Below are 144,179 nucleotides of genomic sequence, written 5' to 3'. Positions count from 1 at the left end.
TATAATTTGCCTATATTGTCGTTAGCAGCGGCTAGATGCATGGCGTGCGCGCATAATAAATAGTTGTAGAAGTCGAGTGTTGACTAGGTCTTGGGATATCTTCAAAAGTCGGATCTCAAATGGGTAAAAGTCATTGTGCCTGTCATGTTCAAATTTAATATTTGCATTAGGCCTTCGGATTGAGCCGCGGCAGTATATGGTGGACCTACTAATGATGGTACCGCTAAATGCAAACCAGATGATAAGAAAATATTATTATTAAAACATAAATGGACTTATATTATATACTTCATCATTTATAACACATTAATATGTTGTTCCTCAAAAAAAAAAAAAAAAAAACACACATTAATATGTTTTCCTTTAATATAAGTTCCAAAAGTTTTACAAGTCAGTGTTATCGTGTATTAGGTTTTCATCAGCAGGGTTTAAAAAAAAAAAAATTATAATAAAAAATTGCAATATTTTGGTCATTAAGGGAGAGAATTTAGGCTAATTTTGATATTGAGAATCCAAAAAGTGCAATACCAGAACTTGATTTATGTTAAAATTAAAAAGGCTTGTTTTTAATTGCTTTTATTTTGTTTCATTGAAGTGCTATGTTCTTTGTATATATAAACAAAGTTGCACTTTCTTTATTCATTCAATGAGAAATTTCTTTCTCTCATCTTCATCTCTGAGTTTATCTTCTCATATGAGATAGCAAACAACATATATATGGGATGTTTTGAGGGCCCTGGTCATAACATAGTTCTGAGATTTTTTTTTTTTTTTTGTTTTTTTTGTTTTTTGGGCTAATTGAACATTAACATTAAATATACCTATGCCTATAGAAATTTTTTTCCCAAAATCCAGGGGCCATGGCCCCCTCGGTCAAAGTCAAAGAGTAGCTCCGTCCCTATTCATCAGAGACATTCAATCACCAATATATGTTATTTATAAGCTTCAAATATCATGATATCAGAAAAATCGAGTGATAGTCCAATGATAATAATATTATTGACAGCATTTTGTGTTTGCGATTCGAATCTCCCCTCCTTCTCCACTATCCACTTATCTCAAAGAGAGAAAAAAAACCAATACATTATTTTCCTTTTTGATACTTTCTTGAACAACTTCCCCGTCTCTTCAAATAGTACCAATAAATACATATATAATACTTCGAATCATATAACTATTAGTTTAGAAGCAGTGAATTTATCAAATATTTGTCTTCTCTTTATGATAAGTAGTTACACTATCATTGCACCAATTCGTTACTCTTTGCTAAATTACTCTTTGTTAAAGGCTTAAGTAAATTACATAATTTTTCAATAGTTTAGAGGGATTTCAAATAAACCTATTTAAAATTTAAAAGAAGTTTTATTATTTATTTTACATTTTATTAATAATCTATCATAAATTTTGTTAATTTTAATGGTAAAAGTAAGGTCTTATTATCATTGTAGGTCATATGATATGGTTTCACTATTTTATGCACTACAAGTACATAGACATTAGTAATCTGGTTTTAAGAAATTTAAAGTCTTATTATGATTAAAACTCTGTTAGAAAAAAACTTTTTAAAAAAAAAGTAGTGTAATTATTTATTTTAATTTACTATAATAATTTTTTATAATTTATATTTAAGAATACAAATTTTAATTGTTTAAACTTTTCATACAATTTATTTTAATAACTAAATAATTAATAACTTTTAGTTTAAATGACAAAAACACCCTTAAACATTACTAAACATCTTATATGGGTTAAAAAAATGTTTTAAAATGATTTCTATATAGTTAGATTTAAGAAATAAAAAATGAAAAGTAAATACAAGATTTACGGAAATTGATATTTCCAATCCGAAAGGTAGGAGTTAAATTTATGGGATACAATTATCATGAATTTTGTCAAATAAACTACAAAATTTCACGAATATTCAAGAATTAACAATTCCTATCCCTAACGATTAGGAATCGACTAAAAATCTCATAGGTAACCGTTATGAATATTGAATTTGTTAAGAGAGTATTTCTTGTCCCCATCCCCCCCCAAAAAAAAAAGAAAAAAGGAAAGAGGCTACTTCTAGACTTCTAGTTCTAGGATATACCTTCTTGTAAGCATATACTCCTTGCAAGAAGTTATTTCATGGCAGACAACTTCTTTTTTTTCGGTAAAACAAGCTTTAACATTACTTAGGAATTCACAAGTCTATTACAACGTAAATTAGCCTTATCAAAAACTAATATATCCTCCACCACAGACGGTGGGTTACAAAATATTACAAAGCTAGACAAAAGTTGCGCTCCTAATTTAGCCAAGGCATCAGCGCATTGGTTTGCTTCCCGGAAGGCATGGATCACGCGCTTGCTTGGGATTTCCTTCAAGAGACTCCTGCAATCAGATAAGAGAGGCTCCATTAAGAGATTTTCAGTTTCATTATTCATTAGAGTAACTATACTCAATGCATCAAGTTCAACAATAAGTTGCTGGATGCCCATCTCCTTAGCTAACAACAACCCGTCTCTCAGAGCCCAAAGCTCAGCCAAAGCACTATTGGTGAATCCAAGGCCTCTAGCAAACCCCTTCAGCCAAGTCCCCTCACGATCTCTAATTAAACCCCCTCCACCAGCTCTATCCGGCCTCCTCATTGCTGAACCATCGGTATTAAGTTTCATCCAACCCCTTGGAGGCTTCTCCCACCCCACGGGGACAATGGTTCTTTGTTGTTTGATCTTAGAAGCAAGACCAATGGCAAAATATTCAGTACCGGCTTGGAAACATTTCCTCCAACAGTGAGAATCCACCACACCAGTCCTAAAAATAAAATTATTTCTATGAGTCCATAGGTGCCACAAACCCATAGGAAATAGCACTCTCCAAGGAATGCCTTTCACAACAGCATTCAAGCCATCATTACAATTGAATTCCAGCCAAGTTTTAAAGGGCAGGTTAAAAGAATTCATGTTGCAATGGGGCACTTGCAGCTGTGACCAGAACTGATGGGCAACTTCACAGCTCCTAAATAAGTGTTCAATAGATTCATTATGCTTGCAACACATTTTACACAAAGGATCAAGGCTTAAACCTCTTGAACCCAATACTTGTGCTGTAGGAAGACTATCATGAAGACATTGCCAAATAAGGAATTGGATCTTTGGCAAAGTTTCAGATTTCCAAACCCAACTAAATGACAAAGTACCCGGGTTCAGGGGATTTAAGCCCCTTGCAAGCAGATAAGCAGCTTGGATGGAGAATAATCCATTATTAGAGTATGCCCACATGAGACTATCACACTCTTGGTTAACACCAGAGAAAGGAGTAGCCTTTATGCTGTTTTGCACCCTTGCAGGAAGCTCAAAAGAAATGCTTGAAGGCCTCCACTCAAGGTTATCATCAAAGCATTGCCTTACAGTCAACACTTCCTCCTCCCTGGTTAGTGGTCCTTCAATTAGCTCCCTAAGTCTCCCACAAGGCAGCCAGAAATCCCTCCACATGTTCACAGACTCCCCCTTTTTTATGGTCCATCTTAAGCCTTTAACATAAGTAGGCCCTCCCTTCTTGCAAGCAGCCCAAACCCGAGAGCAAGGCAAATGCCTGCCAACATCAGTAACTCTGTTAGGACAGAGATATTTGGCTGCTAGCATCTTGGCCCAAGGTTTCTCCCCTTCTTGTCCAAGCCTCCAACAAAGCTTGGCTAAAATGGCTTCATTTCTATGTTTCATAGAAAAAAGTCCTAGGCCTCCCAACTCTTTAGGCAAAGTAACAGTGCTCCACTTCACCATACGCATCCTCCTCCTTTCCTCTGTTGACCCCCATATGAAATCTCTCATCATTTTGTCCATGGCATCACACACTTTAACTGGAAGGCTGTGGCACTGCATGTAGTACTCAGCAATGGGAGCAGCAGCAGTCTTTACAAGCACAAGTCTCCCAGCTTTAGACAGAATCTTAGACTTCCAACCAGCTAGTTTACTTTGGATTTTGTCCAAAATAAAATTGAAAGCAGTGCCAACTCTACCTTTGTGGATGATGGGGAAGCCCAAGTATTTACCTAGGTTATTGGTAGCAATGATTCCCATTTTCCTGCATAAAGTCCTCCGCCTCCTAGCAGGAACATTTGAAGAGAAGAATATTCTAGATTTTCCATAGTTAACCTTCTGCCCAGCCATGTTACAAAAGTTATTAAGAACTTCCATAATAGCATTACAATTCTTGGTATTAGCCTTAGCAAAAAGCAGGATGTCATCAGCAAAAAGAATATGAGAGAAGGTAGGCCCATTTCTAGAAGCTTTAACCATATCCCACTCCTTATCCTCACATTTCTTGGTAATATGAGCTCCAAAAAACTCCATGCATAAGAGGAAAAGATAGGGAGAAATAGGATCCCCTTGCCTAATTCCTCTTGAAGGGCAAAAAGATGGAAGCTTACTTCCATTAAAGAGAAGGGAATTGGAGGACGTAGCCACACAACTTAAAATGAGCTTGATGATGTTCTCAGGAAAACCAAAATGTATGAGAATCATCCTGATAAAGCTCCATTCTAATCGGTCATAAGCTTTCTCCAAGTCTATCTTAACCACCATATACCCGTCTTTCCCTCTTCTATTTCCAAGAGAATAGATAAGCTCTTGAGCAATGATTACATTGTCTGAACCTCTCCTTCCCTCAAGAAAAGCAGCTTGCATGGGAGAAATAAGCTTAGGCAGAAGGGGTTTAATTCTATGAACGAGAATTTTTGAAACGATTTTGTACACAGTGTTACAAAGGCTAATAGGTCTCACTGTTTCAGGTCCCAATTGTTTAGGGATCAAGGCTATCAGAGTATGGTTGAGATCATCAGGAACTTTATGGTTAGCAAAAATTTTTTTTACTTCATTCCTCACAGACTCCCCAACCACCAGCCAGAATCTCTGGTAAAAACCAGCACGCATACCATCATTTCCAGGGGCCTTGTAAGGCTTCATGGACTTAAGAGCATCCCAAATTTCTTTATTCGAAGGCATCAGCCCTAAAGCATTAGCTTCTTCAGCCTCTAGCCTCATGCACCACTCTGTATCCCAACCTTGAACCCAAGGACAAGCAATTTGATCTGTCTGGTAAAGCTTAATAAAGGTTTTGGAAAAAACTTCTTGAACTTGCTCCACATTGTGGACCCAAACCCCATCATCATTCAAAATGCTAGTGATCCTGTTCTTACTTCTTCTTGCCAGGGTAGTCAAATGGAAGTATGCAGTATTTCTTTCCCCAAAAATAGTCCAATTGACCCTAGACTTCATAGACCACAGCTCCTCTTCAAGTTGCAGGATCTCATTATATTCCTCCGATAATTGATCTTGAAGGTTAATGAGAAAGTTATTAGGGTTAGAGGCAAGGGCACGCTGGGCTCCCAGCAGTCTAGACATGATCTGCCTTTTCCTCACAAAAATATTTCTAAAGACTTCTTTGTTCCAAATTTGGACCTTATGGGTGAACCTAGTGACAGCTCCAGGAAGATTAAATTCCATACCATTCCAAGAATCCCTAACAATGGTTGGAAAATCATTGTGGCTCAACCACATAGGTTGGAACCTAAATGGTCGGTTGGAGGCATTAGACAAATTAGGGCACATATTAAGTAATAAGGGGCAATGATCCGAATTAACCCTAGCTAAATGAGTAACATTAGCTTCAGGGAAAGCAGCTTTCCAACCAGGATTAGCCCAGACTCTATCCAGCCTACATTGGATGAGACCCCCCAGATCTCTTTTATTAGTCCAGGTAAATTTAGGCCCTGAGAAACCCAAGTCCAGCATTTGACACTCATTCATACAATCAAGTATAGCCCTCACTCGTCTTTGACAAATAGGATTACCCCCTGCCTTTTCTTCCTCAGATATAACCTCATTGAAATCACCCATAAGAGCCCAAGGAAGGTCATGCAATGTAGCAATTAGTTTAAGGTTTTCCCATAACATGCATCTTTCAGCAAACCTAGGACTAGCATAAATAGCACTAATGATCCAGGAAAGGGATTGAGACCTTACCCGGATAATTGCATGTATCTCCTGCTCCGTAGAGGCTAGAACTTCCACATGCACCAAGTCAGTCCTCCACAGCATCCAAATGCCCCCAGCAAAACCAATAGTATCAGCAACTACAGAGCCATCAAAAGGCAGGGACTCAATCAACTCTAGAGCCCGAGCACCACTCATTCTGGTCTCTGTGATGATCATCAGCAAAGGGGCATGCCACTCAACTAAATCTAACACAGTCTTTCTGAATTGGGGCTTCATAGCACCCCTACAATTCCAGATTAAGATGTTCATCATCTTCAAAGAAACTTCAAAGGATTCACACGGCACCAAGGCAGCAGCAACCTCAATGTCCCTCGACCTCCATGCACCCATCACCTCCTCCTTGCTCAGCAACCAATCTCGGAACAGGGTGACCGAGTGTTGGATTATCCCCCTCTCCCCTATTGAGGATTTGGTAAGGATGGTGCCTGAGCTCAATGCTTCTGTCAGCTGAAACATCTTCATCATGTGAACGCTCCCTTTCAACAAGCATTCCACAGGTTTGTCCTGTAGACTCTTCCTCACAACCATCAAGTTTCTCATCAATTTGTTCTCCGCCTCTGTCAGCGATTTTTCCGAGTGTTGCACCCTTGATCCTGTCGCTGGCGAGCTTGAGCTCACTGGTGGAGGGGATTGGAAAGCTGGTTGGTCCGTGACAAATCTCCACCATGGATTCGGTGCTAGCTCCCATGCTCTGTTCATCGCAGGAAGATAGCCTAACGATCTGCTCTCCTCCATCAACGGAAATATATTTTTCCAGGCTAGCATCAACTCCAGCTCGGACCAGCCCCACACCTCCGTTGGATCCTGCCTTATCCACCTGATCGTCTCTTCCCCGATCGGAATGATTCTTCCCTTGTAGAACAACGCCCAACTCTCTGCTCTCTCCATGGTTTTTGATCTTTAGAGTAGTGTTTGACTCCCTTGCCTTTTCCGTTAACCCAGACTTAGTCACTGCCTTAGCTGCATTAGTAGAGGTGCCAGGCCTTTGGGCCGATCTATCTTTACTCAATGGGCCTGCATTCGCCCCAAAAACAAACAACTCCTTATCCTTACTCAGGCCCATATCACTAGCTTGTGAACCAACGGTCACTTTGGTTTTCTGCTTGGGGCTTGCACGGCTACCATGCCTAGCTGTGCTTTTTCTGTCAGGAGTCTTGTTGTGATGCGACTGTGAGCTCGTGGACTCTTCCCTATGCTGCCTTTCGCCCTGCAAACCCGGAGCTTTTCTTTTCCCAGCCGCCCTATCAACGTCCTCTGCCCTATGCACGGTCTTATCATCGGTTTGGCTGCCACTAGCTCCACTCTGTTTGTCTCGACTTTTGTTATGAGATTTTCGCCTGGTAACGATCATCCACTCCCCATACTCATCCTGCTGGCTGGCAGCAACTTCTTCAACCACTGGCGTTGCAACTACGCCACTCTGAACCTCCTGACTTCCACTGCCATGCTCCTCCTGGACACCCCTGTTCTGCCCCTGAACTAAGAATGGACACACTTCCCTTCCATGCCCAATTCGTCCACACTCAAAGCAGAGGGTGCCAATGCCTTCATATATTATACTCTGCTTCAGCCGCCCCAAGAAGATGGACTTAGGCAGAGGTTTGTCCAGGTTAACCTGGACACATAAGCGAGCAAAACGCCCTCTAACTCCATTGGCAGTGTTAGCATCAATTCGTAAAACAGGGCCAATAGCTTTGCCAATCTTCATCAACGCATTATACTCATAGAACTCTATAGGTAATTCCGGTAGCCTAATCCACACTGCAACTGAAGAGAGAGTAGCTGTAGAAGCATGGAATTCAGGTTCCCATTGTCTAATGGCAAGGAAGTGTTGCCCTATAAACCAAGGGCCTCCCTTGAGCACGTTATCCACATCATCCCTGTTCTCAAATTTAATGAGATAAAAATCAAAACCCAAATCAATGCAGTCCATTCCTCCTCTTGGATTCCACATGCTTCGAATCTTGGCAGCGAGAAAAGTGTAACCTACCTTTCGTCCAAAAGGTTTGATTATAAGTGCTTGATGCCAGGGTGCTCTCATAAGAGATTTTTCATCCCTGGAGAAGCACACTCTGAGGCAGCCCTCTTCAGCTTGTTCTGCTTCGTCATCTGACTGTAGATCTTCTTGCATGTCACACGCAAAACCAAAAGCTTTTTCAAAAGCTCCAGGAATTGATCCCACCAACTTATCTCTATAGCTACCTGCCTTGTTATGTAAATTATCTTCCATGTCATTTGTTGCATGATGGCTATCTTTAAATTTCTTTGTGCTACGGGCCAGAGTATCAGCTTCCTCATCAGAGCGCTTCAAGTTTTCTCTCTCCATGTTTGAATGTCATGGCAGACAACTTCAGATGGTCAAGTTATAGACTTTGACTTAAAATATTATTAGGAATAAAGTAAATGGTACTCTTTTTATAAACAAATCACTAATTATAAGGGGGAAGAACACACAGAATTTTTTTTTTCCTTCTCAATTCTACTATTAATACTTTTTGTTTTTTCTTTTTTTTTTTAATAACTTGATAGATGGGAAAAGGGGAATTTGAAGTATGAATATTTCTATTAGAAACATCAAGGGGTATTGGTTGAGTTATATAATACGCTTGGCTATTAACGCAAATTTTATTAATCATTTATTAAGATGGGAAAATGTGAATGATGGACTATTACTTTCACTTGAGCTTATAACTAACATCACTATTATTCTCCACGTCACAATTTTCCATTCCATCCAATTATGACTAGACTTGTTCCTCTCTCTTTTTTCCCCCTCAAAGTCAATTAAACCATATATTTGGTGGAAAGCTAGTCATTCACTTCACAAATATCTAATCTTTACTTAATTAAATGCGCAACATCTCTCTTAAGAATACCATTAAAAATATATGCTTAAGTGAGACTAGGCAAGCATGGTATTAGACTGAGTACTTTTCCCACACAAGTAGTAAACCTCAATTAATATGTTGAGTATCAATAGTTCATCTAAAATTTTGTGATTAAGACTTTTTTGTTTTTGCTATCAAAACAACTCTAATATGACTGCGAAAACAACAACTACGATGACTATGATTTAATTATAATATATAAATATATATATATACACACATATATATATATATACACACACACACACACACATATATATATATATATATATAAAAGCATTGTAGCGTCAACATTCATATTTATGATCAATCTCATGGTAGGCAAATTTTTGGATCGGTAGGAGGAATCAAGAATCATCAATAGAGAACTTGGGAAAGTTGAGATTTTCATTTAACTTGCCTTAAAATTTTCGGTTTTGTGTTTTTTCTTTCTTTAATTGCCAAGAAATTAGAAGGAAAACTTATTTTAAAAAAAGAGTGAGAAGGAGGATTTCGACTTTTCGACACTTTTTGATTAAGAAAATGGAAACAAGACTTTGACTGTAATAATAAATAACAGAACATAAGAATCCCTATCTTTTCTTAATTTTTATTAAATGTAATAATAACTCAAAGAAAAGTATATATCTACTGCTAGTCTGCTACCTGCTATGAAAACCCTACTTAATTAATTTATTGCCAGCATTCCAAGTTTTCACAATTAATCTAAACAAATAATCTCTAATCACCTGGATCTGGATCAATAGTCTTTTTAGGTTCCAGCGCACGACAACTCCACCACTTTCAAACGTTATGCCTGATATAAGATTCCTTAACCCACAAAAACAAGAAGACTTTTCTTGACATAATAGTGAGTTGTTGACTCATTGTTGGAATAAACAAAATCCAACTTTTCCTTTGCTATAAAAAAATAATTAAAAAAAAAAAAAAAACCTCATAATTTTTTTGGAGGGAAGAAGAGGATAAAAAATAATAAATTTAGGGACATTTTAATTTAGCACCCAATTTTATCACATGTTGAAATGATAGACTATGAATAGTTGACATTTTTTTACACCACTGATTACATGGATACACCTTTCTCTTTTTTTTTTTCACTAGTTACAATCAACTATTTTAATAAGATATAAAATTGGATATTTCCATATGGTTGTTAGGTATAAAATATTTTTTTTTATAAAATTTTTAAAAGAAATTAATAAATTAATTTCCAATAATTTTTTATCCGCCACGCGTTGTCCTTATATCCTTAAATTATTTGAAAAGTTGTAATAGCTAGTAAACAACATTTACATTTACCTGTAATTTCATGATCAAGTTAATTTTCAGTAAAATTTCCCAAAAACTACACAAGTAATACAAATTATAAAAATAAAAGGTATCATTGTTTGAAAATTTGTGGGGGGACTTGTCAACATCTAAAATAGGGGGTATCAAAAATGAACATAGAATATATATATATATATATATAGAGAGAGAGAGAGAGAGAGAGAGAGAGAGAGAGAGAAAGAGAGAGAGAGAGAGAGAGAGAGAGAGAGAGAGAGAATTTTTTAATTGGATGCGAATTTTGACAAATCTACCATTAAATTACATCATTTTTGTATATTCTCCATACTTTTGCAAAATTTCAAGGTGATAAAAGATTATAGCCAATCAACTAATTATTTAAGTTCAAGTTTTTGCAGTTTAAAATAATGTATAAAAAATAAGTTTATGGATTAAATAATAAATAACATCTAACTGACATGAAAATTGACATGCATGTTATAGAACATATAATTCAACGGTGAGATTTTCAAAATATGAATTCTATAACAAGTTATTGGGTAATGTAATATTGTTTAGAGTTAATATTGTGTGTGTATATGAGTTGGATTCAAGTTTTACCTGGTATAACTTTAAGTAATGTTACATCATCCAATATTTTTTAATCAGATATAAATTTTGATAAATCCACCGCTAGATTACATTATCTTTATATTTTCTTCATGCTTACAAAATTTAAAATTGATCAAAAATCAATAGTCATATTCTTAATTAATTGTTTAAATTCAAGTTTTTAACTTTTTGTAATTTAAAATAACGCATAAAAGATAAGTTTTTGGATTAAATGGTAGATTACATCTGATTGACATGAAAATTGACTTATATGTTAAAAACATATAAAATATATAAATTATGTAAATTAACAAATAAATTTTTAAAATATAAAATCAATAATAAATTATTTAACAGTGTAAGTATGAACTCGAATGGATACTAAGGACTTTTCAGCAGCAGAAAGTCAATTTTATGGCTTTAAAAAAAAAAAAAAATACACGTGGACCTTATGGCTTTAAAAAAAAAAGTACAGACAGGTGGACCATTCAGTTTACAGCCGGTGTTCTTTATTATATCCACAACTACAGTCGGGCACTCCAAGACGTCTCCTCCGAAAAGAAAAGTGTCTTTCTAAAAGTTTTTTTTTTTTTTTTTTTTTTTTTTTTTTTTTTTTTTTTTGTGAATTAATAAATTTTTTGAGGTAAAAGTTTGGTCATCATTACGGATGTTTGTGGGTTGAGTCACGATTTGGTGTCAATCCGTCGCTCAACTTATTTCCTTATTTTCTTAAAAAAAAAAAAAAAAAGAGTCATTTGGTAAAAAAGTTTGAATAATATTGTTTGTATTTTTTTAAAATATGTGTAGGTGAAAAAATGTATGAAAATGTGTGTAATATTGTTTAAAAATTGAAAACATATGTTTAAGATGCTCTAGAGCTAATATTTCACTCTATTTTATCCATTGATTCATACAATTTCTCTCATAATTAATGATCCATAATGGCAGAGTCAGAATTTCAAATAAGAATAGCAAGAATAAAAAATAAGAATGAACATAAAATTCATCTAAAAAAATATTAATTGATATTAATAACAAAATAAATAAACAATTAATTACTAATGTAATTGTTGACGAACATTATTAACCATGGCTGCTTCTCATCAAGGATTAACAATACTCCAATGAAAGGTAGTAAGGCAGCCTTTGTAGTCACTAGAAATTCATCACCCAGAATTACATCAAAATCATCTAACTCCATGACTAGGAAATTCATTTTTCCTGTCCACTCGCCAACCTTAAACTTCACTCTATAAGTAATTCCCAACACAAGTTTTGCCTCTGAGTTTACTGCCTTGATCTTACTTGGACATTTGCTCACTTTCAGACCAAGTCGTTGGATCATCCGATTAGCAACAAAATTGTGGGTAGCACCAGAATTAAGCATACTCTCAGTCCCATGCTCGTTCATCTCCACTTGAACATAAGATAAACCCCTAGAAGTACCTCCTACACGTAGTGCATTTAACAATTGCAAATGGCCTTGCTCAGTCTGTCAAAGAGGTCTTGAATCAAAGGGACTGGATACTTGTTTTTCATAGTCACTTTGTTCAAGGCTCTATAATCCACACACATCCACTATTTAACAATAATTGTTAAATTATGTTTAACAATAATTGTTAAATTATGTTTAACAAATGTTGTCAAATTATGTTTAACAAATGTTGTCAAATTATGTCTAATTTACCAAACATAATTTCACCCATAGCCCTTTTGGTGTATGAGTTTATTGATGTGAGTAGTGCCCATTTAAGATAATGTATCTCTTAATTATAATCCTTTATTTCAAGGGAAGACCCTTTGATTCCAACCACGTCGTCTTTATACATAAGTTCGTTTATTTTCTTGTTTAAGAAGTGTGGGGCCCGGCCCAGAAATAATGGGCTATTCCAAATTCAGGCCCGTCCGAGGAGCGTCCTGTCCAAAGAGAAATCACGTATGAAGCATTACTCAATCCCATAAACGCCAAGGAAACCTGTCCGAGGAGTAACTCCTCCTCGGACATCACGAAGCCCAGACGAGGAACTCTCCCCAGCCACTTCGGTTCGTCCTCCCAACATATAAAATGAATAAAATCCAAAATATCTCATGGAGAGCTACCACCACATTAATTGCGCCCCAACCACCCTCTTGGCCGCATTAATGAGGAAATGACCCCTGAACAGTACCGCCTTGGCCTCTGCAACTCACATGGGGAGAGATGAAGGCGTCTGATGGGACAGCCACTCAAGTATGTGCTTAGATAGTCAACAAGTGTAGGGTTGAGATGAGAGAAGGGAACTATATAATGTAGTGGAGTCCCTTAAAGAGGGGGACGAAAATTTCTGTATGAGGAACTAAAGAAATAAACTTATACGGGAGAGATCCATTTTCATGTCTTTATTTTCTGCAACCATATTGCCCATGCATCAGACTGAATAGACACGCTGAGGCCAAGTTCTTTGACCCATCCTCTACAAATATTTATTGTGGGTTGCGCTTTGGGCCAGGACCTGATCAATCGAATTTGGGCCAGGAAAATCGTGCAACTACAATTGGCGCCGTCTGTGGGAAGAACTAGAGCATCAGCTAGCACAACGGTCAAGCATGGCAGAACTAGGTCCGCACCAGGAGAATCCTCACCAGGCTAACTCCCAACAGACACAACTCGCCGAGTCCCAGAGGCAAAATAATCCCGTCAACCCAGGCCGCAGGGGAAATTGTGAGGGAAGTGTGCATACTATCCGGACAAGCCAGAGTCACACTCAGATAGGTAGTCACGTGTCCCAGAAGCGAAATAGTCACCAGGCCATGCAGCGAGAGATAGATGATCTAAAGAGGAAGTTACGACGAGCACAGCGAAGGCGATCTCCTTCAGACTCAGACAAGTCCTCTAATGCGGAGGATGTGAGTTACCGACGGAGGTCAAGGACCCCCCCAAGTGAAACCTTTACCTACGAAAAGGAACTACGCCCTGTGCGGAAGTATGAGAGCCCATTTAGTAAGGGTTCGGGAAACGACGCCATGAAGAAGGCGTTGGATCAGGTTTCAAGGTCCCCCTTCACGTATAGAATTGAAGGGGCTGAGCTGCCTCGACGGTTCAACCAACTGGCGTTCGCCATCTATAGCGGTCGATCAGACCCGGTAGAGCATGTGAGTCAATTTAACCAAAAGATGGCGATCTACTCACAAAATGAGGCCCTTATGTGTAAAATCTTCCCGTCCAGCTTGGGATCAATGGCGATGAGATGGTTCAACGGCCTGAAGACAAATTCCATAAGCTCTTACAAGCAGCTCACTCGGGATTTCTGCTCTCGCTTTATCACCAACACCAGAGTCCCCAGGCCCCTCGGTTCGCTATTGTCCTTGTCCATGCACGAGGGAGAGACTCTGAAAGCATACTCCGATAGATACTGGGAAGTATATAATGACCTGGATGATAACCACGATGCTGTTGCTATCAGCACATTCAAAAGCGGCCTCCCCACCGACCATGGCTTAAGGAAATCCCTCACTGGCAAACTGGTTGCCAACGTTGATCAGTTGAGGGATAGGATAGACAAGTACAAAAGAGTGGAGGAAGATCAGCTGCAAGGGAGGGGGAAGGAGAAGGTTATCCACCCCAAAGCAAATGATTTCAGGTCGGAACGGCACAATCATGGTCAGCCGAGGAGAGATTTTTCGCGACAGGCTGGACAAAGTAACCCGCAAACAGTGAATGCCATATTCAGAGAGCCCGTACAACAAGTACTGGAGAAAGTAAGAGATGAACCCTATTTCAGGTGGCCGGGAAAGATGGCTGGAGAACCTTCCAAACGTAACCAGAACCTGTACTGCCACTATCATCAAGACCATGGGCACACTACCGAGGACTGCAGGAATCTGTGGAATCATCTGGATCAGTTGGTCCGAGAGGGAAAGTTACGTCACTTGCTGCACCCATCGAGCGGCCACACCGGCCAAGCAACACAAGAACCTCGAAAGGACGTGACCTTAAGACCACCCACCGGGACGATACATGTCATCTTCGCTGCACCAGGAAGAACGGGACCACCCATCCCCAGGGTGTTAGCTGTTGATCGGCTCCCCTCCGGGAGCAGGCAGAGGGAACACAAAAGGTCAAAAAAGGGAAGCTCTTTGATACTGGGGTTCTCGGATGAGGATAAGAGAGGAACTATTCAACCTCACGATGATGCCTTGGTGGTCACTCTGAGGATTGGGGGCTTTGACGTGAAAAGGGTGTTGGTGGATTCGGGAAGTGCAGTAGAGATAATGTACCCTGATCTATACAAGGGGCTGAACCTGAAGCCAGAAGATTTGGCAGTTTATGACTCCCCCCTTCTTAGCTTCGAGGGAAGAATGGTTACACCAAAAGGACAAATCCGACTACCCATACAGACTGGGACGGAGGTGGTGGAAGTGAATTTTATCGTCGTCGACGTTTACTCACCCTACACCGTGATAGTCGCCAGGCCATGGATCCACGCCCTGTAAGCCGTAACCTCCACACTTCATCAGAAGGTGAAATACCCATCCAAAGGACAAGTGGAAGAGATCCGAGGAGATCAGGCCGTGTCCAGGCAGTGTATGGTGGCCGCCGTCTTACATCGGCCCCATGCCGAGTCCTCGGCCCCTGAAAGTTTATAGCAATCAGCCGCCTCGGCAGAGCAAGACGACGAACTGGCAGAGGAGATAGGGTGTGAAAGTTTAGATAAAATCGCTGTCAACGACGACCCGGAGAAGTTCTTTCTGGTCGGCTCGGAATTGCCCTCTCAAGAAAAGGAGGAACTGGTCGGATTTCTTAGAGAAAATGTCGACGTGTTCGCATGGGAAGCCTACGACGCCCCGGGCGTCGATCCCAGCCTTATTTGTCACCACCTGAACGTCAACCCCTCTTCCACTCCGAAGAAGCAGCCACCCCGACGCCCTTCAAAGGAACATGCTAGTGCCGTAAAAGACGAAGTGGCAAAGCTAAAAAGAGCGGGGGCTATCAAAGAGGTCTTTTACCCAGAGTGGTTGGCAAACACGGTGGTGGTAAAGAAGAAGACAGGGAAATGGAGGGTCTGCGTAGACTTCACGGACCTGAACAAGGCATGCCCAAAGGACCCATTCCCCCTACCCCGAATTGATCGATTGGTGGATGCAACCGTGGGGCACCCTCGAATGAGCTTCCTGGACGCCTTCCAAGGCTATCATCAGATACCCCTTGCGCTAGAGGACCAGGAGAAAACGGCTTTCATGACGCCCATCGGAAACTATCATTACAAGGTGATGCAGTTTGGGCTAAAGAACGCAGGCTCTACCTACCAAAGAATGATGACTCGGATGTTTGAACCACAACTTGGCAAGATTATTGAGGTTTATATAGATGATATGGTCGTCAAGAGTAGAAGGGCGTCCGAGCACGTGAAGGACCTCGGAACAATCTTCACCATATTAAGGGAGCACCGGTTGCGGCTGAATGCCTCCAAATGTTCATTCGGGGTCAGGTTTGGGAAATTCCTAGGGTATATGGTCACCCACAGGGGAATAGAAGTAAGTCCCGATCAAATCAAAGCCATTAATAGCCTACAGGCACCTCGGAATCCGAAGGAAGTACAGAAGCTCACTGGTATGATTGCGGCATTGAACCGGTTCATATCGAGATCGGCGGATCGATGTCGGCCTTTCTACCTCCTGATAAACAAGTGGAAAGAGTTTGCATGGTCGGAGGATTGCGTTCAGGCTTTCCAGCAACTTAAAGACTACCTGTCCCGACCACCCATCATGTCCAGCCCTGAGGCAGATGAGGTGCTGTTTGCCTACATCGCCGTAGCTCCCCACGCTGTAAGCCTGGTACTAATACGGGATGATAATGGGGTGCAGCGACCGGTGTACTATGTGAGCAAATCACTACATGAGGCCGAGGTGCGATACCTACCTTTAGAAAAGGCAATTCTGGCAATAGTGCATGCAACCCGAAAACTTCCTCATTACTTTCAGGCGCACACGGTCATCGTTCTGACTCAGCTTCCCCTCCGAGCAGTGCTTCAAAGCGCTGACTATACAGGAAGGATCGCCATGTGGAGTGCGCTCTTGGGAGCCTTTGATATAAAATATATGCCCAGATCCTCCATCAAAGGGCAGGTCCTCGCAGACTTGGTAGCGGAGTTTGCTGAGCCCTCCATAGAAACAATAACCGAGAAAAGGGACATGGATGGGAAGTCGGTTGGTGCGATCTCAACAGGGAGGAACACGCATTGGAAGATCTACGTAGATGGCGCAGCCAATCAGAGAGGGTCAGGAGTTGGGATAGTTTTAATATTCCCGGACGGTGCTGCCATTGAAAAATCATTAAGGCTCAGATTCTCGGCTACGAACAACGAAGCCGAATACGAAGCCTTACTTCAAGGGATGATGATGGTTCAAAGGTTGGGCGAAAAAATGATAGAAGCGTTCTCGGACTCCAGACTGGTAGTCGGACAGGTGATGGGTGAGCTGGAAGCCCGAGATACTAGGATGCAAGAGTATCTGGGACAAGTCAAGCGACTGCAAACGAATTTTGAGTCCTTCAATCTGACACACATTTCCAGGAGTGGCAACACCCATGCGGACTCGCTGGCCACTCTCGCCACGTCCTCGGCACATAATCTGCCGCGAGTTATCCTGGTTGAAGATCTAGCCCAGGCAAGTCCAATCAGTAGAGGCCCTGCCAGAGTCCATCAGATCAGAAAGAGTCACAGCTGGATGGATCCCATAAAGAACTTCCTTCAAAACGACGTCTTGCCGGAAGAGAAATTGGAAGCCGAGAAGATACGAAGGAATGCTCCTCGGTTTTGGCTGTCAGAGGACCACAAACTATATCGGCGCTCCTATTCTGGACCGTACCTACTCTGCGTACACCCGGAAGAATCCGAATCTCTGCTTGAGGAGTTACACGAGGGGATTTGTGGAAGTCATACCGGAGGGAGATCGCTGGCGCACAGGGCACTTACCCAGGGGTACTGGTGGCCGAACATGCAGAGAGAGGCCCAAGAATACGCTAAGAAGTGCGATCAGTGCCAAAGATTCGCCCCGAATATCCACCAACCCGGAGGAGTTCTCAACCCCCTCTCGAGTCCATGGTCGTTCGCACAATGGGGCCTTGATCTAGTTGGACCCTTCCCCAAGGCCGTAGGGAACAAGCGATACATAATAGTCGGAACGGACTACTTCACTAAATGGGTGGAGGCTGAACCATTGGCCAACATTAGGGACGTGGACGCCCAAAAATTCATCTGGAAGAACATCATCACCCGCTTCGGGACCCCGCGTACACTCATTTCCGACAATGGTCTGCAGTTCGACAGTAAAAACTTTAGGGAGTATTGCCGCGAGTTTGGAATCATCAACCGATATTCCACCCCCGCCTACCCTCAGGGAAATGGGCAGGTCGAAGCCGTGAACAAGGTCATAGTGAACGGACTGAAGAAGAGGTTGGACGAGGCGAAGGGGAGATGGGTAGAAGAACTCCCCCATGTCTTATGGACTTATCGGACGACGCCGCGACGTTCGACCGGTGAGATCCCCTTCTCGATGACTTACGGGGCTGAGGCCGTGCTCCCGATTGAGAACAACTTTCCCACACTGAGGTCTAGATCGTTTACCCCAAGCGATAACGACGAGTTATTGGAACGGAGTCTGGACCTAGCCGAAGAAAGAAGGGAAAAAGCGATGATTCATGTGGCCTATTATCACTAGAAGCTGAGACAAGGGTATGATGCTAACGTCAAACCACGGCCTCTGGGGCCAGGTGATCTCGTAATGAGGAAGATTCTTGGCAGCGTAAAGAACCCCTCTTGGGGCAAGTTGGGGCCCAATTGGGAGGGCCCATACCATGTCACATCCGTGGCCGGAATAGGCGCCTATTACCTAGAAGATTTAGATGAAAAAGCTGTACCTCGACCATGGAATGTAAATAACCTCAGAAGATATTATTATTAATGAGAATGGCTTAGCACACGTTTTCTTTCATGATTATCCGCTGCTTGCTGGGCTACTGACAACTATTCATAGTTTTAAACAGAACCCAAGTCCTGCATGGCTCCTCGGACCACAGACTTGGGGGAAATTATTACTAATATAAGTTTTAAACAGAACCTAGTCCTGCATGGCTCCACGGACCACAGACTAAGGGGAAATTAATACTTAAGGCAACTATCCATAGTTTTAAACAGAACCCAAGTCCTGCATGGCTCCTCGGACCACAGACTTGGGGGAAATTATTACTAATATAAGTTTTAAACAGAACCTAGTCCTGCATGGCTCCACGGACCACAGACTAAGGGGAAATTAATACTTAAGGCAACTATCCATAGTTTTAAACAGAACCCAAGTCCTGCATGGCTCCTCGGACCACAGACTTGGGGGAAATTATTACTAATATAAGTTTTAAACAGAACCTAGTCCTGCATGGCTCCACGGACCACAGACTAAGGGGAAATTAATACTTAAGGCAACTATCCATAGTTTTAAACAGAACCCAAGTGGCCCTCGGACATTGGCTAATATAAGTTTTAAATAGAACCTAGTCTCATGGCTCCACGGACCACAGACTAAGGGGAAATTAATACTTAAGGCAACTATCCATAGTTTTAAACAGAACCCAAGTCCTGCATGGCTCCTCGGACCACAGACTTGGGGGAAATTATTACTAATATAAGTTTTAAACAAAACCTAGTCCTGCATGGCTCCACGGACCACAGACTAAGGGGAAATTAATACTTAAGACAACTATTCATAGCTCTAAACAGAACTTAAGTCCTGCATGGCTCCTCGGGCCACAGACTTGGGGGTAATTATTGCTTATGGTAGATTGGGAGATCATTACTTAAAGGGAACCATTTTAATACGTGCGCACAGTCTGGCACCATCGCAACCCTCAGATGCGCAGCCCAAAAACCCATTTTTATCTTGACCGTTTATCTGTATCTACATAGTTGCAAATGTTTAAAGAAGAGCGCTACTGACGTGCATCCATAGTAAGCAAAACGAACATTTTATATTAATATTCCGAGTACATTAGAAGGAGAGGTCCTTACAAAAGAACGGGAAAATTGGACGACTCTCGGACAAAAAAGGAAAGAGTACAAAGATCAAAAGCTTAGAAGGCTAAGCCTCAGCAGGAGGATCTCCTTTCTGCTCGGACTGAGGAGGCGGAACCTCGATGGTAGAGTCTGCGACAGGATCATCCGCCATATTGGGCACAAGGACAGCATCAGGCGTCGCCAGATCCTGCTCAGAGGCAGCTTGAACACCATCAGGATGCGCTCGGATCTCTTTAGGATAGAAGATGCTCTCGGGCAGTCTCAGCGCCGAGTCAGCAGGAACTCCTGCAGCGTCGAGGGCACGAGACCATGAGATATCGCAATACTCCCGGCATACCTCGGGGATTTCCTCGGATAGCCTGGCCTCCGTCTCTTCGGCCCCGAGCTAGCGTGCGGCACTCTTCTCAGCCTCTGTGGCTTCTCGGATCAGTTGGGCCTCCTCTTTGGCCCGTCGCAGCTCATCCTCGACCCTTTGCAAAGCGGTCTTGAGATCCTGCACTGCCTGTTTCTCGGTGGCAAGGTTAATCTGGGTCGAGAACAGCTCCTTGCGCTGGTCCTCCGCCTGGGCCTCAGCACTCTTCAAACCAACCTCTGCAGACTTGCGCCGGTTCTCCGACTCCTTGAACTTGTCCATAAGTTCAGTGTAATCGTGCTGGAGGGACCCCAAGGTTTTCTCCACCTCCGCTCGCGCCTGGTTCTCGACCTCAGCCCGACTACTATTACCACGGCAAAATTCCTCAGCCACGAACACCTGCTGGGTAATCTACAAACGAAACAAGATTGCTGTAATCTAAGGTCAAAGAAATTAATGAAACAGTAAAAGGATTACTTACCATCGCGAGATCCCTTTTAAGGGATAGGAAGATCTCGGGCTGAGAGAACCGCCTATAAGCCTCCATATCCCGAGGAAGGAGTAGGGGCTGCTCTAAGGCCTCGGCCACGTAGCCCGCTCGGCCTCGATTGTACTCTCGGATCGAAGCATTGTAGGGAATGGCCACCCCATCCAGCTCCAATCTGGGGCCCCATACACGCGGGGTAGCACGTACATCCGCAAGAGTCTCCTCGTCTCGACTCTCCGAGGAGTTTCCCCTTCTGCTCCTTGGCGCGCGAGTGGTTTTTTGCTGCTTGGTTGGTTGGGCAACCACCTCGCCCTCCTCAGGAGTGTCAGTCGGCCTTTTCTTCTTTAAGTCCGGATTAACCTTAAGGCCAAGGTCTGAGGTGTCCGTAGGAACCACAGGAGGGAGGGTCTTGCCCTGTGGTGGAGTTGGTGCCTTCGAGGACTGTCCTTTCAGCAACCGGCCTTTCCCTCGGGAGGCCATCAGCTCCTTTAGAGTTTTTCCCTTTTCTGCCATGGGCTCTACCTCCTCGTCCGAAGTATCGTCCGAGCAGAGAACGATGGAAGGAACACCAACTGCAGAATGTCGGTCCCGCTTTCCTTCGGGATCAGAAAATTCCACCAGGGGGGTCTGTTGAACTTCCTCCTCAAAATAAAACTCGTCTATTTCTGCCTCAAGGGAAAGACGAGATGATTCAGCTTCCTCTTCGACCTGAGCGGCAGCACCAGGCTTGTTTGGCTGAGGTAGCTGCTCTGCCAAGTAGGGATCTCTAACACCGGGCAACACAACTGGTGGCAGATCGTGTTCAGCTAGGAGCCCGTCCCTGGACACGTCAATCCGAGCCAACCTCGGACTACCAGCCCTTATGGCGTGACCGATAGCCTGGAAAGAGCTGCTCAGGGGTTGATAGCCCAGAACCAGATGGGCAGCACGCAACTGCCCGTCCTCGGAAACGTAGATCTCCGACCTAAGAAGGTAGTTCAGCGCTGGCACGTTCACAAAGTTTAGCCGAGGGGCGACGTGAATTTTATCTGCAAACAATCAAGGAAAAGGGGATTAGTCCACGAAATCTTCCAGTTATAAAGAAAGCAAAAAGTGTAACCCCTCAATGCTAAATCCTATCCCAAAAGGGACCGATCCTAGAAACGCCGCACCTGGGTTTCCTGCCCGAGTTGGACAATGAATACCGTCGAACCACTCCCCAGAAGCAATAAGGAAATCATTCTTCACTATCTTATTGGATATTGGGAGACAAGAGATCAACCTAACGTCCTCGCTCCAGGATTTAAGATAATACCCCTCATCCCCGAGGCGGTGACATTCGTACAGATAAGCCACATCGTGCCAAGTAAGGCCTAGATTCATCCGCTCGTTTAAGACATCTACACAACCTAGTATCTTGAACATATTCGGGGCACACTGGTACGGCGTCAACCTATGGTTGAACAAGTACTCCCTTGTAATCCTACGCATGGGAAGTGTCATCCCTCCCTCTATGAAGGCAATCATGGGGATAACGACTTCTCCCGCACGCCTATCTGTCAATATTCCTTCAAGAGGACAGTACCGCAGCCCAACCCCCGGGGGAATGTGATATTTAGCCCTAAAGGCTTCCATAGTGGCGGGGGTGTTAACTAATTTCTCAAATCTACCCATCTGGACTGAACCGAGGAACAAAAGTAAAGACTCAGAAAAAAAAAAAGTAGAGTCCGAGGAGGAAATTGAAACAGCAAGATGAACGAAATGTACTGGTACCTTCACAAAACGTTCAATGAGGCGCCTGGGAATCTCTCGTGGACGAAACGCTTCACAAAAACGGCTACGATGGCGTAACGGTCGCAAGTGTTCGTGTATCTCTGGGGTTCGATGGAGTTCTCTGGAAGCCTCTAAGGTTTGTGAAATGCAGATAAAAGAAGAAACTGAACCCCTATGACGTCTTATATAGCCAGGAGGAGAGAGAAAAGATCGCTCCTGCCTAAAAATACGGGAAAAAACGATAGCCGTTCGATCTACGCCACACCGTTGGATGAGGGAACATAACGCCTCCAGAAGTTAATGGCCACGCCTCGTAAATTGCAGCGCGTCAGAAGTAACGGTCCACACGCGCGCCACACGCTTTCCTTATTTCCACCCTCTCCCAAATATCAAAACCCCGTCTTTTCCTCCTCGGAGGGAGATAGAAACCGGAGTTTTGAGGGGCTAATGTGGGGCCCGGCCCAGAAATAATGGGCTATTCCAAATTCAGGCCCGTCCGAGGAGCGTCCTGTCCAAAGAGAAACCACGTATGAAGCATTACTCAATCCCATAAACGCCAAGAAAACCTGCCTGAGGAGTAACTCCTCCTCGGACATCACGAAGCCCAGACAAGGAACTCTCCCCAGCCACTTCGGTTCGTCCTCCCAACATATAAAATGAATAAAATCCAAAATATCCCATGGAGAGCTACCACCACATTAATTGCGCTCCAACCACCCTCTTGGCCGCATTAATGAGGAAATGACCCCTGAACAGTACCGCCTTGGCCTCTGCAACTCACATGGGGAGAGATGAAGGCGTCTGATGGGACAGCCACTCAAGTATGTGCTTAGATAGTCAACAAGTGTAGGGTTGAGATGAGAGAAGGGAACTATATAATGTAGTGGAGTCCCTTAAAGAGGGGGACGAAAATTTCTGTATGAGGAACTAAAGAAATAAACTTATACAGGAGAGATCCATTTTCATGTCTTTATTTTCTGCAACCATATCGCCCATGCATCAGACTGAATAGACACGCTGAGGCCAAGTTCTTTGACCCATCATCTACAAATATTTATTGTGGGTTGCGCTTTGGGCCAGGACCTGATCAATCGAATTTGGGCCAGGAAAATTGTGCAACTACAAGAAGATATGTGTTTTTATTTATTTGTGGTTGCACCTAATAATTTATTTAGGTTGTCTACGTACCCTTGGTGGGGATCAAGCCAATTCGTTTTTATTTTTTGATAAACTGATCAAGCCAATTCGTAGTTTTTAATTTGAGGTTTTAGATTTAAAATCCTCAAATTGATTTTGCTTAATTTAAATGATGGACGTTTAAGTCAAATATTTTGTATTTAATTAAGCATCGACTTAATTTTGCTTTTGGGTAAGATAATTGGTTTTAATCTCAAAGATAAGTCAAGGGCCATATTTTTATGGAAATTGAATCAAGGATTCTCTTTTTGAGAAGTTGAATGTCCAAACAATTTTCCCTTTTCTTTCATTTGCTTCCTTGTAGAAATTTTAATGATATTTGGATTGAGGTTCCCAAATTTAATTAAGGGAAAGAAAACTCTTTGAAGCTATTTTATTTTTTATGAACATGTTTTAGGAATTGGGAATTGGAAAATTGCCTCAAATCAATTGTTATGGTAATTTTATTTTGTGAATTAATGACTCCAATCTTGATTAAGAAATTAGGAATCCCCAAAAAATTAGTCATGTTGGAATTTGAAGGAATTAGAATCCCTACTTTATTTAAAATGATTCTGGAATCAAGAATTCCATTGAAATGTGGTGGAGTCCAGGACTCTATTAATTTGGTAAAATCAAGGACTCCATTAATTGGGTAGAGTCAAAGACTCCATTAAAATTTGGTAGAGTTAAGGACTTCATTAAAATATGGTAAAATCAATGACTCCATTAATCGGGTAGAGTCAAGGACTCCATTAAAATTTAGTAAAGTCAAGGGCTCCATTAAATTTGGTAGAGTCAAGGACTCCATTGATGAATTTGATTTAGTAGAGTCAAGGACTCTAGTTGAGAAAACACTGAACCAAAGCTTGAAAGAATTTTTATTTGGTAATGTTCAAATAGGATTTATGAGTCAGGGACTCGTATCTAAAGCTTCATGCATGAAGTTAGGAACTCCTCATGAAACCCAACCCTATTTGTTTTACCAAACAAAAATTCAAATTTGAAAAAGAGGAGGAGGGAGAGATTTAGGGTATGTTTGTTTGGAGGTGAAATAAGATAGATGAAAAATTTTGGAAAGGAAATAGGAAGTAAAACTTTTTGGAGTGTGTTTGGTTGGGTGAGAAGGAAAGAAAATAAATTGTGAGATCTAGTTCTTTCTCCCTGAGCCCACCAAAAAGCTTTTCTCCAAAATAGAAAGAAAACTGAAGAGAAAAATTAGACGACATTTTTGGACAAAAATGTCCATGTGCAACTGTACATGGGGTTGTCCATGATTCCACGTTGCTCTTCTAGTCTTCTTCATTTTTTTTTCTTTTTCTTTCCTCCACGACATGGCCTTTTTTTTTTTTTTTTTGGATTACTAGGCAGGCTTCATACACGTCCAGATTTTATTTTTTTTCCCTTTTTTTCTTTTACTTTCTTTTGTGTTTTTTTTTGGGTTTAAATGTAATTTTCTTTTTCTAGACATAATTTTTATTTTTTTAATAAATTTTGGTGATTGATTTTTTTTTTTTTTTATTGTTTTTCACTTTTTTATTTTTATTTTAATTGAACGTCATTTTTTAATAAGGATATATATGTAAATTTATATAAATTCACATTTTCCATCATTTCACTTTTTCACCCCAACCAAATAAAAAAAAATTATAATATTTTATATCCTCCAATTTTTTTTTTTTTTAGAAAGTTATATCCTCCAATTAAATGGACGCTTTAGAGAAGAGAGGAACTGATAAAATCCCCACCCAATGCTGTGTAGCCTGTGTTCCTCCTTTGCTTGTCGCTCTCTATCTCTGCCTATGGGTCTGCTTAGATAGAATTTATTTTGCTGAAACTGAAAACTGAAAACACTGTAGCAAAATAATTTTTAAATGTGTGAATAGTATAGTGAGACCCATTTTTAATGAAAAAATTGATAAAAAATGAAATTTGTGGGTCCATAAACAGTGCACGAATGCACTGTTTACATAAGACAGGTCAAAAGTTACGGTTACTGTTGCATGAACAGTAACCGTTTGTGGGAAAAACGCGTGAAAAAAAAAAAAAAGGGAAGACGCAGAAACACAAAGCAGCAAAAACGCAACGCTATCCAAACATTATCTATGGCTCTTTTTTTCTCTCTGTGCGCGCTTTTCTTCTTCTTTTTTCTTCCTTTCTTTTGCTTGCTGAAAGCCCCTTTAATTTATAGGGAATTGGGAAACCCTTTTTTCCAATTTTTTCTCTTAACTGATAAGTTCATGGAGCAGTCTAAGTCAGTTTTTCTTCCACAATTCCTAATTTCATGGTCAGCCGTGTCCCATATTTCCACTTTTCAGATAGTTGGCAGGTTAGAGCACTATCATCAGGTGTGCCAAATGCCAAATATTTGGCATTTGACACACCAAACAACAAAAATAGGCTCTCATGAGGTGTGCCAAATGCCAAAAAATTTGGCACACCGCTACAGTACCGTCTCAAATATGAGACAGTACGGACTCATGTGCTATAATTTTTTTTCCATATTTTATTCTCTTCTCTCTCTCCGCAGCTCAGTTCTCTCTCTTTCTCTGCTCTCTAGTCTCCGTCTCTCCTCTCCATCTCTCCGTCTCTACGCCTCTTTCTCTCTCGCTTTTTTTTTTTTTTCCTGAGAAGGTGATTCCGATCTTAGTTTCATTTTCTTTATCTTTCCGTCTCGGCGCCTTTTCTCTCTTTTTTTTTTTTTTTTTTTTTTTCCTGAGAAGGCGATTCCGATCTGAACCTCTGCTCACCGATTGAAGCTCGCCGATCTGAAGCTCTGCTCGCCCAGGGGTGGTCGCCGATCTTTGCTCGTCGTCCTCCACAGTTGCCGTTCTTTGCTCGTCGTCCTCCACAGCTCTTGCCGCCGATCTCATTGCCGATGGTTGGTTGAATTTGGTCGTCGTCCTCCACAGCTCTTGCTGCCGATCTCGTTGCCGATGGTTGGTTGAATTTGATCATTGATTGATCTGTTGGGTTTGGGTTTTGTTGAAGATTTTGAGTTTTTTTTTTTTTTTTTTGGTGGAGGTTTTTGGAGTTGAAATTTGTTGGAGGATCTGATAATTGTGGTTGTTGTGGCGGTGGTTGTGGCGGTGGTTGTTGTTGTGGCGGTGGTTGTAGCGGTGGCTGTTGGACCCAGTGGTGACTGGGCTGTGCATTTGTATTTTTGCTGTGTTTTGGATAAATATATTATTTTAATGTGTAGGAAATATTATTTTAATGTATAGAATTGAAGTATAGAACATCTGATAAATGATATGTTGTAAAATGATGTTCTAAAATGATAAAGTGGGTTTTTGGTGTGTTAAAATGGCATTTTTTTTGAGAGAGCTGATGAGAATGCTCTTACTCCACTTCTTTTGAGGTGTGGGGTTTTATAGGTATTTTGCTTTAATTTTTTTTCTTTTGGATTCATGTGATGTCAGTTCCCTTATTTTTAGGTGATGTGTTGTAAAAGCAACCAACCAATCCCACGTTATTTATTTATTTATTTTTTTTACGTGTGGGTAGAGACATTTTATTTAGAGAAATGATATATTTACAATATTTTTATAACAAATCCTAAATAGCAGGTTATTATTATTAGGATAAAAAAGTAATCTTAGTATTAGTTTCAAATTTGAACCAATAACAACTAACTACTTGTGATTTGTTCTAAAAATATTATAAAAATATTGTAAACGTAACATCTCTCTTTTATTTAACCACACGTCCCACCCTTCAACATCTTATCATTTTTTTTAAGAGGACATATTTTTTACCCCCATAAACTTGTTCAAAAGTTTTATATTCTTTCATAAATCTTACTTGAACATTTTTTATGTAACCACGTTTTGCTTTTAAATTTTATATTTTAACAATAATTGTCATACAAAATATAATATAAATGTAAATTTTAATTTAATCAATGGTGCTTTACAGGCTTTTATGGGAATCGAATACTTGAGGTTTGAAGCTTGGAATAGTCTTCGTTTGTTAAATCATCATCCCAAAATTCCATGGTTACATGCAGGAGATTTTAATGAACTTGCTAAACAAGATGAAAAGCTAGGGGCCAATTCGGAGCCATGGTCAAATGCAGTTGTTTAGGAATGTGCTAGATAAGTGTGGCTTTATGGATCTCGGTTTTATTGGTCCCCGCTTCACTTGGAGTAAACACTTTTCAGATGGTCACTCTATTTGGGAAGGAAAATGTTATGTCCACAATATTTTCACAACAAATCCTGTGTGGCAGGTTGTTATGGGTTGTTAATGGTGGGGTAAAAAAGTAATTTCAGTGATAAGTTCAAATTTGAACCAATAACAACTAATCACTTCTGATTTGTTGTAAAAATATTGTGAAAATATTGTGGACGTACTACCTCTCATTTGGGAAAGACTTGATCAAGGAGTGGAAAACAACAATTGGTTCCTTAAATACCCTGGTTCAAGAGTCCATCATCTTCATTGTAGCTCATCCGGTCACTCTCCTCTTTTGATTAATCTGTCCAGCCTTGATCCTCCTCCTCGAAAGAAAATCTTCAAATTTGAAGAGATGTGGTTGTCAAATGAACGTTGTGTTGAGACAGTGGAAGCATCATGGTCTTCCTTTAAACGCGGTACTAGCGACAGTGAGATTCTGAATTGGATTGATATGTATGGTAAAGATCTGTCTTGGTGGAACCGGAACATATTTTTGAATGTGAGAAGAGAGTTGGTAAAAAAGAAGGATTTGCTAGCCCAAGCCGAGACTACAACCACGATTAGTGGTCAAAATCACAGGGTTTGGGAGTTGAAGGATGAGATAATTGTTCTTTTGGATAGGGAAACTTGCCTTTGGAGTCAAAGATCTCGTGTATTGTGGCTAAAAAAGGGGGATGGTAATACTAAAAAATATCCATTGCCGTGCAGCTTAAAGGCATCGTAAAAATCAGATTCGGGGTGCTAGGGATGACTCGAATATTTGGCAGGATCAACCGGATAATGTTGCGGCTGTTCTTATCAAGTACTATACGGATTTGTTCTCCTCATCATATAAGGAACCATACTCGGCCTCCCTAGACCATATTCCCCATGTCATTACTGAAGAGATGAACCTTGCTCTCATAGGGACTTTTTCAGAAGCGGAGTTGTCTCTAGCTCTAAAGCAAATGGCTCCTTTGAAGGTCCCCGGTCCTAATGGTACCATTGTTCTATCAACACTTTTGGGGAGTGGTTGACCTTGATGTTACGAGTTCAGTATTATCTTGGCTCAATTCAGGTACTCTCCCTCACCCCATCAATCACACTTTTATTACTCTCATTCCCAAAACCAAAAATCTTGAGCATGTTCAAGAATACCGTCCTATTAGTTTGTGCAATGTCCTTTATAAGATTTTTTTCAAAAGTTTTGGCCAATAGATTGAAAAAAATTCTGCCTACAATCATTACTGAACACCAATTCGCTTTTGTCAAGGATAGACTTATTACTGATAATATTCTTGTTGATTTTGAGTCTTTACATTGCATGAGGAAGTATAATTCAGGGGATCCAGGTTTCATGGCTATCAAATTAGAGATGAACAAAGCTTATGACAGAGTGGAGTGGCTGTATTTGTAAAATCTTATGAGAAGAATGGGTTTCAATGAGAAGTGGATTGGGCTTGTTATGGTTTGTGTGAAGATTGTTACTTATTCAATCTTAGTTAATGGAGAACCCCAAGGTTTGCTACAACCTACCAGAGGTATCAGACAAGGAGACACCTTGTCCCCTTTTCTGTTTTTACTTTGCACTGAAGGCCTGCACGGTCTCATCCAACAGGTGGCAAGGGTAGGGGATATTAAGGGTTTTTCCCATTGTAGGAAAGGCCCTGGACTAACCCATTTATTGTTTACCAATGATAGTCTCTTATTTTGCAGGGCTACTCCTTCGCAGTGTGCAAAGATTCTTGGTATATTGAATTGTTATGAGAAGGATTTGGGTCAAATGGTGAATAAAAATAAAACAACCATCTCCTTCAGTTTGTCCACCCTCGATAATATTCGACGGGAGATCAAAGAGGCCTTGGGTTTACAGGAAATTACGGAGTATGAGAAATACCTTGATTTACTGCCCTTAATGGGTCGAAGGAAAAAAAGAAAGCTTAAACTATATCAAAGAGAAGGTTTGGAAGAAATTGCAAGGTTAGGAAGGTAAACTCTTGTCGCAAGCTGGAAGGGAGGTATTAATCAAGACAGTTATTCAAGCCATCCCAACTTATACAATGGCTTGCTTCAAACTTCCTTTAGGCTTATGCAATGATATTGAAGCCTTGATTAAAAGATTTTGGTGGGGTTAAAAAGGTGACAGAAGGAGAATCCATTGGCTTAAATGGGCTGAGTTAACGAAATCAAAAATGGTGGGTGGCATGGGTTTTCGAGATTTGACTTTGTTTAATGACACTTTACTAGCTAACAAGCTTGGCGCCTGTTACAAAATAAACACTCCATTTTTTATAAGGTCTTCAAGGCAAGGTTCTTTCCTAATTGCACTATCATGGAAGCTAGAAATTCTAGATCAGTGTCGAATGCATGGATGAGTATTCTATATGGGCAGAATGTTCTCTTAAGGGGTTGTCGATGGCGTATTAGAGATGGTAAGTCTGTTAGTATTTGGCAGGATTTTTGGTTACCAAGGAAAGACAATCCTTAGGTCTTTCTCCCATGATCGAGTCCTTGGCTGATGCTAAACTAGATGTTCTAATTGATGCTTCGGCTAAACAGTGGAACCACCATTTAATTGATGGTATTTTTGTTCCTAAGGAGGCAGAGCTTATTAAAAATATCCCTTTGTCAAGGATGGAGGGTGCTGATGGTATCTTTTGGCCATTCATGCAAAAGGGAGAATATTCATGTAAATCGGGGTATCAAAGGAATTTGGTCACTACATGTCCCAAACAAAGTTAAGAATCTCATGTGGAGAGCTTGCCGAGAATCATTGCCTTCGAAAGTAAATTTAGTGCACTGAACTATTATTGATTGCCCGGTTTGTGATTGGTGTAAACAAGAACCAAAGACTGCGTTACATGCCTTGTGGTCCTGTCCTGAGTTGGATGTCGTTTGGGAAAATGACGAGTACTGGGCTTGCCGGAGATCAGTTACTTTTCTGAATTTTAAAGAGTTGTTGTCATGGTTGATTAGACATCATAGCCACCTGGAGCTTTTCTCTATCACTGCGTGGTCCATTTGGCATCAGAGGAATCAAGTTTGCTTGCACTAGCCAAATTGTAGTCCTCACCTTATTGCAGCAGCGGCAAAGGAACGATTGGAAGAGTTTGTCTCGGTCCAACCAACACCGTGGATTCATCCTCCTCGGACTCGAGATCGTTGGCGACCTCCACCTTCGGACTTGGTTAAAATCAACTTCGACGGTGTTTTTGCCAAGGAGCATAAATTTGGTATTGGCGTGGTGGTGCGTGAGGATCAGGGCTCGGTGTAATCTTCTATGTCTCGGCAGTTGTCACAAGTCTACAGTCCTTTGGAGATCGAGGCGAAGGCAACAACAGTAACTCTTCAATTTGTTGCAAATTTGGGGTTTGCTCAGGTGATCCTAGAGGGTGACTCGCAAGTCTTAATGTCAGCCTTGATAAATGACAGCATGTTTTTGTCAATTGATGGCTTACTTATTGAAGATGTTCGTTTTTGTGCTAGATTTTTTAATGAATTATGTTACTCTCATGCAAGGAGAGAATGTAACTCATTGTTTGGCTAGATATGCCTTGAGTATTTCAGATTTTGTTGTGTGGATGAAAGATGTTCTACCAACTTTTTTTTTTTTTTTTTTCTCTGTGTTGTCCTGGCTGATATTGCTGGTTTTCCTTAATTATTTTAATCTATAGTTTCTTCCTAAAAAAATTGTGGTTTTGACGCTAATAATCAATTCATAAAGTTAATAACAATCGAATAAAGAGATTAATCTAAATACATATAATTTTATTCTTAAATTGAGAAATTAAATTAATGTAAAAAGTGTAAAAAAATATAGAGCACCCACGATAGATGTGAGATATGTGCCAAATGCTAAATATTTGGCACATATCCCACACCAAACAGGAAAATCAGCTCCCCATCAGATATTGTAAATGTTGTAAAATTATACCATTTGTGTTTGTACCATTGCAAATTTGCAATGGTACGGACAGATGTGGTAAACCAAAAATTATTATTTTATTGGACTTTGATGTTGTGGCTGTTGTGGATAATAATGAGAATGTTATAATATATTATTTTAATGTGTAGTAAATATTATTTTAATGTATAGAATTGAATGATAAAACATCTGATAAATGAGATGTTGTAAAATGATGTGGTAAAATAATAAAATAAGTCTTTGATGTGGTAAAATGACATAATTTTTACAACATCTGCTACGGATGCTCTATACCTACAAAGTTGTATGGGTCAGGTTATATAGAAGCATGATCAACCCTAGTCATCACCAATGGTTCAAGCACGTGGATGGTAATCATGTTAGGGCACCCACTCCTTACTAAAAGATTAAAATTTTGAGAAAAGGTTTGTAACAATTGCAACCCATGCTAAAGTTTGTAACCCTTCACTGAGAGTCATACCCATTCACCATACAACACTCCTACACGTAAAGCTATCATCATCCTAAGTAATAGATATAGTGTATGTGAGGGTGCATCATTGTTATGGTGTGATCACAAATTATATACCTACATCTTCCATTTGATCACACCATAACAATAAGTGATAAATTGTAGCCATCATGAAATATTGGTACCAATGAGATACATGCTAACTCTCATGTGATCACACAGACCATGCAACATCGGATAGTGAGACATATGTATGCTTAGATTATCAAATAATACACATGCCATTGAATTTTTTTTTTTAAGAAAAAAAAAATCCTTCATGACAACCGTGACAAAATCTAACTTAAACCTCACATCATTATATTTTGATTTAAAAAATGAAATAGTGATAAGTACGCATGAATTTTCAAAGAAGATATTAGAATTATATTTGGTATAATTTTTTTTGTGAAGTTTACCTCTGTTCATAAAATTTTATTGAATTGACATTCGAAAAACCAATATATAGTTGGATTTCATATTTGAAATTTCCGTTGTTTTAATATGTATAGACAATTTCATATTAATCAGATTTTATTTACTATTTAATCTACAATATCATATTTTGTTTAAATATTCAAAAAAAAAAAAAAAAAAAAACTAGCAATTCAAGCTTTTTATAATGAATAGAAATATCATTGATTATCATGACATTTTGTAAGGATAGACATTATAATGAGATAATGTAATCCAACGGTTAGTTGGTCTAATTACCCTTTCAATGAAAAGTTATGGAATTGTATAAAATAACATAAAGACAAAGTTTTATATATACTCACACCAAACATAACCAATCTTTTTATTTTTATTTTTATTTTTAGGAAACAAATTAACCCTTTGTTTTTAGGAAACAAACCTAAACAATTAATCTAACAGTTAGGGTATAATATTTTCCATGTCACTTTTATGGCCTATTTGGAAGTTTAGAGAGGGAGGGGAGTAGAGGGGAATGGTTTCCCTCCACCTTATTTGGATGTTTTTAAAATTAGTAAAGGGGAAGGGAGTAATTAGTCCTTCCTCTTATTTGGATGTTTTAAAAATTAGAATGGAGAAGAGAGAAAATGATTAAAATAGACAAATTTACCCCTATTTGAAAATGGACTTACAACATTGGTTTATTATTAATTTAGAAAGAGTAAATTGAGAAATTTATCTAGTCAATAATTTATTTACTTTACTCTCCCTCCAAATCTCTCCAAGTTGGAGGAATTAAAAATGAGAGGTTAAAGGTGGTTGAAACCATGGTTTTAAAAACCGGTACGGTGAAAGAACCGGAAAATGAACTAATTACCGGTTTTATGGTCGGACCGGGGTCCGACCGATGGTCGAACTGATGATGTCATAAATAATTTAATTAATATTTATTTAAATTATATAAATAATTAATAATTTTTTAATATACTAAAAACATAATTAGGCTCATGACTAGCATATTACAAAGAGTTCACTGTCACACATTTACAGATTTACAACATTTATCAACAAGTCATTGAAAGCCCATCAAAAAATCCTCCTCTAATTAGGCAATTACAGGGAAAAACAGTTAACAATTTGTACAAAATGGTGACTTGGATTATCATTCATATTCTATTCTATTCAATAGATACACATTCATATTCTATTCAACAAACTCAACAATTTATACAAAATGGTAACTTGGCTTATCATTCTCCCTGCTTTGCTTCAAATCCACCCAAGTTACCATCCAACCCCAACCACAAAAAATGTAGGACTTTAGAGGGCGAGACCGAGAACCCGTAAGGACGAGAAAAGAAAATTATCAAAATCAAGTAATCAAAATCAATTAATCAAGTAATAAAATCAAAAGAAAAGAATGTTACCTTACCTGATGAAGCCGAGAAGCAGAGAGCAGAGCACTTTAGAGGGCGAGACCGAGAACCCGTAAGGATGAGAAGGAAAAAACCCAAAAAGAAAAAAAAAAACCCAATACTTCAAACCCGTGAGCTTGAGTGAGGCGGAGAGGAAGAAAAATGTTTGAGGCGGAGAGGGCGAGGCAGAGAGGAAGAGACTAGAGAGTGTGAGCTTGAGTGAGGCGGGGTGGGCGAGTCAAAGGGCAGAGAGTGTGAGCGGCAGAGAAGGCGAGGTAGAGAGAGTGAGGCGGAAAGGGCGAGGCAGAGAAGGTGAGGCAGAGTGTGAGGCGGAGAGGGCGAGGCAGAGAAGGCGAGGCAGAGTGTGAGGCGGAGAGGGCGAGGTACAGAGGCAGTGAGGCGGAGAGGGCGAGGTCTGAGCGGCGAGGCAGAGAGGCTGTGAGCGGTGAGGAAGAGAGGCTGTGAGCTTGGGTGAGGCGGAGATGTTGAGATTTGAGAGTCTGAGAGTCTGAAAAATGAAAATGACAAACGCAAAATGAGAGTGGGGTAGTGAGCTTTAGGGTTAGGAATTAGGATTCCAGGCTAAAACGACGTAGTTTTGTTGTTTTAGGCTAAACTACGTCGTTTTAGCCTGGGAAAAGACAAAAAAAAAAGTAACCAGTCAGGAACCGGTTTAACCGCACCGGTTTTCGGTTTTTCGGTTGAACCGGCCGGTTTTTACTGTTTCGCGGTTTTTTCATTATTTTCGGTTTTTTAATATAACCGGACCGGATTGGTGGCCGGTTCCCGGTTGAACCGGTCGAACCGGCCGGTCCGGTCCGGTTTTTAAAACTATGGTTGAAACCCCTCCAAACTCCTCCCCCTCCTTCTTTAAAAAACTTCCAAACAAGGTAATTGCATTACTCTCCTTCCCTCTACTCTACTCCCCCCTCCTTTTTTAAACTTCCAAACAGACCATTATTTATGAACCCTCTCTCTCTCTCCAAAATCCAAACACATAGAGTGGAAGGCATATTATTTCCTTCATGACTTCATCTCCCTTCCTTTGTTCATTTCTTTTCTCTCCCATTTTCCGTAGTGCAGCTTAGTTTTGCTTTTGCGCCAAAAACATCACATTTAAAACATTTGTTCTTTTTTCTTCTTTTCACATTTCTTCACCCTTCCTTTGTTCCTTTCGTCATTTCTTATCTTTTCCCTTTTTTAATAGTGCAACTTTGTTTTGCCACATTAGATAAGGCTGAAATGAATGATTCCCATATTCACGAAAAGCATCACATTTTAAACGTGTGAGATTATTATTTTTTGTTTCAAGTATGGTCATTGGTGATCATGTATAGGTGTGAATCGTGATCTGCTTCTATACTAAATTTCATTTTCAAGATTGATAATCCATCACCTCATATATAATAATTAAATTTTCTGACAATTGAGACTATGCAATAGATTCAACCTATATCAAAGATAACAATACCAAAAAAAAAGAAAAGAAGACTCAATGCTTATTTTATACAAAATAAAAAGTGGACCTTAATTTTGACCTATAATCGTCATGTTTTTTTCCTTTAGAATATAACCAAAGATATTAATTTGTAATAATTAGGCGCTACTAATTAATAATTTAATAATATTAAGTATAAAATATTCTCACCTTGGTCCTCTATAGTTTTTAGATATATTTGAAATTGGATCAATATATATCGGAATATGTAAAAACGGGTGATATTAAATAATTTTGGTGGCTTGAGACGTTCTATCATAGTTTATGCTTTATCATATAGTTATTAATTATCACTTAGGAGCATACAAATCGAATGTTAATCCTTCTCAAAAAAAAAAAAAAAAAAATCGAATGTTAATAGAGTGGTACAAGTAGGCTTGTTCCCAAATTATTTTATCATTTAAAACATCACCATTGTTGCTTGACGACTATTAATTTGACCAACATATATATGAGCCTAGCAACCTTGCTGGGAATTGCAAGTGGTACAAGTCAAGATTTTTTTTTTTTTTTGAAAAGAGATCACAATCAGACAAGTCAAGTTAAATATTAAAAGTTTATGATTATTACATTTTATTTAATTATATACACAAGCTAAACTTCAGTTCATCTCTAAATGAGATCATGGGTTCAACTTTGATTTATTTTCTTGTTGAAGAAGCAAATAAATTAATAAAAAATTTCTTATTTTCTCATATTAATAAATAGAGCTACTGAAATTTTTTTACCCTTTAACAAATTCATATTAATAATGAAAATTAAATTAAATTATTTGAGTTAATTAGATAGAATAATTTTTATTTAAAAAATTGAAAAAAAATATAGATAGAATGATTTTATTTAAAGAATTAAAAAAAAATTAGACTCACTAACCTTGAGTTGTAAAAATTAGATATACTTTTTACTAGAAAATTGACTATTTTTATATAAGCAATAAATTACAAATAATAATTTAACATATTATGAACTTATTTATACACTTACAAAATTCAATATTAATATAAGTATATTTTAATAAATATATAAAAATATATGTATATATATATAGAAACATATAGTATTCAAATACATGGATGGTAAATATGAACTTCACTTGTTTATTAGTCGAATCTAAGTTCAAATTTGTTCTTGATTCATTTGTCAAATAAACAAACAATAAACAATTCAATTTTCCGAGTTGAGCCCGAAGTTTAAAAGAAAAGTCAAATTCATTTTGTAGTCCTACTAGGATGATATTGTGAACAAACTGGTTTCAACAAACGGAAAGGAGAAAAATTGGAAGTTTGACAAGGTCCAAAGACCTGAAGGAGAGCCTAAAGAGATAATAACTTTTCATGAATTTAGCATGTGGATCTATTGAAACAATAATTGCTGCTCTAGGGACCCAAGATTGAGAAAGTTCACCCTCGTGACTTTTAGAAGACCTGGTCTGATCTTATCACAACTGGTGCAACCATATTTTCCTACCATTTCACTCACTTTATTTAGCCGAGTTGATTAGAGACACAGAAAGTGACAGCTTCTCTCTTCTTGTTCTTCCCATTCTTGGTTTTTAGTCGGTCGTAGTTCACATGTTTTAAAAATCAAAACTAGTCGGAAAAGAGCTGCTGATGAAGGTCTTTCGGTTTGATTATCCCTCACACTCAACATAGGTCACTGCATAATAATTATGTTATCTTCTTTCTCTATCCCTTTCATAATAATTTGTAAGAATAGTCGTCTAGGGAATCTGGTCTAGGTCAAAAGTCAAATTCACGTTTTTTACTCCCCAATGCGTCATTGAAAATTTCACACAATCAGCCCTTTTTTATAATGAAAAAAAAAAAAAAAAAAAAAAAAAAAAAAGGTAAGGAGCGATTTAAGTTAGCTTTTTTCATTAAGTGTGTGGGTCTATTTCTTGTTACCAATTTACAGATTAGATGCTAGCATTTTGCTTCTAATTAACAAACAATTTTAGAGATACAATTTTTTTTTTTTTTTACAAATTACTAAGTTTAACATAAATATAAGGATAATATTTGTTACACACTATTACACATTCATTTTTTGAACTGAAATTATAAATTAAAATTGCAATTTCAGTTTAATAATTTATGAAAAATGTCTGTGAAAAAAAAAAGAAAAAAAAAGATGTGTCTATACTTGTGATGTAGCAAAGCAGTGCATCAGTGCTGACTGTGTATGATATGTGATAGACTGATAGTTTTCGAGAGTCAAAAGCAATGTTCTGAAAAGACAAAACAAACTTGACGAATGACGATGCGGTAGATGAGACATATCACACATATTCACATATAAGAGAGGTACTGGCGCTGTGGACTAACTTTTCACATATTCACATATAAGAGAGGTTCTGGCGCTGTGGACTAACTTTTCACACCACTGCTCCATTTAAAGATGATTACGACTCACAAGAATTCACACTGATGATTTTGAGTTTGTTTGGATTTTGAAACAGGAAACAAAACAAGTTTTGGTTTCAACTTTCAAGTTTTAAGGGAACACATACGGGCCCCAATGTACTAAAACCATCGAATGCTAGTACAAGCTGTTTCTTTGGGAAAATTGATTTTCTTAACGTATTTAATGGGTAAAAGCAGAAACACTCATTTCTTAACTTAGATAATGTATATAGGAGTATAGGACACTTATGCTTTGTTTGGTTACAAACGAGAGGGAAGAGAAGAGAAAATAAGTGAATAATAGAAAGGAAATAAGAAAGAAAAGAAAACAAATTAGATCTCGTCTATGTTTGGAAATAAGAAGAGAAGGGGAAAAGAAAAGAGAAGAATTCCTTTGTTTGGTTTGCAATAAGAAAGGAAATGAAAAAAAATATATGTTTTTATTTTTACTTTTATGCCCATATAAATGTGAAAGATGCATAAAAATTATGGATAAATATGTAATTTCATATCATATTAACTATATATATCTATATATATTAAGAGGATTTAGAAAGTTGGTTATTATTTTTTTTCCCTGTCAAAAATACCCCTAAATTAATTAACTAACAACTTAAAAATGAGGTTAAAATAGTAAATTGACAAAAGAAAATTAGTTATTGTTTTTTTTACTTTCAAAAATATCCCTACCTAAAACTTAAAAATGGGGTTAAAATAGTAAATTGACAAAAATAATAAATTCGTACTTTTACGTTGATTTAAATTTCTACTTCTACTCATTAACTCCCTACAAAATAGGATCACTCTTTTGTTAGTTTTAAAACTCCTCAAATCTACAAAACTCATCTCATGTATTTTTTTTTTTTTTTGGTGATTGGAAAAAGTAAAAATCTAAAATTATAATAAATACAAATTATTAATCTTTACCCAAAAAATAGAAGAGCCTCTGATCATGTGCGTGAGCGCATGCTCAGAGGCTAGTATTATTTATGTGGATTCTAGTTTTTTAAAAACCATTGTCTTCTTTCAAATCCGCCCAAATTGGGTGGATTGCAAATATGTGGGTCTGGGGAATGGGTTTCTGCCCTATTGTTATCTGCCATGCTAATCAAACGGAGGAAATGACAACATTCCTTATCATTTCTCTTCTCTTCCTCTCTCTTCCAAGTTTCCAAACTCATTGTTAAAATAATATCAAAAATTTTATTATTCACAAAATGAGAAATGGAAGTGATATTAAGTTGATATTGTTTGAATAGTCGTGATATTTTTTCCACAATTACTTGTCCAAGTGTGTGGTAATTTGTCGAGATTTCAACTCAAGTACACTTATTACTGCTCTCTTATCACTATCTCTATTCACAACTCCATTCTTATAAAATAAATTTGAATATTTCAATTACACGTTTGATCATATCAAAACCCACACAACCAATCATGGTCAAATATACAATTAATCCCTATTGATCCTAAATGTTTTGATAATTTTATTAATAATTGAGTAAATAATATACAACATTATACAAGGTTTTAAATAAAATAATTTTCTTTCATTGATACACAATGAGGCTTTGTTTGGTATGAAGGAAAAATGAAATAATAGAAAAGGTTGGGAGAATAGAAGAGTTTTTGCATGTAGCAAGCAAATAGGATGACAACACTAATAGAGGAAGAATTAGGTTATGAATTGGCCATGGCATGGATGGGCACAAAGGGGTAAATGTAAAATTTTGTTTGTTCTCCAACTTTTCCCTTATGTTTTTCCTCTTGATTTGGGAGGATTAAATTTGTGGTCCAAGTTTTCCAACTATGCCATTTTTCTTTTCATCCATTTGTCCTCCTCGACTAACCAAATAGTAAAGCATACCCATATATCCCCCTCCCCAATTTTCCTTCTTTCTTTTCACCCCAATCAAACATGGGTTGAGAGCTATTAGGCTGCTCAATTCCACACAGTTGAGCTTGCAAAAAAGAGTTATTATTAAAGAGTTGTTATAGCTGTGTTTGGCAACAATTGTGCTATTAGAGTTTGCTTTTATTAGGGTTATTGTGTTTGCTTTTCATTCTTTTAACCAAAATTTCGACTAATAGACACCATGATCATTAGGTTTTGCTTTTCATTCTTGTAACCAAAACTTCCACTAAAAGACACCATGATCATTTTTTCTTTTACTAATAAATTAGGAGAGGACAGTGCCATTTCTAACTAGTATATATTATATAATAACAACATGATGAGATATTAATTTTCATATTTTTTGAATTTCATTGTTCCAACTGGCCTTTGCCTAAGCCTTTTTATTATATATTGTGTGCTACTTTAAAAATAAAAGGATTTCACACATAAAGTGACTTTCAAAATTGTTCATAGATAATAAAATACGTGGAACACTGTTCATATACAGATAATAATAAATATATATAGACATGGAGGAGCATAAGAAAAATAGCAAAACCAATATTCCAACCAACTTCACAATTATTAGAACTTTTAGGGATTCTAATTGGGTCTTAATTCATGCTTACATGACCATCTTATCCCTACATTTTTCAAATACCAGTGCACTCAAGTTAATTCATGCTCTCCCATCAAAAAAAGAAAAAGAAAAAGATTTTAATTCATGTTCTAAATACCACAATATACTCGAATATAAAATAAATGTTAAAATTTTTCACTAGTATTGACTTCACTACATCTAGGTTTGCATTCCCGTGGACAGAATTAGTTTGCCTTCACTATTTGAACATAGTTTTTGAGGACAAGTTTTCTTTGCTCTAGGTTTGCATTCCTGTGTCAATTCTCCATTGCTCTATCAAGTGTCAGATGTCAACCAACTTGCGTATCACCTCAACCAAAAATTTCAATTCTATGATTCCCCAAAGTCCAGGCTATACAGTATCTTCAACGTGAGACCAACGTGGATAGAGAATTAAAGATGGCTCCTGGAATTAGTCAAACTTGCACAAATTGCCTCGTTATCAGCGTTAAGTCCTAATTAGTGTGATATTTGCGCGCGCACATATTTATATATATAAAAAATAATATATATTGTGGGGGCCAGTCAATTGACAGACCCATTAAGGTCAAGATCGTTGGGCCTGCGGCCCATCCGAAGAGGCCCAAGTCAGGTCGTAAGGGTAACCACCGAGGGGGGTAGTCAATATCACGAAAATAGAGTTCTGTATTCGTCCGAGGACATCATACTTCTCGGCAATATGCGTTCGAGGACGATCAGGACATGGTCTTGTTACAATCGGACCTCAGAACTATGTCATCACTGAAGAGGGGATAACAGACCAAGGGTAAGAAAGAAAAGGCAAACAAATATCTATAACTACAGCTGCCTCCGCATTAATTGCCTCTCAACCAACTCTCTAGCCACATTAATGTGGAGGTGATATCTGAACAGTAATGAAGCAGCCTTACAGCTGCCCATAGGAGGTTCCAGGAGGCACTAGATGGGACAGAAAGAAATCTCCCGAACCCAACCTACACGTGTGTGGTGAGGATGGAACACAGATGGTGGTATATAATCTGAAAGAAGAACATGCAGAAAGGGGGGGGATCAGAACAGAAAAAAAAGAGAAAAAAGAAAAGTAAAGACTCAAGAAGAAAAACGTGAAAAACAAAAGAATTGTATCTATTTCAACGAAAAACCGATTGTTGTGCCAGCTCTGAACCTTCAATAAACGTGAGGGTGAATCTTTTCCTTCTACGAAAGTTAATCTAGTTCTTAATACCCACGCTTTACAAATTATATTGTTTGGGCATTTTCACGTGCGAACTCAATATCATTTGGGTCGTTACAAATCGAGTCCTTATATATATATTTCATAAAAAAAAAAAAATAATAATAATAGGTAAAACCGAGAGAAAATCCAATTAGATTTCAAATGAAATTCAATTAAAGTCTAATTTTGCGCCATGTGTTCCATCTAATATAAGTTTTTAAAATTTTGTACCAAGTGAGTTAATTTAATGTAAAAATTGCGTTTTAATTACAGTTTAATTTTGCGACATGTGTGCTGTAGGGGTGAAATTTACAAGTCAACGGTGGGCTTTGGGCCCCGCGCGAAGTCTAGCCTTGACAAGAAGGGAAACAGGGCCAGAAGATTCCCAACCCAATCCTGTTGGGCCGGAATTATTTAAGGGGCGTCCGAGGAGGAGTACCTCCTCGGACACACCAAATGGGAGTCCAATGTACACCCTGCACACAGTGAGGAACCATCTCAAGCAAGAGGAAAATGTTAGATGTTCAGGAGGCAACCACAGCTGCCGCATTAAATGCAAAGAAACTACTTTTCCAGCCGCATTAATGTAAAGAAGACAGGTGAATAGTGTTATCTTGGCCAGTGCAACTCACAGAAAGATAAGATGGATGTCCGATGGGACAGACACTCAAGTGAAAGTCTAGATGGTTAACAAGTGTAAGACTCTTATCAATTTGAGGGTGCTATATAAGAGAAGGAGATCCCCATGAAGAAGGGATCGGAGAATTGAGGAAAAAGAAGAAAGAGAGAGAGAAAACTGAAGGAATTTTGTAGTCTGTAACAAAGAGCAAGAGGTGCACTTATATGTCTCCTCGGATCGATACCCTGTGAACTAAAATGGAATATTCTCACGTTCAATATGCTGCATGGCATACATTTAACTGACTTTCACTTCGTCTAGCCCTATTTCTGTAACCCGCTCTCTACAAATTCATTATCTGGGGACTTTTGGGCTAGAACCACTTACTTGCTGGGCCTGGGCCCCAAAAACCGCCCATACATGTGCCATCTAATCTAAGTTTTTTTAATTTTTGTACCAAATGAGTTAATTTAGTATATTAAACGAGAAGTCCAATATAAGTACTACCAAAAAAAAAAAAAAAACATAAATTTTGAATGGTTTTATATTTATGAGCCTTTTTTTGTAGAACTAAAAACCAAGTTTATAAGTCATATATATATAAGTAAAGCTAAGAGAAAATCCAATTAGAGTTTAATTTTGCGACATGTGTCCCATCTAATCTAAGTTTTTTTTTAATTTTTGTACCAAATGAGTTAATTTAGTGTATTAAATGAGGAGTCTAGTATAACTAAATCATAAAAAACATAATTTTTGAGTGATTTTATATTTATGAGCCTTTTTTTGTAGAACTAAAAACCAAGTTTATAAGTCATATATATATATAAAAGTAAAGTTAAGAAAAAATCCAATTAGAGTTTAATTTTGCACCATGTGTCCCATCTAATCAAAATTTTTAAAATTTTGAATCAAGTTAGTTAGTTTAGTGTAAAAATTAGATTTCAATTAGAGTTTAATTTTACGGCACGTGTTCCATCTAATTGAAGTTTTTTAATTTTTGTATCAAATGAGTTAATTTAAAATAGAAAATGAGGAGTCCAATATAAATAAATCATAAAAAACATAATCATATATTTAACACTACATATAAATTAGAGGAAGAGAGAGTTTGAATGATTTTATATTTGAGCCCTTTTTTTTTATTACTAAAAAAATTTCATTTGGCACAAAAATTATATATATATATATATTAATAGGTAAAATTTAGAGAAAATCCAATTAGATTATACAATTGAAGTCCAATTTTGCGTCATGTGTCATAAATTATTTATTTTTAGAAAGAGTTTTATTTCTTAATTTTGGAATCAAATGTGGGATCATATCATAAATATTCATTCAGGTGAGTTATTGTGTACAAAAACCAAAGAGTCTAGAATTAATGAACATAAAAATATTTTGAAAAATGGACCATTTACATTTTTTACCTAATAACATTCTTACAAGACTTTTTAAAGAGTTTAAAAAAAATATATAAGAATGACTATCGATAATATATAAATTATATATGTAAGATTATTATATTATGCATCTTAATGTGTATTTTTTAAGTATATCCATACATATGTATGGGATTATAAGTTAATTTATATAACGAGTAATGCTACAGACACAAACTATATAACAAGACAAGTACTAGGACATCTTAGGAAAATTTTCATTTTTATATAAATTTCCATGGCAAAAATAATGACTTGGAATATTTAGCAATTTTTTTTTTTTTTTTTGCTTAAAGAAAAATGGGGGCCTTTATGGCTATATTTTATCCCCGGGCAGGGCACCGATCTGACATAGGCTCAGGCCGTTCTAGCCAAATCGTGCAGGGGGTTAACCCCATTAAGGATGCCCACCAACAATTGACTGTGGAGGTGACTCAAACTCAAGCCTGACAAGCATGGCCACAAGCTCCTTACCACTAAACCAACCAACGTGTTGGCGAATATTTAGCAAATCTTTCAAAGGCAAGAGTTCCTTAGCTCTTTTTTGTTGGATGTAAAAAATAGTTATTGAGGGCCCTAAATTTCCAGTGTAACATAAATTCTAGAAAATTAAAAATTAAAAACATGGTTGTTAAAAGTTTGCACTGGAACAAGAGTACACTCAATAAATGAGATTTGCATTTAATGTAACACAGGAAATCAATCAAATTCAAAAAGGAAGAAACCAATAAATTATGCAACTTAACACTACGGAATGTTTCCAAAACTGTAAATAATGCGAGAAAGTGAGCCACAGACCAAATGATCACTTGTTCTAATCCTTTATTTCTCTCTCTCTCTCTCTCTCTCTCTCTCACACACACACACAGAGGCCACTTGTTTATTCAAAAACACTATTGGGCTATTAGCAAAATAAATAAATGAGTAAATGACATTATTGGGCGGGTCACCCGGCCCAACAAGCCTGGGCCAGTTAGTTTTAGACTTTTAGTATCTCAAGTAAATGGCTCGACCCTCTTTTGTCTTCTCGAAAGTTTTGTTTTTGTTTATTTAGATATAAAAGATCTCGACCCTCTTTTGGCTCCACTAGATGGTGGAATAAAAGGTTTAGAGTTTAATTTTTATTTGTTACCAAAAATCGATTGGTATTTTAGTCTAATGATAAAAAGCTATTTTCAGGAGTAAATGTCATAGGTTAAAACTATCTAAAAATACTATCTAAAATATATATATATATATATATATATAAATTATTTTGGAAATATTTTCTTTTGGTCATGTTTTTTGCAAGCATAAACTCATTGTACAGAGAATCCCAATCAATTTCAAAATCATCATTTAGAACAGTCAAAACTCTTAATTGATTTTGGTAAACAGGAGGATTTTCAATAGGAGAATCAAAGTCAGATGGAGTAACAGAAACAGAGTCTTCTTCATCATTAACAGCAACATTGTCATAGGGAGAGGAAGATTCAGGTTTAGTAGAATAGTAAACAGAGCTAACTTGAGATTTATCACTTGAAATACCTTTTAACTTTAAATCAGAAGATTTTTCCAAATTCTTTTTCAAAAAATCATTGATCTCTCGATCTCTTTTTGAAATAGTTTCAGATCCAGCAAAGGAATGTCTTCCTTCGTTGATCCTCAAAGGTGGATTGTTTTGAAAACTTATTTTAACAGTACCATCAAGATATTTTTGAATATGAGTAAGATCAAGTTCATCAAAAATGGGTTTAGCAGGAGGGGTTGCTTGTTCTAACAACCAATCATTAGGAAGTTTAACATCTTGCCATTGAATCATTTTTGGAACTTGAATTTTAGCATCAGGAGTTGAACATTGAATTAACATGGTTTTACCCGAAGGTTCTCTAGGAATCATAGCACAAGAATTCATTTGAGTACCCATTAGTTTATAATAAATGCGGTAGATCAAAGCAAAATGCTTACTACCTTCTTCCATGTGATAACCAGATGAAGCAATATTAAATGTCAATGCTTTAACAATATTAGGATCATCTAAAGCAAGAGTAAGATCAGGATAACAGTTAAAATAAACAGGACCATCATACATAGAAGCAGTGATCATACCAAGAATGCTATCTTTAAAAATCTTAAATCTAGCATCTCTTAAACACATAAGAACAGAAGCATTAATACCCTTTCGGGTGAGTGGTTTAATAGCAACTTGAACCATACCAATATGCAAATAACTGAATTTTTTAGCAGCAAGGAAGTCATTAATATTCTTTTTAGTGAACAAACAACATTTTTCATGAACTCTCGAAATAGAGAAAATTTGTTCAACAGTTCTAGCTTTGTAAGCAGAATGAAAAGCACTTTCAACAAAACTAGTTTTATAAATAGTTTTAGTATCAACTTTAGGAATAGTCCATTTACAAAAATCAAGGATTAACTCATTATCATCAATAGTGTGATCTTCTTCATTTACAATATCAGGAGGACAACTAGTCCTGGAGCTGATAGAGGAGTTGGATCTCCACAACTTATCCATACTATCCTAGGTTCAACACTCAGTTATCATGTTTTTCTCACAACCGTTGCATTTCGTAACACATACCCTAACCAACCTTATAACTCTCATGCCCTACACGCCCTCTCTTGGCTCAAACGGGCCTTACAGCTAGGTTCTAGGACTTCACTTTACGACTAGGGTGGCGCCAACGACGGTAAGAAGGGAACACAACAACGGAATATCAAGCGTTCGGGTAGACACGGACAAGAGACAAAGAACACAACCGCACTACCACCGGCCAGAAAAGAGTGGCTCTGATACTATAAAGGGGGAAGGGGACGCACTGTTGAAAAGAAGGAGACGGAAGCACAGTAATATATATATATATAATCTAAAACAAATATACAAGCCCAAAAAAATACCCAACAACAAAAATTACCAATAGTAAAACTAAAAAGGAAAAAAAAAAGCCCAATTAACCTATTTTACCCAAAACAAACAACATGACCCTTTAAAAATTTCAAACAAAATATTTTATCTAGCAGCAGATGTGTGAAACAAAGGGAAAAAAAAAAGAAAAAAAAACTCTCAGTGAGATTAAGCAACAGAGTCAAAAGCTAGAATCATCACCGCATGCAACGAGCATCAGAGCCGTTCTCCTAACTTCAAGTCCTAGCTCCGTCCCTACCCAAAGCCCATCAAAAAGGAACTTGGGATAGATCCAGTGCTCTTATGTACTAAACTAGTCAAGATCATGACACTTTGATCAAAACAAGTATCATGATTTTGATGGGATTGGCACTAGACCCAATTTTTGCCCCCTCAAAAAAAAAACTCATCTCATTTTGTAGTGTAAGATGATTAGTGGAATAAATCTAGGATCTATAATTTGCCAACTCATTTAAAATTTAACTATGGTTACACTAAACTTGAGTTAATGAGTTTGCAAAAGGTAGACCCTATATTTATTCCACTTTGATAATAGCCATTAAATGGACATTCTCCATTCGCCTTGGAATGGAGAGATCCAAATCCTTTTCACGGGATGGAAAGAATGCATCTTGTTGTGTAATCCATAAACTTAATGGTCCTATGAACCCAATAAAAAGATATTTAGAGTCATTCTACTATAATTGAGTTGTCTACCTTTGGATTTTGATCAAAAGACCCACCTAACTCCTTCAAAAAAGAAATTATTCCGGACACCTTTATTACACCTTTAATTTAAGAATTGGCTTCATGAGAGGAGGGAATAATACACAAAATGCATAGAATAATTTCACCATTTAAAGATACGAACCACAAATATGAGACACTACAAAAAATATCATTAGACTCATTATTATTAGCATTTACCATAATGACAATCCAGCTCTTGATTGTTAGACCAGTAATTAAAGTAAAATAAAGCTACTGATTTTTTGAATTTCTGGTGTCATTGCCAAATTCAGCAGGGCTTATTCAAGTTTGATTCTTTTATTTTTCTAACAAATTTAATAATTCAGTTTTTTCTCTTGACACATAACTAAATATCGTTTATATTTCTAACATCAATTATCGTTTATATTAGTTAGAAAAACTTATCCATTGGAACTCTAAAGCTTAATTATCGTTTATATTTCTAACATCAATTTACCAAATACCATAGAAGGTTTCACTGTCTGGTTTCGAAGCTCAATTGAGCTAGCTAGTTTGATCTACTACGGAGGCAACGATCATAACCCACAAGCAATTTCATGTAGCAATAAAATTTTGAAATCTCAAAGCACATCACATTATCCTTTTTCTATTCCTAAAATAAATAAATAAAAAAACAATTCTAAGGACTTGCAAATTAATATATATAACAAACGATTTTATTATACAACAAGCAGTTTTAACTTATAACAAGCAACACTATGTACACACTTTTACAGTAGTGATGCTCCTCCAACCGTGTGGTATCAATAGTTGGTCAATAAGACTTTTTCCTCCAACAACATTAGCTTTTTGACTAAAACCTACTTGCTACCTGACTGACCCTTCAAGCTTCAAACTCATAAGTTGATTATTCACTTCAGGAGCCAAACTTATCAGGAAGCTCATTGAAAACATCCCTGCAAAACCCAGAAATCATGGCAGCCATGGCTTTCTCAAACTCAATTTCCCTTTGCTGAAAGTAAAATAGTTGATCTTCACCAATTTTGGAGGTACTGGTTTCATGTTCAATGCGAGCGTTGGGGTTCTTCACCTGTCAAACAGAACATTTTAGTGTATAAGCCACAAATAAGGATGACAAATTTCAACAATATAAGGTTAGGGAAGAACTTCAACAAAATACTTTGACACGCATATTTTTTCATTATAATCAGAGACAAAAATTATGGCAGCAACATTTAGAGCCAACCAATGGAAATGACATAATTCCATCAATCATTTTGTCCTACCTAAAACAAGTTCAATTCCTCTCAAAAAAAAAAAAAAAACAAGTTCAATTGTTTATTTATTCATTTATTTTCTGTACTTCTCACTGGGATGACTGGAATGACCCCATCATTGTGTCATGTCCAAAAGATGGATTATAAAAAGCTTACCATATGATTTTGCAATTTTGCAAGTAGATAATTAGTTCTGCACTTACGACACCAAGAAGAGCCTTTCACAATTTTGAAACTAATTCCATGACAAAATTTACAGTTTTGCTAGCACATGCACTTATCATTTTGTAGTAACTACATCAATTTTGAAGTGTAACCCCCAAATAATAGGTCAACAGATACAGATCTTCTGATACAAAAGCTGCAACATCTCAGAGTGAAATAAAACCAAAATACCTTACACATAAGCATTCACATTGGATGTGGTAAATGTGCCAAATGCCAAATATTTGGCACATTTACCACATCAAACACCAAAAACCCCATTTTATTAGACGTTCCAAATGTCATAATTTTTGCCACATATGAACAGTGTCATTGCATATTTGCCACTGTATGGACGGAAATGGTATAACTGATTAATATTTTTTTATTCTCTTTTCTCTCTCCTCTCTCTTCAGTTTATTCTTTTCTCTTCTCTCTCACCTTTGTTCTCTCTCACTGGTTCCTTCTCACCGATCCCTCTCCCTTATAAATTGTTGATCTTGATCCGTCATCGCCGATCTCTCTGGGCATCGCCGATCGAAATCGACATTGAGGTGAGATCGGAGTGTTCGTCACGATCGTGGGCATCGACATTGAGATCTTGATCATGGGCATCAATGTTGAGGTGAGGTGAGATCTTGATCGTGGGTTGCCGGAGCTAGTAGTTTCGTGGGTTTGGGTTGCCAGTGCTAGTGGGTTTTAGTCGTGTTTTTTGGGTTTGAGTTGCTGTGTTTTCTGGGTTTGAGTTGCTGTGCTAGTGGGTGTTGCTCTGTTTTTAATGGGTTTTGTGGTGGGTTGTTGATGACGGTGGTTGTGGTGGTGGTTTTGTTTTTAGTTTTTTGTTTTGCAATGGATTGTGGCTGCCATAGTGGTGGTGGTGGCGGCGGCGTCAGCAGTGTTGTGGTTGTTATTTATTGTGTTAGATATATTATTTTATTGTGTTGTTTATATTATTTTAATGTGTAGTAAATATTATTTAAATGTGTAGTAAATATTATTTAAATATATAGAATTGAATGATAAAACATATGATAAATGGGACGTTGTAAAATAATGTGGTAAAATAATAAAATAGATATTTGATGTGGCAAAATGACATTTTTTTTACATCTGCTGTGGATGCTATTAACTTCTATCTCAAAATGTTGTTCCATATGCTCAGAAACAGTAAGTCAGCACCTTTTTGAAGTGCGTCAAACATGAATAAGAAATGATGATTTTAAAAACATTGAGAAGTCACTAAACTTAGCTGACATTGATAGGGATGGAAATAAGACAAACAACTGAGAACCGAAAGTCCTGGAGGTGGACGTACCTGAGAAGGTTTATGGTTTATGCATGGGTGGATTGGAACGAACTGGCGGCGGCGATACTCACTAGTTCTTCAGCCAAGCCAAAGGCGGAATACGGGAAGGAGAGGGTCCTGAACTCTCGCACGTGACATCTGTGTATCAAAGGGTTGGTGGAACACACCTGCAGCAAGAGGGTCAACCTAAGATCCCACGTGAGTTGGATGTCTCACGGGCAGATAAAGATCTAACACACGACTGGCCTACCAACCCTGAAGTGCGAGCGAAAAGTCAATACTTTAGGAAAAGGCCAAAGCCTTGCCACAAGCTTCGCAACACAGGAAATCTCAGATGCAGATTTGTCAGACCTGATTGTGGTCTAAGTGCAGAGTGTAGCAGTGACAAGAGAGGGATTAAGCCTCGGAGAAGATGATGAAGAGATGGGCTGGGTCAAAGAGCCAAATGGGCCTAACAGTGCCTACTAGAGAAGAATAAAGAGATTAAACAAAAGCCACAGCCCAAAAACTCTTCTAAAAACAAGTGGTACGAAACAGGTTGGACCAATTCCACTTCATGAGTGTCGACGCTTGAGCCTCGAGCGGCTAGAAAACTGCCGTCAGGCCATTGTTCGACCACCTGCCGTGGCGACACTTCCCTGCACGTGGGGCCCGTTGGAGGCCCCTTTCGATGATTTTGGCGTGCGGTTTATGCGAAGTTTCAGGTGCTCTCTCTCTCTCTCTCTCTCTCAATGGAGGAGGGTATTTGTCTATCTTTGGAGGTGTGACAGGAATCTTGGCCAAATTGTAAGAGAATTGCCAAAGGTAAGTGAAGTCACCACCAATCATTGGGTTTTTTTAAGGTGTGATTGGTCACCTGTCTCTAGTTGATTTTATTATCAATTCTAGGCTAAGAAAAATTGTATTTTTCCTAATCTAATGTGGATGAAAAAAAAATCTTAATTCTTGAGTCCAGAAGTTTGGTTACGTGTGGGGAAGGTATTAGGCATCCCACAACACCTGTCCAAGAACAGTTCTTTATTTTGATAAAACCTTAATTTTCGGAGATTGACAGTAAAAACATGATTTTGGCATTGGCTTTTAGGGCTTTGCATGCATGGGCGCTTTGAGGTTTGGCTTTTGAATGGGTGTGGTCCCAGTCTATGCTTTCCTAAGGCATTTGGGCAAAAGTACTAGATTTCCACGACAAAAATCCAGCGACACGTCACCTTACTTTCGTGGCGGAAATTAGGCATCGCTTCACCTTAGGTGACATGGACTGTGACAATCACACCGGAAGGGGCGAGCAGGTATATATATACATACATCATGCACAATGCTAGTACACAGAGCAGGAAAGTAAATGTCTACATCCCTCGAGCATGACCCAAAATATAGTTGCAGGAAAGTAAATAGGAGTCGTCATACACTAGAGATGAGGACAAATGGTATAGAACATGATATACCTAATACAACCCATCTAAGAGAGAAAGTAAGGAGGAGGAAAGGGGGTTTAAAAGAGTACATAACCAAATGGGAGAGGCTAGACCCCTAAAACTACTGAACATTGCTGCTTGGCTTATATCCACAAGCTCGCATCCTCACCCTTTTTGCTTGTGCCTGGGAGACCGTGCCCTAACTCCAGGCGCCCTCACTCCACGTGTGTACATGCAAAGGCAAAGACAAGAAACCAGCAAACAAGCAATGGAAGGAGAAAGATGCACAAAGCATGCAAAAGAGGCATAAAGCAGACAAGCATGATAGACATGGCAAGCATAGCATATGGCAGGAGACATGACAAGCCACAAGATAAACAAAAAAACAAGAAAGCAAACGGGCAAGCAAGTAAACAAGAAAGAAGACAAACAAGCAAAAAGGCAAACAAAAGGTGGTGTTCACGAGGGACAAATGTAGATTTGGATCGAATGTCCATAACTTCATTGTGTTGAAGCATGGACGACACACTAGCAAGCACGATTCGTGCATGAACATTTAAGCAAGCGTGTAAGGATGCATAGAAAGCCAACGAGTGGCACAAACAAGCATGGTAAGCATATTATCGCACGGAGTGGCAAAGGGGAAAGGTATGCACGAAACAACTGGCATCATGGTGATGCACCCAAATGGTTATATCCAAATAAGGCCTCAAGGGCATCGGGTGTAATCACAAAACCACAAACCTGCTAAAGGTGTCAAGCGTGGCAAAGTCTTGAACTAGAGAGGCTAACATGGAAGATAAGGCATAAAAGCAAGCAAACATAGACATGCAAATAAGGATGATCCAAACCCTTTGATATGGGCTTGGTGTACGGATGATGATCAAGACCATAAAGGGGTCAAGATCTAAATCCTACCAAATGGCCAAAACACAAGAAAGAGAAACAAAAGCGACAAAAGGGCTACAATAGCACATAGCATGACAAACATAGCTTAGGTCTAGGCACACAAACATGGCATGGAGCACACATGCACATGGAAGATAGTATAAAGCATGTAAAGAGCATAGATCCAAGCACTCAAGCATGTGAAAGCATAGATCTAGACAAGTAGGCATAGAAACATACATATCAACATGTACAAGCCTAGCATATAAACATGGAAGAACATGAATCCAAGCATATAAGCATGTGAAGACAAGGACCTAACCGTATAACATGGAAATACACACATAAACACATAGATCCAAGCAAGGCAAAGCCAACAACATCACACAAACATGTGAGCATGTAACCCTAACATCAACATAGAACAAAAAGAGGAACAAAGCATAGGAAAACATGGCCTAAAGCATAAAGCATGTAGGAAAGACAAATAGACATGTAAACAAGCATAGAAACATGCGGATCTAGCCAAATAACACATGGGAAAGATAGATCTAAGCATAGAAAGCATGGCATAAAGCATAAAGCATGTAGGTCAAGACATATAGACACGTAAACAAGGATGGAAGAACATAGATCTAAACTAAGAACATGCTAGGAGCAAAATAAAGTAAGAAACATGCTAAGGAAAGTAATAAATCATGTTATTAAGGCATAAAAGAGCAAGATAAATGCTAGAAAAAGATTTAGAAAGTTAGGGGTGTGGATAGTAGCCAAAAAGCTACATCCACACCCCTACACCCCAAATCCAAGATGTAGGACCAAGGAAAAGAAAATTGGGTATAAGAACAATACCTTGTATTTTTGGTGAAGAGAAGAATCAAGAGGCTTTAATGTGTTTTTTGTGTTTGGAAGAGGGGAGAAAGGTGTAGAAAACGTCCAAGTAGAGAGCAGGACCCCAGGAGTCTCTTTTTTTCGTCTAGGGGGGTGTCTAGGGCCTTTTATAGCCCTGGCACGCTTTATGAGACGATGACCTTTGTAGCGCCGCTACTTGTGAAGCTTTTCAAATGGGGTTGAGATTGACACCCCTGGAAAGATCTTGACTTCCAGTTTCTAAAAAGGTATGGAACTTGAAAATCCAACGGTCGGATCAAAAGTTATGGCTCCTAGAAATTAGTGGTGCATCGATTAGTTCATTATCCCAGCTTTCATGATATCTCAGCCGTTCTAACTCCAATTTCGACCCATGAATAGTCGTTGGAATGAGAATTTGATAATATTCACAATGACGTTAGTTTCAACCCGTTCTGATGGCCAAATCAGAATTAGGGTTTATGGGGCTCGTCGGGAGTCAACTCTAGGTCAACTTGGTCAAACTTGCCAAAAATCTCCGAAAAGCTCGAGTTTGATGTAAAGCCATGAAAAATGTTGTTTTTTGAGGATTTTGACCTTGTTCAACTTTCGGTCAACCCAGGGTTGACCATGGGTGTTTTGGTCAATTTGGCTGAAAGAGGCACTTTGAGTGCTCTGGTGCCCGAACGGGTTGTGCCACATCATTCTAGATATTCTCGCGACCCCATGGAGAGAAAATAATATTTTTAGATTTTTCGAGGTCCGACACACAAATCGATGGTGGACAAAATACGGTATCAACAGAGAGCTTGACCCAAACATTACTGATCTTAAGTGTGTAAATTAAGGGCATAAAGTATACAAAGGAAACTTAAGATGGAAAACAAATCATGGTTGGCAGTGTGGCGCCCAACTCAATGAGAATCATAGCCTAGAACTGCCGAGGGCTTGAGAACCCTTAATCAGTTCAAGCCCTCAAGGATATGGTGAGGGCAGAAGATCCCAAGCTAGTCTTCTTGATAGAAACAAAGGTTGGCCTTAGTTGGATGGAAAGGCTCAAGTATGACTTGGAATTTATACAAGGCCTGATTGTGCCTAGTAATGGTAAAAGTGGAGGTCTTGCTTTGCTCTGGAAGGAAGAAATGAATGTGAATGTTGAAACTTATTCTAACTCTCATATTGATGTAATGATTACTGATCTAGCCACTAATTTAGTCTGGAGAGTGATCGGTTTCTACGGCCATCCTAACTCTCAGATGCGGCATACATCTTGGAAGGAGTGTCTCAACCCTCATTTCAATCTACCATGGGTGGTTTTTGGTGAATTTAATGAGATTACTTATTTAGAGGAGAAAAGTGGCTGGTTAGAGAGAGATGTCAATAAAATGTTAGCCTTCCGAGATTCCTTAGAAGCCTGTGGCCTTGTTGATCTTGGTTTCTCTGGACCACGCTTTACTTGGTGTAATTGTAGACTTGGAGAGGAGCAAACATTGTTCAAATTGGATAGGATGGTGGCAAACAATGAATGGATGGATCTATTCCTAGATGCAAAGGTGCAACATAGATCAATGTCAACCTTTGACCATTGCCTGTTGATCTTGTATCCCAAAAGTAATAGGTTAGCTCGTCGACGAAAGTGGAGATTTCAATTTGAATCAATGTGGATTAGAGATGAAAGTTGTAAAGAGGTGGTTGAATCAATGTGGGTTTTGGGTACTAATTTTAATGGAAACCCTTAATCCAAGACACAATAAAGGAGTGCCAGTCTCAGCTTTAATGGTGGAATAAAAACATCCTTAGTAACATCAACAAATAGCTTAGGGAGAAATACACTCCCTTTGAAAGGAGATTAATGAATTGTTGACTCGCCAAGATGAAAGGTGGAAGCCAAGATCAAAGTCCTTGTGGCTCTAATAGAGAGAACAAAACATAAAGTTCTTTCATACAATGGCGAGCAAAAGACGCTGGAGGAATAGAATTATGGGATTGGAAGATGAAAATGGTGTGTGGAGAGAAGGAGACTAAGTGGTAGAAAAGATAGCTTAAGAATATTATACAGCCATATACACTTCTAACAGTCCAAGCAACTTTGATTATGTTGTACAAGCTCTAAATGGTAGGGTAACACAAGAGATGAGTGACTCACTATTGCGAGATTTCCAACCAGAAGAAGTAGCTATTGCCCTCTAGCAAATGCACCCAATCAAATCTTTAGCACTAGATGGTATGCCTCCGATATTTTATAAAAAATTCTAGAATATTGTAGGACCAAATGTCATTTATTGTGTTCTAAATACCCTGAATTTTGGGATCATGCTGACGGGCATAAATGAAACCCATATATGCCTCATTCCAAAAACCACAAACCCCTAAAAAATTTCTGAGTATCGCCCCATTAGCCTTAGCAATGTACTCTCCAGAATCATATAAAAAGTCCTTGCTAACAACCTTAAAAAAATCATACCATCTATCATTAGGGGAAGTTTAAAGTGCCTTTGTTGCTAATAGATTTATAACAGATAATATGCTTGTGGCGTTTGAAATAATGCATTACATAAATCAAACGAGAAAAGGAAAAGAAGGACTTGTAGCCATAAAACTTTACATGAGCAAGGCTTTTGATAGGTTGAGTGATCTTGCTTAATGTCGGAGACAGAAAAGTTTTCCTTTTGACAAATGAGATTTTTTTTAGATTGGGAGACTAAATCAAAACTCGATGATAGGCTTGAAGCACGACCCAAAGGCTATCAGTGAAGATTTGAAGAGTTTGCCTTTTTTTATGCCTTGGGCCTAGGATGGGAATGACAAGGGTTATGAGATGGCCCAAAAACACTTCCTATAGCAAACACGTCAGCACAATAAAAAACATACTACAATAAAGAAATAGCCCAGCAGTAAAGTATCCCAATGGTAAAGTATTCCAGCGGGAAAATGAAACAGAGCAGAATGAATTTCTAGCTGTTAATTATTTTACAAATTAAGGAAAGTATATGCATCTTCAAAATCATCATCCACTGGTTCTAGGGAAGAGTCCTTTAATACAATAACATGAGGGAAAAACTCTATAGTAACAATTACATCATAACCTTCAATAGTAAATGAATAAACAAATATCATAGGTTCCATTATAACAAGTAATGAGGAACTTAGTGTGAGATGAAGGGAGAGAGAGAGATTCTTGCTAGCACAATAAGATCTTTATGATGCCAAGGTATGCTCGTGGATATGGTATGTGTAGTGAGCAGTGAGGGTCATTCTTGGGTAGTATGAGTAGTAAGAGTGGGTATTTAGTGAAGCTGCAGGGGATGGATAGGAGCTTATAAGTAGAGGTGTAAGGGGTATTTGTGAGCTAGGGGCTAAGGAACTTAGTTTCTAAGTTTGAAACTAAGAACTCAGAGACTCAGAACCTCACTAAGAGCTTAAAGAAGACTAGAGATGGAGATAATAGAGAAGTTTATGAGAGAGTTCTTCCTTATTGGTGTATCTCTTGGCGTATATTAGGCTCCATTGATCTGTCTTGAAGGATTAGTGGAGAGTTCCATTTATAGTTGAGTTTGAGGGGGTAATTAGTAAATAATTTATGCTAAATCTTCCTTAATCTTCAGAAAATCATTGAAGAATCATTTCTAGGATTTGGCCAAGAGTGGTAAGTTCAACTTTAGAGTAGTCTTTGTTGTTTTGGGTAATGGCAGCTGGAGTTATGACTTAGCATTAAATGCTGATTGTCCTCAGCTGATGGGATTAGAGCATGTATTAGGCTAATGATTTTGGTTTTGCTGCAACTAGAATTAGAGCTCCCCAGGGCAGATTGTGTCACCCCAAGCTAGGTGTCAATCTTGGAGCCCTTGCTAGGGAACTCTGCTGGAGATCCCTTTGGTGCCTTCCAAACCACATTTCCTTAAGTTTCCCCATTTGGGTTCCTGTGCTTGGTCCATGAACCAGAAAGTACACGTTTTTGGCATGTTAATGAGTTGTTTTCAAGTTACTCGAGAAGCTTTCATGGTCTGGTTATGGTTGCCTTTAGCCTTTGACTGAATGGGTTGGAGAAGAAAGGGAAGATAGTTGGCTGAAGCTTCCTAGTTTTATGTCATGTCATCCCAGCTTTATATCACATGAGAAATGATGAAAATGAACTTGATAAGGAAGGGTTTAACCCCTTTTAGACATGTGTCCTCCTCTGATTTGATTTGACAAATTGGAACTGATGGTAGTGGGTCCCAGTTGTCAAGTTGTGCTGAACTTGGACTTGACAGCTCACATGAGCTTCAACTGCTGAGATTTGCATGTGAGCTGGGCTAGCTTAGCTGGGCCTTGTAGTTGAGCTTCTTTGGGCTTGGTCCTCCTTACAAAATGAGTAGTTTTGCTATGGGTGATATACATGGGTTTTTGTAGTTAGTTGATTATGAAAAAAATAAGCATAGTTCCCATAAATTTTGTAAAAGAAATATTTTTGAGAGATGAGTAATTTATATTTCCCATGAGTAATTTATATTTCCCATGAATTGGGGACTTTAGTATATGAAAATATGTTTTTGCCAAGAAATGGTTTTGGGCTTTAAGCATAATGTAATTGTTTTTGCCAAAATAATATTGTGCTTTATAAGTAGTTGCCAAAATAGTATAGGGCTTTGTAAAATAGGTGCCAAAATAGTATTTGGGGTTTGTAAGATATTGTAAAAATATTGTCATGTAGCAACGAGTTTTGTAAGAGTGCCATGTAGCAACAGGCTTTAGAGGTGTCGTGTAGCAATGGGCTTTTAAGAAATGCCGTGTAGCAACAGGTTTTTAGAGGGTTTTGTTGGGCTTCTTGGGTTTTGCCCACAAGGTAAATGAGTTTGGGCCTTTATGGTGGAGATAGTACAATTTTGTGGCCCAATTTGGTAGTAGCATGATAAGTATTTTTGTGAAAACCCAAGATGGATGATATGTGGGATATAATGGGTAATATTTGTGAGAGAGCCCAAGATAATTTATGGGGCTTATATGGGAAATATTTGTGGGAGCCCAAGTTGGGTAATAATATGGAGAGTATTTGGGTAATATGTGGTATGTATGTAGGAAATATTTATGTGGGTCCAAAATAATTTATGGGCTTGTATGGGTATTTTTTAGTGAGTGGGCTAATAAGATTAGGGCCCAAAAATTTGTACCTTAACACTTAGAAGCTATGATGAGGCAACTGCTATTCCACGAAATGTGGATTTCATTAATGATGATGTGTATTACCACTACATGATACTCTGTACTTGTTAATGGGAAACCTAAAGGTGCAATCCATCCCTCACGGGGCATTCAAGAAGGGGATCCCTTATCTCCTTATTTGTTTATCTTGTGTGCAGAGGGCCTCTTGGCTATGCTAAAGAAAGCGGAGCTGTAAAGGTGCTTCAGAGGCATATCATTGTGTAATTGGGCTCCACAAGTCTCCCACTTATTTTTCATGGATGACAACATCAGCTTTTGCGGGGAAAATATTGAAGAGTGTAATCAGGTCCTCAGAGTTCTCCATGAGTATGACGTGGCATCGGGGCAAAAGTTGAATAGAGAAAAAAAAAATTCCCTCTTCTTTAGCAAGAATACGAAGACTGAGACTCAAGATGAAATTTAAAATCTTTTTGGCGCGGAGGCTATAAAGCAATATGAAAGGTACTTGGGTCTTTCCTCATTGATCGGTTGAGGTAGGGGTGTCCACGGGTCGGGTCGGGTCGGTTTTGGACCCAACCCAGACCTGACCCGCTGGCGTCGGGTGGAAGGCGGAGGGACCCGAAACTGACCGCCGGCGTCACTCGGTCGGGTCGGTTTTGGGTTCGGGTGGGTCGGTCGATGTTGAGAGTTGCCGGATCCTGCAAACGTCGTCGGAATCTCCTCGAATGTCGCCGGAATCTGCTCGAATGTCGCCGGAATCTGCAAAAACCCAGTAGATCTGCACCAAAAATCGCCGAAATCAGCCTGGATCTCCTCGAATCTTGCCGGATCTCACCAAATATGGTCCAAATCTCGCTTGGATCTCCTCAAATGTCGCCGGATCTCACCAAATCTCGCTTGAATTAGCCGGATCTCACCCAATCTCGCTTGAATGTCGCCGGATATTGCCAGATTTATATATAACGTCGGTCGGGTCGGGTGGCTCGGGTTTTGGAGAAGAAAACCCGCCACTCGACCCGCCGGCGTCGGGTCTTCGGGTCAGAAACCCGTCACCGACCGTCGGAGTGGTCAGTTCGGACGGTTGCCGGTTCGGGTTCGGGCGGGTTGCTCGGGTTGGTCGGGTTACGGGTTGGGTTGGACACCCCTAGGTTGAGGAAAAAAATGGCTTTCAACCAAATAAAAGACCAAGTGGGGAAGAAGATAGTTGGATGGAAAGGAAAACTATTATCAAGTGCAAGAAAAGAGACACTAATTAAAGTGGTTGCTTAAGCCACCCCGACTTACACAATGAGTTGTTTCAAGTTTCCGGACTCTATGTGAGGAATTATGCTCAATGATTAGCAAATTTTGGTGGGGCCAAAGGAAGGATGAGAAAAAAATGTCATATATCGCATGGTAAAACCTATGTATGCCCAAGGCAGATGGGTTAGGGACTTGAAAGCTTTTAACTTGGCTCTCCTAGCCAAACAAGGTTGGTGCCTTCTCTAGAATACCGAATCCCTTTTTCACTTGGTCTTTAAAGCTAAGTATTTCCTTGATAACTCCTTTTTGGATGCTTAGCATAGTTAAAGGCCATCCTTTACTTGGAGAAGCATTCTTGCATCAAAAGAGGTCTTAGTAGAGGGGATTGGATGGAAAATTGGTTGGAGAAAAGGTTCATATTTAGGATGATAAATGGATCCCAACCCTAACAACCTTCAAAGTTATGAGCCTAAGGAAGCATGTTATGGGAGAAAATAATGTCTCATCTCTAATTAAGTGGGACATAGGCACTTGGAAATCTAAAGTTGTGAGAAACAATTTCCTCCCACATGAAGCTAATGTTATCTTAGGTATTCCCCTTAGTTCGGGCCCCCCTTTCTGATTCCATTGTATGGACTGCAACTACAAATGGAATTTTTTCTGTGAAGAGTGCATACCATGTAGCCAAAAAGTTGAAAGCCCTCCAAAACCATGGAGAATGCTTAGATCACTCCCAAATGTCTGCTCTATGGAATTTCATCTAGAAGCTAAAATGCCCAAACAAGATTTGAAATTTCATTTGGCGAGCCTGTAAAGACATTCTCCCCATCAAAACCAGACTTTGGGACAGAATAATCCGGACAGATATTGATTGTGATATTTGCAAATATGTGGAAACAACGGGCCACGTCTTTTGGACCTACGGCCTTGCAATGGATGTGTGGAACCTTTTTGGTATTCGGCCATCAATCCAAGATTGGCTACCAAAAAACTTCCTAGAGCTATATGAGTTTCTCAAAGATAAAATTCCCTCCTAAGATATTGAGCTGCTAGCGATCACAGCATGGAGTCTTTGGAATAATAGAATTGCAGTGACACATGGAAAACCTTGTAAACAAGCAACTGTAATTAACTATTATGCATACCGTTACCTGAAGGAATATTGTCATGCCATGACACCCCCTCCCCCAAAGCACGCTGAAGGCCCTACGGTGTGGACTCCACCACAAGACTTTTATAAGGTCAATGTGGATGGAGCTGTCTTCAAAGACGTAGGCCATTGTGAAATTGGTAATCCGCAACAACAAAGGTCAGATCATGGGAGCTATGTCAAAATGAGTGTTGGGACTCAAAGACATCATCTTAGAAGGGGACTCCCAGGTAGTTATGCACTCTATGGCTAGTTTTCACCCTGCTCGTCTACCTATCCAATAGGTGGTTGGAACAAAAGCTTGGCTATCAATTTTTACTTCTTGGAAAGCAACTTTTACTAGTAGACAATATCACTCTACTGCTCATCTCTTAGCTAGATATGCTAATGAAATTTCTAAATATACAATTTGGGTGGAGGATACACCACCCATTATTGCATCTAAGATTGAACTTTTTTTTTTTTTTGAGAAAATCTAAGATTGAACTTGATGTACTATCTTTGGGCTTTTGCTCGGTTTAAATGAAATCAGTATCTTCTTATAAGATAAAATAAAAAGAATCGATGTAAATGATAATTGGAGTTTTGAATGTTCCAAATGTAATATCTATACTATAATATACAGGGAAGTACTGAATTGGTGCCAAACTTCACTTTGTTATTCACTCTCATGTATCATATTAAAAAAGGGTGTGACTTCTATCCAGTGTCCTGTGATACTAGACCTACTGCGATCACGACATGTGTCCATTTTCAGACATGTGTCATAATCGCAGCGGGTCCAGTACACTGGAGGCATTGGACAGAAGCCACGCCCATTAAAAAACAACCCCAATATTTGAAACTTGGCGAGAAAAGTTTGAATTCACCAATATTTACTATTTTACCCTTTTGGTTAGTCACTATTTTCCTTTTTTTAAAACATTTTTTGATTTTTTTAAAAATGTTTGTTTTGACACCTATAACAAGATAAAAATTTATATTAAAAAAAGGTCTACAAAGACGATTAGGAGAATATCAACATATCTGTACTACATGTTAATGAATTGATGTGTTTTTATTGGAAAAAAAATAGTAAATAATAATATTGAATTAGGAAAAATGAAAATTTCCAATTTTTTGAGTTTATAAATATAACATAGAATAATAAATACAATGGATAGGTTGGTGGAATGAATATATATATATATATATATATATAGAGAGAGAGAGAGAGAGAGAGAGAGAGAGAGAGAGAGAGAGAGAGAGAGAGAGAGAGAGAGAGAGAGAGAGAGAGATAACTAAGTGAATTATTATTACATAATTTTAGAACTCATTTCTAACTAAATGAATGATTATTATTATATAAAATGCATAATTTTTTATATTTTTCCTTATATATAATATCTCTAATTAAAATAATCAATAAAAAAATTTCTAATTTTTTTTAATAATTCCTTATTTATTAATGAAGAGGGTGAGTTGAACTCAAGTAGTTAAATATTTTTTCTAATACTTATATAAATAAGGTTATCCTAAAATAATTAATTCCAAACTTGAGATTAAAAAATTAATTGTATTTGTACACCTAAAAGAAATTTCATTTTTAAGTCTTATTTTGATATTTAAATCATATGTTTTAGTGTTGATTTTATTCATATGGTTAACACCCTAATTTATACAACTTGAGTAATGTCTCTAATTACATTGTGCTCTAACCTTTAAGAACACATATATTAATATTATAAATGGAAAACAATCAAAATTTCTTAACTTTGAAAAAAAAAATTTGGAAAAGAAGTTAAGTAAAGATAAACTTACATATGATTTTGGACCAATGAATCTAATTTAGCCAAATATTATGTATGATCTAAAAAGATATAGGAGGAATTCTAAATTGAATTTAGTTAGACTTTCGAATAAATATGGGAGGAATTTCACAAACGAAGAAATTTACCCAAAACACAAATAGAATTTTAAAATATAAAAATAGCTAAACATTGATAAAATCTTAACAATCAATAAGTAAAAGTAATTTGGAATTAGATTGCATTATAGCACATGAAAGACATGTTTTGAACCAAATTTTTCGTAGTGATTGTCAATTGGAACAAATAAAAAAACTTACAAATTAAATACATAGAATAACCAAAACCTAAAGCTCACAAATAGTTCAAAAGTTGAGAATTTAAAATAAATAAATAAAATACTTACCTAAGAGAAACTAAGAATTTAAATGGTTGTCTTTTGTTTTGCTTCTTTATAGTAGACTTCTTTGACATAATATCTATTCATGAAAATTTAGAAACAAATAACAATAAGTAAGATGAATTTATTTAATCAAAACTATCATATAAAAATACATATGCGCAAGTTGCAACTTGGAAAAAAAAAAAAAAAACGTGGGGTGCAAGAAGGATTCTATGAAAAAACCATCAGTAAATATATATAAGTTTTGAAATTTTAATAATAGATTTTTAGTTGGAGTAGGATCTAAATTTCTGAAACTTAGATGATAAAATTTTAACTAATTTAAATTAGGGGTAATTACACTCTCCTCCCTTGAGGTTTGGGGAAATAACACTCCACTCCAAACCTAAAGGGAAAAAAACGCTTTCCCCCAATTAACATTCAATTGATTAAATTTTGTTAAATTAATATTTAAAATTTTGTGTATTTACATGCCCTCTGCTTAAGGGCAAGTTTTCGATATTACCTTATTTCCTAACTAAAATTCATTGTTTTAAAATTTTAATTATTAAAGTGTATTTTAAAATATTAAGTATGAATTTTGCTTAGTATTTTGTTTTCTTTTTTCAATAGGTTATGAAAATATTTGCTATTGCAAATGCTTTGGTACTTGATAAATTTTACTTTTTTATTCTAAATTTATCAATTTTTTTAATAACTATTGTTAAACTTTTGTAAAGATATTCTTATAAAAATTAGAATATTTCATTACTAATATAAAAAAGGGGGGGGGGGGGGGGGAGAAGGGAAGTGTTAATTTCTTCAAATTTCACGGGAGGGGAGGGTTTTTTCCATTCAGGTTTGGGGTAGAGTGTCATTCCCACAAACCTCAAGGGAGGGGAGTGTAATTACCGATTTAAATAATAATTAAATCTTATCCCTTGATAGAGGAAATATATCCTAACAATTAATAAAATAAAATTTCAAATAATTAATAAAACGTAAGACGCAACTTGAGGGGAAAAAAGCGAGGGGTGTTGTGTTGGATTCCAAATTTTAGTTTAGAATTTTTTTTTTTTTTTTCTAGGGAGGAAGTTAAAAAAAAAAGTTTATAATAGACTTTTAGTTTGAATAGAATTTAAATTTGTTTAAATTCAAATGATAAAGTTTTACATAAATTAAACTATTGTTAATTTTATCCCTTAAATTAGTGTTTTGTTAAAGAGCAAGACTTAGGTACAATACTTAGGTGTTGTTCCTTAAGTTCTCCTTTTCAAGAGCAAGACTTAGGTACAATACTTAGGTGCTGTTCCTTAGGTTCCCCTTTTAAAATTTTGTTAGGTAGATTTTTTCTCATGGGAAGGAAGTGTATTTTTTAATTAAGTAGCCACATGACTGAATTTTAAGAGAGGAACCTAAGGAACAGCACCAAAGGTACTGTACCTAAGTTTTGTCATTTGTTAAAATACTTATTGTTACTTTATCTAAAGAAATTAGGCGAAAATGCACTTTTGATCAGTAAATTTTGGTCCGATTCTCGATTTGGTTCCTAAATTAATTTTACTCCTAAGTCAGTTCCTGATTTCAGAAAATCATTTTTATTTTGGTTCCTGCCATCAACCCAGTAACAGAAAATATAGAGGTGGCAAACGGAGTGCCCTGCTTGCTGACATGGTGCTAACGTGGCCATTAAAATATTATTAAAAAAAATTATATGGCATTTTTTAAATGCCACGTCAGATTTAAATTAATAAAAAATTAAAACAACAAATTTTTAATTCCTCAATTTTAATTATAATTAAAAAAAATTAAAATTTTTTTTTTACTTTTTTTAGTTTTAAAGATTGAATATTTGTTCACCCAAAAAAAAATAAATAAAAAATATTCACATTAGCGAATATGACCAAATACATTTTGGTCATTGCTCATCCACTAGATTCAACTTACTAAATCTCTTTCTCGTCTAAAATGAAGCTCTCTCTCTCTCTCTCTCTCTTTGGCCTTCTCTTTGGATCTGGGTTTAGAGAAAGAGATGGTGGGTGCTAGGTTTGACTGGGTTTACTGGGATCTGGGCTTTCTCTTTGGCTTTGATCGATGATCGTTGGTGGGTTTGACTGGGTTTGATCGGATTTGGGTTTAGAGAAAGAGATGTTGGTGGGTGTTGGGTTCGATTGGGTTTGTTAGGTTCGACTAGGTTTGTTGGTTAGGATTGCAGGGTTGGTCGTTGTTGGTCTGATCGGTGATCGTTTCTGGACATTTGGGGTTTGGGGTTTGCTAGAGATTTTTGGTTTTGGCGTTGTTGGGAATTTTGCATTTTGAAATTTCTTTTTGTTTTTTAAGTTATTAATTTGTTGTGGTATTCGAAATTTCTTTGATTATGGTTTGGTTTAGGTGTGGATGAGTTGGGTGCTTTGCTGGGTTTCTATTCTTTGGATGGTTTGGTTTGGGTGTGGTTTTGTGTGGGTTAACATGTGGGTTTTCATGTGTTTGCTCTTGTTCATACTCTTTGATTTGGTGATGTTCATGTTTTTTTTTCTTTTCTTTTCTTTTCTTGTAGGTTTGATGTTCATGTTCTTTTATTCTGGGTTTGATGTCGTTGTTGGGTTTATTTCTTGGATTTAAGAAGAACATTGAAGAACAAGTTCTTATGTTCTTACAAAAAAAATAATGAAAGTAAAAATGATAATAATAATAATAATAATAAAATTAGATCTAAAGTTGGTTTCCAAAAAAAATTTTTGATTTAAATTTTGTTTTTTAATTTAGTTTAATTTTTCTAAACTGGCTTTTTTATTAATTTAAATGCTAACATGGCATTTAAAATGTTGAATATAATTTTTTTTTATTAGTTACGCCAGCATATAACATGCCAACAAAGCACTCCATTTGCCACCTTAGATTTTTTTGTTACTGGGTTGACAGCAGGGAGCAAAAAAAAAAAAAAAAAAAAACGATTTTTTGAAATCATGGACTGACCTAGGAGTGAAATTAATTTAGGGACCAAATCGAGAATCGGCCCAAAATGTAGGGACTAAAAGTGCATTTTCGCCAAGAAATTAATAAAGACAAATAAGTTATTGTTTCTATCAATTGAAGCTTAGATACATGTTACATGTTTTGTTAAAATAATTATTGTTACTTTATTTAAAGAAATTGATAAGAACAAATAAGTACTTAAATGCGTGTTGCATGCTTGTTAAAACACTTACTGTTATTTTATCTAAAATGCATATTACATATCTTTTTAAAACACTTATGGTTACTTAATCTAAATAAATTAATAAGAACAAATAAGTTGTTTCTATCAACTGAAATTTAGATGCATATTGCATGCTTTAGTAAAACATTTATTGTTATTTTATCTAAAGAAATTAATAAGAACAAATAGGTTGTTGTCTCTACTTAAAAAATTGTTTTTTATCTAAAATATTGTTGTATTTTGGTGAAGCTACTTGGCGCAACCACGATTTCTAAGCTAACTTTTATTCTTTCTCAAAATAATAATAATAATATATGATATGATATGATATTATTTATATATATATAATTTATTTATTTATTTCGGTGAGATATAATAGTATTATCTCCTAAAATGGTATCAATTCAATTAGATTTACAACAAGCCATAAAAAAAATCGAAAACATGCTCATTAAAATTAAAATTCATTTGTTAATGCAATAGTGCAATATGTTATTTATATATTCATGTTATTGTTATAATCTACAGGTAATATGAAAAAAATGATTTTTTTTTTTTTATGCAAGATAGAATTTCTACTTTAGCCTAATTTAAATATATATGTGCGTGAAGCTCTCTCTTGGAGACTTGAACTCCAGCTCTTACCCCCCACACCCCACAAACACTTATACTTGTGAAGTGACCACCACAGCAAGGATGTGCGGTAGTGAAAAAAAAATGATTCTTAACATAGTAATAAATTGATATAAACATGGCTGAATTCAAAGCCTCATAGTAATTATCCTCACTAGTTAGATGCATTGGACGCGTTACTTTATTTTAAAAAATTGATAAAAACAAATAAGTTGTTGCCTCTATCAAATGAAACTTAATTGCATATTGCATGTTTTGTTTTGTTATTGTTTTTTTTTTTTTTTTTTGATAAACTGTTGCATGTTTTGTTAAAACACTTATTGTTACTTTATCTAAGAAAATTAATTAGAACAAATAAGTTATTGTCTCTATCAATTGAAACTTAGATACATGTTACATTTTTATTAAAACACTTATTACTATTTTATTTAAAGAAATTTATAAAAATAAATAAATTGTTGTCTCTATCTAAAAAATTGTTTTAATCCAAAAATTTTCTGTAATTTGGTAAAATCATTTAACGCAACCACGGCTTCTAAACCCAAATTTTATTATGTTGTAATTGAAATAATCTTCATTTTAATTTCATATACATGTACACTTAGATTAAGTTAGGGTGGAATTTCTATTTTGTATTTTTTTTAAACCACATTAATTTTTTTTTAAAGTATCCTTATCCCATATTTCTATGTAGTTTTTATTTTATTTATTTTTTTATGAGATTATCCATGTTGATGTAATTAAAAGAATATCCCGTTATCCACTACTCTTTTTCATTTATTTAAGTAAAATTATCAATTTTTAAAATTTCAGGTTACTTATAAAATCTCTCTCATTTTTTTTTTCTCTCTCACATTTTTTTTTTTAACACATGTTCAACTCTATCAAAATATATACCTTGAGATAAGGGCTAATGCCAACCAAGTTAAAGACTTTTCAAAACTAATCAATGTGGTCTCTGAAGCCAACTTAGTCTCTAAAACAGTTGAAAAAAAAAAAGACTAACTGGCTTAACAATATCTAAAGATTAAGTTGGTTTTAAGAACCAAATTTGGTAAGTTTTGAAAAGTTTTGAACCTATTTGGAATTAACCCAAATCTCAGAGTATATTAATGAAATTTACCCTATTAGATAAATCATAGAAGACTTTGTGTGCGTTTGGATACCGCTTATTTTGCTGAAAACTGAAAACAATAAAAAAATAATAAAAAAATTACTGTTCACCAAAAAGTTACTGTTCATATGCCTGATTGCACTGTTTATGTCCCATGAATAGTGCAGCAGGTGCTGGACTTAAGGAAAAAAAAAAAACCCAAAACGCAAACATAGACACACTACCCAAACAAACTCTTTGAAGAAATTTACCCTGAGATTTGGATTAATGTTAACTAGGTCCAAGACTTTTCAAATTTGCCCAATTTGATTCCTAAAGCCAACTTAGTGTCTAAGTATTGTTAAGCTCGTTAGACATTTTTCTCAACTATTTTAGGGACTAACTGTTGGTTTTAGGAACCAAATTTGTCAGTTTTAAGAATTTACCCTAAATGTTACTATGCTGCTTGTTTTTTACTCTTTCACCTTTTCACTGTTGTGAGATCTTTCTTCATTGGCCATAGGAGAGGAGCTTGAATTTTAACACGAACTTAAACTCTCCATCAAAAGAAGTCTGCTAAGTGCTAAGCCACTTGATGTTTTTTTGGTTGTGATATTTTGATATTTTGTGCTGGTCTAATGAGACCATTGTCATATAGACATGTGGGTCCCTCTCATGAAACCAGTGTATACAAGATTTTATAGAATGGAAGACCAAATCAGTACATGCTACAAGCCTTCATGGTCCAATTCACTAGGTAACTGCACTCAGGTAGTAACCAAATCTATTGCTAACTTGTGAGCTCGTTCTTTATTTATGAAAATAATTAGAAAAACAAAAATCATTTTCTTTGAGTTTATGATTATTGATTACTGATTACATAGCATATTCCCCATGTTATTACTTAGCTCTAAGGTATTAGTTTGAGAATTATTTTTAGAAACATTTTGAAGGCGTTTGGATGGAAATTATTTTCCTGCGTTTGCCTTTTTTTTTCTTTTTTTTTTAATCCAACGCCTCTTTCACTGTTCATGGGATATGAAAAGTGCAATTAGGCAAATGCACAGTGATTTTATTAATGAACAGTAACTGAAAAATATTTTTTTTATTATTTTCAGTTTTCAGTAAAATAGGCGATATTCAAACGCATCATTTATGGAAAAATAATTAATTAATTAATTTTTATAACAATTTTTATATCTTCCATAAAAGTGGCGTTAAAAAATTTACTAATATAATTTGTTAATAATTACCATAAAACCACCCGTTAACATGACTTTATTACTTACTTTTTTTTTTTCTTTTTTTTTTGAAAGGGACTCTATTACTTACTAGATATTTGATGCACACCATTCCAAATTTAGGCATAAACATTTGGAAGACTGCATTTGATAGAATAAAACATGGTGAAGACTGTTGGGTGGTAGTTACAAATTTTGATGAAAAGGATAGCGTTACTTAAAAGCATTTGAGTTATTGAAACCACCTCACTCATACAAAAAGGATGGATAAGATTGCGCTACTTGGCCACTTGTGGTCCACGAGCCTTACCTACCACCACAAAGAATGAGCCGCTCTACCCACCTCTTAAAAAATTAAAAGGGAATTGTTAATAAATCGGGCATTTATTTTTAAAAATATTTTATAAAAAAATGTTAAAATAATTAATTTTTTAAATAATTTTTTATATTCCCTATAAAAGTAGTGTTAAAATTTTCTTAATATAATTTATCAACAATTGTAAGGACGCGATTCGTGGCGGACCGTAACAGTGTCGGATTCGCACGTAAAAAGGCCCCTAACAATATCATTTGTAGAGCGTGGGTTTGGAAGGCTAGGCCCTGGTTGACAGGCGGTGGGTTTTTCGCGGTGTTCGTACAAGTTTAAGTTTTCCTTTACCCCTGGAGTCTTTCTCCTGGAGGTGGGCTGGGAGGTTCTGGTTTTTGACCATTTTTCCCAACCCCCTCTTTAGGTTACTTGTTTTTCCTTTTATCTTTTTCTGTGTTCATTGTCCTTCGTCCACGTATAGGATCAACATTTCCAAGATTGATACTTGTCCCATCAGCCCATATTCAAAGTCGTTGGGGGTGGTTGTAAAAGCCAAAGAATGCGGCTCTGTCAGGTTCAGAGTATTGAATGGCAGTAAGGGCAGCTTTCCCTGGATATTTTAGATATTTCTTCCTAGTTTCAGTCCTATACCGTTTTTACCCTTCTTTCAGGGGGGACTTTGGGTCTGCCGAGGACTGAGCTGTCTTCGGCGGTATCCAAAGGCTATTTTGTCGAGCTTGGGCCATAACCCTCCTCGGCTTGGGCCTTCGGATTCTCCCCGGGTAGATGGGCCTGGCCCATAAATCATTTGGGCCCCACAACAATTATTTTAGAAGTACCCATTAATATAACCAAAATTAAAATTTTAATATGATTAATAAAATATTCTAGTTGTAAAAATATAGGGCTTGCCTTAAAAATTTATAGTACCAACATCTTTTAAGTGAACCAATTGCAAGCACGGATATGGAAAACAAGTTAACTCAAACGAGGAAGTGGCAGTGTGGCACCACTTATTTTCATATATTTATCGGTTTGGTATGGAGGAAAACATCGAAGGCTGCAAAGGCCTCATTGGTTCAGACACAAGGATCGTCAAATTTAACAAACTACAGGGTGTGACTAGCAAATTAAGATTGCTTGACTAATAAACAAACCAAAGGCAAAGTAAAGAGACACGGGTATAGTAATAGTCTAAGCAAAGATATCCTCAATGGGCTTGCCCTCCAATTTGGCTCTCTCCAATTCCTGCAACTGTTGCTCCTTGGCCAGTTTCTTTAGCCTGGCAAGCTCAAGGTCCTTACTCATCTTCCTCCTGTACATCTCTGCAAAAGTAATGGGCTCCTCTAGCACCGACTTCTCTCCCTCTCTGATCTTCAGAGGGTACACTGTTGCCTCTGGTGCTGGGTTCTGGAAAGTGGCTATGGACAATCGGCTGCTGTTTGAGTTCACCACTGCTTGGTGATCAGCATTCTTGAACCTCCCATTACTCAGATACTGTTCAAGAAATAATCCAAAGTGAATTTAATCAATTACTTGGCTAGCTAGCTAGCACAAAATTACACCGTTCATTTCGTCAATTTAAAAGTAGAGAGCTTACGTGACCATGATCTCCGAGATTGACCACAAAAGCTCCTTCAACAGGTTGAACAGTGATCCATGATTTTCCTCCGTCTCTAGTAGCTTGGAGACCACCAACCTGATCCTGAAGCAAGAGAGTGATGGTACCAGGGTCGGTGTGACGCTTGAGTCCGAGTGTGAGGTCAGGTTGTGGACATTTTGGATAGTAATTAACCACAACCTTTTGGTCCATGTCCACACATGCTTTAGTCAAAGCCTCCTTCTCCAAACCCATGGCTTCAGATAAGACCTCCAAGAGCTTGCATGCTAATCCCATTAATTTCTCACTGTATTGCTCTGTCACTGCTCTCCACCCCTCTGGCTTGTCTGGCCACCTTGAATAGTCTCGGGTCCTTAGTGGGTATGAAAAATATGTCACAATTTCACGCCAATCTTGCACTGCTTCTCCCTGCAATAAAAATAATCATCTTCATTGACATTGAGCTTCATGGGCAAGATGCCCTTATAGGTCCTTTTGGTTGAAAAAAACTTTGAAGGATAATAAGGACCTTTAATTGGATACACAGTCTAACACAATGTTTTTTTAACAATTTTTATTTTTATTTATTTTTATAGAAAAGTATATATATATTACCTTTAACATGAACGAAATGTCACTGTTGGCTATTCACATTAAGACAAAGTCATGTAAATTATCAAATATAAAAACAAAAACAAAATTACGTATAACCCCCATCCTACATGTCTCTGTTAAAGGCAGACATCACAAATATCAAAGGCACTGGTCCATGCGTTTAATGGGTCAAACTTATCCGTCGCCATCGCGAACATAAAATTGTTGATTACATCAATTGCACATAAAAAAAAGTTGTTAAATTGGTAAATAACAATTTTTTTTTTTTTTTTTAAATGTGAATCAATCGCCAACTTAAAAAGTTTCTGATTGACTATCAGTTGTGACCAAAAAGGGTTGCAATGAAAACGTGAAAAACTATCAGAAGGGTCAGGAAGTTTGTGATTGAACATGAATTTGAAAGGCCAAAAAAAAAAAACAGGTTTGGAGCATTACTTGTAGGTGGCTGGACACGATGAAGCCACCCTTCTTGCCACCGGACATGTCAAAGCGAAGCTTTTCCTCAGGAGGCAAAGCAAAGAACTCTCGGGCAAGCCTTGTCATGTCTGATACGAGATTGGTATCAACCCCATGGTCAACAACCTGAAAAACACCCCAGTCCTCACAAGCCTCAACGATTTTCTTACAAATCTCAGCTCTCCTACCATGAATTTCATCGATACCAGCAAGCGAGATGATTGGAATTTCGTTGCTGAATTGGTTGTATGCAACTTTAGGACGCTCATCTTCGTCCCTAACGAAGCTGGACTGAAGGGTCTTCTCCCCTGCTAGAGCTGTGAGAGTAGTAGGAGCCATTGTAGAAGGCGGATCGATGTGAGCTTGTTTTGTTTATTTCTTTGGTTCCTCAAAACTTTGTGGTTTGATTAAATTTCTGGTATGAATAGAATAAAGTAGTACTAGGTGTGTATGGAATGAGTAGCAATATGATGCGAAAGAGGTGGGTTTGTTTTGGTGGTTGCAAGGTGATGTGATATTTAAAGCTAAGCGAAGGGAGTGGCAGCTTCACCTACCCTTGTGCTCGTGGCTACTTACCTTCCTCACACTGTTTTGTATCTAGAAACCTACCCATCGGTATTATAAGGTCACCCTACTATCATTTTCCCCAATTTTTTTTTTTATTTTTTATTTTTTTTTATGTATGGGCAGTGTTTATTGCACAAATTGCACGCACTGCCCAAAAATACAATTAAAGTTACTAAAACTTTTAGTGTATTTTTGCAGTGTACGTGTACAATATATTTTTAGTGTATGTAATGATAGTACGCAAAACCCATGCGGTAAAATTGTAAAAAGTTGTAATATGAAGTTAGACATCCTATAGATTTTAGGATATAGGACTAACAAACTGATATAAGATCGATCAGTAAAATACAATTGCAGTCCCTAGTATTATTCAATTTGAAGTGTGTTTTTAGGATCAGTTTATTTAGCTTTTTGCTATATGTGTGCTATAATATACTGATACTCTATAAAAGTAAAAAAAAAAAATATATATATATATATATATATTGAGGGGACAAAGTTTAGGTACAAAATTAGTTGTAGATATCTTTTTATTGGAGATGAATTTTGATAAATCCACTATTGGATTACATCTTCTTTTTATATCTTTTATACTTACAAAATTTCTAGAAAATTAAATATAAATAGTTATGTCATCAATAAATTGTTTAAATTGTAAGTTTTTATAGTTTAAAATTATGCATAAAATATAAGTTTATAGATCATATAGTAAATAATATCTGATTGACACAAAATCTGACATGTGTACTAAGAGCGTAAAAAACATACAATCCAATGGTTAGATTTTCAAAATATGTAGTATTGTTTATTTTATTGAGTGAGATTGTAGCTTTAGGCTACAACCAATTTTGTAGCTAAAATTTGTCCAAATTCAGGTTTTAAAAAGCTGAATAGAAAAGCTAGTCAAATAAGCTACATACAAGGAACACTAAATTTCATCAATTAAATTCATTGCTACACTGTTTGTAAGCTTTATGTAGTAAATTTTGTAGTAACTAACCGTTAACACCATTTCTTTACTCCAGATCTCTTATTTAACTATAAAAAACTTTATCAGTTGAGCTAACTAAAACCCAACCGTTAACACCATTTTATTGTCTGCTATTTATACTTTTACAGCTTCCCACTAGTTATAAAAAATTTTGTGAACAAATTATGACTTTATTTTCTCCTGTTTTTTAACATTACGCCCCCAAACTATTTTGTTTCTAGAAACCTACCCCTTCTGTTTCTGGAAACCTACCCTTTAATATTAGGACTTAGGAGCCCTATCACTTCCCTTGTTTGGATTGAGATTTGGTGCAATAGAGGCTATTGCACCATGCAATACCACTTTTGATGGCCAAGATTAAAAATTTAAAAAGTTACTTTTAATCATCCCTTGTATAAAAAAATTTCAACTTTTAACATTTTCACCGCTTTATTTTTCACAACTCTTTTCTCTTACAATTATGTGATGCACCTGATCCGAATCCTCTTCCACATTTCTTCCCTACTAATGCTTTGGTCTTTTAGAGTTGTTTTGTACTTTATTTTTTTATAGGATACTTTTTTTTTTCTTGAAAAGTTTAGTTTTGTACTTTTTTTATTTTTTTTTTTTATGGGAAAAAAACTTTATTGAGGAAACAAAGAACTATACAAAGAGGAGCCAGCCTCAGCCCTGATAACTTCATCAAAACAAAGAGGGTAGCTATCAAAACAAAAGAACCAAAATACTTACAGCTTAAGGACCATGTAGTAGTGGCTCCAGGAATTCCTTTCAGGGTGATTATTAAAAAACTTAAACTTAATGAAATTATAAAAACAAAAAAACAAAAAAAAAACTTGAATATATTGACATAAAAAAAAAAACACACAAATACATAAAATTTTAAAATTTCCATTCACAAGTTTTTATATTTTGAAATCGTTGTATGATAGCTTCACTATCAATATTGCTATCAGTTACATCATTTTCAATTAAGACAACCAAGCAATCATTAAACTACTACTTTCAATTACCAACATATTGCCTAAATAAGTAATAATATAAACACCTATAAAAAAAAGTAACAATATAAACAAAATGCGTTTTTTTTTTAATTATATATATATATATATATATATAAATGTATCACATAAATCCAACAAATTCGACTAAAAACTAAAGCAAGCACTAACAAACTAGCTATTTGAAAAATGTGCATTTTTTTAAATAGTGATTTAAAAATATGCCCTTTAAAAATTAAATTTAAAAATCACAATTAAACATTTGATTTGCTCTTTTAGGCTAATTTTTTTGTTTGGGCAATTTTTGAGAAGTGCTACGTCCATAACATTTTTGCTACATTTTTACAACAAAGTCTAGATAGTAAGTTTTTACTGGTTTTAATTCGAATCTACCACTGAAATTATTTTTTTGTCCACCAATAACAACCTGTTATTTTGTATTTATTATGAAAGTGTTGTGAAAATGCTGTGAATATAGCATTTCTCGCAATTTTTTTGTTCAACATTCAGCGAACTAAAATTTTGTAGAGGTTAAATTGTATTTTTTAATGAGCTCAAATTTTTATTTAGAGTGGTCAAGTTTTTTTTTTTTTTTAGGGTGGTCAATGACTCACATTAATTTAAAATTTAATTTTTTTTAAAAGATAATTTTTTAAAGAAATTCAGTTCAGGGTGGTCATGTGGCCACCTTGAGTAACACTTGGCACTGCCATTTAGCTAGTGTGTGGGCAGCCATATTGGTTTGCCTAGGAACCTAGGCAATCGAAATATTAGAGAAGGAGAAATGCTAATGAATACTCTTAGGGTATTAGTTAATAATCCATTTAAAGAAAATTTTTAGGAGAAAAAAAAAAACAATTAATATTTTGATAGTTTTTTTCATTTTCCATAAAAGTTATGTCAAAACTTTCCTAAAATGGATTGTTAATCAATGCCCTAAGAGCACTCGTTAATCAATGTCCTAAAAGTACTTGTTAGCATAACCCGGGAAATGCTAATTAAAATTTTCACATATTGACTTAACATCCTCAAAAATTCAAGCTACTTCCAGAGAACAAATTCTATGAGTTTAGAAGATCAACGAGTTCAATAAAATTGCATTCCACGATGACATTAGGGAATAAGTATTCTAACAAAACTGGAAGGTTGCTGTCCATAGTGCATCAATAACATGTCTGAATCAAAGTTTGTATTTTTTTTTGGCTGAATACGTTTTAGTATGTACCTAGAAATATCAAGTACAATACAATTGTATATATTAAAAACAAGTACAAAAACTTGTCTTTTGCAAGTTATCTAGAAGCTGAAGCAATTTCCATTGAGACAGATTCAAAGTCTGTCCATGAAGCTATTAATGATCCGGGCCTGCCTCCCCCGTGGAGAATTAATGTCATTTGTGCTGATTTGTCAATCCTTTATCTAATTTCTCTAAGGTCATGCTATCGAGTGTTTTTAGAGCATTGGTTAATAATTTATTTTAGAAAAGTTTTGACACAACTTTTATACGAAATGAAAAAAGCTGTTAAAATATTAATTTTTTTCCCCACAAAAACTTTCTTTAAATGAATTATTAACCAATATTCAAAAAGCATTCATTAGTATTTCTCATTTTTTTTTTAAATTCTAATATTTAAGAGCTTCCATTCCAACGTTTAAGAGCTAGCTCTACTGGGATCAAACAATAACCTCATATCAGTCTTGTCAAATTTCAAGTGATATTCCTCCAATGGGAATCAAGCAATAACTCAACAGTAATAATTTTTGTAATTCTCTGCCTACGATTCGAAACTCATCATCTCCTAGTATTTACCTATCTAAAAAAATAGTGATATGACTCTAAAAACAAAAGGAGGAAGTGAGTCAAGTGACCATCAATCTAGGATTTGGCTCTCTAGAGAATTATCCCCTATTTCCTTATATAATTTTTTAAAATTGTATTTTTAGTCCCTTAAATATGATCTTTGTTCGATTTTGGTCCCTCAAATTTAAAAAGGTTGATATGGGGCCTTCAAGTTCATAGAAAGTAACAATGCAATCCCTTCGTTTATTTTTTTTCATTTACATGACAAATAGAATGTTGAAACTTGAGACACACCAATATATTTAAGGGGCTAAAATTAAATCAACTCCATATTTATTGAGTAATTATTCAATACTACAGGAGTAAAGTAACGTGGCACTCCTTTCTACTACCTAATAGTAGATTTTATTAATTAAATTTATGGTGTGATTTATCATTTATGTGAAAGTATGGAATATTATGTCGCTAAGCTATACATTGAAAGTACCTAATATTTTTTCATATTTATGAAGACTAAAATTAAACCAAACCCACATTTAAGGGACAAAAATCAAATTAACCTCATATTCCAAGGAATTAAAATGTACATAAGAAGCCAAAAACCTTGTAGTTGAATTGACACCTCTCCATGCACAAAGTGCTTGGGGGTCTAGGAGGGAGAGGATTTGAGTTGCGGGATTAAAAACGTATTGTAATTATTTCTTTAAAAAAAAAAAAAATGTACCCGCAAGAAATAAACATAAACCTATCAATAAATAAATAAACAAACATAAAGCAATGCATTAACCAAATCACTAACTTGTTATATTTTTAAATTTTAAAGGACTAAAATCAAACTTTTTTAAATTGAGTAACCAAAATCAAAACAAACCCATATTTGAGAGACCAAATATGAAATATACCTGCTCTTAATTTGGTTACAACTTTTTTTTTCCCTCTGCATCAATGAATGTTTGAAACCTATTCGATTTTAAAACACTGATTAATTTGTTCATAATTAAAAGTTAAAACACTTGCAAAAAAAATTAAAAGTTAAAACGTTGTAGATTTTTTTCCCCCAATTAACCCAAATTCAATCAGGGCCATCAACTTGTGGATCTGGTTCCAAGGTAGATTAAAAAAGTACTATAACTTGTTCGGGGTTAAGTTGCATCACGTGCTTTACACCTAATTTTTTTTCTAAGAGAGAAATAATATTGGCTTCGGCTAGACAGGCGCGTGCCTACCCGTCGTATGGTTGAACTATGAAAGGTATTGACCTTAGAGTGCAACTATTATTTAATTAAATCAAAACGTCTGCTTTGCTACAAAGAAATTCAGGAAATTACATTTTAAACCTTAGGATGTATAATCAATTTTTTAATTTGTCAGGATTCAAGGGTGTATAATACATTAAAGGGTAAATTACAAAGTTAATTTATATCTTTTGCACCATATGTCAATTTGGTCTCTAACTTTTTAATTGCATCAATTTAGACCCTACTTTTCTTCAAAAAAAAAATAGCCCCTACTATTTCAGTACTGTGTCGATTTGGTTTTTGCAATTAAGTGTCGGACGAAAATTATTGACGTGTGTAACGAATTGAATAAAAATTATTTTTGCAGAAAACACACAAACCAACAACAAAATGTATGCACGCCTCACTTGAGAAATGTATGCATGCCTCTCACTTGAGTGCCTACTGCCTATTTGGGACTCATAGATCAGATCATCAATCCTCGTCACTCTCACTCATCCCTCCATAGCCAGCCTTTTCAAGTTTTGGTTGAGAATGGAGGTTGCAAATGACAAGCACCGGCAGCAAGGTCCGAGCAGTACTCCCACTCTCTCTCCATACTAATACGATCGGTCTGGTCTCATAACCTCAAATCCAAGTTCAATATGATACGGCTCTAACAACAGCACAAGTTTCCAACACCAATAACTTTAAAATGGGTTCACCTATTTTGAGTGTTGGTGGGTCTCTGCTCTAGATAGGTGTTGGATTTCAATTGGGGTTGGTTCCATGGATTTTTCAATTTGGAGTTTGATTGGGGTTGGATTTAGATGGACTTCATGCTACTGTTGAATTTTTTTTTTTTTTTTCCTACTAATAATGTCGAAAATCGTCAATTAGTTGCACATTCCTCACGTGCTTTAGACAAAATTTGCGCAACAAAGAAGAAGAAAACCTTACAGAGAGTACCGGTGTGGTACCGGCCAAATACCCTCTAAAGGTTAAGTTAGAGAATATTCACAACTTTAGACTCTAAAGTTGGGGTAAGTTATGCGTACCTTGTATTCTGAAGGCTTTGGGTTTTTGTAGTGGTGTAGAACCGACTTTTATTTCTTAAGTAAAAAGATGTTTCCTTGTGGGAAAGATCCTTATAAATGTACGTATTGTGCGGGATTCTTCCCATATAGGGATTTCGTTGACCAGGGTCAATTGTAGGGTGCAAGATATTTCCATATAGGATTACTTGGAGTCCACTTAAGCCACGTGGGTACCACGTGGCCTTGATATCCATCTACCTTGTGTTCGTGTAGCTAGAATTCGTCCGCTATGGAGGACCATCCGTCATGTAAGCTCTCCATTCGGTGTCTCAATTCGTCATCCTGTTCCTGTGTTTTGATCACCAATTATCTCAATACCGTCGCCTATGGCAGGCTTATTTGAATGAGTCCGTCTACCTTAACTTTTATCCTCTTCACCTACATTTTCTTGCAATCCAAACAAAGGTTGAGAAAGAGTATCTGAGTTTTGTGTTTGTTTTTGATTCAAAGAAAATATTATGTGATTTTTTAGGGAAGATTGGAAGTTTGTTTATTTGTTGTAACGGATCCCTGGCTGTAGAAAAAAAATTTCAAATGCTTGTTTATTCGTTCATGTGTATTTTACCCTTTTCATTTTTTGGGTTTATAATTGGTCACTCTCTCACTCACAAAGTCACATTTGAAATAGTCATTACGGGATGGGAAGTTTATTTAGTATAATATGAAAACAAGTAATTTTTGTTGAATAAATATTTAAGAAGAGCAGTTAATGAATATGCCCTGGTAGTGTTTGATAAAATGCTTTATAGAAAATATCAACCATTGGAAGCTTGCTTTGATTTGATGATTGTTGAGAATTATTCTTGTAAATGGAGGCTTCGTAGAGAAAAGCAATTTTATTTGATAATTGTAGGTTTTAAAAAAAAAATAATAATAACAAACAAACAAACAAACAAACAAACAAACTCGATATGGTGGTTTCGTTGGTAGTTGACATGGCATGAAATTTTTTATTTTTTATTTATTTTTTATTTTGTTTGACACATAAATTTTTTTCCATCAAAGGGATAATGTCATAGACTAAATTGATACAATACTAAAAAAGTTAAAGACCAAATTGACACATAATGCAAAAGATAGAGACCAATTTTATAATTTACCGTACATTAAACCTTAAATTTCAAAAGGACAAATTAAATCTTATGGTAAAAAAAGAAAAGAAAAAAAGGGTAATAAACTAAACTTTAAAGTTTTAAGAAGTAACAAATTAGACACCAACTATTTAAGTGGAATTATATTGTGTTTGGCATTTGATATGAGTGAGGATATAATTTGCCACTTTTTGATATCTTAATAGGCTACTTTTTCAATCTCAGAGGTTACTTTTTGTTACTTTTAAAATGAGAGAGTTTAATTTATTTTATTTAAAAAATATTTTAGGGTTTGATTTGCTATTTTAAAAATTTTAGAGTTTAATTTGTTACATCCTGTAAATTTTAGGACTTAAAATATAATTTACCCAAAAATTACTAAAATGGAATAGACAACTTGGAAAAGAAGTCATTTCTATTTAGATTATTTTGGTCAAACTGTAGATTCTCTAAAATGAACTTTATAATTATGAAAATTTTCCCAAAAATAATATTTTTACTTCACTATTAATGGTCCTAATACGTCTAGTTATTGGAATGACTAATTTTTGTAGATAGTTTGCTTTTTCTTTCATCTCATGAGAATATGCCAAAATACGAAAACAAAAAGGGAATTGACAACTATGGCATTTTCAAAAAGGAGTGATTATCTTGCTGTGATGGTAGATTCTCTTTAAAAAGAACTTTACAATTATGGCATTTTTCTCAAAAATAATATTATAACTATATGTCTAGTTTTTGGCATTTTTCATCCCATGAGTATATGCTAAAATGAAAAAAAAATAAAATAAAATAAATAAATAAATAACAAAAACAAAAACAAAAACACGACCTCGAGCTTCACCTCGATTGACAGAAGAACAATTTTAGTTTGTTGCCTTGGTCCCTCAAGAAGGAATTGATTAACAGAAGAACGATTTTGATTGTTACTCATTTCTTTCTGACTTTGTTTTTTCTGAAATGAATTCTCTTTCTCTTTGGATATAAATCAAAGAAAAGAATAAAAATTAAGAAAGTGTGGTTGACGGCTGTGAGACTGCAGGTGGATTTGATGAGTTTGGATATTTCTCTCTGACATTAAATTGAAGATGAAGAACAATCAGAGAAAATTGGTCTCTATCTTTTGCACCAACGAGCATGTAACTCAATAAAAGGAACAAAATGCTCTAATGTAATTCAAGCTAGTTTGTTGAGACTAATGTGAATGCTATTATAGAGTGTTTTTTTTTTTTTTAGGAAAAAGGTCATTAAGCTTGTGGTTTGAGGTTAGGCTTATATTTATGCTCTGTTTGTTTCGATGGAAAACTTTGTGTTAAAATAATTTTTCCTGTTATCCAGTGTTTGGCAACATCATAAAAACTAAATTAAAAGAAAATTATATTTGGTCAATAGAAAAAATATGGCTTATTTTTAAAAATTATTTTCTACTAACTTTAAAAAAACAACAACTCTATTTCATAGCAACCTAAAAAAAGGAAGTTAAGAAATTACTTTTCAACTCATTTAAGGTTGCTACCAAACATAGAAAAATGAAATAGTTTTATAGAAAATATTTTTTTTAAATGATTCATTTTCTAGAAAACATTATTGCTAAAACAAATAGAGCGTAGGGTTTTCATTTTGTCTTAAAAATAAATATCTTCTCATCAAAATATAATAATAATAATAATAAATTTTAATCTAATAAAATAATAATAATAATAATAATAATAATAATAATAATAATAATAATATTTAAATCTAATAAAATAATAATAATAATGTAAAAAATTGTGAGGCTTCCAAAACTATGTAGGAAAATATTAGGAGATCAAATAAAAGTAAAATATTTTTTATTTTATATATTTTATAGATAAGGACAATTTTAAAAATGCATAATTTTTTAGACATATATTATTAAGAGAAATGTTATGTATATAACGTTTTCACAACAAATCTAGTGATAGGTTGTTATTGATTGTTATTGGTGGGCAAAAAAGTAATTTCAATGGTGGATTCAAATTAACACCTATGATTTATTATGAAAATATTGTTGATGTAGCACATGAGACCCACCTTGGAGAGCAATACTTTCATACTACACAATTATTACTCGATGAATCCAAAAAAGGATTAGTTGAAGAATCAAATGCTTGTCCCATTTTCAAAAGTTATCATCCAATTTTATAAGTCCAAATCCCCAATTGGAACATTTTTTATTCTAGAGATCCATTAAAAACACTTCTTTTTTTTTTTAATTTCAAAGTGATTTCTCTAATTCATTATGTGACAATTTCATTGGGTATTTGTATATATTTTGTTTAAATGATTTATGCATCATTTAAATAAGTTGCGTGACTATATTAATAAGATAAAATTAAAAATAAATGTGAATGAATGTTCATTTCAATCACCATGCATAGATTGGAGAAAAAAAATTATTTTTTATTTCCTTTTTTGAATAGCTCTAATATCTTATCTAACTCTCTCTCTCTCTCTCTCTCTCTCAAAAAAAAAAAAAAAAAAAAAAAGCCTAATCTCTAAAAAGTTATTTATTGCCCTGCCTAAAAGTTCAAACCCAAAATTGGACCATTTTTTTTTTATTAATCCTTTTAGGTAAGTGGAGGCAATTCCTATATATAAAAAAAAAGAGAATTCAAAAATAAAACCCTAACGGCTAGTTTTTTACAATCGTGTGAATCGATGTTGCCTCCGCTGGCTCCAACGGTCATATTGACGTTTAAACTTCAAACCCCGTCACCGAACCTCATTATAAAAGCATCCATACACACGTCTGCCCTAAAAGCATATATTTTGTCATTCTTTACGAATTCAAATCTTGCATTGTCTCTCTCTCTCTCTCAAACTCTGATCTTTACGGTGTCCCTGCCAAAACGCTCCCTTCAGTTTTTCCCTTCAACATTCTTGATTCAAATCCTATGGAGACCCCATCATCAATCAGAAGAGTCACAAGGTCACAGGCTTTGGCTGTTTCGAAAAACGACAACAACATTCCCATCTCAAGTGAGTGTTTCTTTTTCTTTCAAACAATCATAGGCTGAAAGAAAATGGGTTTATTCCATTTCTTGAATTGGTTTTTCTCCACACAAAAAGAAAGAAAAAATCAAGAAATTTGATATTTAGGAAAATGGGTTTCTTTTTTTTTAATCGTTTTTTTTTTGTTTTGATGGTTTCATAGGGAAGATGGACGATTCTTCTGAAAAGGGTCTCTCGAAATCAAGGCAAAGAAGTGTTAAACAACAGCAAGATCGGTCTGCATTGATCGACATAACGAATGATTCTCCGATTGTTGGGCTTGCAATGGGGAGCTTGGAGACCCCATCATCAGACATAACCAAACAGAGGAGCAGTAGAGCCAAGAACAACAACACGCCGGGGTCCGGAGAGGCCTTGCTTAGGGGTCAAGTCAAGACCCTCTTGCAGAGAGTGGAAGAAGAGGCCGAGCTTTCGAAGCTCTCTCTCGAAAGCCGTCCTTTTCTTCAAGCGTTTGTCAATTCTCCATCAGGACTTCTTGCCCCAACCCCTGCCAACACACCCCATATCTCGAATTTGTCAGCAGACAACAACAGCGGTTTGGTTTCCACATTGCCTTCTCCGATTGTTGAAGAACAATTGATTTCGCAGGTTGGTTCGACTTGTTAAAAGATTGCAGATTTCAATTGTGTTCTAATTATACCTTCAATTCATTGCAATTTTATGTATTTGAAAATTTTACTCTTGGATTTTTGTTATATCTTTATGGCATTTTTTTTCTATACTAATCTAGGATTTTATATCAGATCTGTCAATTTTAATGTTCCTTTTCCTGGAATCAAATCTTGACAAATCGTGACTTTTAATTGGGATCTTTTTAAAAGTCAGAAATCTCACTTGGGTTCTGGTCCATCTTGTTAACTTATCAGGGAAATTGGAAGTTTTAATTATCTATTGAGACTTCAGTTTGTTCTGTGAAAATGAAACTTCGTTCACAAAAGATTGTTAATGAAAAAGTTACGATGGGTTCATGATATTTTAATTGTGATTTCATTTATAATATGAAAATCTTATATGGGTTATTTGTTTTGAAAATCTTGGCAGCTGATCGGAAATATATTCGATGCAAAGAAGCAAGAGAGTCTTGAATCTGAAAAGAGTCTGCTAACCAGGTCTTTACTGCTGGATTTCACTGAGAAATCTGAGAGTCCTGATTCATCAGAATGCTCATCCGTGGTCACTTACCAAGGAGTAGGAGGAGGAAGTGATTTGAAAGAGAAGTCAGCCACAGATGATGATGATGCCTCTCTCTGGTCTATCCAGGTTAATGCAAGTAGTACCCATGATGAAGATGAGGAAGAAGTAATTGAAGAAGAAGAGGAATATGAAGACTATTATGATGAAGACGAAGAAGAAATCGAAGGAGTGGAGGAAGATGGAGGTTTGGTTGATGAACTGTGTGAGGGTATTAGCAATATTTTTGTGAATGAGAAGAGAGCAGCTCCCAAGTTTGCTGGAAAGCACACAAGGTATGTTTACAACAGTGATGATGAGCTTGTTGGAGAAGAAGTGGAGTGTGCACAACAGAGTGAGGATGTTGCTGGTGGTGTTTCACCAAGTATCGTGCGCATGAAGGGCTTGCCCACCCCAAAAGGGAAGCATGTGCGTTTTCCTTTGGAGGAGGAAGATAACTGAAGTCATATTCTGACAATGGTTGGTTGTCTTACTTGACACCATCTCAGGGGGGGCTTTGTCACACTTGATTAGTAATATTCATCTTTTTGTATCTCAAAGAAAAAAAATTCATCTTTTTGTTTTGGATTCTTTTAGTGGTTGGGGGAAATGAAAAGCTCATATGACCACAAATGCTGTGGTCGAATGTTCAAATAATACATTGATTGAATGAATGATGAGGATTCTTGAATCATGATGAATCATGACAAATGCTAAGATGGTTAAATAATGTGTCTTCTCAAAAAAAAAAAGGATATGGTTAATGTGTGAAGTTAAAAAATGTCCTCAGTATATTTGAGAGATTTTACTCTTCAATTTTGCATGCTTCTCAGTAAATTGTTGTTATGTGAACATAGCCTGATGAATGGCTAGATGAATCAGTTTTGAGGATTAGATATCACCATACCCTGATGAACGGCTAGATGAATAATGTGAATATGAGTTTTGCAATGGGTTTCTAAGTTCTAACTAATGAGGGGAAATTTGAAGGCATCTTTCGTATTTCTATGGAGGTAATAATGTGTGGAGGTTTACCTTTTGAGCAATGGACAGATGAATCTGTGTTATGTGAACATATTAATAATGTACTAGTTTCCTTCTTCCATTGTAATTAAATTATTAAGTCAAAACTTTTTCTCATTAAACTTTTGAGAATGGAAAAAAACACATGAATGAAACTGTATTGAATTGAATTATTAGTTGTGATGAATTGCAAAATTCTGCCAAAAAAAAAAAAAAAATTGCGAAATTAATTGTGTAGGTGTGAGAATGAACTTGTCCTTCAAAGTATTACACAGCTTGCAAATTCAGAGGAAAAGTTCAGCTAATAAGAAGGAAAGAAAAACTCATGAACTTTATGTAGCTAGGGAGAAAGTTTGAGTGAGAGAATGAGATACGTGCAAGCTGTAGTTCCTTCAAATGTTATTACACAGCTTGCAAATTCAGAGGAAAAGTTCAGCTAATAAGAAGGAAAGAAAAACTCATGAATAGCTAGGGAGAAAGTTTGAGTGGGAGAATGAGATACGTGCACGCTGTAGTTGTGCCATGGGTATTTTTCGTTTTTGTAATGTTGTTTGTGTTTTGCGTCAATGAACAATATGAGGGTAATCAGATTAAGGGGGGAAAAACCCAAAACAAAACAAAACAAAATTTTGAAGCTCAAAGATTCAGTACCTCACCCCAAAGACACAATCAATAACACACTTTTTGGATCAAAACCCAAATGGTTAACAAAACTTTAAAATTTCATCACTTTGTTCCCTGCAGGATCTGCCAGATGTGCATCTTCTCCTCAATTTCCTTGCTTGAAATTACCCAAAGAATTCCAAGCTAAACGGGTGTCTAAGATCTCAGTTGGGTAGCATTTTGCTTTGTATAAGTGAGCTCACGTGAGAGGGTTCCGTGGAGAGAGGGTGTTTGATTTGTTTTTCGTTTTGTTTTTGGCATAAAATGTGTTAGTCTAATGGCAAGTGGGGAGGTGGGTTACGGATCACTAATGAAAAGGACCATAGGTAGGTGAAGTGTCGAAAATTAAACCACAAGTAGGTAAGTTGTGTAATTTACCCATAATTTTATATTTATGCTGTTGAATTTTCTTAGCATATATTTATACACGACACCAAAAATATAAGTTCAAATTGATTGCCGGCTTCAAAACCAATGTCAATATACAGAAATTTCCAGACTGGGCAGTAATATGTACATCATATTTACAATGGAAATTTGCTATCGACCTTCCAACAGAGCCGACCATCCAAACACCAGCTCTACATGCTCCAGTACTTAAGTCAAAACCAGGGATGCCATGTAGGATCCATCATGCACAAGTTCCTTGGGGTTAAGGCTGCTTCAACCAACTCAGTGACACCCCTCTGCACTGACTGTGGTGGCTCCATGGTGTTCTCCTCCTGAGTGCAGGTAGAAACATAACAATAATCAGAGGTTTATGAAACAGAAGAAATACACCACATAATGAGATACAAACAAAGCATATGCCAAGTCCATCATTTTTGTGGGTACAATGAAGTGAAAAACACCCTGACATGTGTCTCTGTGTATGCATGTGTGCACAAGTAGCCGGAAAAAGTAATGCTGAGAAGTGAGAACATTTCCAATCATGTAACTGATTAAATTCTGCACCACTCTCCCCCTCAACATAAAAGGAAAAAGAAACGAAAGAAAGGCACAAAAAATATAATTTTTCTTTAAAAAAAAGTTATATCAACTAAATCACAGATTTCTTTGCTCTCCATCCCTTCTCTTATCTTGAACATCTAAACAAAGATATATTAACATCCCTATCCTTTTTTGTCTGTCCCATTCACTCTTCATTCTATCATTTGTATCTCTTGCCTTTTATAAACTACAAAAACAGTGTGGGGCTTACCTCTTCAGTAATATACTGTGGGGCTATTCCATTAATCCGGCCAATAACATGCTCGACATTGGTTGTAACCTTCTGTTTAAATTCAATGGGGTTCATACTACTTCCTCCAGCAATAGGGGCTAGGGGCATGCCAAGTGGTCTTCTCCAAGACCAAGACAGCAGCTCATCACGGAAAAACATAGCTAATTGATGCCATAGATGCTGACTTTGCTGCAATATGGAAAGCATGTGATCCAGTCAAGCAACATGGTGATTAATAAGTTAATTTAACTATAACATAGGAACATATTTCTTTAGTAGAACTCACTTTAGGTGAAACCACAGCCTGTGCCGCAGCACACATAGCAGACACAATAAGGCCTTCCACTCCAAAATTGGAGAAGAATGCTTGCATGTTCCTTGTCAGACGAAAAGGTACAGGCTCATTGAACTCAATCATTCCATTTGCATCATATGCAGGATGAAAATCTGTTTGAAATATTTTCCCAGTGTTCTTAGCAAATAATATTTTGTTCGGGGACCTTCCCCCAATTTGTAACATGAAAGACATGAAACTTGAAAGGGCCAACTGAATGGCAAATTGCTTTTTGAAAGCCCACATATGGTTTCCGCTCAGCAGAGTCTTGTACATGTATTGAGAGAAGATGCTGTCAGTTACATAACTTCTTGTTATTTCACCATAAGCTTGGAGACGGAGATCTACGATAGCCTCTGGTGAGATTTGGCCAGATATAGCTTGGTTCAATTGCTCCTTGAAATAGGTGATGGGCAGATCTGCCTCTCGGTCATTCCTTGCACAGTGGTTCTCGTACACCTCAAGGAAGGTGCTGTACATCAAATCATCTTCTACCATGCGGACCTATTCATGCAGTGATCAATTATTAGGATACATACTTTCCTTTAGTGATCCAAAACTGAATCAAGAAAAGGAACCTGATTTTTTATTGGACCAACGATTTGCAGGTCCCAGAGTCCTAACACATGTAACGCTACTACTAATTTATTTATTAATACGTTGTCTAAGTTTGTCATATTAACAGAGGACAGGGAGAGTGGGAAAAGGAAACCAGATTTTTATACAAGGAGAAGCTTATAACCTGAGACCAAACGGGAATTATAATTGGTGTGTGAATACAGATGTGACGGCGTCTTGATTCCTTGTGTTTATCAAACATTTGGTTCATCACCCGGAAAAGCTGCAGTATGCGTTCATCACTTCTAGCATTAGGGGTCAAAGATGTCTGGACAATAAAATGACGTTGAGAGCCATCAGAGCCAATTAGTGTCAGACGCCGAAAACTACTTCCATGCCTTCGCACAATTGGAATATCAGCTCCGACCCTGTCCAATTTTACTGTATGATCGGGTGCAATTTCCTGCACGACGCAGTGTTTTCATAAGAATAGCAAAGTAATTAAAGAACACTATGATATATGAGCCAACTTCAAGCTTTAACTTGTCTTTGTAAAAATCTAGGAAGTATGAAAATCATTTTCAACTAGAAAAATATATAAAATTCACCCCCAACCATCCCCCGCCCCCACCCCCACAAAAAAAAAAAAAAAAAAATCCAACTCCATTTATTCTTAAATCACACAAATAAATCAGGGATGCAGCTGACAGAACCAAAATATGCATGCACTGATTTAATTTACCTGATCACTAAAATACTGTCCTGGAACCTCAACATCAACTACATGGAAGTCACGGAGCACCCTGCTTTCCTCTTCCAGTTTCAAGACAGCTGGAAACCTATCCTCAACATTGCTCTGGAGAACATTTTTCCAATGTTTCAATCGCTCAGTCAGTTCAGAAAGGGTGGCTGGGAAAGTAGCTGTGCTTTCTGGATCAAGATCTCGTTCAAAATCCTGTTTGTACTCTCTCACAAAATCAACGTGTTTAACCACAGCATCTGCCGAGAAGCAAGCCTTACAAACACCAGAGAGCTCCTTCTTGAGAGATTGGGGAACCTCTGCTGTAGTAGCAGTTGGGTACTTGTAACAGCGGTGGAGCAATGCGTTAACCACTGCTAGAAGTCTCTCCTCTGGCAGAGTTACAAACCTTGAACCAATTTCAGTAAGCAGAACCTACAAAAAATGGAAAGTTTAGTTTATACCAGTTAGTTGCCCATAGTTAAAGCAGTATACAATTCAGAATATAACTCATGCAAACTACTCTCCTCAAAGTCTTTTACCAACACTACTGAATAAGTAAAACTGTGGCAAGCAAAATAATCCCTTTCCCTTTTCTAAAATCTAGCACTCTAAGTCTCTCTCTTGGGAGCTCTGTGGTGCTGCAAGGAAACTATTGGCTTGCTCTAAGCCTTCGGGAAATCACAGTTCATGTTTAAAGGAACATTCTTTGGTAATGTCTCATCTCCTCTTTGCTGACAATACTCTCATTTTCTGTGACGCTGATCTTGATCAGCATTTACTACTCCGTATGGTGCTCATCTGGTTTGAGGCAATTTCAAGTTTAAAAATAAATATGGGTAATTCAGAGTTGGTTCCAGTAACCGCTCCAAACATTATGCTATTGGCGGATGTGCTAGGATGCAAGCAAGGTTCGCTTCCTATGAAATACTTGGGTCTTCCTTTGGATGCTAACTTCAAAGAGAGGACGATATCAAATCCAATTTTAGAGAAGGTGGAAAAGAGACTTGTGGGATAGAAATGTCTATATTTATCCAAGGGAGGTAGAGTCAATTTTAATTAAGAGTACTCTATCAAGCTTGCCTACCTACTTCCTCTCTTTATTTTATGGGGGAAGAGACTAAATTCCATCCACTTAAATGGGTGACTGTTTGTGCTCCACTTTCTTCAGGTGGTTTGGGTATTATAAGATTGACTGTTTAATGAAACTTTGTTAGGGAAATGGTTGTGGCATTATGGTCTTAAGAGGGATGCTCTCTGGGGAAGAGTGATTGAAGTAAAGTATGGTAGTGTATGGGGGGGAGGGGGGTGTGTACTAGCCCAGTTCTTGGCCCTTATCGAGTTAGTTTGTGGAGAAACATTACACATGGTTGGCCTTCTTTGTCATGTCACGTTCAATATGAAGTTGGGGATGGAACATGTGTGAAATTTTGGCAAGACGGACGAAGCGAGGAGAGTTCTCTTGCTGTATGCTACCTGAGTTATTTAGAATCTGCCGTAACAAGGAGGCAAGTGTGGCAGATTTTATGCAGTTCATCAACGGGTTTCTTCACTTGGATTTACACATCGTGCGGGCCATACAAGACTAGGAATTGGAGTCCTTGAAGATCTTCATAGTACCATTTATGGTACGGTAATTAGGGGATTGGGGAGGATAAGATGTGCTAGAAACCAAACAAAAAAAGGGCTACAAGGTTGGTGAGGTTGGTGTTATTACTGATTTCTAGGTGTTGTTGCTATTACTAGTGATCCTTTCCCTTGGAAAATCATATGGAGATTAAAGGTCCCTCTGAGAGTAGCATTCTTTGTATGGACTGCAACTTTGGGTAAAATTTTGACAACTGTCAATTTACGGAAGAAAAGGTAAGGATTACAGATTGATGTTATATGTGCAAAGGCAATGGTGAATCTGTTGATCACCTTTTGCTACAATGCCCTATTGCTTCAAACTTGCATTCCTTGATTTTGGGTTTGTTTGGAGTTTATTGGGTGATGCCAAAATCTGTTGAGCTTTTAGCTTGCTAGCAAGGTCGATTTAGTCGTCATCGGAATGGTCATATTTGGATGGTTATCCCCATTGCCTGATGTGGTGCATCTAGAGGGAAAGGAATAGCAGGAGTTTTGAAGATACCGAAAGTTCTATTCCTGATTTCAAGTTGTTCTTTTTCATAACATTATTGGACTGGTTGTCAGCGTTGAGGAATCTTTCTTTATTTTCTATTGTTGATTTATTAGATTTATGCAATTTTTGTAACTGACTGTTTAACCTAGTACACTTTCTGTATACTTGGGTGACTCCTTTTTTTCTGATTTATATATATTTTAATTACTTATAAATAAAATAAATAAATAAAAAAAGATAACATTCCATCAAAGTGGATATGATGGCGCAAAAATAGCCTGGTTAGTGAAACAATAAGTAGAAGTACATGGTAGTTAATTAGGTTTTATATATTTTATTGGTTATTCAAAAGTCAAAGAGTATTTTAGTAATTTTACAATTGTTGGGTATGGGCCATGGGTCTTTCATTAATAAGTAAGTCTTATTTAGTATATGGGTCTTTACGTATGAGCTTTGATTTAATTCAAATAGGGTTTGGTTTACCATTCAAAGTAGAAGCCCTAGCCTTACTAGGAGAAGTTAAGAACATGTCTATACAAGTTTTTTATTATACTCAAACAAGTTAGAGTTGACTAATAAAATTATTGAGTCTTTTGAGCATAGAGGCACGCTGGCCTTTGTGGGTTCTTCTCTTCCTCCTCTCTTCTTTCTTTCTTATCTTCTTCTTTTCTTTCTCTTCATTATTGTTCACGGGTGCTACTCACACAGGCCTTTGTGGGTTCTTTTCTTCCTCCTCCTCTCTTCTTTCTTTCTTATCTTCTTCTTTTCTTTCTCTTCATTATTGTTCACAGGTGCTACTCACACTCAGCCCCTAAAGTCCTAAATACCATAAAAATCTATCCTTTACTTCTTCTTTACACCCCAAATCAAGCACTTTCATTTACCCATCAAAACCATAAATCCCCGCATACTTTCATACATTGTTGTCAAAACTTTCATAGTTGTCAAAACGTGAATCGTGTCATGAATCGATTTTTTATTTTTCCGTATTATGTATCAAATTGTACCATGTATCCTAAACAAACACTTAATAAAATTTAGAAAAAATTATAGATATACATATGTAAAGGGTAGGGTATATTTATTATAAATTTTGAATATATTCAACTAACGACTAATTTATTCATCAATTATGTATTAATATTTAACAAGCTAACTAAATAAATCAAACTAGCATGTGCTTATAATATACACATTCAAATTGCTTAAATTCAAAAGTGATAATATATTACAAATGACCCAAAAATAAAATTTATTTTCATCATATTGCCTAATTAACCCCATCTAAGTCAACGCTATCATCATGTTTATCATTTTGCAAACTTATTTCTTCATTAAAATTTTCTTCATCGTCATTAACATTTACTATCTCTTCTTGTTCTTTTTATTTTAATACTTGTTATATAAAAAAAATTTCTTCTTAGCATTCTAGTTTCTTGGACTTATAACAATAATGACAAAAATAAAAAATAATTATATTGTCAATTAATATCTTAGTCAAAATATAGAAAATAAATTTGTAAATATTAAAGTGAAGTGTAAGTGTGTACTGTATAGTCCAAATTTTGTAGAAGAAAGAAAGGAAAAAAACTTATGAATATGTTACTTTATTAGGCTAAATTAAGTAACCTAATAATTTTGTGTTAAAAACAAGTCTAACAACTTGTTAGATTCAAATAAAAGCACAAATTTTAACAAAAAAAATCTCATTTTAAAGTATTTGTCTATATATCGTACAATACGTATGATTTTACGATACGATACAATTTATACAATACGCACACTGTATCATATGATTCATGAGCACTTACGATAAGGCTATAGGTAAATGATTCCAAATGACTTGGATCAAGACTATGCAAAGCTTAAGCTAAGCATGGGGAATCAAGAGCTTCTCAAGATTGACTCAAAAGGTTCCAAATTTCACTTTTATGGTGGTGGGTTGGATTCATTAAAAGTTCTCAAGAGACATGGGAGATGATTTGAAGTGGATTGGGTAGATGAGTTGAAGGATCATTAAAATCCATTGCTTTTCAAGAATTTTTGTGATGGGTATAGGGCCCTCCATTTGATCGGATCAATCAACTCCATTGTTTCTCAAGTATTTTCAGGATGCGTATAAGGCCCTCCATTTGATCAGATCAATCAACTCCATTGTTTTCAAGCATTTTCATGACAGGTATAAGGCCCTCCATCTGATCCTCTGTAGTAATCGTAAAGCCTCTTCCAGGAATTATTGGAGTTTACATAGTGGGTGTCGATGTGAGGTGGTTCATATTTGTAAAGGCAAAGACAGAAGAGGGTGACATTGCGTGCAACTCCATTCCTGAAGACAATTGTAGTTTTGGATAGATTTGAATTTGGTGGAAAGTGGAGGAAATGTTTGGTTCAGTGTTTCAACAATTCAATTCTTTTCATTTTCAGTACAAAGATTCTCAGAAGGATGTTAAACAAAGTTGCACGGTTCAATAACTTAGCTGGGTTTTAGGTTGGGGACATAGCAAAAGGGCTATGGAACTTCCCATCTGCTTTTAGCTGATGATACAATTTTGTTTGGTGATGCTTGGTTGTTTTTGATGTTTGTTTTTCTTATTTTGCAGAAATGTCAGGACCAAGTGTTAATCTAAATAAAAGTGAACTAGGTGATGTGGGCAACAAAGCAAATCTCAGAAGTGGGTTGGAAGGTGGGGTACTCTACCTACAGTATATCTAGGATTGCCTTAGGGTTCATCCTTTGAGGCAAGAACAGTTTGAAATGCTATCAAAAAGCGGAAAAAAGACATATTGGAAGAAGCTTATTTATCAAAAGGAGGAAGATCGCTCTTACTAAAAATACATTATCTAGCCTACACATGAATTTTATTTCACTCCACAACATCTATTGATGATGCTAATAGATTAGAATAACTTCAAAGAGGTTTTGTGGGGTCAATTGAGTGATGAAAGCAAATTTTGTTTGGTTGACCGGAATGTGGGGTGTTCACTACAGAAATGATTGTGGAGGTTCAACTTAAACAATATCTTTTATTGGAACAAACCCAAAAAAATCCACTACTCTAAAATGAGGGTACCACTAAATAAAGTTCAATTTTCAAGAGTAACATGTCTGAACAGTTTGTCTTAAAAATTATGAACCACAGAATAAAAAGGAAATCAATAGATTAACTCAAGAAATTTAATATGGAAATCATTACCTCAAGTTCACTGGCCAAATTAGTGTGCTTGCTTCTAAGAGCCTCCATTATATCTTTTGCAGCATCAAATGCACCAGCAGCAGAAGCTACCAAACCTAAAGCACCACTACGCCTTAATGCATTTTGACCACCCTCATTGATGGTTGAAGTAGTTTGTTGCATAGATTGGTCATTTCCTGCATGCACACTGCTCTCTGTGCCTGACCTTTCCGGTTCTTGCCCATGAGAGTTTCCACCATCGTGAGATCCAATTCCACCACTGGATTGAGCGCCTTGATGAACTTGATTGTCTGAAGATACACCGTGACCCTGTACTCTTGTACTTCCATCAGCTAAGCCAAGAGAACCAGCAGTAGTGCCAGAAACACCTTGCTGCATTCTTTGCTGGGCCATTGCCATTCTGCTTAGTTCAGACTTATTTGCAACATCACGTCTCTCAAGCAAATATGTGCGCAGCCAGAAATACAGAGCCTGCATATTAGTGATAAGAGAATCTCAAGAATATTATCAGAATAAAGCACCAAACTGAATCTATATATAATACACTAATAAAAAGCTTTCACCTGTGGAAATACAGTGGCAATTTTAAGTAGAACAAGTTTGCAATGAGGAGCCTCTGTCCTCTGCAGGGAAAGTAAGAGTTGCGGAATCCAAGAAAGCCAAACCCAGTGGGGTATGTGGTCCAAGTATTTATCAAATGCCTTCCCGACAGGCTCATTGGGAGTATCAAAGCTGAGAAGATACAGAACACGAGCTAGATGGCTTCTTGAGTTAGATACACCAAATTTGATACCTTGTAGAAAGCAGCTAACAGCGTATTCTAACCAAGTCTCTTCATTCGTTTCTTTATAAGCCTATAAGCATAAGATAGCAATTCAGTATTTAAAACAAGTCATCAATAACACCAATGACATAACAAGTAGATGAAAATGCATACCATGTCACAATAATTTCCCCAGCTTATCCATCCTTTAGGCAAGTTTTTGAAAAGGTTGATGGCATTAGAATACGCACTATTGGCATTTTCAGAGTCATTTAGCTTTAACAGGAAATCCCCCTTTAGGCGAAAAATTTCCGCTCTGTGTTTCACAGGAAAATATTCTAAATTAGTGCTGTTGATCAGATTGAGACCATTGGTAAGCTCCCCCTTCATTTCCAGAAGAGCCTTTGCCTGTTCTCTTATCTTAACGAATGCCTCCTGCAAGCATGCAACAGAAAATTGTGAGACACCTATTTCTGCCATCACTCCCCAAGACTAGAGAGATTTGAAGTCCAGAACACGAGGAAATGTAAGTTAGAAAACTATTAACAAACTGCTTAATAGTTGATAAACAGAGATGTAAGATAAAGAGGGAAGGAAAACTCCATGCTCCATGCCCATCCATGAGGTTCAAGATCACCACAGGGCATGTCTGGATATGGTTGCAAATTACCATAAAATCCACCCAAAGAATGAAAAAAAAACAACTATCTGACCTAGCTTCCAATCACCAGAGAGACTTGAAGTCCAGAAGAAGAGGGTAAGGAAGAAGTTTGGTAATAGTTGATAGAGATGTATGCTCAGAAAGGATGAATACTCCACATTTCTATGCCCACCAAGGAGATTCAAAATGACCACTAGACATGTCTAAGCATAAAAGCAAACCATTGGACCTAAAAATTATACCTGGGTTGAAAAAGTAAAATTTCATTATTCCTGGACGACAGTCAATTGCACGGATAAATTTACTTCAAAGTTATCTTAAATGGCCACAAATTCTGCAAAGTGGACCCATTTAATGAAGAATACTCAAACTAATCAAAAAGATACCAAGTTTGGGGCAGAGAGGACACAGTTCTTTTTACCTCTCCTGAGCTAATCCAAAAAAAAAACATTTGTTAGTCTCTATTACCTGCACTTCCATGGTTGCATGACCATACATCTTTTCAAGTATTGCCACACAAACATCATAAAGGCCTTGCTTACAAGCAATGTGAGCAAGCCTATTAACATTCCATGCTTTGTCACGATAACCAAGGTGATGAAGTTGTGGATTTGTGACAGAAAGATCCTTGAATGCATCTATGACTGCATTATACATTTCATTTCTCCATTGAATCAAATCGTACCAAACAGACATATTATCCCATTCATTTGGAGTTCTTAGCCTCCAAGTCTCAAGGATGTCTTTGAGATCAGCATAAAGGTTTCCATGTACACCACCACCAACAGAATTTCCAGAGAGTTTGTTACCATTTGCAAGGTCCACAAGGATTCTAGCTGATTCTTGAACTTCAACTAGCTGCTGGAATTGCTGTAAAAGAGGAATCCTAGCATGAACAGACATTTCTGGCAACTGCCACCATTGCTCCAAAGCAAGATCGACACCTTTCCCCAGTATGTTTTCAGCATCCCCCACACCATTTGTGCTTCTGTCGTGAAGAGCAAAGAAGGCTTGAATCAATCGAAGTTTTGGAGTTTCTTCTACTTGAGCCTTCGGAATTACATGATCCTTCATATAAGCCCAATCAGGCAACTTCCAAAGACTGTCAAGTAGTATTTCATAATTCTCAATACTCTTGCCAAAGTCCACCAATGCATCCCACTGACTAAGTTGACTGGCACAGGACAGCCATTGCTCTTCCCAAAGACACATCTCAGCCTTTGGTACCGTGTTGTTATATGTGCCTTGAGTTGCCTTAACCATGGCTTGGTAAAAGAGGCTTTGGGCACGCTGCCAGTAACCATGCTGGACTAGAGAAATCCCAGCCCTAGTTTCTGCTGTGATTGATCTTTTCTTCCATAACCCACACCTCATATCTTCTTCATTAAGCAAGCGATAAAGCTCAGCCAGAGACTCGGAGCACTTTGTGTCATTCATGAACAACATGACATGACTTTCTAGCAAAGCCAATGCAATGTGCCATGCATTGTAAGTCTTTCCAATATATTTAATGAGCTCACTAGGCATCCTGGGTTGAGGGTGGCTCAACTGAAGCCCTTCTAGGAGTGCTTGCACAACATTTGGCCTGCTGGCTTGTTGCTTCTTGTGATAATCTTTTGAAAGGAGAGTAATCATTGGTTTAGCTAGTGCTACCTGCTCGTCCTTATTTAAGGTCACCCAGACAATGGGAAATACCAACACCCATAAATGGTATGCAACATTAGCATCGGTATGAGCCAGCTCTCTCAATGGAATAACAAGATCAGCAACCTGAAAGAAGGAAGTAAAAGGTCAACTTCTAATATGATGGGTGAAATGCATTAAGTAGATAAGAATCTAGACAGCCTACCAAAAGCAAGATAGAAAAAACAAGCTCAGAAAACAATATCATACCTTTTCAGTCAAATGTTGCTATGTTAACAGACAATGCAAGTGCACCATACAGACATAAAAAAGATACAACATGCTTGTAGACTACAAAACAACCATAGCTCACTTCTACAAACCAAAATGGGAAATCTATTATCTAATCCTTAAGCACAATACACTGTGGACCTAAACGGGCTAATTGTAATTGGTATTACCTTGAGTTTGCTCATCTCATTTAGAAACTGTGCATGCTTAGAAACAAGGGCATCAAACGTTAGAGGAGCATCCCCAGGGCCTTCTGAAACATCAGGAACCTGATGCTGCATCCCAGAACTATCTGGAAGAGGACCTGAAACCATAAGTGACGGCACCCTAGCTGAGTTTGGAGCTAGCGTAATAGGTTTATCCTCAACTAAGATTGCCAGAAGAAGGTCAAGGCCTTGCTTGAGCCAAAAGACATCACTCAAAGCTTCCCAGTCCTGAAGTTGGATAATAAACTGCAGCCTTGGGAACAATGATTTCCCAAGAGATTCATGATAAAGTGAGAAGAATTTCATCCTAATTTCAGGATCTCTTGCCCGTAAACCAAGCATGAATTGCCTTTCCACTTTCAGAAACACATCTTGACGAACAAGCAGGGGCAATCTGGAAGTCAATCAAAACATTATATAAAAAACATGGTGCAAAAAATATACAAGCTGATTTAAACTATATTGCTTACTTATTCGAATCAGCACAAGTTCCATAAACAAGCTGTAGGTATTTCTTATCCCACTCTTCCAGAGAACTTGGAGAAAAATTTTGTTTATCAACTTGTGAAAGCTTCTGAAGAAAAGAAACTATTTCCTTCGGAGTAAGAAAAGAACTCGATGTGACTGATGTGCCTGGTTTGCCAAAGTCATCTTCAATCCACCCTTTTACCACGTCAAGTATGCAAAGAAGCACACTAGAATCAGTACCTTTCTCTGAGAGCAAGGTATTCAAGATTTGAGTTATGGTTCGCTTGCAATCTGGAACAAGCATGACCCTCTCACTTATAAGCTTCAAAACCGAGTTTAGATTAGAGATGACCACACCAACATCAGCACCTTGACGAGAAGACGTGACAGCAGAATCAGGATCGGTTCTCTGACCCTGGATATGGATGACAGTTTACTTAATGTAATTCAATAACAACAACAACAAGCCATAATCCCAAATTTGCTTAATGTAATTCAACAAATGAAAAAAAAAATAATGCTGAGTAAAATCACTAATGTGTAAAGTTAATCAGGCCAAGTAAAATCAACATAGATACAATCAAATATGAAGGCTCTAGTGAACAAGAATTACAAGGCATTTAACCTTGAACTTGCAAATAAGAACTTCGCCCAAGACCCCATGAGCCAGATGGACAACTACGACAGGACATCAACTGGGATGAATATTGTGCCAAATTTGGTAAATATAACCACCATGCCAAATCAAATCATACTTGGGTCATACACATCAAAATCAACCTACTCTGCACATTAGGCTATTAGCCTCAGACTAGCAAGAATATTGACCATTGATCGAAAAGTATCCTCATCCATTCACATATTACAATCTTCACAATTAACAGATATAACAAATATCTAATAATTCACAAAAGGTCAGCAGATCACTGGAATCTCTTTTATCTACTCAATTTTTAATAGTCAAAAGATATCTGAAATAGTTTGCATTACCAAAAGTGATTCAAGTGAATGAAATTAATACAATGAAGATTCCACTTTTCCCAAATTAATGTTGTGACCCTTCACCTTTTATGAATCTTATCCCAAAATCCTTCCACTTTTATTTGAGAAACCCAAACCCATTACAACCTGAGTGTTTATTTCATTGTGCTTAGAAGGGGTAAACATAAAATCTAGTTCACCACATTCAAGTATTGATGAACACTTAAAGGCCACTATATTTTATTGTTTCTTTTTTTTATAGATTAATAGTTGGGGGTGGGGGGATTTGAACCTTAGATGTCTTTGTTGTAAACACCAGAAGCCAGAAGGTGCCAATTGAGCTACAAGGCTCTTGGCCACATATTTAATCCTAGCATAAATGGAAAATTATCAATCATTCAATTACTATCATCATTAATAATATCTAAACCGTGTACTAATACCAAAAATGGGAAAAAAAAATTATCCAAACTATTTTAAGTCACATGGATTTTTGTAATAATAAGAATGAGACAGAGAAAGAAACGTTGGGTAAAGCTTATAGAATGCCTAGGACTTTTGTAATATTACTAATCTTAGAAATATTTTAGCAATTAAATTGTATAATCACACTAATCAGCTCAGGTTCAGGATCCCATTTCCTAAAAACTCAAACCAATCACACAAACCCTTTTAAAAAAATAGAGTCATCCTATTAGGATTGGGACAGGTGTGCAACCCCACTAAACCCATCCGACTAACATTCCTAAAAAATTTGACCTCCCCATTGAAAACAGGGTTTACAAATGAGAAAATAGGGGCATACCGGTCTCGGATGAGAGCCTGCTGATGATCCCATATCTCGTGCCAGGCGTTGCAGTATACGAACCAAGAAGTTAGGATCAACGATGTTCTTCTGTACCTCTGTCAAGGTTTTAATGACAAGCAGAACAAAGCTAATTGAATTAGCAGTATTATCCTCATTTGATGCTTGAGGAGCTGTAACAATATGAATATGCTTCTGAATCAGTTCATCAACCTTCTGATACAATAGTTTAACATCTTGTGGTGTAGTGGCTGCTTCTAGGGGAAAAGCAACAAAGACCATCTTCAACAGTGAGCACAAGGACTTTCCAGCATCTAACATTTTATACTTGAAGCAGGGTTCAAGAATCTGACAAAACAAATACAAAAATAGTATCAATGTTGAAATATGAAAATTTAGTCACTAGACCAATCAGTAGAACTAATGGGAGCAGTGTCATACTTGAGAAATCTGATTTATATTATTTCTAATGAACAAATGTGGCTGCTTCTCCAAAACCTTGTTCATTACATCTAAGCCTTGTGCAAGAGCTGTGGAAGGGTCCTTTGACTGAGATGGTTGAATACTGCTCAGCAGCTTTTCTAAGTAATTGAATTTGACATTAGCATTAGGCCACACTTCTAAGGCTTGTGAAAGTAGCTCTAAAGCTTGTTTGTACATTATACTTGCTTCCTTGTCCTTAGGCTCAATGACCAAGGCAACCTGATCTCAAAAAGACAGGTAAAAAGTCATAAATAATCATCAGAATGATTGAAATATCACGACACTTCAGACAAATCAATGAAGAACTGTAATAAATCATGTTAAGAACTTAGCCCACTTTTTAGTCCTTTAAAAAAAAAAATCGGGAACAAACTTTTATCAAATTCATATTGTTCTATTAAGTTCAAAAAAAATTCAATGAGAGAGACACACAGCACTGGGGCACTAAAAGAAAGACAGCATGTGCCTGCGATGATAACTCTTCTTCGTAAGCATTCTCTGCTTTGACTAATTTTATTCAGGAAACTTCCATGTTAGATACTTCTTTTTGATAAATGCCATGCGAGATACCTCATATACATGTTAGACTTGTACCATGTTTAATCTGTATTTGTTTAATGGGTTCAACCCATCAACTGTAGGCATAACATTAAAAAATAAAAAATAAATTCATGGGAGTTGCATGTAAACTAATAAACTGGGACTAAAACAAAGTCAATAAATAATAGATTCCCCAAAAATTTGGAGTCAGCTATGAATTCTCAGCCTAATATTTGTGGTCGGCCACATGTATTTTATCCATCATTGTATTCTATACAAAATCAGACTCTGTGTTACCCCCAAAAAAAACATGTCATTTTCTAATATTTCAAGTTTTTAGGTCTCTCTTTAACTCTTTCCATTCCCTCAACTTGAATCAAATCACTCTTCCTTTAATTTCTCTCATTTGCATATCACAACCATTTCAAGTGACTCCCTTGTCTTCTCATTCATAGGAGTCTTCCCTTTATTTAAACGAATTTCTTGAATTTGTATCCTATCTCTCTTTGTTCTTCCACATATCCATTTTAACATTATTATTTCAAATACACTCCTTTTAAAAACACGTTGTTTCTTAATAATTTCATCCATTAAACTTACCACATAACCTCTCTAGGTATTCTATCATATGCTCTCTATATAAACAAAAACTATATGCTTTCTCCCTATCAATAAAAACTATATGGAAATCTTTATGAGGTTCTCTAAGTAAGAACATTGCTTCCACAGTAGACCTCCCCTACACTTAAACCAAATTGATTATCTAATATTAGTTTTTTGTGTCTTAACCTACGTCCAACTACTCCTGAAATTTCATGATGTGACTCAAGCTTAATTCCACAATAATTTATACAGTTTTGAATGTCTTCTGTTCTTGTATATATGTACTAAAGAGCATCTCTTCCATTTACTAAGTATTTTTCTAATCCTTAAAATCTTATTGAAAAGGTCTGTCAACCATCTCACACTCACATCACCTAAGCACTTCCAAAACTTCAATGGGAATTTACCAGGTCCCATGACTTTTCCCATTTTCATCCTCCCCCATACATCTTTTAACTTGGATGTCCTAATTCTTCAAAAAAAAACCTACAGGTTCATCATCAATTGGATTACTCAGTTCACTCCAATTTCTTGTATGGTTTTCATTAAATAATAGATTACACTACAGAAATTACATATGATACAAGAGTGCAAAGCAAGTACTACCTACATAAATATATTCTTTTTGAGTGCAGAAGGTGCAAACAAGCAGCAGATCAATAGGTTAAAAAATTTAAATCCATGAGGCGTTTTAACCAAAAGCAAGAACTACAATCAAACTGTAAAAGACAGATCTTTTTTTTTTAATAAGCACGTCATCAATATATCTTAGTCATAGATGAAAGCACAAGCTGACAAAAGCCTCACCCTAATAAGAAAATTGATAATCATTTCTTCCATAGCAGCATTTGGCTTGAATTCTTCATCAGGTTGGCTAGTAGATCCAGGGGTTTCTATGTTAGGGATTGATGATGCACCACCAGGTGACATGACACAGAGGGATTGGAGACCAGGCTCAAGTTTTACTCGCTTTGTTGAATCCTCAGGGAAAGTAGACCCATCCACTGAACGCTTAGGATCAGCACCAGCAGAACCAGAATTAAATCCATCATTGTTCTGGCTGGGTACATCACTATCAGTAACTGCTTTCATTTCATTTTGCCTCTGCCTTTCCCAACCAACCACCAATCCAGCAAGTTCAATGGCAAGACGCCTGTTTTCTGCCGTGGTGTTATATGGCAACCCAAGGCGACTGAGTGAATTCACCATCTGCGGTACAAATTGTGCTCTGCAGCTGTAGAAGAGATCTGAATGGCGGACAATGAGCTGGAAAATGTGAATCAAATTAGGAATAGAGTGACCTTCCTCAACCAGAATTTTTTTTGTGTACCGTATCCAAATTGGCATACGAGAATCCCCAAGAGGCAACCTTCGAGGTAATGCTGGCATAAGTATATCAAGGGCCTGCTTGACTAGCATTTTATTTTCAGGTTGGCAAGTTCTAAGAAGTGCTACAAAAACCTGCAGTTTCAAATATTGGGCAGGTTACCATTAATTGCATAAAAAAAATGTGTTTTAAAAGATTCTACTAACACATGATTTAGCTTTTAAAAATTTAGCTTTAACTTCTCCAATAACACATGATTTTTTGGTTATTTTGTGGTAAAAATAATTTTTTTTGCTAAAATACAATCACCATTGTGAATGTTTTTATTGTTTTTGTTAAATTTTTGGGTTGGATAGTTGCTATTTGAATGAGGCTAGCTAGGCTTATTGAGGAAAATGGAAACATAAGGTTTTGGAAGGAGGCCCAACTACAAAAATTAAACATATATAATAACTAAAAAAAAATATTTTCAACCCAGGGAGGGCCTGGGCCCCCACCTGGGTCCGTCCCTGCCTCCTACTCCCCCCCCCTTCCAAAAAAAACACACAAAAAAAAAAAAGTGTTTTAAAAGATTCTACTATTTCACATGAGGGTGGGACAATGGGCCAAGGGTACATTCTGAACACTCCCCATACTGACATTATTAGTTACAGCATCAGAAAGCTAATTTCAGTGCAGAAAAATAGTCCACTAAAATTTTTAAATGATGTGAACTTTGAGCAAATTAGACAATGAGATAAATAAGTTGCACACCAAAGAAGGGTACATTCTGAATACTCCCAATACTGACATTATTAGTGTGTGCATCAGAAAACTAAATTACAGAGCAGTAAAATAGTCCAGAAAATTTCTTAAATGATGCAAACTTTGGGTAAATTAGACAATGAGATAAATAACTTGCACTAATATATTCCATTATGATATAAATCACAGCCATACCTGAAGAATAATTTTTTCTGGGGCCTGATAGGCCTCCAAGAAGTGGCAAACATTCACAAATGCCCACTGCTTACTGGCACTATCTTCACGTTTGAGATGATTCCAGCCAAACTTGATCAGCTCTTTCCTATGATGGACAAGGTCATTCTGAAGATACTTAAGAAGCAAAGTGGCGAGCTGCAAAAGTTCTATTCTCAAAGGTTCATCATATTCAGCAGAAACCTACAAAAGGGGTGCAAAATATTTGAGACACATTTTAAAAGAATCACATTGTAGAAATCAAATTGACAAATAATTTTCATTCAATTAATTATAAACAGGCTCACAAGAAAATTTCATGGAACACATAAAAGTTGCAAATGAAATCAAGAAAGCACCTCTTCTGGAGGATCAAGAAGTTTGTCAACAATTGTTTTTATAATACCAGGGTCAACAACCTCCCAACTTTGGCCATTTTGGAAAGCATGAGCAAGCATTGGAAGAATGAGCATTTGCATGACAACAACCAAATGATCATGACCAAGTTGTTTTGATTGGAAAAGGCTCAAAAAGTGCAAGAGAAGTGCTCTTTTCATGTTAGGTGGATAACCTTCCGCAACCTGAAAATGATTGTTTGCACTAGTAACAGATCACACAAATAACTAGAATACAAGGGAAAACTCTCCCAGGATTTAAAAAAATCGGATCCAAGAATCAAAGTACCTCAATGATATAAAACTCCTTCAGAAAAGTATAATCAATGCGAGTATGAAAAAGGAAGATGGAGAGTATATCAAAAAGAACATTGACTTCTGTTTTGTCATGTCTCAAATAATTCAGGAAGCATTTGACAAGCCACTTGCTTTCTTTCACCTGTATCTCAGTAATCACAAGAAGTCTCAGAGTCACCAATCAATTGACAAACATTACATAAAAAGTCCACAAATAAAAATGAAAAATGGTAAATACTCAATAATGTGATAAGTTAAAAGTAAATCGGATAGCTATTTCACAGTGACAAAAGAACAAGGTTTAATTAGAAAACAATGAACAAGAATCAACTATTAATAAGAGCAGGAGTTTCACAATTGTGTAAAATGAACTATACTTACTTGCACTAAGTTCAGTTCCTGTTCTTTATGCAAACGAGATATTCTTGCAGGTGACTTCCAAACAAGTACCAAGGTATCAAAGACCAAACGATTAGTCTGCAACCAGCCAGGTATCAATTTTACCAAAGTTTTGATAAGTCCAAGTCCCTGAAAATAAGCATCTGAAGTTGCACTAGAGGGGGCAGATGCTGGATTAGAACTATCAGGTAACGGAGTAACAAGGCCATCATCACCTAATATAGCAGCAGATGTATTTGAAGATCCCGGAGTCATAACCACATCAGATTTTGGTGAATATTCAGGGAAGGCACTTGCCAGTATCTTCTGTGGTGACTTTGCAAGTTCATCTCTCAAGGGCTGACCTGCATCTGATCGGATTATATACATAAACCTGGAAAAAAAAAAAAAAAAAAAGAAGGAAGAAGTCAATATATGTTCCATATCAGAAAATTGACTTATATATACCAGTAAACCTTACCGCCTGAAGTATTTTGGTTGACTTAATCGAGCGAGAAAATAGTCGACAGCAAGCGATGCATATCGATTTAAAAATTTAGTGAGGGGAACACGGTATGGACTGTTAATCTCACTGTATACTTGTCCTGGGGGAAGTGCTCCTTCCAATTCAATTGTCAAGGTCACAAGTTCATCAAGAAACTTTGAAGCAGCTAAGGGAAGCAAGTGGAAAAGCTCAATAATAGCTGCATAAAGCAGAAAAACCAACATGATGTCATCAGTACAATCAAGTGAGAGTTTGTATAGTCTATAACTCTTTTCCATAAGCAGATAAAACCTAGATGCATTACCGGCTGCAATTTTTGGTTCTTCACCAGCCTTCCATGACTTCTGACTCTGTGCAAGCTTTTCTGGCTCCAACCATTTCTTAAGGTGCTCTAACAACTTGCCACCCAAGGTAACATTAAACCAATTGGACAAAAGTTCAAGCAAGCGAGCCAGACCCTGTAGAAGAGGCATGCTGAGGTTCTTGGTATGTGCCAAGTTGACTAAAATAGGCCTGAGGCTGCTCTGCAGAAGTTCTTTAGGCATTCTTTGTTGATTGATAACCTAAATGACAATGACCAATAGAGTGAGCAAATTCCAAATATTCCCAAAATATATCTAAAAGAAAAGGAATGAAAAAAAATGAAGATGACCCATCATGTGGTTAATTTACACACAATCAACAAACATCATGCCTCAACTGGAAAACGCATTATGCTGGCCATTATCTAAAGCTATGCATACATCAACATCAAGTTCTAAGGATTAAATATATCAATTAAATATGATAGAAGCTCAACAAAACCTGTCGCAGGCCCTCCTTTGCAACAGCAACAATTTCTGGTGTCCGACATGTCAATGACTTGAAAAACATGGAAATAATCTTTGAACGCAATTCAGAATGATTTGGAGTTTTGAAATCTGCCCATGCCATCGTTGTACACAGTAGTTCAATGCAAGCTGTACGGAGTTTATTTAATGATGTGGCCACCTTCGGATTCATAAACTTCACAACCCAAACAGTTTCATCAGCCTCGGCTATTTGCAATGCTTCTTGCAGAAAATTAACTAATTCTGGAGTCAACTTGAGAAGAGGTGGCCTCAAGGCCAGGCAGAAATTCAAAGCCGTAACTGTCCCAACCTAAATGCCATCCAATCAAATGAGAAGCGCAAGTTGATAAATATTCTAAAAAATTACCAGTAGAAACAAATTTTACCTGCTGATCGACAGTTCTTGACCGTAGAGGCCGCATTATAAGAGGCTGAAGCAAAGGTTGATATAAGTGCTCAAGCAATTCAGATACCTCGCTACCAGTCCTACTAGCCAAAAGTTGCAAACATGACTGCACATTCTTTCGCACAGTAACAGATGCATTGCAGTTGAACAACTCTGAAGCAAGAAATTCAACTACTCCCTGAAAACTTTGCTTTCGTGGTTCACTGTTTGCTTCATCAACATTATTAACTACACGAAGAACCTGTGTAAGCACTTGGCTTGTCTCTTCCTGCTCTTTGCTAGCATAAGTGGGAAGCCTTTTAAGAACATATACCAGACCACGCACAATTCTCACTTGGAAAAGGCACAAAATCTCTACAGTGACCTTTCCAACCAAAGCACCAAGTCCCATAACACCTCCCATCTGTGATTGCCATGTACTTCCATAGCAACAATGCAAAAGACGAGGTAAAAGTTGCTCAAAGACTGTGATTCGAACACTTGGGGGTGGTGATACAGGATTTATAGAGGGGCTAGAGACGATCATTGGAGTACCAGGGCCCCTTGACATTAGCAGATCAGCATGCTTTGTGCGAGCAAGTAACAGAAGTGTTTCAGCAAACATATTCAAAGCATTAAGAGCAGCTTTGGCATGAAGCCTGTTTTCATCTGCTAGTACATCAACTAAAGCATCTAAAAAAATTAGAGGGTCCAACTCTTTCAGATTCAAACAAGTACCATTCTTTGACCTGGAACTAACATTAACATTTGATGAAACCACAGGACCCCCAAGTGCAGCAGTCGAAGTCGACGCATTTCCAGAGGAAGAATCAATATGAAATATCATTGCAAAATGGCGACAAACATTGAGAATAAAATCATCTTTGTGATCATGAAGATCTGGTTCCACATCAGCAGCAATGATGGTCATTAACAGAATCTTGAATACAGATTTCTCAGCCAAAAGTTGGGTCTTTGTCTTTACACCTAAGTCAGCCTGCATAAAGACATCATTAATATTGCAATGCAATTAGATCTAATAATATTTATGTTATCCAATTTTTTGTTTATAAATTTAAAATAATTAGATTACAGAGAAGAAAACGAAAGTTAGGGATCATATATCTAAAGACAGTAAAAAATCAGAATAAACAAGACAGTAAAATAACTCACACCCTGAGAGAGAGAGAGAGAGAGTAAAGAGTAATTTCAAACACAAAAAGGAAAAATAATAATAATAAGAAGAATGTATCGAATATTATAGCAGAACAAGGACACTGCTGATCAATTGCTTCTACAACTGAGAAACCACCACCAAAGACCAAACCAATCATGCAGGCATCATAATCTATTGAATATTGAGAAAGTGCTTTATAGCATGAAAATTTGAACTTTGTAGACAACAGATGATTGACTATACAATAAGTGCAACATAAGCAACAAAATGACAAAACCCTCATTAAATTTGTTGCTCATTGGCCCTTGCTATTTAGAAAATCAATTGAGTATTACACTGCTTTTTGAGCAGGAATGTAAGACTCACTGATGCAGGGCATTTCAAGTAGCTGCATCCTAATCCTCTTGTAACTAGTTAGTCAGTTAGTTAGATGATTGCTTAAGCATTGGCCAATAGAATTTAGACAGAATCCAATGGAGTTGAGGTTTGCTTAGGTTTCCACTTGATCATGAATGCGCTTTTCTACTTTATTTCACAACAAAATTTGGTCATCTTGGGAGGCCCGGCTACCTCAAATTAGTCAGAAATCTTGTTTTAGTTTATTTCCTTGGATTAGTATGGGTGGTTTTAGAAGTTTTTTTATTGAATCTAAGCTGTTTCAGTTGGTGGCTGAGGAAGGAGGGAATTTTTTCTCCCTTAAGATTTTTGAAGGGGGAAAATACTACATGCAATCGATGTTTATGGGCAAGAGTGCAGCACTTTGGTTAATGTGGAATCTAGAACACACCATGATCGGGGTTAATCCTAAGCAATTCTTCATGTTTAGGGAAGGTGATACTGCTTACACTTTGCAACGGGGGTCCAACTCGTTTGGGCAGTATTTATCAATGACAGAGCTTAAGGTAGGTGGGTTGCAAAGAAATATCATTATCCCTGCCAGAAAGTTACAACAAGGATGGAGAACCTTTGGGATTGAATTAAGAAGAATATTGGAACCTTCCCAATATGCGTTGGGTGGACTGAATTTTGTTCTAAGCAGATCCCAAAGTATTGTGCTTCCAGGTCCTTTGTGGAAGCTGTCAAAGCTCCAATGCAGGCAAGGTTGAAGCCTGCTCAGTAGCCCTTCATCAAAGAAAAGGTCAAGGATGGTGTCGTGGAGAATATAATGGAGCTTCCAAGAGACAATTCTCGCACACAAGTAGTAGTTTTTGAAGTTTTCTCCCGTCAGCTGTGGGTTGTGGTGAGGGTGGAGAAGGTGGTATTAATGGTAAGAATAATATTGAGGCGAAAATCCCAAAAGGAAATAATCTCAGTATTCCTTTGAAGTTTAATCGAATTCAAAAATTGTTGAGTTTGGAAAGGTGCGTGATATTAGAAAGTCACGTTGGTTAGGGAGAGGGCTGATTGTGGATGTGAAAGAGTTTGGAAAGAGGCGGGTATCTTGGGATGGTTCAAGGGTGGTAAGCAAGCTGGCAAACGAGTAGAAAGGGAGAGTAATAATTCCCAGAATACAAAAGTGGGGCTGGGCCCATCCAATCAGAAAGCCCAAGGTGCTCTGTTGGGCAGTAAAAACTCTGTTTTGGGCCTGGGTTTGTCAAGCCCATCTAATTTTGAGGCTGGCAAGAGCTCTTTTAGTGGCCCAACTATTCTAGATCCTTCTTACCAGAGCTGTTTCTCTATCCCGAGTTCAAGTATGCGTGAATTGACTGCCACAAAGAAACACGAGAGCTCAGTGGTCTCGCCTACAACATCGGTGAAGCTTGTGATGTTGCCGAAGGTGCCCTTGGCCACGATCTCCTCCTTAGCAACGACGAAAGTGGCAGGGTAGTCAGCACAGCCCAAGTCGAATTACTCAGCCATCCACCATGCCGATTGGACCAGCGGTGGTGGCCCATGCCTCCCATGAGCCGTTATCGGCTGTCAATGCTCCGATTGGGTCGATAATGGTGCCGGTGATGTCCTTGGCCACGATGTCCTCCATTACGGTGTTGGAAGCGATGGGTGTTGATGGAATTGGTGGTCAAAGAAGCCAGACTCAGTTCTCCACCATGCCAGTCAAGCAAGTGGGGGTGGCCTAGGCATCCAGTGAACCGATATCGATCTCTAGTAGGGGTGGCAAAGTAAACCCAAACCCATTTGCCCGCCCAAACCCATTTGCCCACCCTAATTAAACTCAAACCCACCCAATTATTAATTGGGTTAAATGGGCATCAACCCAATTAGACCCAATAATTATTGGGTTTTAACTAAAAACTCAATGAACCCCATTTAACCCAAAAACAATACACCTAAATTCAACCCAGCCCTTCCCACAAAAAAAAAAAAAAAAACCTTATGTCACAAGCGGTCACGATATCAATTCTACCGCCAATGCACGCCCCTTGGATACTAGCAATCACCGGCTTCCAGCATAGCTCGATCGCGGTGACCGCGTCCTGGAGGTACTTGATATGTCTCCAAAGCCTCTCTCCGCCGCGTCCGCGGTCATCGGAGTTAGAATTTTCGAAGATCGAGCCGAGGGTTACTAGGTTAATCCCAGCGCAGAAGTGGTTTCCGACATCGGAGAGGACTACAACGTTGACGTTAGGGTTTTGGTCGAGGGAGGTGAGGGCTTTGGGGAATTCGGAGAAGAAGTCACGTGAAAGTGTGTTGCGATGAGATGGACGGTTCAGGTAGAGGTGGAAGACGCAGGAGTTTGGGGTTTTCTGCAAGATTTCTAGGGTTTTGAATTTCTCCATTGATGTTTATTGGCTTATTCTCTGTTTGGAAGGTTGGAAAGGAAAATGAAGGAAAGTGATGGAAAATCAAAGCAGATAAACGAAAAACAGTTCTGGAAAAAAGTTACTGGTTTAAAATCGGTTAAAAATTTTATCAAAAAAAAAAAAAACACTTGGAAAAATTAAATTATTAGATTAAACTTGGGAAAATAATTATAAAAAAAAAAAAAAAATTATTGGTTTAATATATATATATATATATATGTATAAAATTGAAGCTTCATTTTCAATTTAGTGGCATTTTGGTAATTTTGATAATTGGGTAATTGGGTGGATTGGGGTTTACCCATAATAATTGGGTCGGGCTGGATTTGGGTTAAAAGCAATTAGTTAAATGGATTTTAATAGGTAAATGGGTTTTATATACCCAACCAATTATACCCACCCCAAACCCACCCATTTGTCACCCCTAATCTCTAGTGCCCCGATAATGTTGGCAATAGTGACTTTGACATCTCAGGTGGCAACGAAAGATGGGGATGAGGATTTTGTGGGTCCAGAAGGATTGGCCACTACTAATAACGATTCTGATCTTGAGGGAGTTCATCTACTTGGCCCTACAATTAGGGAATTGTTTGGAGACTAAATCTTGGGGTAACTCCCAAGACTGAATGCTACAATTGCATAATGGATGATAGTTAGTGCTTCCACTGTCACTGTATTGATCTCTAGATTGCATGTCAGTTTGCTCAAGCATGGAAGGAGAGGGCATACCAGGTACTGCTTCTATTGCTAATGAAGGGCAGAGGGTTAGTTGGGTAGATGAGGATGAGGGGCTAGTAGAGTCTTCGTCTGTGGTGTTTGGGTCAAAGAATGAGATGTGGGAATTTGATGAAAGGTTGATGTCTTGGGAGAGAGGTGGTGAGCCATTAGTTGTGGTACCGTTGGCCACTGAAGGTTCTTTGGAGTTGGTGTCTAGTCCTATGAAAGAGATTGGGTGTAAGGAGAGTGTTAATAACTGTCAACCATCACAATGGGTAACCAATGGGATAAAGGCTTTTAAGAAATCTGTGGGCACTTCTTTGGAAGGTTTTGAGGAGCAAATTACACGCTTGTTATTAGCTACAGAGGCTAGGAAAAAATATAAATAGAAACATGTGATGGGTGATCAGACGAAGTTGGTCAAGTCAAGCCAAAAAGGTCAGTGAGAGTTGAAAAATTTGTTGTCATCTTTGAATGTTGAGTATGGTCCAAATAAATTAAGGAGTGCAAGTATGGAGCGGGCTGAATGAGCAGGATAAAAGGCTCAAAGTTAGAAATTTGATTAGGAAATGGGGGCCAGATGTGGTTTATCTTCAAGAAACCAAAATGGAGCTGATAAATAGAGTGGTGATTTGTAACTTGTGGGTTGGCCAACATGTTGATTGGTCTTACTTAGGTTCTTGTGGAGCTTCTGGAGGGGTGTTATTGATGTTGGACACATGGGTTGTGAATAAATTGGAGGAAGTAGTGGGGAGATTTTCGGTTTGTTGTAAATTTACAAGTGTCAGATCAGTTTGTATGGACGTTTACTGGTGTGTATGGTCCTAATTTGCACCGAGACAGGAGGCTTTTATGGGAGGAGTGGTTTGAACAACTAGTGGAGTGTCCCATGGTGTATGGGTGGTGACTTTAATGTTGTTAGGTTCCCTTCCAAACAATTGGGGTCTAATTCTTTCATCGCTGCTATACGGGAGTTTCCAATTTTATTTCGGAACAAGGCCTCATTGATCTGCCATTGCAAGGGGGAACTTTTACTTGGTCAAATTCTCGAGAAGTTGCTTCGAAAGCTAGGCTGGATAGATTCTTGTTCTCTGCAGATTGGGAGGATAAGTTTCCAACAGTTTCTCAAAGACGGATGTCCCTGTTGTGCTCGGATCATTTTCCAATTGTCCTTGAGAGTGGGTCTTTTCAAAGAGGGAGTAGGCCGTTTAGATTTGAGAATATGTGGCTTAAGGATGAGGGTTTTGTTGATAGGGTTCAGTCTTGGTGGGAATCCTATCAGTTTCAAGATGCTTCGAGTTTTGTTCTGGCCAATAAACTTAAACTTTTGGAAAATGATTTGAAAAGATGGAATGTGGAGGTGATTGGTCATGTTGAAGATCGGATTAAAAAATTGTGGAAGGACCTGAGTGTTCTAGAGAATATTGAGGATAGTTGGGGTCTATCAGCGGAGGGAACATTAAAAGTGGGAAGGATTCGTGATAAGTTAGAAATAGCTACTCTGTTGGAAAAATTTTGTTGGAGGCAAAAATCTAGAGTTCTCTGTATTAGGGAAGGAGACAGGAATACTAAATTTTTCCATTATATGGCTAACTCTCATAGGAGATTTAAGTCTATTGATAGGCTTATGGTGGATGGGGATTTGTCTTCGGACCCGGCAGCTATAGCAGACTATATCTCTCAGTTCTATAGGCAACTTTATTTTGAGGATGTGGCTCATAAACCTGTCTTAGATGATGTGAATTTTTCTAGTATCTCGATGGAACATGCAAGTTGGCTAGATAGGCCTTTTGAGGAGGAAGAGGTGTTTGGGGTGATCAATGATTTTAATGGTGATAAGGCACCTGGCTCGGATGGCTTTTCCATGGCGTTCTTCTAGTCTTACCGGTGTGTTCAGACAACAAAAATTATGGTTGTATTTCATAATTTTCATACTCAGGCAATGTTTGAGAAGAGTCTTAATGTTTCGTTCCTTGCCCTTATTCCCAAGAAGGTGAATGTTGTGAAGGTAAAGGACTTTCAGCCTATAAGCTTAGTTGGTGGGATTTATAAGATTATTTCTAAGGTGTTGGCTAATTGGCTTCGTAGGGTGTCACATGGGCTTATTTTGGATTCACAAAATGCCTTTGTAAAGGGCAAACAAATTTTGGACTCCGTTTTGATTGCTTCTGAATGTATTGATAGTAGATTGAAGTAAGGAATTCCAAGTGTGTTGTGTAAGTTGAATGTGGAGAAGGCGTATGATCATGTGAGTTGGGATTTTTTAATGTATATGCTTTAGTGTTGTGGGTTCTTAGAGAAATGGAGGAAATGGATAATATATTGCATTTCAACTGTAAACCATTCTGATCAATGGTAGTCCATCTGATTTCTTTAGAAGTTCTAGGGGGATTCAGCAAGGGGACCCATTATCCCCATTGCTTTTTGGTATTGTTATGGAGGCGTTAAGTGATATGTTGGATGTAGCTGCCTCCGCTGGGCAATTCTCAGGTTTTTCTATGGGTGGTACGACTGATCCATCATTGATGGTGTCTCATCGTTTATTTGCAAATGACACTCTTATTTTTTGTGATGCTGAACCTTCTCAGATTGCTAATTTGAGGGTGATTCTTGCTAGATTTGAGAAGGCCTCAGGGTTACGTATTAATTTGGGAAAATCTGAGTTGGTACCAGTTGGTGTGGTGCACAATGTGGAGGCTTTGGTGGGTCTGTTGGGGTGTGGGCAGTCTTCTCTGCCCTTGAAATACTCGGGCCTTCCATTAGGTGATGTTTGGAATCCTATCCTAGAGAGAATGGAGAGGAGATTAGCAAGTTGGAAGAGACTATATTTATCTAAAGGGAGTAAGGTGACACTCATTAAAAGCACACTCTCGTCTTTACCTACATACTTCCTTTCCCTTCTTCCTTTACCAGGTAATGTGGCAAAGCGTATAGAGAAATTACAAAGAGATTTTCTGTGGAGTGGAATTGGTGGCGAACCTAAATTACATTTAGTTAAATGGGCCAAGGTTTGTAAGCCTTTGCAAGTAGGGGGGTTAGGTATAAGATGTATGGGAAGTTCTAATTCTGCCTTGCTAGGGAAATGGCTGTGGAGGTATGGCATGGAGACTGATGCTTTATGTAGGAGGGTTATAGAGGCAAAATATCTTTGGGGTGGTTGGTGTACTAAAAAGGTGACAAGTCCTCATGGGGTCAGCCTGTGGAGATGCATTAAAGTGGCTGGTTGAACTTCTCTAAACTCCTTGTGTATGATGTGGAGGATGGTACTCGAGTGAAATTTTGGAAGCATGTGTGGTGTGGGGATTGTACTTTCCAAGAGGCCTTTCCGAAGCTTTATTGTCTTACTCGGTCAAAGGATTCCTCGATGGCTGAAGTTATGGGTTGGTATGTGGGAGGTTTCACTGGAATGTGCAATTTCATCGTCCGCCACAAGATTGGGAACAAGACGCCTTTGATCGGTTTATGGGGTTGGTCTATTCTTCGATAGTGCGGGGGTTTGGCCCAGATAAGGTTTGTTGGAAGCCAGCAAGGAGCAGAGGTTTTGAGGTTAGAGGATATTATAGCTCCTTCTACCCTCCTACTCATGTATCCTTTCCATGGAGAATGATATGGCAATCAAAGGTTACTCCAAGGGTAGCTTTCTTCACTTGGTCTGCTTCCTTAGGTAAGATCTTAACAACAGACAACCTTCGTAGTAAAAGACGTGTGCTAGTGCTTGATTGGTGCTATATGTGTAAGAGATGTGGAGAGTCTGTGGGTCATCTTCTGCTTCATTGCCCCATAGCTTGGGAGTTATGGTCTTCGGTATTCTGCTTGTTTGGTATTCACTAGGTTATGCCTCATACTGTTCTTGAGTTGTTTGAGGCATGGCAAGGAAAGTTTGCATGGCATCATAACATAGATGTTTGGAGATTAGTGCCTCACTGCTTGATCTAGTGCATTTGGCGTGAAAGGAATGCTAAAAGCTTTGAGGGTTGTGAACATTCTTTGCTAGAGATTAAGTCTTTTTTCTTGCACACTCTTTGAATGGAGTGTGGTCTTTTCTCAGTTTCCTTGTTCTTCTTTTCCTTTTTTTTTTTATCATTGTACTTTTGGTTCCTGATTTGTGCCGCCATAGTACATCCGCAATGTACTCGGCTTGGCACTTTTTCTTTTATTAATAATATTTTTACATTACTTATCAAAAAAAAAAAGGATTTAGACACTTGTCAACCATTTAGTAGGTTGCCAATGCTGAACGGCTAGTATATGCATGTACCAGATTTTAGTTATTTTGTAATCATATTTTGTGTAGTGATTGAAATAAGCTTGAGAGCTTTTCTTTGAGAACTGTGTGTTCTTGGCAGATGTGCCTAACCACCTATCAATTGTTCCAAGCAACTCACTTTCCATCCACTTCTAAATCATATCACAGCCCAGCATACTTCCCTACATCAAACTTGGTATCAGAGCTTGAGATCCACAGGATTCAAGTTCCTGCAACGTTCTTTCAGTTCTGTCACCAAGAACTATTAAGAACCAGCCAGGATTGTGGGGAGATAGCCATGAATGGATTCCATCTTCTACTTAGACATGAAGAATCATATGGATATGTTAGGCAAGCCATTTCAGGTAGATGTAACACACAGTATGTACAAGATGGTGCAGCCCTATTCGCAACCAAAGATGGGGAAAATAAACCCCAACCCAATGGTCAAGATGAAGGTTGGTTCATTTGTGTGGAACTTGGCTGTGCAGAAGCAGCTGCCTTTGGTGTGCTGCAACAGAAGCAAACTCATTATACAAGGCAACTGTATCATCCTAGAACTTCATACAAATCCTGTAGCAACCAAGAGCACTTGAGGTCAAGTGCTTCTTAAGAGGGAGAGTCTTGACACGGCATTTCATGTAGCTATATCCTAATCCTCTTGTAACTAATTAGTTGGTTAGTTAGATGATTGCTTAAGCATTGGCTAATAGGATTTAGACACTTGTCAACCATCTAGAAGGCTGCCAATGCCAGACAGCTAATAATAGTACTAGATTGTAGTTACTTTGGAATCAGTTTTTGGATATTGATTGAAATAAGCCTTGAAAGCTTTTCTTTGAGATCTGTGCACCTATCAATTGCTGTAAGAAACTCACTTTCCATCTACTTCTAAATCATATCACAGCCCATCATACTTCCTTGCTTCACTCATGGAAAAGTACCCCTTCAGTTCCAAAAGGTATTTTTAAAAAAATAAATAAATAAGCAATAATTCTAATTCTATATACAAAGCTTTATGGGAAATTATATTAAAATCTCAAAAAGTTAACAAGTCCACAATCAACTTATTACAATGTAACCACTTGAAATTTTTTAAGACCTCATTGAAGCAGATGACACCCAATAACAGGATGGTAAATGATAGAAAAAATTATCGACCAATTGGATGATTCAACCTAACACCATTGTTCACCAAAGAAAACTTCAACAATTAAAAAAATAAATAAATAAATAACAACAACAACAACAAATCAATGGAATATGAACAAACCAAACACAAACATTAAACAGCAAAAAAAATTTGATACCAAAGGGTCACAATAAAGTGAATAACTAGAACACACTTTCAGCAATTTAAGGAGCATCAGAATAATAACAAACTGACCTTTACTCATAATAATAAAAAAAATAAAAAAATAAAAACTGACCTTCATATCTGATGCCTCAGACCTCCGCCAAGATGAATCGACTGCAGAAACTAACAAAGTTGACAACTGCTTGGGTGTATATTCTTCAGCAGTAACATTTCCAGGCAAATTAAGCTGGGATGATAAGCAAACACGAAGGAACTTTAGAGCCTGCTTTCGGTAGAAAGAATCCATGGCACAATTTTTATGCACAACAGCTGCTACAGCGAGATTTATGCATCGATCCAATGGCACCAAAAATGGTGTTGAAGGCTCAAACGTAAGAATTAAGCGAAGCCCGTGCTCTGGATTCTCCTTGCACTCAAGTGCAAGGGGTTCTTTGAGAAAACGTCTGTTACGACCACCTAACTTGCCAAGAAGTTGCAACGCTTTTGCACCCCAAGGATAGGGTGTGGGCCTCAAGTGAGACCATAAGGCTAAAATCACCTCCGACATAACATTGGCCATACTAGGTTCTAGGAAGTCAGGATTTAAACTATCTACCCAAAACTCAAGTGTTCTTAAACCTAAACTCACGAGGTCATCACTTCCTTTAAGACATAAAACAAGAGGCTTCATAAGACGGGGAAGGTATGGTAACAACGAGCTTAAGCGTGCAGGCAAGGTTAAGCACAGCTCCAACAAAAGATCCCTCATATCTTCTCCAGTTGGGCCCTCAAGCATAGTCAACAGCATATTTAGGCAGGGTTGTAACATAGGAATCAAGTCTCTCAGTAGAAGTTCAAATTTGCACCCTGCAAGTGCCCGAAACATCGTGCGAAGAAGTTGCATATAACCAAGAGGCCTTTCAACTTCAGTAGCATTTTTCATGCAAACTTCCATTATAACAGGCACATGAGGCTGCAAAATTCGTTCAAAATCTGAAGGTGCTTTAGCAACAGCGCCAAATATAAATCGAAACAGATGCAAAACCAATTTTGCTGCAGGCGAATCTGGATGCTTCAAAACATCGAGTTTGCTGCTTACAAGGAAATTAACCAAAACATCGGCAAAGGGCCGGTATACTTTAGCAGCTTGAAGAAGGGTAGAAAAAATATGGACAAGTTGAGTGTTGCTAATCATGCACTCAAAAAGCTCTGGCATACACAACGAGAACATGTCCATAAGATCTCGAGGTTCCATGATAGCCAATATCTGAGAAAAGAGATGAAGCATTTCCCTCTCCTCATCCTTCTCTTTGAAGAGCGCTAAGCAGTGGACACCACTTTTTAATACACCAGAAGCTTTCCATACCTAAAACAAAAAACTTAGGTCAGACCAAGTTAATCATGCCAACAGAACTATTACGGAATTCAGCATCTTATGTATAGCACCTCATCTTCTCTCAACCCTTTAAATGCTTGAGCTGCAGGTATATTAGATGATGGTGAAACAAGCACCTGTGGGTGATTTCCATGTGTGGAAGGAGAAACCTTAACCATCAGAAACATCATGTGAGAAAACAAAATGCCAACCATATTACACTAGGATTTTTTTTTTTTCTTTGATAAGTCATATTACATAAGGAATTACAAAATTAGAGAATAGAAAAACCTGTGATCGGGGCAAATGTGCATGAGTAATACTCCATATGATAGTCTTCATTCCTGACAATGTATGCAGCCATGCACAATATATTTCATCCAAGGGAATTTTTCCAATAAAGTAAGAAAATAAAGAATAGGATAGGGAACCAAGAATCAGCATAGAGAAAATCAAGAATTGGGGTTCCTCATCTCTAACACTTTTTTTTATTAAATATAATACAAAAGGAAGAAGGAAATTAGTGGAAGAGGATCAATTACCCATGACCAACGTCTTTATCAAATGCTTACAATCATTGACTTCCTTTGAATGTTCCACAGGAACCTGCAAATTCAAAACTGCCTGCAACCAAATTATTTGTCACTAGAAAAGGGATAAATGAGGGGAAAATGTGATTGTTAAAGATAAGAAGGGAGAATCAACTACAAGTATAAAACCAATCAACAATATGCATGATTAAATAATAAAGAAAGAGAGAATGGCGGAGCTTGATTCATTAATTTTCAAATTACTTCCAGTTAGACAATAAATAAGTACATACGCAAGTAGTTTTGACACTACATGATAGCCTATGAAACTTGTAGATGTTCAAGTACTTTTAAACATAATCTTCAAGAAAGTAAAGTAAGTTTACTAAAACTTTTAAGAATGGCAGAAGATTAAAGCCAAAATGAAGGCCCCTCACATATGCAGGGTGTACAAAAAAGGTTCCCCAAAGAATTACAACCTATAGTTCATAAGATCAATAGTCTAAGAAGAGAAATGGATCCCACCACATGCAGCCATTCTTTTGCACAAAGATATCAAATGATGGACTTTAGGTCATTCATACAGTGCTCCACACCATTGACCATCTTTCCTTTGTTCTCACTGGTAAACTAAAACAATGATTATTTTATATTTATTGGTCAACTGCAATCTTAAATTGTAAACAGAAATAGTTATTTTCTGTTTTTCTTCTTCTTTTTTCTCTCTTTTTAATTCCTATTTATATAGATTACTCCTTCCCCCCTTTTTTTAATTTCCTTCAAAAGATGTACTTAATGTCATTCATAAACACATTGGGCCTTGAACCCAAAACCTCATTCTCCACTTCTCAATAAAGTCTAAAAAGAGAAATGGATTCCACTGCACGCAGCCATCCTTTTGCACAAAGATATCAAAGCATTGACTTAAGGTCATTCATACAGTGCTCCACATCATCGAACATCAGATTATTCCTTCCTTAGTTCTCACTGGCAAACTAAAACACTGATTATTTTTTATATATATTAGTCAACAGTAATCTCAAACTATTAAACAGAAATAGTTATTTTTCCGCTTTTACCTTTTTTTTCACTTTTTTTTTCCTATTGATAAAGATTAACAGAAATAAAATAAAACAAAAAAGAGAGAAACAAATATATATATATATATATATATTATTTCTATTGATAAAGATTATTCATTTCCCTTTCTTTTTTTTTTCTTCAAAAAATAGACTTAAGGTCATTCATACACCCATTGGGTCTTGAACCTATAACCTCACTCTCCACTCCTTTCTTTTCTTTCTTTCTATATATATATATATATATATTTTTTTTTTTTTTTCTTTTTTGGTTCTTTCAAATCGTAAGAATTTGTCAAGTAGAAAATTCCAAAATTTTAGCATTACAGATGCTCAGCACATACTCTTAAAGACCCAAAATGTCCTGAACACAACAGTAACTTGCAATTTGTTATCACAAAGGCTAATACATACTTCTGAACCCAAGAAACCCAGACATATAACCTCACACCATGTTTGGAAGAAGAACTGGAGGTGAGAGGAGAGAAGCAAAAGAGAGGGGGGGGGGAGGAGTGAAGGAAGTCCATCCCCCATATTGTTTGGTAGGAGGGAAGGAGAGAATGAAGGTATAATTTTACCAAAATACTCCCAGTTTAAATGGCTCAAAGTGAGGACAAAACTGACATTTCACACACTGTTATTAAGGAATCAGCTCTCTCTCCTCCAATCTGCCCACTTTTGAGAAGCCTGGAAGGGTTTAGCCTCCCCTCCCCCATCTCTCCCTCCTACCCCTCTCCATCCCTCAATCAATCACTCCAAACAAACACTGTTAATTCCAGCCCTTCTTCAGCAAAACCCATTACGAATCACAACAGCTGTAACCCTGGCATTAAAGAATCTAAAAGAAGTCAACACCCAGTGCTAGCCCCACCAAACCAGGGTAAACACTAAGCACCTAGATACTGGTATGTAATGCATACATAATAACATACATAAAAATTTCCAAGAGTCCATAACCAATAAAACCACATGCTAACCAATATTTTCATGATAATTTTGACAAAGATTAAGAGTAACATTCTTGAAACTCTTACCTTATGCAATAATGTACAGAATATATGCAAAATTAAACACAGAAGAATAAAATATATTCAAGTATTCACTCTAATATGGAGGATGAAGCTAAAGAGAGAAAACTAATGAGGAAACTCAAGGACCACCAAATCATAAAACAAATTACACAGCAATAGCACACATTCAAGTAATCAAAACAACCTGCACAGGGAGTTCAAGCTTGGACCTCAATGTGGCACGATCCTTTCCCTCCTCACCCTCCTCCAACAGCTATCAAGAAACAAGGAAAGATAAATTTATATTAACAAGTAAGAGACATACCAAAAAGACACAAGAATTAACATTTGACCAGGACAAGATCATAAAAAAATGAAAAGAAATAGGATTGCTCAGGAAGTACAAATTTAAAGTAGCCTACCTACATCAAAACATAAGAATGATTGATGAATTTGAGGGGAAGCTCGCTCACAACAATCTGACAAATATGACAAGCCCCTCCCCACCAAAAATAAATCTAATTCCATGTATGAGCTTTCTTTTAACAAAATGAAGTTTCATTGCATTGCTATAAGACAAGTTTTACTTGGGAAACAACAGATAATGAAGCAGGAAAACAAGTTGATTCCAATCTCTAATAAGGAAATCTTAATACGACATCCAGAAAACTATTATCTACCACCATTATTCTAACAAAAAAGTAAATAGATAAAACAGAAATTCTTTTGCCACTACAACATTGTCAACATAACTTCAGTAGCCTTACATCTAATATTATAAAATGGAAAATTGTACAGCAATCACAGATTACCTGCGGAATGGTACGCTTGAAAGTACTAAATTTTCCAACAAAAGCATCTAAAATACGCCCCTGTAGAAGAAACACAAGAACAGTCATTCCCCAAAAGCTAGACATATCCAGAATGTTTACCAATTCCAGGCAAACTAGTATAAACATTAGATTCTAACTCATACCAATAAAATCCGTGCTTCATCCATAGATGGTTGGTCAACACCTTTCTCGAATATTGGCTCCACCTAATTCCCAAAAAATTTCATTACATGATACTGACTCATTTCATATCATAAAACATATCAGTTAAAACTCTCTTGAAAGGACAGAGATAGCATATGCACCAGATTCAACATCAACCGAGCACAAGTAGTATGAATGCTGAGCGACAACGATGCATCATGCATGTTACTTGAGAACAAATAAATAATCCGTGATAGCTGCATAATCATAAAAATTTGTCAGCAGATACTATGACAGAGTATGATAGCAATTCAGTCAAAAAATCATGACAGCAACATGTATAGCAACTTATGGCTATTGATTACCAAGACTTTGCCAAATATAAAGCATTACAGATAGGGAAGAAAGTAAAAGGTCAAAAAAATCACCAAGAAAGCAACAAACTGTAATATCAGTAAAGGATCTCTAATTTATTACTTCCTACTTGGAATTGAGGTTCTTTGAGCAAAATCAGGTTAGGGTCAACTTCACTAAAAATCAAAGTATTGCCCACAAAAAGATAATGAGAAATCATCAATAAATTATTCTCTAAATTACCAACTGTAAAACCAGATAAATATATGCATCTTACTGCTTTATCCATCATAATGCTCAATGCCTCATGACAATAACAAAAAGCATCAAGGATAATGGATCACATTGGCATAGCCCCCTAACTCTCCAAAAATCCACTAGGAAATCAAGATTGTAAACAATATGTTTTTTTTGATAAGTAAGAAGAGAATATTATTAACTCCTCCATATTGCCAAAAACCCGCATCTACTAGCATTATAAATAAGAAAATCCCAATTCACATGGTCATATACTTTCTCCGCAATTTGCATAGCACTCCCGAAACTCCTGACTTCAATCTATTATCTAAGCAGTCATTAGATTTTTTCTTTTTTCTTTTTTTGATAAATAACGAAAGCTCATTAATCAAAATACCCAGGTATAATCTAAGCATTCATTAGATATGACTAAAGAATCTAATATTTGTCTACCCTTCATACAAGCATTTTGAGAATCTAAAGTTTTATGTAACACTAATCTCAATCTATTGTCCAAAACTTTAGCAAATTTTTTGTAGACTCCACCCCTAAACTAATGGGACAAAAATCCTTCACATCAATTGCACTAGGTTTTTTTGGGATATGGGCTAATAACAAAGAAAAAGTACTTAAGAACTGAAGAACTTTCTCTTCCTCTCAAATAGGATTGCTAATAACAAAGAAAAAAGTACTTAGGAACTTCTAAGCCAAATAGGAAGAGGACTCAAACCACAAAATTAATATCATGAAGTTCATTCCAGAAAATCTAGAATTAACCAAATTGCCCTTATTGTAATTAAACTTAATTAAAACTAAACCAGCAACTTTCTAATAGAATAAAATCACAAAAGATTAAAATAAAAGAACTTGCCCAAAAACCACCACCTTGAAAGTTTTACAGTTGTATTAACCGCAAAGTAGCAGACCAATAATAGAATAAAACCACATATATGTAGGATGAGGATGGCAGTAAAATTTTGAATCAGACATCTCACAAAAAAAGCAGCACCTGTGACAATGAAAGGTCCACTCGAACATGATGAACAATCTCTGCCAGTAGACTATAAGCCAATGGTCTCAACGTCTCAAAGCATGCCCGACCAGTTCCAACTAGAACCCTAAAAAAGTTTGTTCAAACTTAACAAATGAATTGGCAATACTATTACTACACATATAAAGAAGCACACACAATTCAGAATCACTCTAAAGAAATTTACAGAACAGTAACATAGGTGTTTACAATATGCAAGTCACAAGTTATCAGAACATCTGATCAAGACAACAACTTAAAGTTAAAATTTGACAGAAGAGAAAGTAGAACCATTACAAAAGTTTCAACAGCATTTTAATGTTTATTGAAAAAAAATTAAGGGCACATTTGGTACATTGTAATGACAATTACTTAGAATAGGAGCTTTTAAACAAAAAAAAAAAAAAAAAAAAAATTACTTAGGGCATGTATGGTATAATGTTATGGCGATTACAATGTAATAGGAATAAGTGTTACAATGAATACAAGAAGTTGGAATGGAATAATTATTCCTATTCATTCGTTTGGAGATAACATGTGAATAGAATCCTAAATATGTATTCCATAGTTTGGTATAGTATGATAAGGTGGTCAAATGAAATCAAATTTTAGTTAAATTTCGTAAACTAACATTTCAAAACCTTTTTGCTCAATCTTGGACATCTTTTATCACAATCTATTTTCAAGCACAATTATGGAATCCATATTAAACCAACAAATCACTGAATCTTTCTTTTTTATTGGATGGGTAAGTAATTGTAATTTACTGAATTTGAAAAAGCGTATGCAAGAAGAATACAGAGATTTTGAAAATAGAAAGAAACAAAAGAAAGAAAGGCAAGCTATAAGATTAACGATACAAGTGCAATGAGTCTAAAAACTCCATCAGAGAAAAGGTTGAGAGTAAAAGAGTGTGTCTCCCATTCAAAGAGAGTATTCAAGAAAAGAAACTTGAGACTCGGTATTGTTAAATTACCAATTCTCCCAAAAGTTTAAGTTATTGGGATATGGTAAATCTAATCTTTTAACCACATACTTTTAACACTCCCCCTCACGTGTGGGCTCAAACTCTCTTTTAATAGGCGAGGCCCAACACATGGGATTTTAAATTAAAAGTAAAGTGGAGGAGACGGGTTAAATTCAGGAACTCTTGCTTTGATACCATGTTAAATTACTAATTCTACGCTATTAGGATATGGTAAATTTCATCATTTAACCATGTACTTCTAACAGGTATAGACAGCTCCTTCCCCTCAAATGTCCACTGATTTTTCTCTCCAAAGGCACCATAGAATGCAGGCTGGCCCTACCTCCATAGAGTTCCATACCTACAATGCCACATCATTCCAATCCAAGACTCCATCATAGCATTGATTGAATTGACTGAATTCGGCATGACCCAAGCAATCCCGATGGCTCAGAAGAAGAAAAAACCCACAGATCATGGGCAATTGGACGGTGCAATAACAGATGACTAACTGTTTCACCAGATGATTTACACATGCAACAAATCACTAAATCATTATGATACCAGTTTCCACCCACAGCAGAACCAAGCTGATAGGACTATCTAAAATTATCTACCCAGACAGCCTATTAGTCTAAAGCTTTCTCCTTTTCTTTCCACTGTTTTTTTTTTTTTTTTTTTTTTGGATCCCTGTTTGATTCTTGTAGAATATTGGATTATTTTCTAAAATTTGCAGTTTGTACTAGCAGCAAAACAGATATAAACAATAAAACAAACTAGTGGAGTAACAGTTTCTGATAAAACAAGAACATAGTATCCACGCCCATGTTCGCACCGAAGAGATAATAACGAAGGTGCTGGTAAAACAAGAGGAAAATTAAGGAAAAGCAACTTCATATGTCAAGAATGAAGCCAAGAAAAACTATAGGAGAGGATAAATGAAGTTAGAAACAAAATATTCTTGTTTGCTCCAGAGAGAGGAGAGAGAATACTTGGTGAGGAAGAGCTGAGCAGCAGTGGCTTGGGGCTTTTTGGGATCTTTATTTTTAAAGCTATTATGTAGGTTAAGGAATAGCAATTACACTCCTTTTGGTAAGGAATAGTTATTTTTCTTTTCGAAAAATAGTTACTCTTCTTTTTAGAGAATAGTTATTCCTAAGGAATAATTATTCCACTTAATAAAAACAAAAACAAACAACTGAACAGCCATTCTTTTTTTTCTTTTTTTTGATAAGTTCACCTGAATAGTCATTCATTAGGAATAGCTATTCCATTACCGGGTCCATGACAGTGTACTAAACTTTCCCTTAGGAATAGGATCTGTAGCCAAATCATTATTCTTATGCATCTGTTTGGTGATAACAAAGGATTAGAACCCTAAATCTGTATTACTTAGTTTGGTACATGATATGATAATATATTAGAATTATATTTACACTCCCTGTGGGTCTTGCTTAACATTTAAATATGTATAAATTAAATAATTGTATAATTAATATCATTGTCCTTTGTTCAAAATTATTCTCTCCATAAATATTAAAAAATAAGAAAGTGACATCATGTCCCCCAAATTTTAAATTCTAATAACTCACAAATTCACACACTTAAATAAAATGAAGATATCTATAACAGTTTTTTTTTTTTTTTTAAGTTATACAAGTTTCATACAAAAGTTAATAAGTATTTGAAATTTAAATTCATACATAAGGGCCAAAAAGAAGATTTGTCATTTGTTTTCTTTTTATTAAATTTCCTATCATAATTTAAATTGATTAGGCTTATATTTGAAAACAGTTTTTTAATTAAATAATTTCAATCAATAATTACAAATGTTACCTTTTTCAAAAAAAATATATATATCAGTACCATATACATATACATATATATGTGTGTGTGCATATATATATATATATATATATAGAGAGAGAGAGAGAGAGGGTTTTAGGGAGTGATAGAAAAGTATGGTTTTTTAGAATTTTCATCTTATTAGCTATTATGTGGTTTAAGGAAGAGCTATAGCGGACCTATAGAAAGAAACGGTTATTCATCAATTTAGGCTTAAGGAATAGCCATTTCCTATAATGAAAATGCAACCAAACAACTGTAGAAAGAAACGGTTATTCATCAATTTAGGCTTAAGGAATAGCCATTTCCTATACTGAAAATGCAACCAAACAACTGAATGATGATTCCAAAGGAATAGCTATTCCATTCCTAAATATATTACTGCGTACCAAACATGCCCCAATTAATAGAAGACAATAACAGTGAATTTGCTTTGAGGAACAGCCACTTATGGTCACACACTAGCAGGAGTCAGTATGCATAAGAAAAACTAGAGGAAAAAAAAAAAAACCACAGGCATGCACACAAACTCAATCAAGTCCCAAGTCAGAGCCTCTTCAATAATGGGGTCAAAGTTTGTAATCCTAAATATGCAGTCCCTAAGAAATTGCAAGCCAAAACAGCCACATAAGGTCATTCACTAGCAGGAGACAGTGTGCATAAGAAAAAATGGAAAACAAACACAGGCATGCAAACAAACACAATCAATAGTCCTAAGTCAGAGCCTCTTCAATAGTGGGGGTCAGAGTTTGAAATCATAAATATGCAGTCCCTAAGAAATGGCAAACCAAAATGGCTTATATATTCTTTTCGGATGAACAAATATATAAAGGTTTTCCAACTTGTCTATTACTATGTTTGTGGTCATGACTAACATATATGGAATCCCTGAGGCAAACCAAGAGAGCATACATATTTCATGTTCCTGCTTGCACAATTCTGACTTGATAAAAAAAAATTTTTAAAAAAAGTTTTTTTTTTGGGGGGGGTGATAATACAACTTTCATATCAAGCTTATGACAGTTAGTCACCAAAAAGTTCAGAATATTACCTCTCTTCCAAAAGCGTGTCAATCAAGGGAAATAATCCCCTCTTGAAATCAGTTCCAAGAACATGTTTTAAGGCTACCAACAACTCCTACACCCAACACTTTTAACTTTGTAATGATGAAAGGAAAAACCATCCAAGAAAAGATAAGAAATATAAAGGCATCAATGTTGACCTTTCTAATGGTTACAGAATCTGAACATGTAACAAGTAAATTGACAATGCTTTTGCAAATGCTTTCTTCATGTGGTCTGATATAATCAGCGAAGCTCTTCAACAGGTATGTTAAAAACGAAACTGTCTGCAGTAGTAGAGACTTAATGTTAGTGAATGGTTAACATAAGACATTTGGGAAAACAATGTTAGATAAAAATACAGTGAAAGTCAATGCTTTTTGGGGGTTTATCTGCACATTATGAGCAAAGCTGATGATAAAACCGTACAAAATACTCCAGTTTTTAATGGCTATCTTCGGTTTTTTTTTTTAGGTAAAAATAATTTTATTAAAAGAGACTACTTCATGTTAAATGAACACAAAGAGAATAAAGAACTACAAAACTGTAAATATTATATACAAAAGGCATATCTAAAAACGCAGCAATATCCCTATTTGTGAAAACCCAAGCCTGGGATCAATCAAATAAGGAACCAGAGAAAATGGCAACAATTGATTTCCTGTGCACTCCACATCCTCATATGTGTGCCAATTGTTCCCTCCATATAGTCCACATCAAACACAAAGGAACAATTTAAAGTTTCTTCTCAAAATCATTTAAAGTTGATAGCAATAAGCAAGCAACTACTTCTAAATCATTTATGGCCCATTTGATAGAGGAGTTTGAGTAATGTTGTTTGTAGTTTTTTGAAATACATGTGGGTGAAAAAGTGTGTAGAAATGTGTGTAATGTTGTTTAAAAACTGAAAATGAGTTGTTTAACAACTCTACCAAACGGGGCCTTAGAGTTTCTTCTCAAAAAGGGCAGGGAAGAGTTTAAGCAAGTCTGAGATGGTACCTATCGGAGCGGTGTCTAATATAGCTCCTTTGGCGGAAATTTTGGGGTGTAAAGTTTTATTGTTGCCAATGAAGCATTTGGGATTGCCATTGGGGGCCCGGTTTAAATCCACGGCAATCTGAAATTCAGTTTTCGAAAGGATGGAGAAACGACAAGCTAGCTGGAAGAAACTGTATTCATCTAAGGGAGGTAGAATTACCCTCATTAAGAGCACCCTCCCCAGACTGCCTACTTAATTTTTGTCTTTACTCACGATCCCAGCCAGTGTGGCTCATTGCTTTGAGGAATTACAATGGGATTTTTTTGTGATGGTGGATTAGGAGAAGGCAAGTTTCACCTGGCTAATTGGAAGACTGTAAGTCAGCCATTACAAACAGGTAATTTGGTTATTGAAGTCTTATTCAGTTCAACAATGACTTATTGGGGAAGTGGTTATGGCAGTTTGCTATGGAAACAGATACTTTATGGAGAGCAGTAATGGCTACCAAATATGGTTGTTGTGGGAGTAATTGAAGTTCTGAAGTGTCCAAAGAGCCACATGGGGTTTCCTTGTGGAAGCACATTAGAGGAGGTTAAGGGGAGGCTTTCTCAAGTTTGAGGTGGGGAGGGGCTTTCAGATTCGTTTCTGGGATGATGTGTGGTGTGGTGAGATACCTCTTAAGGAGGCTTTTCCATTGTTGTATCGCATTGCATGGTAAAAAGACGCATTTGTGGCTGATCATTTGTGTAGGAAAAATGGGGATCTTCAATGGGATGTGCTTTTTATTAGAATGATTCAAGATTGGGAAGTGGGAATTGGAGAGCTTACTATCTTTCTTTGACATTCTATACTCTGCTAATATTGGCCAGAATGGGGAAGATAGAATGGTGTGGTTGCCTGACAGGAATGGTTCTTTCAAAGTTAAGTCATATTAAGAAGTTCTAACCGCCAGAGGAAGTGTTATTCCCTTTTTTTTTTTAGAAGGAGCTCCCTCTAAAGTAGCTTTTTTTTCACTTGGACAGCCGCTAAGGGGAAGATCCTTACATTGGACAACTTGAGGAAGTGGAATAGTTGTGTCATTAACCAATGGTGCTTGTGTAAGAATAGTTGGGAATCGGTGGATCACCTCCTTCACTGTTCTTAAGCCTATAGTCTATGGGACCCTTATGTTTAGCATGTTTGGTGTTTCTTGGGTATGCCTAAACAAGTGGTGAAGTTCCTAGATTGTTGGGACAGGGGTGTTGGCAGGCATTGAACAGCAGTTATTTAGGGAGCTATTCCGTTGTGTATCATGTGGACTGTTAGGAGAGAACGGAACCATCGAACTTTCAAGGGGGATGAACATTCCAGCCTTGATTTTTTTTTTTTTTTTTTAATAAGAGTTTTTTAAAAAAGTTTTATTTACCCATCAATAGAGCATAGAAGAGCCAAGAGTCTTACAGCTCAATTGGTTGGCACCTCATGATGTTTCCAACAGAGCCATCTAGGGTTCAACCCCCCCCCCCCCCTTCCCCAATTGTAACTATCAAATTATCAAAATAAGGCATAGAAGAGGTTCAATGTCCCAACTCTCAAGACAATAAGAATATGGTTCAATCATGTCAAATTCACATGCAGATAATTTACAGGCTTAAAAGTAATACAAGAGTCCTGGCAGGCATAGTGCCATATTCAGACCACAATCAGCTAAAGTTCATACAACTCAGCTCTACTCCTTAACCATTCAGTACATTTTTTTTATACGTAAAACCAATCAACCATTCAGAACATCTCTACCTAACATTTCAATATTCACCAAGTGAACAGTTTTAATGGTATAATATTAATAAAAAGAAGCATATACCTTAACCTGCGCACCCTTTAGCTCAATGAAGTGTGTCTTCAGATGTGGAGGAACCTTTTCTGGACCCGGAACAGATATAGCAGCAACCATCAATGGCAACAAGTGAGGAATATTAGTCTGAACAAGCCGACTGTACAATTGAAACAGAAACATGACCACCAATGGACTCTCAGTAACAATTTTGAAGGAGCGTGTACTCGGGTTAAGCTGTCCCGACCCAGCAGCAGCAGAGCCTAAAGTCAAAGCTTGATCTGAAGAAGAAGAAGACAATGTATCCATAGGCTTAACATCTTCCCCGCCCACCGCCCCACTTTCAAAGAAATGGCTAACAGTCGATTTAAAGTTCTGGTAAATCTTGCAAACAAAGTCCAGAAAAGGCTGAACTTCATTCTCCAGAGTTGGCCTGAAATTCCTGAGGAGATCAAAGATTATTCGGATGCAAATTAAGCCATTCTCTTCGTTGTCGGTAGTGAGTACTTGCATAGCCACTTTCAAGAGGTCCTGCACGAATGGGCGGAGAACTTCGCTGTGAGGAAGACGATTGAGGATCTCCACCACAATGTTCCGGAGCTTGTGCTCTTGATTGTCCGCGAACTGCGGCTTTGTAATCTGTATAAGCACAACCGAGAATGCCCGAAAATAGCATTTTAGAAAATTCAAGTACTCAGCAGTGTGGGCAATTTCAAGACTGTCTCGAACTTCCATTGCCATCTGAAGCCTTTGCTGAATTGCTGTTTCAAAAAACAAAAATCAAAGTTGTTGAAAACGAAAATAAATCACGCTATACAAATTTTGCACTCAAATTTGTAAGAAATTTTACTCTTTTTTTTTGTAAAGAAATGCAAAAACGTAGTTTAAATTAACGTATTTGAGAGAGTGAGAGTGAGAGTGAGAGAGAGAGTACTTATGTCAGGCTCGACGAGATTCCGAGAGTGCTGCTCGAAATTCTGAATAGGACTCATGGTGACGAAGTAGAAGGCGAACTATACAAAAACCCTAACTCCGCTCGAGCAAGAAATGAACGACTCGGAATCAATTTCAAATTCTTCGAACTTCTAGGGTTTCAGAGCGAAATACTTCAGCTTTCAGAAAACCAGTGCTTGTTCGTTGAGCTCGTTCGCAGTTTGAGATTTCAGAGAGGGGATTGATTGTTTTATACAATAATAATAATATAACTAAGGAGAATAAATAAGTTGCAGTGAATTTAAATTTAGAACTGAGAATAAACCCTAGGATTTTTCGTGATGATCTTCTTCAGCAGAAATTTCTCTCTCACGCTAACTTTTAGTTACGTACTTCCCTCTCTTTTTGTCTCTCAGGTCCCCGAAGAATCGAGGATTTGAAAGGGGAAATGAGTTCTCTTGTCATTAGAAGCGATTTATTAAAGGGTCTTTATCGAGGTAATGTGCAAAATAGTAATGCAAAAGGATTGTATATAGTTAGCTAGACAACGTTTGAAACAATAAAGAAAAATAGCATCTCGAATTTTAGAAACTCGAGATCCTATTAAAACTTAAGTTCAAAAAAATTCACCTATAGTGACGTTTTAAAACCCTATAGCGGCGTTTTTCTGCAAAAAAAATTTTGTAAGAATAGGTTTAGGGAGTCCTATAGTGACGTTTTATAGACTTATAGCGGCGTTTTTATTCAATTTGTGAAAATCGAGTCTTTGAAACTCGATTTTCAACTTGATTTTTTCCCACTTTAGCGTAATCCACATATAAATCGAGATTTAAAAACTCGATTTTTATCTTGGAACTCAAGTTTTAGACACTCGAGATGCTAGTTTTCAACATTGTTTTGAAACTTGACAATTAACTAAATTTTTTAATATTTATTGTTATTTAGAAAAAAAATTCGGTCTTTATTTTCTCGGTTTTTGCTCACCTGGTCGAGCCCAAAGGTTATAGGCTCGGAGCCACACCCATTGGGCCAATTGAATAGCGGGGAAGTTTTTTTTTGGGGGGGGGGGGGGGTGATAAGAATATTATAACTGAGGAAAAATAAAAGGAGGGGAGGACTCAACCATCCCTAGAATCAAGAGAATTGATGCTACAGGTTACTACAAAAGTACAAATTTTACCACCTATAAACAGATTTCTCATCAATCACACGAAATAATAAATCATTTGTGGAAATTATGAATAACAAGTAAGATAAATCATTTTAGTTGTATAGCTCAATCTAAACTTATAGAAAGAGACAGGCTCTAAAGTTGCAAAGAAAATAGCAAATAAGGCAATTACATACCCATTAGATTATTACTACAAAAGAAAATACTCATTAGTTGTTATATTCGGTCATGGATGCATTAATTATCAACGATCTGAGTGGTGAGAAGCTAAGAGGGGAATATGCAGGGCATAGGATGTAACAATGCATTGTCTTTAATTTCATCAACCTTTTCCTCTCCAAAGGTTTCTTAGACATCGTCACCTCCTAATCACTTTTTTATGGTGACTAGCTTTTCAAGTAGGTGGCTTGGTACGCAAGCTACCTTTAACATCTATTATTTCACTTAACATACATTATTCCACTTTCCAATAAAGTCGTTAGTATTGTAGCTTTATAAGAGAAACCCATTATTCAATTTTCTTATCGATTTGAAAGGAAAGTGTCATTGTTTGGTCCTAATTGAACTAGAAATACCATAATTCACATCAGTGTCATTGAGTTTCTTAACTTAAATACCATATTATTAAGGTACCATAGGAGCAAGTCAAGCATACATGTTAAGAATATAAAGAATATATAATCTAGTAGTTGAATTTACAAAATACTAATCAAATAAAAAATTATTAAGTGATGTAACATTGTTTAAAGATACACAATGTGTTACTCTCCTTGTAATGCCCTACTCACCAACAATCCTTAACTAACGAGCTCTTAATTAGTCCTTATAGGCTCAAGCTCCATCACTAGAATGGATAATTAAGGGAGAAAAACAACTTTATTGTTTTAGTCGCAGATGAAAGATTATTCCCTTAACAAAATGGAAGACAAGTTGTTGCAGAATGCCTAAATAGGTTAATTTTGATGGGAACGAAAAAAAAAAAGTGATCAAGGGCAATAAATGACGATGGAGCTAACTTGCGTTAGGATTAGTGCCCTAAAATCCTATTGTATGCTAAGTATGACATTATTTTAAATGTAATAAAGTTGTTTTATTATTATCTAAAATAACGATAACATGAATATTTGGACATTATCATATAGTCCTTGAGATGCATAGTATGTGATTTATGTGATGTAGTTACAGAATATATAAATCACAAATTCTTTGTAAACTCAAAATCTTAGTTCGTAATCGGTGATGAAATTAGGCATTTCATCTAAAGATTATAACATGTCAATTAAGATGATTTATCTTGATCATGGAAGTGAAGACTTCTAGTTGATATGTTAATATATTTTAAGTGTATAAGACATATTGAATTGGATCACTATGAAATTTATTATTCTATTAATGACTGTCAAATGAATAATAAATCTCACGATTTTTATTTATATAAATTCTCAATCTTGAGAGAATAGTGAACCCGATCATGAAATATAGGTTGTTTTGATATATCAGGAGTGAGATCTAAACAAACAGTCAAAACCTCAATATGTTGGGCAATCACACGTAGTGTTGAAGAAACACATATTTTCAAGATGGAATTCATAGTCTCTTTATAGATATATAAAATATTTAACTGAGATAAGTTTAATAGGTTTTGTTATTCAAAGTGTCAGGTCTAACCACTTTAGTAAAAAGTTACTAAAGTTTATATCAATTTCATAATATATATATATATATTTATATATATGAATAACTTAAAAGGATTAAATCGCGCACTCAATGATCAAGAGATAGTAATTTTCAGAGTGACAGTTACACGTTATGACTTTGTATTACTATGAATATTTTTATAAAGAGGTTAAATGTTTACATAACAAAGTATTGGGATATAATTTATTAATAAGGCGTAGAATGTAATTATATTTATATAGTTGTATTAAGGCTGCATTTGGTTCGATGTAAATCGAATTTCGAGTGTAACATGAATGCAGGAGAAAATGAATTCTTGTAAAGAAATGAAAATCTAATCGTTTGGGTGTGCAATGGAAAATAATCCAGAAAACGATTTTCAGTGTTTGGTAATATTCTGAAAATGCTATTTTCCTACAAAATCTTCACATTTTCTCAGCTTCTAAATAAATTTTATATCAGAAAATCCACCACCACCCACACACCTGCACCTACAGAAAATCCACCATTATCCACACAAAACCCATCACCACACAACACAAAAACCACAAAATCACCACCACAACAACAACAAAAAAATCAAAGATCAAAGAGAGAAAGTAAATCAGTGAGTGGCGAATGACGAGGCGATCTAGAGGGTGGCGGTGACGATTAGACCCGGTTCAAAAATCAAAGGCGCAATCTTACCAGCACGATCTTGACGGGACGATCTCGGCGGTGATGATCTGACCTAGAGGAGGACGGCGCGATCTCGAAGGCATGATCTCACCGGCAAGTCTGGGGTTGGGGCGCGATCTAGCTCACTCTCTCTACTCTCTCTTCTTGCTATTTCTCTCTCTCTTTGGGTGTCTGTGAATCCGAAAATGATTTGAAGGTAAAACAAAAACGTAAATAATTTTCCGAGTCAATGGCCTTATTTTACTGTCAAAGTTATTCATTTTCTAGAAAACTTTATTTTACATGTGCACCCAAACATGCTGCTAGGTGTAAAATGAATTTCGAAAATCATTTACACCCAAAACAAATGTAACTTAAATATAATTTATGGTAACTTTGGACTTGTCAAAAGTTGACAGATAAACTCAAAGCCCATTGGAGTTAGAGCTTTATTTGTCCCTTTTGGTTCCACTCAAAGCCACACACTAAAACCCAATTGGGCTGGTTCAAAAGGCTAATCCAATTAGATAATCAATTATTTATTTAATAAGAGTTATTAAATAAAGTATCTGCCAAGTGTAGATAGACATATATATGTATGATTAAAAGAGAAACATGCAGTCTTTCTCAAGACACTTTTGTTATTCTCTTGAACAAGTATGTATAGAACTGATTGAGAGACCACACATCTTGGACGTATTGTGGAATTGGGGTGAAGATTAAAAGTCTTTCCAAGTTCAATCTTCCATTGTTTTAAATTTCACTGCATCAAGGTACGCCTTCTTTGTTTCTAATATCTAGATGTTCCATGTTATCTCACATGAATGAAGTAAATCTGTTATTATTTCTGCTACGTGTTTTTGTATAAAATACAAAACTATGTTTTTCCATATGTTTTCCCAACAACTTGGTGGGTGATTTGCTTAACGAGACAAGGAAATAAACATGTCATGCACCTTATAACAGATTAGCTTCCACCCTTTTGGGGTATATGCGTTTCCTTGCAAATTCATCTCACATAAAAAGTGTGGTAGAAATATAATATCACATGCTCAAACTCTTCCATCTTTCCTTTCAAACCCTACTTCTGTGGATTCATATTGAGATTTGGATTAGGTGCAATTGCTAGGGTATTGCAATTTTTATTTCTCTAAAAACTTTCACTTTTTTTTGTTCTCACTTAATTTATTCAACAGTTAAAATTGAAAGTTACTTTTTTTATCTCACAATCTCAGTCATTGAGAACTATTGTGCCCGATCGCAATCCCTCAAATTGTGATAGATACTCCTTTGCAAGGTTGGGCTGCTGATTGAGCCTTCCGAAAGGATGTTGGGTCTGTTGATTGGGCCGTTGTTATGACAAACCTTGTTGCCGTTGAGACCTTTTTGAGCCTTCAGTGATTTGGGCCTACTAATTTGATATAACCCAAAACAATGAGGTCGGACCTATTTTCACAGTTCTCGACACGATAATCCCGAAGCTGAGCTCCACTTGAGCTGTGATGGAGCCCATGGGCATGGGGTGAGTGTCCACTACAAAGTAGGCAAGTCTTAATCAAGCCACGGGGTGCTTTCACATAGAACTAACGGAATCAAGATAGTTCCAACAACTCATGTCAACTTCAATTAACAGCATTCTAGTGAAGTGGACGCGAAGAAAACGAAGCCCCATGTTTTGATTAAGCAAGCAAATTAAGAAAAACCACACCAGCCCCCATTAGCAACGACCACTAAGTCGAGCTAGCTCATAATCTTTACTTTTAGTAACTCTGTACACTGTATTAAAAGGAGAACCTTATCGCTGCTACTTCATTCATTCATAGCGAAGAGAGTGGAGTGCTAAAAAATGGATCATAGCGAAGAGAGTGGAGTAGTGGTCATGGGACGAGCAGAGATTGACACGCGAGCGCCTTTCAAGTCAGTTAAAGAAGCAGTAATGTTGTTCGGGGAAAGAGTTTTAGCTGGGGAAATCTACGCCAACAAGCTCAAAGAGGTCCTCTCTACTCATCTCCTCCTCTAATATTTGTTTTAGTAATCTATATGAATGAATTATTTATTGAAATTAAAACTTTTAATTAGGAGCTTGACCTTTCAAAAACTATAAATTCATCTCCAAATGTAAAGTCAGATAATAAAGTGTATTGATTTTGTACTGCCTTACCAAAATATACAGTGAAGGCCCTTTGAATTTATTTATATTGAACTCATTTGTACATATGAAGCGTTTTAGATAAACATAAAGAGTTTGAAATTCTAAATATAAACAGAAGTTATTTTTTTTAGAGAAAAATAAACAAAAGTTATTGATATTTTTATTTGAATTAGTTGCTATAAATTATGATGCTATATGTTGCTGTACTTATCATTATCCACTGGATCCTTTGAAAAAACTTTATTTTTTAAGAAACAAATATGCACACATTCAAGGGAGAATGAAAGAGGTTATAATATAAAAGTACACTACAAGCTCCACTCAAATGTCATCATAACTTTTAAGGGAGGGTGAAGCAAATTAGACTTTTAAAAAACTTAGTGGTTACGTATAAAATTATATTCAAGGCATGAGGCTAAACTTTTCTTTTCTTTTTTTTGTGAAATCCAAAATAAAATACATATTTTGTATAAGTATTAAAATGTTGTTTAGCGAATTTTAGGTTTTGTTGTATGTGTTCAATATGCTTAGTTTTTGTAATTTTATTGAGTAATCAATTTTTTTCTTTAATATATTTATTGATTTCCCCTTATTTTCTAGTATTTTGTTGATATTTGGAGTAGGAAGTAATGCAAATTCACAAATATGTCAATTAAGAAGAGTTGATTTTTTTAAGAGATTGATTGAAATGATAATTTTCTAAAACGATTCTTGGTTAGTATACTATTTTATTACTTGTGGGTCTAATAATTGTTGTACTCCAATATGCTAGGCATCTAATGTATTTCACAAGGTTTTTAGTGCGGTAATTGAAGTTATTATTCGAAGTAAAAATTCAAATAAGAGGTCAAAAGATTTAATCAAGCAAAAAATTATCTCATAAAACGTGAATAGAACTAAATGTTATATTACACATATCATATAAATACTCAATTTAAATTCAAATTTTTATATAAATTTATAAAATTTTCAATTACACATATATAACTAATTTCAATTTTATATGAAAGATAGTATTTAATTAATATTTATGATCAAATCTATAAAATTAATTGAATCAGCCAATCAGGAACATTTTCTTCGTGATATTATTTTAATCATATATCATAAAATCTAAAAAATTTCACTTACTTTTCAAGCAAAATGAAAAACATTCTGCCTTACCCCAATCAAAAAAATAATAATTAAAATACTGTGGTTTTGAAAAATGGGCCCCTTTTTTCACCAAAAAAGAAAAAAAAAAAAAATGGGCCCCTTCCATGCGTTAATGATTTCTCCTTGCAATCACATTGTGAAGCAAGTGAAGGAAGCTACATTTTGAACATAAAAACATGATTCTATAGAATATATACCCTACAAAAGGAATTACAAAAAAAAATAAAAATGTTTTAGCTAGTGATTCAATAAAAGAGGTCTTAAATTCGCACTGACTGTCTCACAAAGTGGAAATCTCCTCTAGATGAAAGGAAATTCACAAAGTAAAAACCAACCTTAGATGGATCGGAAACTAACTTTTCTGGTCTCTTCCTTTCATTAGTAACTTTGAGATCAAAGATGAGAATTGGACTACTTGTGCCTTTTAACTCTCTTTTAAATTATTATTAATTTTTTTTTTGAGAAACATAACTCTTTTTTAAATTGAAATAAGGAAACTGTGTTAAATTTATAATAATACATACATAGGTCAAATTACACTTTACTACTTTAAACTTTTATATAATTTACAATATCCCTTTAAACTATTAATTTACTTGATTGATACCTAAATTGGAAATTATTGTATCGATATATCCTAGATACTCTAAATTGACAGTTAAATTAGTGGGAATTGTATTTTTTATTGCAACTGATGAGTGATGAATGTAATTTCATAATTATACTCAAGTTTTATCTCATTTAACATTCGATTTAGACAGCATGTGGCACATTGATATGATTCTTTCAAATTGATGTGTCAATCAGAGCAAATTGATTGTTGTGAATATTATGAATGGGATGAATGTTTAGAGTGAAAAGGGGGGACTGAAAATTTGAAGTATCATTCTTCAAAATGAAAAATATGCACTTTGCACTTTAATGTACATTTCTCTTTTAGATGCAAGCTGGAGCACGTGAAACTGGGCAAGCTCAATCCAGAATTGGGGCCTTAACAGCTGAGCTTGAAGAAACAAAGCAAAGCCTTCAAAAAGCCAAAGAAGAAGGTAGCTTAATGGCAAATTGCATAAATTCTCTTAGAGAAGAGCTTGAGCAATCAAAGAAAGAGCTACAAGAGTTGAAGACATTAGAATTCCAAAAAGAGCCAGTTGATCCTAACCTCGAAGACCTCAAATTCATTGAAAATGCAACAAAAGTGGACATCAATATACAAAATGAAGAAGCAAAGGAATTTCAAAAAAAGAGATATGTGAAGTTTGCCAGCCCTCCTTCATTGGCTCAAGTTATTATCAATAAAGATGAAGTACCAGAGAGATCTCCTTCTGTTAAGAAGACAAAGAAGAAGAAGCCATTAATACCACTTATAGGATGGCTTTTTTCAAAAAAGAAGGGAGCCCACGAAGGTGAGTCTCCCTGAATAAGCAAAATTCTAAACAAATTTCATTCACAGATGTTATTTGAGTTGGAGTATGGAGCATTTTTGCTACGTTAAAGCGATTTAAGCTTGTCATGTTAGTATACAAAAGAATTATAGTCTATAGAAAAATATTATTTTTTGTTTTTACCTAGTCTTTTTTTTTTGGGAAGATTTTACTAAGTAATTTGATTGAAAGGAAATAATCAGAGATCTCTATATTCCACAATGTACTTCTTCTTGTTGCATACTTCTCTCTCCTTTGTTTTTCCTTTTTTTTTTTTTGGATCATGTAAATGGATGTCCTTAAGACAATTGTTAATTAACCATATTATGAAAGTTTTAACACTATTTTCATGAGAAATATAAAAAGCTTTCAGAAAAATTAATTACTTTATTATTTTCTTGTAATATGTTTCTAAAAATAGTTTCTAAACCAATGCTTTTAGCACTTCATTTAAATATTGTTTTTTTTATTATATGCTTCTCCCTTTCTCTGAAAACCACCACTTTCTTTGCAAACCCACACCCACAGCTAGCTGCTGCCGGCCACCACCATCGAAAACAAAAAAATAAATAAAACCACCCGCTGGCGCCACCACAGCTACAACAACTGCCATTGTCACCACCACCCACAACCATGACCACCAACCACCAAAATCATAACCAATTCACAAATCCAAACCCACAACCTTATCACCATTCGCCACCAACAACTGGAAAAAGAAAAGGAAAAACAACCCTCCAAAATCACAACCAAATCACAAACCCACAACCTCATCACCACCAAAATCGGAAAAGGAAAAAGAAAAACAACCATCGAGAGAGACCAAAAGCACATCAACTTGACGTCGAACTCTTAGCCGATGACCCACGCCAATCTACCCTCAATGCTGATGCCCACGCCGGTTAGAGACCCGTGAACCCAGACCCACAAACCCAATCACCCCATCGTCAAGCTCTACCTCCATATCGACGGCAACACTCCAAAGGCGAAGAGGATTTATTCTCCAGTGGCATTTAGGTTTTGAAGTTCTGACCGACGAACCTTGGAGGGGAGGAGCTCAAACCGTGAAATTGAGAGAAACAGAAGCTACGGGGAAAGAGAGAAGAGGAAAGTGAGAGAGGAGAGAGAAGAAAGAAGAGAAAAATAAAAAAAGAAAGGGAAATGTGACCGTTGGAATAAAATATAATTTTTTTGTTTAAGATTTATGCTACAGTGAGCTGTTATTGATAACAGCTCACTGTAGCTGTGTGTTAAAAATTTTACCATTTGAAATCTTTGATGCAGTGGCTTTTTTTGTGTGTTGATGGTAAAATTTAGCATATACCATTTTTCGCATCCTTAATGGGAATGCTCTTAAGGCATCTGTTAACATTTTTCTTTTATTTTCTTGTTCCCTCATATTTTGTAGAAATACCAAAAACTTTGCCCAATTTTTAGTATAGGTATAAAGGAAGGGATTTTTTTTTTTTTTTGGTGGGGAAGGGGACTAGCTAGTATAGTTATTTGTTGAGTCTTTAATAAAATATTGAAGGGTACTAGCTAGCATAGTCATTTGTTGTGTTTTTAATACAAGTATAGGCATAAAGGATGAGAGGATGACCTTTTTTTTTTTTTTTTTTGGTAATTTGTTATGTCTTTATGCTTTGTTTGAATTGAGGGGAGTAGATTAAAGGGAGGGAGAATAATTTAATTTACCCTGTTTGGATTTTTTTCAAGGGAGGAGGAGAGATTTGGAGGGTTTCTAACCCCATATTTTTAATTCCCCAAATTGTAGAGAGTGAGAGTAGAGGTGAGTAATTTTGGACCTAATTAAACATTTTGAATTATTTATTTTACCCTTCATCATTTATAACAATTACAAAATATACACTTGCACAAATTATTCTCTTTCATGCTCTATCTTCTCTCTCATGCTATTCTCTGCCTCTTTCTTCTCTCTCTCATGCTACTCTCTGCCTCTTTCTCTTCTCTCTCATGCTATGCTCTTTGCCCCTCTCTCTTATGCTCTTTCACTCTTCTTTCTCACACCCTCAAATATCTATATTGTAGGTTGTTAATTAGAATGGACTTAGGAAAATATTTTCTTTTCTGCATTAAGAAAAATTAAATTCATGATATGAGCAAAAAAAAAAAAAATTATAAATGAAAGAAACACTCAACATAAAATATTTTGTTGATTTTTTGAGTAAACAAACAAACCAAACATTTTTTCTTACTTTAATTATTATCAGTTAAGGATGGATTTTTTTAGAATTGAAAAAAAAAATTAAGGTTTTTTAAATTTTACAATGTGCTTTTAATAGAGAGTTAAAAACCACTTGAGACAATTACTTGAACAACAAAGCTAGTGATCCATGTTTGAGAAGTTGTATTCTATAATTAATTCCTAAAAATATTACACGTTATAGTCATAATTATTTAATCTAACAAATTAATCATTTTAATCGTAGACCAATGTTGCAAGTCCATTTTCAAATAGGGGTAAATTTGCTTATTTAAATATATTTAATCATTTCCTCTCCTTCTCATCCTAAATTTTTAAAAATCCCAATCAAATAAAAGACTAATTATTCCCTTCCCCTTAATTTTAAAAACATTCAAATAAGATAAAGGGTAACCATTCTCCTCTATTCTCCTCTCCTCTCCCTCCAAACTTCCCAAAATAGCATTAATAAAATATGGGAGTGAACTAGCAAGTCCAAATCATCTGTCCCATTCTTCCTGTCTCACTCTATACTCCACCAATAGAAATTTGCCATATGTCCACCTATTTAAATTAAATCTAATTTTCCAACTTTACTTATTTCAATTTTAAAAAAAAAAAAAAAAAAAAAAACTCAAATAACCCTAACCACCCCCACCATCCCATCCTTACTAGCAACCACCACTTGCCTTTGTCAACGTCAATATCCAACCACCACCTTCAACCAGCCATCCACCACTTCCGGCCAGTGACCCAAAGAAAACCCAAACTCCTATAATAATAATAATAATAATAAAACCCAAACACCTCCCTACCACCACCACCAAAACTTGGCCGGTATCGGTAGACGACACCCTCATCATTGTCGGTCATGGAAACCACTAAAGCTCGATCCCCACCATCGGCCAACAGATCTAGAAGCAACATCGACGAAGGTACTATTGACAATGGCGTAGGAGGAATGGGTTCTGGGGAATTACAAAAAGGCACACAGCCATGTGGTTTTGGCTTGGAAACTTGACCCATATTTTGGTGGTGTTCTTAGATACTGCACCGCCTTGCATGTTCACTATATGGCTTAGTGAAGAAGGACAAGTTTGGGCGCGTTGATCTTTATGCACTCCCTGGCTTCAAGGCCAAAGTCAACAACTACCCATCACTCACTTAAGACTTCATCAATCAGAAGTATTGCTGATATGTATAGGAGAGAAGTTTATCATGAATGTGTGGGTCTGCCTCTTCCAATTCCCCATCAACGAAGGCTAGTGGTGGTCGTGGTCAGTAGGGATAGGCTGCTAGGGTGGCTGGGGTTATTTGAGTTTATATTTCATTTATTTAAAAAACTGAAATGAGTAAAGTTGGAAAATTATATTTAATTTAAATAGGCGGACATGTGGCAAGTTTTTATTGATGGAGTATAGAGTAAGACAAGAAAAATGAGATAGATGATCTGGACTCTAAACTAGCAAGCATAGCCAAATTTTGCGTCTTTAATAAAAGTATAGGTATAAAGGATGAGAGAATTTCTTGTTCTTATGGTAGGGGACTAGCTAGCATACACATTTGTTGTGTCTTTAGATAGCATAGTCGTATAAAGGATGAGAGGATGTCTCATTTGTTGTGTCTTTAATATGAAAGTATAGGTATAAAAGATGAGAGGATTTTTTTTTTTTTTTTTTTTTTTTGTGGGGAATAATAAAATATGAGAGTAGTATAGTCATTTGTCGAGAAGATGGATTAGTTGAAGTGTATTTCATTGAGATTCATTATCTATTAGTAGAGGCGGCAAAATAAGCTCAAACTCATTTACCCACCCAAACCGACTCACTCTAATTGATCATAAACCTACCTAATTATTACTTGGGTCAAATAGACACTAACCAATTAAACCCAGTAAACTCAAGTAATAATTGGGTTTTAACTAAAAACCCAATTAGACCCAAACCTAACATTGAATAAGAAAAATCTTTGAAGAGGAACAAGACTAACTTATTACTAAAATTTTTATGATATCATGATTTTGTTTAGCTGTTTTATAGAGTTATCTTAGGATTTTTATCAGATCATGTTTATATTATTAGATTATGATAGCAGTGGATTTTAGCAATAAGTGAAAATTGTAATACCATACTAATAGAAATTCTTTATAATTCTTAGATTTTATACCTATAATTAAAGGATTTTAAATATTTTATCATAATTAATTTTTTCCCATGTTCTATGCTTAATAATCAATGTTGTTTAGTTCTCTAGAATTGGTTTTTTCTTTGCTATCTCTTTCATTGTATTTGATAGATAGTATACATACAAACAACATAAATGAGTGTCTTATGTTAAATTTATTGTCTTCTCATACATAAAATAATCTCGTGCATTGTGCAAGTTAAACACTAGTTAATATAATATATAAAGACATATTTTAATCCAAAAGGCCTCGCCTAGTGGTATGTATTCAATTATGTTATATTAATCATACATTATTATCATCATTATTTAATATGAGACTTCACTCACACACCCAATATATTTATTTTATGTATATTTTGTTTAATTTTAGGTAATAGTGATCGCCACATTCATATTTCATATATCTTTATCCTAGTGCAACCTTAAAAAATGTAGTTAATAGTGATCACTATATGTCTATATGTATATTTCACATATCCTAATTAATATTTAATAGTGATCACTACCTACATATTTCACGTCTCTATCCAAGTGCAAGCTAAAATAAAGTGGAAGAAAAACATTTTATGTTTGTTGCATTGAGGTGGGGTTTGGATCCACGTTGCGCGTCTGCGTTTTCTTATTTGCGCGTTTTCTCTCTCTTTTTTTTTTCCCTAGCCGCAGATTTTGACTTTTCTCCCGTGAACAGTGCATCCATGCACTATTCACGGGACCCACAA

The 144,179-nt window shown here is 36.5% G+C and overlaps 5 protein-coding genes across 6 annotated transcripts; 2 read left to right on the top strand and 3 right to left on the bottom strand.

The window, feature by feature from the left end:
* Nucleotides 1-48,198: 48,198 nt before the first annotated feature.
* On the bottom strand, nt 48,199-52,373 carry LOC115950142 (putative UPF0051 protein ABCI9). Its single transcript, XM_031067395.1, has 3 exons — nt 52,288-52,373; nt 50,138-50,204; nt 48,199-48,431 (listed from the first exon to the last, which is right to left on the bottom strand). The coding sequence occupies exons 1-3, from the start codon at nt 52,371-52,373 to the stop codon at nt 48,258-48,260; spliced, it is 327 nt and encodes a 108-aa protein (XP_030923255.1). The 3' UTR covers nt 48,199-48,257.
* An 18,061-nt stretch (nt 52,374-70,434) lies between these two features.
* LOC115994995 (naringenin,2-oxoglutarate 3-dioxygenase) lies at nt 70,435-72,654 on the bottom strand. The gene is made up of 3 exons (XM_031119379.1): nt 72,107-72,654; nt 71,057-71,485; nt 70,435-70,953 (listed from the first exon to the last, which is right to left on the bottom strand). The coding sequence occupies exons 1-3, from the start codon at nt 72,464-72,466 to the stop codon at nt 70,651-70,653; spliced, it is 1,092 nt and encodes a 363-aa protein (XP_030975239.1). The 5' UTR covers nt 72,467-72,654; the 3' UTR covers nt 70,435-70,650.
* A 10,004-nt stretch (nt 72,655-82,658) lies between these two features.
* On the top strand, nt 82,659-84,825 carry LOC115993598 (APC membrane recruitment protein 1). Its single transcript, XM_031117536.1, has 3 exons — nt 82,659-82,892; nt 83,068-83,513; nt 83,967-84,825. Exons 1-3 carry the CDS (start codon nt 82,808-82,810, stop codon nt 84,555-84,557), a joined length of 1,122 nt encoding a protein of 373 aa, XP_030973396.1. The 5' UTR covers nt 82,659-82,807; the 3' UTR covers nt 84,558-84,825.
* Nucleotides 84,826-86,146: 1,321 nt separating this feature from the next.
* On the bottom strand, nt 86,147-131,304 carry LOC115950937 (transformation/transcription domain-associated protein-like). 2 transcript variants are annotated; one of them, XM_031068217.1, is made up of 35 exons: nt 130,839-131,304; nt 129,935-130,665; nt 127,274-127,399; nt 127,103-127,188; nt 123,219-123,327; nt 121,780-121,875; nt 121,618-121,680; nt 121,454-121,513; nt 120,847-120,915; nt 118,565-118,646; nt 118,314-118,366; nt 118,094-118,192; nt 116,781-118,013; nt 106,450-107,445; nt 106,038-106,373; nt 105,538-105,796; nt 105,210-105,432; nt 104,732-105,122; nt 104,343-104,492; nt 104,018-104,239; nt 103,641-103,862; nt 102,182-102,835; nt 100,190-100,450; nt 99,749-100,096; nt 97,965-98,377; nt 97,459-97,888; nt 95,843-97,144; nt 94,888-95,148; nt 94,514-94,804; nt 93,951-94,421; nt 88,638-89,069; nt 88,080-88,358; nt 87,290-87,841; nt 86,983-87,192; nt 86,147-86,503 (listed from the first exon to the last, which is right to left on the bottom strand). In XM_031068217.1, exons 1-35 carry the CDS (start codon nt 130,894-130,896, stop codon nt 86,384-86,386), a joined length of 11,688 nt encoding a protein of 3,895 aa, XP_030924077.1. In that variant the 5' UTR covers nt 130,897-131,304; the 3' UTR covers nt 86,147-86,383. The 2 variants fall into 2 exon arrangements, with proteins under 2 accessions (XP_030924077.1, XP_030924078.1); XM_031068218.1 differs by having other exon boundaries at nt 118,094-118,159.
* Nucleotides 131,305-136,029: 4,725 nt separating this feature from the next.
* On the top strand, nt 136,030-139,119 carry LOC115993720 (WEB family protein At3g51220). Its single transcript, XM_031117677.1, has 2 exons — nt 136,030-136,335; nt 138,590-139,119. Exons 1-2 carry the CDS (start codon nt 136,189-136,191, stop codon nt 139,064-139,066), a joined length of 624 nt encoding a protein of 207 aa, XP_030973537.1. The 5' UTR covers nt 136,030-136,188; the 3' UTR covers nt 139,067-139,119.
* The last annotated feature ends 5,060 nt before the right edge of the window (nt 139,120-144,179 follow it).

The sequence above is a fragment of the Quercus lobata genome, chromosome 6, assembly GCF_001633185.2.
Source record: "Quercus lobata isolate SW786 chromosome 6, ValleyOak3.0 Primary Assembly, whole genome shotgun sequence".
NCBI classification, from domain to species: Eukaryota; Viridiplantae; Streptophyta; class Magnoliopsida; order Fagales; family Fagaceae; genus Quercus; species Quercus lobata.
This window is presented reverse-complemented; position numbering and strand designations above follow the sequence as displayed.

Excerpts from the sequence above, each read along its gene's own strand:
- LOC115950142 (XM_031067395.1), bottom strand. The coding sequence starts at position 52,373 with ATGTCTATGTTTGCTTGCTTTTATGCCTTATCTTCCATGTTAGCCTCT. Across the intron at positions 50,205-52,287 it reads ACGCTTGACACCTTTAGCAG|AACTAGTGAGTATCGCCGCC; the intron begins GTTTGTGGTTTT and ends GCTTGGCTGAAG. Across the intron at positions 48,432-50,137 it reads TAAACCATAAACCTTCTCAG|GTGAAGAACCCCAACGCTCG; the intron begins GTACGTCCACCT and ends TCTGTTTGACAG.
- LOC115994995 (XM_031119379.1), bottom strand. The coding sequence starts at position 72,466 with ATGGCTCCTACTACTCTCACAGCTCTAGCAGGGGAGAAGACCCTTCAG. Across the intron at positions 71,486-72,106 it reads TCGTGTCCAGCCACCTACAA|GGAGAAGCAGTGCAAGATTG; the intron begins GTAATGCTCCAA and ends TTTTTATTGCAG. Across the intron at positions 70,954-71,056 it reads ATCTCGGAGATCATGGTCAC|TATCTGAGTAATGGGAGGTT; the intron begins GTAAGCTCTCTA and ends TTTCTTGAACAG.
- LOC115993598 (XM_031117536.1), top strand. The coding sequence starts at position 82,808 with ATGGAGACCCCATCATCAATCAGAAGAGTCACAAGGTCACAGGCTTTG. Across the intron at positions 82,893-83,067 it reads CAACAACATTCCCATCTCAA|GGAAGATGGACGATTCTTCT; the intron begins GTGAGTGTTTCT and ends ATGGTTTCATAG. Across the intron at positions 83,514-83,966 it reads AAGAACAATTGATTTCGCAG|CTGATCGGAAATATATTCGA; the intron begins GTTGGTTCGACT and ends AAATCTTGGCAG.
- LOC115950937 (XM_031068217.1), bottom strand. The coding sequence starts at position 130,896 with ATGAGTCCTATTCAGAATTTCGAGCAGCACTCTCGGAATCTCGTCGAG. Across the intron at positions 107,446-116,780 it reads CTGAGGCATCAGATATGAAG|GCTGACTTAGGTGTAAAGAC; the intron begins GTCAGTTTTTAT and ends GTCTTTATGCAG. Across the intron at positions 87,193-87,289 it reads AGGCTGTGGTTTCACCTAAA|CAAAGTCAGCATCTATGGCA; the intron begins GTGAGTTCTACT and ends TCCATATTGCAG.
- LOC115993720 (XM_031117677.1), top strand. The coding sequence starts at position 136,189 with ATGGATCATAGCGAAGAGAGTGGAGTAGTGGTCATGGGACGAGCAGAG. Across the intron at positions 136,336-138,589 it reads ACGCCAACAAGCTCAAAGAG|ATGCAAGCTGGAGCACGTGA; the intron begins GTCCTCTCTACT and ends TTTCTCTTTTAG.